This window comes from Podarcis vaucheri (assembly GCF_965113315.1).
Source record: "Podarcis vaucheri genome assembly, chromosome: 6".
NCBI classification, from domain to species: domain Eukaryota; kingdom Metazoa; phylum Chordata; class Lepidosauria; order Squamata; family Lacertidae; genus Podarcis; species Podarcis vaucheri.
In genome coordinates this window covers 36702791-36845193 of record NC_138764.1, presented here as the reverse complement: position 1 = coordinate 36845193, position 142403 = coordinate 36702791, and the positions used below count along the sequence as shown (strand labels likewise).

At 43.3% G+C, this 142403-nt stretch overlaps 6 protein-coding genes across 14 annotated transcripts; 2 read left to right on the top strand and 4 right to left on the bottom strand.

The window, feature by feature from the left end:
- The first annotated feature begins 29055 nt into the window (after positions 1-29055).
- On the top strand, positions 29056-36507 carry RPF1 (ribosome production factor 1 homolog). Its single transcript, XM_082228562.1, has 9 exons — positions 29056-29331; positions 29938-29994; positions 31945-32025; positions 32744-32839; positions 33503-33656; positions 34007-34089; positions 34165-34346; positions 34428-34554; positions 35723-36507. Exons 1-9 carry the CDS (start codon positions 29122-29124, stop codon positions 35762-35764), a joined length of 1032 nt encoding a protein of 343 aa, XP_082084688.1. The 5' UTR covers positions 29056-29121; the 3' UTR covers positions 35765-36507.
- Positions 36508-37060: 553 nt separating this feature from the next.
- Positions 37061-40848, bottom strand: GNG5 (G protein subunit gamma 5). Its single transcript, XM_082228567.1, has 3 exons — positions 40654-40848; positions 38251-38406; positions 37061-37283 (listed from the first exon to the last, which is right to left on the bottom strand). Exons 1-2 carry the CDS (start codon positions 40732-40734, stop codon positions 38281-38283), a joined length of 207 nt encoding a protein of 68 aa, XP_082084693.1. The 5' UTR covers positions 40735-40848; the 3' UTR covers positions 37061-37283; positions 38251-38280.
- A 4114-nt stretch (positions 40849-44962) lies between these two features.
- Positions 44963-68477, top strand: SPATA1 (spermatogenesis associated 1). Of its 4 annotated transcripts, none has more exons than XM_082228560.1 (14): positions 44963-45080; positions 46827-47052; positions 49748-49854; positions 50941-51058; positions 55377-55430; positions 55526-55868; positions 56820-57095; positions 58441-58585; positions 59017-59077; positions 60151-60274; positions 62734-62859; positions 63929-64107; positions 66530-66628; positions 68178-68477. In XM_082228560.1, the coding sequence occupies exons 2-14, from the start codon at positions 47017-47019 to the stop codon at positions 68280-68282; spliced, it is 1773 nt and encodes a 590-aa protein (XP_082084686.1). In that variant the 5' UTR covers positions 44963-45080; positions 46827-47016; the 3' UTR covers positions 68283-68477. The 4 variants fall into 4 exon arrangements, with proteins under 4 accessions (XP_082084686.1, XP_082084685.1, XP_082084687.1 ...); XM_082228559.1 differs by lacking the exon at positions 44963-45080 and adding an exon at positions 45105-45628; XM_082228561.1 differs by lacking the exon at positions 44963-45080 and having other exon boundaries at positions 45658-47052; positions 56880-57095.
- A 4171-nt stretch (positions 68478-72648) lies between these two features.
- On the bottom strand, positions 72649-81478 carry LOC309535478 (di-N-acetylchitobiase-like). 4 transcript variants are annotated; one of them, XM_082228566.1, is made up of 7 exons: positions 81255-81463; positions 79634-79772; positions 77814-78022; positions 75747-75918; positions 75151-75248; positions 74640-74804; positions 72649-73128 (listed from the first exon to the last, which is right to left on the bottom strand). In XM_082228566.1, the coding sequence occupies exons 1-7, from the start codon at positions 81426-81428 to the stop codon at positions 72940-72942; spliced, it is 1146 nt and encodes a 381-aa protein (XP_082084692.1). In that variant the 5' UTR covers positions 81429-81463; the 3' UTR covers positions 72649-72939. The 4 variants fall into 4 exon arrangements, with proteins under 4 accessions (XP_082084692.1, XP_082084689.1, XP_082084690.1 ...); XM_082228563.1 differs by lacking the exon at positions 74640-74804 and having other exon boundaries at positions 81255-81465; XM_082228564.1 differs by lacking the exon at positions 72649-73128 and having other exon boundaries at positions 74593-74804; positions 81279-81478.
- Positions 81479-86287: 4809 nt separating this feature from the next.
- LOC309535474 (di-N-acetylchitobiase-like) lies at positions 86288-95005 on the bottom strand. 3 transcript variants are annotated; one of them, XM_082228554.1, is made up of 7 exons: positions 94785-95005; positions 92110-92248; positions 90067-90275; positions 88933-89104; positions 88620-88717; positions 87984-88145; positions 86288-86670 (listed from the first exon to the last, which is right to left on the bottom strand). In XM_082228554.1, the coding sequence occupies exons 1-7, from the start codon at positions 94932-94934 to the stop codon at positions 86482-86484; spliced, it is 1119 nt and encodes a 372-aa protein (XP_082084680.1). In that variant the 5' UTR covers positions 94935-95005; the 3' UTR covers positions 86288-86481. The 3 variants fall into 3 exon arrangements, with proteins under 3 accessions (XP_082084680.1, XP_082084682.1, XP_082084681.1); XM_082228556.1 differs by lacking the exon at positions 94785-95005 and adding an exon at positions 94673-94755; XM_082228555.1 differs by lacking the exon at positions 94785-95005 and adding an exon at positions 93778-93800.
- A 1340-nt stretch (positions 95006-96345) lies between these two features.
- Positions 96346-124744, bottom strand: LOC309534718 (vitellogenin-2-like; the record flags this gene model as incomplete). Its single annotated transcript, XM_082227025.1, has 30 exons — positions 96346-96688; positions 98169-98328; positions 98423-98517; positions 99079-99176; positions 99742-99928; positions 100198-100333; positions 102194-102332; positions 102603-102745; positions 103517-103729; positions 104341-104549; positions 105396-105624; positions 106020-106152; positions 106742-106927; positions 107548-107641; positions 108238-108409; positions 108502-108621; positions 110260-110361; positions 111573-111694; positions 112950-113047; positions 115054-115271; positions 116113-116331; positions 116687-116812; positions 118104-118269; positions 118621-118778; positions 118884-119034; positions 120223-120371; positions 120491-120652; positions 122330-122581; positions 124182-124333; positions 124651-124744. Coding segments are annotated over 30 exons (4524 nt in total), but the record flags the coding sequence as incomplete, so codon positions are not given.
- Between the last annotated feature and the right edge of the window lie 17659 nt (positions 124745-142403).

Sequence of the window (142403 nt, the reverse complement as noted above, 5' to 3'; positions counted from 1 at the left end):
GTACCTTTACCTTTACCTTTAGACCTTGGGCCAGCTGAGCCCCACCTTCAGGATGTTCCATTTCGGGGTTTTCCACCAAGCTGTGCTGGCAGGGAAACTGCCAGCGAGTCTTTCAGCTGCCCACAGACTCATTCTGTCAGCAGCAATTTGCAGGAAGCTGGCTGAGCCAGCAGAAGTAAGCAGAGAGACACTTCAGCTCTATCTGACACTCCCCTCTCTACAGCCCCACATAAGGGGGTTTGGGCAGCAGCCGTAATCTGAAAATAAGTTATCTAATATGAATGTTGTTTATTTCCAAATGAATGTGCTTAGGAAGGGAGCCTTAAAGCCCCTGTCCTCTTTATTGTTATGAGATTGTGGGTGACAGACACCCATTATCCCTGGATTTAGTAAGTGTTAGAATTCAATCCATGCTTGGAGAGTTAAACTGGAAGCCAGACTCTTAATAGCGGGACTCGGCTGAGTGCCTGAGAGATAGGCCATTAACAATGACTTCAGTAGTGCTGGACCATAAAGAAGGCTGATCGCCGAAGAATTGATGCTTTTGAATTATGGTGCTGGAGGAGACTTTTGAGAATCCCATGGACTGCAAGAAGATCAAACCTATCCATTCTTAAGGGAATCAGCCCTGAGTGCTCACTGGAAGGACAAATCCTGAAGCTGAGGCTCCAATACTTTGGCCACCTCATGAGAAGAGAAGACTCACTGGAAAAGACCCTGATGTTGGGAAAGATGGAGAGCACAAGGAGAAGGGGACGACAGAGGATGAGATGGCTGGACAGTGTTCTTGAAGCTACCAGCATGAATTTGACCAAACTGCGGGAGGCAGTGGAAGACAGGAGTGCCTGGCATGCTCTGGTCCATTGGGTCACGAAGAGTTGGACACGACTAAACGACTAAACAACAACAACAAAGAATTTAACCCATGCTTGGAGAGTTAAACTGGAAGCCAGACTCTTATTAGCGGGACTCGGCTTCTAGGGTTCAGGAGATTGCCTGAGAGATGGGCCATTAACAAGGGCTTCAGTGGCTGAATCTAATTTATTGTACCACTTCTGTTCTAGAGCCTTATGCAAACATAGGAGAATGAAAGGCAATCGGGGGGGACACCAGGACAGGTGAACTCCACCCAGATGAAATAATCACAGAGTAGCAGCAGCTATGATAGGAATGTTAGTGTCATATTCAGAACGTCAGTTATTTGAATACTGCAAATTCTTCATTTTAAGGTGTACTGAAATCTTCCTAGGCTTAATTCCTTCACAGCAAAATGTTTGTCATGAGCATGGGTAGTGTTTATACATCTGCCCATTAATCCTTTATTCACCCCACACTTTTCAATGTGTTCCCCTGCCACTTTCCAAACTGCAAAATGTCCATTTTTAAAAATAAAAGAGTGGATTTGTTGTGCTATGGCGGCAAGAGAAATTCAATACAGGCTGGTGAATCGGAGAATGAGAGAGGGGGTTTGCACAGGCCTGGTCTGGTGGAGTCATGGGAGAGAAAGCTTGAAGTCATTTCTGCACCAGGTAAAGTAATTTTTAGCCCACCCTCCCCCCAATTCCCCTCCGACCTGTCCTGTATTCTCCCTGACCTGTCTTTTATTTTGCCCAACCAAAGGCGTCAACCCTAGAGTTGACCTATGTTTCCTCAGAGACAATAAAATTTGCAAAGAGCAAGTAGAACTCTGAGTTGAGACATTCTCTTTGAGATGTTGTAGTTTGTGGGCTTGGGTGTCAACACTTACAAAATCCGTGAGGATCTGCTGTTAATCCGCACCCTCTCTCTTTGTTCAAGAAACAAGTGAAGCCATTCTGAAATAGGGTAATTGTGGATGTTCTTTCATGTCAAAAGTAATCCTGGCTCTTGAGCATAATCTGATAACACATGAAGAAAAGGCTCTTCATAATGGTAGAAGACACAGATAAACTAGGCCTGAGTACAGAACAGTAATCCCGGTTGGGTAACCTATTTAATAGGGAATTAAATGAAATTAGATTTAAATGAAAGCTGCATAAAGGACTGGTAATAATCCTACAGAGGAGTGCTCAATCTTTGAAGTCGGGGATCAGAGTGGAAAATTTGAACAAAAAACCCAGCACTATAGTCAAACTTTAAGATTGTTCTTGGCTTCAGCTGCACATTTACATGAACATTTAGTTTGGCTCAAAATCCAAACCTTTCCAGGTATTAGGAATGGGGAAGGAATTTCATTCAGCAAGGGCAAATATTTGCACTTTCTGAAACAATACATGAACTGAAACATAGCCCTGCATTATATTGGGGAGCAATGCTTTGCAAGGATGTGCATGTTAGGCGAAATTGCATCTGTATACGTAACAGAAAGTTGCATTGAAATACTGATGAATTTTAAAAATAAGATAAAATAAAACTGCATGCTGATGTGGAAGTGTGGAGAACTTGAATTTAAGAGTGGAAAAACAAAAAGCAACGAAACCCAAACTGACAAATTCACTCATGCCTACTAGGTGTAAGAAGGAAATGTTCTCGGTCATCAGGAGCCCAGAAAACACTGATAACCCTTGAATAACCACTGATAACCTGGTTTCCTTTACATGACATCTAAGTACAGTGGTACCTCGGGTTACATACGCTTCAGGTTATATATGGTTCAGGTTGCAGACTCCGCTAACCCAGAAATAGTGCTTCAGGTTAAGAACTTTGCTTCAGGATGAGAACAGAAATCGTGCTCCGGCAGCGCGGTGGCAGTGGGAGGCCCCATTAGCTAAAGTGGTGCTTCAGGTTAAGAACAGTTTCAGGTTAAGAACGGACCTCCGGAACGAATTAAGTACTTAACCCGAGGTACCACTGTAATGTCAACCATATACTAAATAGAACACAACAGAAATGTTAGTCTTTATGGTGCCATATTGTTTTTGCAATCATATAGAAAGCCGGTTCTTCATTTTGTCTGTCCCTAATCTTGTTCTATACACATGTCAGCAAAAAGATTATGGAGTCCATTGACTGTTTGGGTTCCTGACATAAATTCCAGTATTAATGTTTATCTTGCACCATTTATCCTGGTTCCCAGTTAGGAGGTCTAGGGACTTATCTTGTTAATTGCACAGTGAAAGCCACAATGATGATCCACTGATCACCCAGCCTCTGTTTGCTGGCAGGAGAAAACTTGTAAAACGGTTGCTGGATGGCAAGTGAGTTGGAATTGGGGGAAAAAAACCTCTGACACAGTTCCTTGGGACTCTTGCGATTGGAGGAGGCAGAGAGAGAGAGTGCAAACAGCTTGCTCCACAAGATGGGTTCACATGCTTATCGTTTAAAAAATGTAAGAGATCCCTTACTCTTGCTCTCTACTTTTTAACTGAAAAGAACTTCTAATTACTTTCAAGGGCTATCAAGTTGAGATGACTCCTGCACTGCTTGTAGGCAGCGGCGTAGCGTGAGTTGTCAGCACCCGGGGCAACGCAAGTAATTTGCGCCCCCTAACCCGGGGCAAGGCAAGTAATTTGCGCCCCCCCTAACCTCTAACCTGCGAGTTGCCGCTGGCGCTGCCGCCCAAACGACGCTGCTTGCCCGGAGGAGGAGGGGGGCAGAGAGGCGAGGAAAATGCAACGGCCCAGCAGCTGCAGCAGCAGCGGCGGAGGCGGGGCTGTGAGGAGGGGCTGCCTGGCGCGTCCTCCGTGGCGAGCGCTGAGAGCCGCTGCCTGCCGGGCGCCTTCAGCCCGGACGCGCGCACAGCTCGTCGGTTCCGCAAGACATGCGGCTCCGCTACAGCCTGCGCCCGAGGCTCTTCGGCGACTCCGGAGGCAGCGAGCGCGCCCCCCCCGATGTTGCGCCCGGTGCGGCCGGCACCCCTGGCACCCCCCACGCTACGCCACTGCTTGTAGGTAGGGTTTTCAGTGAATCTTGCCTTATGAGGTTGGTACTCATGTCTCATCTTGGAAGTCCAACAGGGGAAATAGCTAAGCAAATTGCCACTATGGTTAACACCACTCACCCTCTAATGATTTAGTTTAGTGCTAGGGCTGGACGATACTTCGTTTTTTAACATCACAATGTATCAGCAGCTAAATACTGATACAGTGGTACCTTGGGTTAAGTACTTAATTCGTTCCGGAGGTCTGTTCTTAACCTGAAACTGTTCTTAACCTGAAGCACCACTTTAGTTAATGGGGCCTCCCGCTGCTGCTGCACCGCTGGAGCACGATTTCTCTTCTCATCCTGAAGCAAAGTTCTTAACCTGAGGTACTATTTCTGGGTTAGTGGAGTCTGTAACCTGAAGCGTATGTAACCTGAAGTGTATGTAACCCGAGGTACCACTGTATATCACGATGACTGGAATTTATCTTGGTTGCTTCGGAGACAGCCCCAATGCGTCTCCAGCTTACATGCAAACAGGAGAAGCACCAGGACTCCCTGTGGCTGAGGTGGGAGGATTTTAAAGGAGCCCCCATCCCACAAGCCAGCAGCAGACTGGGGGCTCTGTTAACTGCTCAACGGAGGGGAGCAGCAACTGCTCACCCCTCAAGCGGAGCAGTTTCATGGAGCCCCCATCCCACTGCTCGCTCGTGCAAGCCATTGGCAGGGCAGGGACTCCATAAAACTGGTTGACTTAAACTGGTTGACATAAAACTGAGGCAACGGCAACCGTGTGCTCCTCAGCTGAAAAGTTTAAAGAAGCAGGTAAAGGTAAAGGGACCCCTGACCATTAGGTTCAGTCATGACTGACTCTGGGGTTGCGGCGCTCATCTCGCTTTATTGGCCGAGGGAGCTGGCGTACAGCTTCCGGGTCATGTGGCCAGCATGACTAAGCTGCTTCTGGTAAACCAGAGCAGTGCACGAAAATGCCGTTTACCTTCCCGCCGGAGCGGTACCTATTTATCTACTCGCACTTTGGCATGCTTTCGAACTGCTAGGTTGGCAGGAGCTGGGACCAAGCAACGGGAGCTCACTCCGTCGCGGGGATTCAAACTGCTGACCTTCTGATCGTCAAGCCCTAGGCTCTGTGGTTTAACCCACAGGAGCAAATTGTATTAGCACCTTGCCAATGCAGCTTGTTTCTCCCCCTGTGCTGGTAATGAGGGCAGAACAGACTGCTGCTCCTGAGTCCCTCTGTTACCAGCGCCAGCTGGAGAGAGTCAAGTGCAGCAGCTGTTTAACTCGCAATATACTGCCCAGTGAAGCAGCCATCGCACTCTGCCCCTCATTCCAGTCCAGTCTTCATTCCCAGGCAGAGGCAAAGCAACCTGCTCCTGCTATGTATTGAAGTTCTCACCCTGGCCGCCCGGGGTATTGTGTATATAGTTTTCACTCAGGTCCACGTCAGTTAATTTAGGCGGGAAACCCTGGGTTGTTGTTGTTACAATGTTGACAGCCGGCTGCCTATAAAAGCAGGCTGGCTGAGCTGTTTGCTGTTCAGTTCAGTTCCAGCTTACTTATAAAGAACTACTTGGAGAAATCTCTGTGTCATCTGCTATGTCCACCCACTATTTAATAGCTCCGGTATCCGGAGTGGTGCTCGTCCCAGGGGGGCATGGTGCGCTGCCCTCAGGGATGAGCGCTGCTCTGGGCACCGGAGCAGGTTGCTTTGCCTCTGGCATCCCGGGGGGTGCCGCTGATCGGAGGTCAGCATTTTGTCACACCCCCCCCCCTTTGGAATGGCACCTGGGGCAGACAACCCCCCCACCCCCACCTCAGAACGCCCCTGTGCCCAGGCCTATGTAGTGCAAAAGGCAGACTGTGTGGTTTTGCTTCTCTCCCTCCTGTGCATGAAAAAAGCATAACCAACCCGGAGTTAAGCGCACTTGCTCAGAGTATTTTCCTTTTGCTTATCAAGGTTGGCAAAATAATAATAATGATAATTGCAGTTTGCTGAGAGTTGTGAAACCGCATACACTCAGGGGGTTGTGTGTGTGTGTTTGGTATTCCATCAATGTTTATGCCCTTATAAATGTGTTTAAAAGAAGATGAAGAGGACCCCAGCGCCATTAAGATAGGGCCATCCCAGCTGTGAGATGCCGCAATGACCTGGTGAGCTGTGCTAAACTCATCTTTATCTGTCCTTGACAGTGTGTGCACTGTTCCATACGAGTGACTGCTTCAAGGTGAGGAGAACGGGCAGAGATATCAACAGTACTGGGGAGTTTTGAGGTATTAAAGCAGCCTTTCCACCCAGCATAGCAAGCTGGAGAGGCTGTTCCTGAAAGCGTGAGAGAAAGCGGCAGAGCCTGCCCAAGACATTTTGCTGCCTGAGGTGGAACAGCAAAATAGTGACTCTCTGAAGTCAAGATACCAATGCCACCTAGGTTGTGTTTTTTCCTGCATGTACCTCACCTGCTCCCATGCCAACAGCAGAAACACAGCGGTAAGAAAATTAAAGAACTAACCATTTGCAGCCTGAGCCTCCCTCTCTGCCTAATAGTAAGCCAGCTCTGCGGGGGGGGGGGGGGCATATATTCTTCACAGAATGGAAATGTCAGCCATCACTTCCAAATTACTTGTTTATTAAACATCCATCTCTATTTGTTTGTGGAGTGGTTACATGATGTTGTGCAAATAATAATAATAATAATAATAATAATAATAATAATAATAATCACTTTCCTTACCACAAAAAGACTGATTTTGAGGGGAAGCAGGTTTGGTTCCCTAGAGCGGCAAAGGCTTTTAATTGCCCAACCTAAATTTTCCAGTACTCAACTGAATCCCACCTCACAGTCTAGATGTACCCAATGTATTTTATTCTGTTTTTGTTTTTTAAAATAGGATGATCTTCCACAGGATTATCAGGAGAGCTTGAAAGGGAGCAAACACAAATGGACTCACAGTTACCTTTGTTTGCCTTGGAACCTAGAAAGGATCATAGGCTCTTTTAAAAAAGGTTATCAGTCCTATCAGCATAATCAGGAATCTGTTCTGTATTTCTTGGTACATGCAGAAGAAAAGGATATCATTAGCATTTGCAGTTTTGTAATAAGCAATTTTTGTACAGGCTCCAGGGCGCTTTAGGAAAACCTTCAACCTCTTCCTCATCCCTTTGCCACCCTGCTTCTCTCTATGACCTGAGATCAATAATGTAATTTCTGCAAGTTGTGTAATCTAATAATGACATATTCCGGAGGCTATTAGGTGGAGGTGGTTGGTGGATTGTATAGGTATGTGTGTCAATCCTACCACCTACACACGGGTGAAAGAAAATGTAATTAGGTTTCTGTGGTGGTACAAACTGTCAATGCAACAAGACGATTTTGTTTTAAGCAATCTTAGTTAGCAACACAGCCCCTTATTTAAACAGAGTCAGCTGCTGAAGGAGGACTGTCTCTGCTTGTTGATTGCAGGTTAAGGATGAACTCTTCGAAGATCGTCATTCAGTTTCGAAAAAGTTTCTATACCAGACAACAATTCAGCACAGCAACAATTCAGCACAGAGTTTAAATATGTTTAAGCTCCTTGAAAGCACGAGGCTTAAGTGCAATTAACATTCTTAAATCCACCAGCCTAACACCTTTTAGCGTTATTCACTGAATACAGAAAGCGGAAACGATCCATTCGAAAATCAGTTGCATATTCTAATCTATGCCTTTGTAAAATGTATAATTACTGTATAGGAAATTGCAAGGTGTGTTTCTAGGGTTCCTTATAAAACCACACTCTTCCTCAAGGAACATTTCCTCTTCCCAACCAGGAAAAACTAAACACAGTTTATTGGTAATGAGTTGTTTTGGTGCGGCCAGCTAAATGCAATTTTCTAAAGGACAATTCATACTTTATGCTGCTGCAGGTACATTTGCATGTACGCAGGCCTCTATCATTGCAAGCAGGACTGAACTGGGATATTTTTTTGCATGAGGTTAAGGAGAAGATGGCACCCCTCCCCCCACCCCCATACATTTAAAGCACAAGGCTTTCTCCAAAGGAATCCTGGGGAACTGTTATTATTATGGGTGCTGGGAACTGTAGTTCGGTGAGGAGTAAATTACAGCTCCCAATATTCTTTGAGGGAAAATCATGTGCTTTAAATGTGCTTTGAATGTATGGTGACGATAATCAGATGAGACTTGTGGTCAAATCTTATTTCAGCACAGGTAAAGGGACAATAGGGATGCAGGTGGCGCTGTGGGTTAAACCACAGAGCCTAGGACTTGTCGATCAGAAGGTTGGCGGTTCGAATCCCCACGACGGAGTGAGCTCCCGTTGCTCGGTCCCTGCTCCTGCCAACCTAGCAGTTTGAAAGCACGTCAAAGTGCAAGTAGATAAATAGGTACCACTCCGGCGGGAAAGTAAACGCCGTTGCCGTGTGCTGCTCTGGTTCACCAGAACTGGCTTAGTCATGCTGGCCGGAAGCTGTATGCCGGCTCCCTCGGCCAATAAAGCGAGATGAGCGCCGCAACCCCAGAGTCGGTCATGACTGGACCTAATGGTCAGGGGTCCCTTTACCTTTACTAAAGGGACAATATTTTCTGTTGTGGCTGTGGGGAACAGGATAGTTTAGGAGGAGCAGAGCAGATGAGCTTGTGGGACTCTAAGTGGAGACTTCTTGTTTCCTGACATCTGCCACCCAAGGTAGCTGCCTCACTCGGCCTAACATTAGGGCCAGTCCTAATAGTGGACACCATAAATTACAAAGGGGGCGTGCAGCTATAAGTTTGCAATTGACAGTTACATGCCAATGAGGTAGTTATGATCTTAGTAATGTCTTTTGAGAACAACAGGCTACATACAGGCGATGTTAATTTTCTTTTTTCACAGAAGACCTGCTTGGGAAAATGAGGCTCGGTCAAATTATACCATATTCTGGCATTAATCATATGTAGGGGCAACAAAAGGAATGTGGGGCCTCTAAATAGGTGGCATTATGTAGGGCATTATGTAGGTTAGAGGCTTGAGAGCAGTGCCTTTACTGGAAGGATGCAGAACGAGCTGTAAATTACATACTTAAATGGTTTGCTTTAGAAGATCAAATGCTTCAGAGAAAGTGTCTCTCTGAACAGACGGGACAACCTGCCCTCAAGACTCCTGGTTTACAGTAAAGAATAGCTTCCTGGAATAGTTCAGCCTGTCTACATGGTGCTGGTCATGTTGTTTAGTGTGGCATAGGTAATTTTAAAAAGAGCTAAATAGCTGGTGTGGGATTGGTGCTGTTGCACGGGGCAGAAAGGAAGAGGACTTTAAGTTTGCCCGTGCCATCAGAATTGGGCTCCCCACATACTGCAGACTCTCCAAGCGCCCCCATGTTCCAGGGACAGTCCCGGATTTACAGAAGCCATCCCAGCTTCTGACTGGATCCCGGAATGTCCTGCTTTTCCATTGGATGACCCTATTTTTCTTATTTATTTATTTTTAAGAATTTTTTTATTTTCAATGCAGAATCATAACAAAAATTACAAACATTGAATCCAAAATAATACTATACAAACAAAAATCCCCGGAACATATAGGAAAAAAAACAGAAAAGGAAAAGGGGAAAAAAAAAGGAAACAAAACAAAACTAAACAAAAACAAAAAAGCACACATCTACAGAAAAAAACCATATCGTTACGTACATAAACACAAATTGACTTCCTTCCTTTGTTCTAAGACCTCAAAAAATTTACTCTTACTGTATTGTTGTGTCTAATTAGATTACTTCCACCTTGGTGCTTTTTATTTTTATTTTTACACCATTTTTCTTTTTCTTTAACCCTGTAAAGGATGACCCTATTTTTTCATTGGATAAATGTTGAGTGGGGGTATGGAGTTATGCGACTCCCAAGACAAGGAGATAAGTGACTATAACAACCTTTAGAAGACATCTGAAGGCAGTCCTGTATGGGGAAGTTTTAAAAAAAATGTTTAATGTTTTATTGTGTGTGTGTGTGTGTGTGTGTATGCTGGAAAGTGCTCAGAGTAGCTGCAGCAAGCCAGTCAGATGGGTGGGGTGTGAATAATAAAATTATCATTATTAATAATATTATGGAATGTTGTTGTTTAGTCGTTTAGTCGTGTCCAACTCTTTGTGACCCCATGGACCAGAGCACGCCAGGCACTCCTGTCTTCCACTGCCTCCCGCAGTTTGGTCAAACTCATGCTGGTAGCTTTGAGAACACAGTCCGACCATCTCGTCCTCTGTCGTCCCCTTCTCCTTGTGCCCTCCATCTTTCCCAACATCAGGGTCTTTTCCAGGGAGTCTTCTCTTCTCATGAGGTGGCCAAAGTATTGGAGCCTCAGCTTCACGATCTGTCCTTCCAGTGAGCACTCAGGGCTGCTTTCCTTAAGAATGGAGAGGTTTGATCTTCTTGCAGTCCATGGGACTCTCAAGAGTCTCCTCCAGCACCATAACCATTATTATGGAATAGGACATGCTTATTTTCATCGGAGAAATGTTGGAGGGTATGATACTGTGGCTGCCATGGGCGTAGCCAAGGGGGGACAGGGAGGGGCAGCTGCCTACCCTAAATCAATAAAAATAAATAAAAATACATAGCACACCGAGGTTCTGCCCCCCTCCCAAACAAAAATCTGTCCCCTCCCCTTCTAACCCCCTCCCCTTCTAACAAAAATCCTGGCTACGCCCATGGACTGGCTGCTATTCACAATGAGAGGAAAGCAGTGGGGAGAGGAATTTTGAGCAGAGAAATGGTCTAAAGGAGAGAGTGAAGCCTTCTTTCCCCACTGCTGCTGGAATACCATTGACCGCGGTTCCAGTGCACCACCACCCCACTGGACTTCAAAACCAACTACACATGTAAAGGTAAAGGGACCCCTGACCATTAGGTCCAGACGTGACCGACTCTGGGGTTGTGGCGCTCATCTCGCTTTATTGGCTGAGGGAGCTGGCGTACAGCTTCCTGGTCATGTGGCCAGCATGACTAAGCCGCTTCTGGCGAACCAGAGCAGCGCACAGAAACGCCGTTTACCTTCCCGCCGGAGCGGTACCTATTTATCTACTTGCTTTCGAACTGCTAGGTTGGCAGGAGCAGAAACTGAGCAACGGGAGCTCACCCCGCTGCAGGGATTCGAACCGGCGACCTTCTGATCGGCAAGTCCTTGGCTCTGCAGTTTAACCCACAGCGCCACCCCCGTAGTTGGCCATAATCCATAGACTTCTTGAGAAATACCCCTTTTTGATGGGTTTTCTCTCAAATCAGCTTCCATCCCATTTGAAAACAGAAGACCACAGTTAAACTGAGGTGTGAACAGTTCAGGCGGCCAATGTGCATGCACAAATGGTGGGCACACATTGGAGTTTGGGGCTGGAGATTCAAATCCAGGGAAACAAATAGATACGGCTTAAACATCATTAATAAAATATACATTCGTGCACGGAAGAAAATTGCTTATCAGGTGCTGGCAGTACTGCAAATAGCAAGCTTTATTTTTTACAGGGAACAGATTAGGTTCACTTTTGTCCTTTGCAATCTGTGCTTCTCCCAGCCTGTCTACTTTTGCTAATGCTGTTACTCACATATGTTGAGTAACAGTGGCTGGATTCCAACAAGCTGCTCAGAGAAGATCCCCATGGAGCCTTTTTCTTCTTTTTTTTTTTTTGCGGGGAGGGGAATCTGGGACACTTTGGCATGCTGTGAGATTTTACTTTAGGAGTGGAGCCTTATCAAAGTCTCTCACTCCCCCCCCCAATTGAAATTCTTCAGATATATCCTGCAAATGTCACTTTTGCTTAATTGCAGAGGGACAACCTAGGCACCTCCAGATCCTCGCTGTTCAAGCACATATCAAATTTTAGTGACTTGCCCACATTAATCTGCAGTTTTGTGATTTGGCTTAAACCAGAAGAGTCCACACCCGCACATAATTGAATTTGTATGTGAGGAGCATCTTTGGTCTTTCTCATTCATACCAGTGGACTTTACTTTTGGTGTTATTCCCTTCCTTCTAATTTTCTAATTTTATTATGTCTATCTAGTACTGACAGGGCATAGCTGTGCACATACCTTTAAAATAAAAAATCCCCACACAGGAAGCTGGCAAAAATACACAGTCAGGCAATACTAATTACAGTGGTACCTTGGTTTATGAACTTAATCCGTTCCGGAAGTCCGTTCTTAAACCAAAGTGTTCTCAAACCAAGGCGTGCTTTCCCATAGCAGTGGGGGAAACTCAATTTACAAAAGGAACACACACAACAGGAAGTGGAACATGTTCTGCTTCCAAGGCAAAATTCACAAGCCAAAACACCTACTTCCAGGTTTGCAGCGTTCTTAATCCAAGTTGTTCATAAACTGAGCTATTCTGAAACCAAGGTACCACTGTACTCAGCACAGGATTTTTTTAATGTGGTTTGCTTGTGCAGTTTTCAGATTTTGTGCAAATCTGAAGGATCAGAAGAAACATACAGTGGCACCTCAGTTTTTGAACATAATCCATTCTGGAAGACCGTTTGAGTTCTGAAACATTTGAAAACTGAGACGCAAAAGGCGGTCTGCAAATTTAATAGAGAAAATTGAGAAAAATGCAGTGGTACCTCAGTGGAAGCCATTTGACTTCCGAGGTGCATTAAAAAATGGAAGCATTTACTTCTGGGTTTACGGCGTTCGAGTTCTGAAATGTTTGTCAACAGAGACGTTCGAAAACTGAGGTATCACTGTATATGGAAATGGATTCTAGATTTCCATTTCTCAGTCTCGGATATGCTTCCAGAAGTGTACAGATGGTAGAATGCTCTGATGAAGAGCTGCCACATAAAAATCATGCCCCGCAATCCCAGATGGGAGGCTAGTTCTCAAGCAATGAGTGTCTGAATTTGGGCCTCTGCATTTCTACACTTCTAATTGCTATTGGGATTATGTCAATGTAAATTTCATGGCACTTACTCGAAAGAATCCTGGAAACTGTAGTTTAGTAAGAATGCTGGCAATTCTCTGTTAGAAATCCTCGTCCTTCCCCTCAATACCTACAGGAAAATACTATTTTTTAATAATAATTTTTATTATTTTCAATTTTCAATTACAGTCCAATAATAGCCTCATTATAACAATACCGATTTATAATACAATTATTAATACCAATCGTTCAAATACCGAATTACATAATTTAGATAAAGTGCCCCCCCGCATGCTAGATTTGGTGATTTGATTATTTTCTTTATTTCTGCGTTCCAAAATCTTATTAATTTCCATTACATTCAGATCATAAAAATAATCCCTTATACAACAATTGCAATATGAATAACTTATATTCATGTTGACACATTAAATGATTTATAAAACTACAAGTGAGCAACTCAAACTATATCCTTGTTCTTCCTGTGTGTGGCAATTATTCTGTCCATGGTGGAAATTACTATTAAACCAGTGTCAGTTTTTGGTCCTCTGTCAACCAATTCGGAGTAAGTTTTATTGAACTTAATGGGAAATATTTCTGAGCAGACATGTTAGGGCTGTACTATAATTGCTTGGAAGATTTTTTTTTTTTTAAGTCAAGTTATCTCTCTATCTATACCATGAAATAAATAAATCTGTTGCACAGATAAATTGTAGAGTACCCTTCCAAACTTACGTTTACTGTCTGAACACATCCTGAACCATCAAAAGGCTTGAATACATATGGAACACTGCTTTGAGATCCCTGAGAAACAGCACATTTTTGAAGGTTGTTTGGAAACCCAGCAACTTAGATGCTCAGAATTTGGTTGTAGTTTCTAAATGCAAGTGTGGGAAGGACACTCTACATCTCTCTTGGAGTGTTCTCTGCTTTATTACTACTGATGTTTCTGGTCTGATAAAGACTCTCCTCCCTGCAAGAGAGGGGAGTGGTTGTGGGCGGGAGCCCGGACTCCGCCCTGGCAGGGGCCGTAGCCCCTGCCCCTCCTTACCTGGCCGGCCGGCGCCCACGCCCACCGGGGGCAGCCAACCAGGTGCCTCCGAAGGGCGTGTTCAGCAGCTTAATGCTGCGGCGCCGGCTTCTCCTCCCCCTCAGTCCTCGTCGACCCGCAGCGAGTCACCCACCCTCCACTCCCATTTAGCTCAGGGTCTAGGTTTTTGGCCTTGCTATGGACCTTAGGTTGGTCGCCCTGGTTGGCTGGGGGGCCTGGTAGGAATTTTTCCATTTGGCATTAGGCCTTGTGGTTTTTTCGCCTACCTCGTAGCAATCGTCACAACTTTTGTGGTATTGGTGGGTAGGTTAGGCATTGGATCCATGTGTTGTGCTGTGTCAAGGGCTAGGTGTGGCCATCGCCTATGCTATCTACCGTGGGTTATTCCGTTAAAGGAATCCGGCGGTCGTGTATTCCGTCCGATGCCTGCTTGGCGGGAGGCCATGGCACGACCCTCGGTGACATCAGGGGGTGAGCCTATAGTTGGATGAGCATCAACAGGCTCCACCTACTGTTGAATAAACCCACCACCTATAGTCATCCAATGCCTAAGCCAATACCTTTTCACTGCTGTAATCAATAAAGTTGTGGCCTTTTCTTGCCCATTAACCTTATATCACGTGTCCTTGTGTATTCATTTCACATAGCGGGGTCGGGCCCTCGATCCACAACTTGCATTAAGGTTGACAGCCCTTGTTCAGATTGAGACCTAGCTGTCTGCTTCAGAAGTTCTCCACTTTCCGTTATTGGATAAATAACCAACAGACGGCTAGCTAGAAGTCCCTTTTTATCTACAGGTATTTCCTTCTTTTCTATCTCTCCTTCTTTTGGTAGTCTATTATTATTACTTTTATCATTCTTTCTTATTGTATTTGGGTAAGAACTGCATGCAGGTGAAGGTGAATGATACTTTGAAGGGCCCTTTGTGAGAGGAGGGGAAGAGGGGATGTCACAGGCTATGAGAAGAGAGGGATACTTACAGGTGAGAGCCAGCAAGGCTCACCTTTTTCTGTATGGGATAAACGTTAAGCTATAGCAGGGAGAGAGGATTTTGTAGTTTTCTATTTCTTTTCATCACTTCTAGTTTCTCTCTTGTTAGTATTCTCTGTAGATTAGCTCTTTCTTGTTGTATCATTAAAAAATTCAACAAAACATTTCAAGGGGAAAGAAGTTCTCCATCTTGCAAAGCAATGTACAATTAACAGCATGATATTGTCGCCCGTGTATTGCCTCAAATCTGACAAGGTCATCTTTTTCTCCCAGGAGATGTGAGAGCCTGCTTGTCTCACATGCCAATCTGTGCAGACAATCAGCTGTCTGATAGGATGCCAGGATTGAATTGATTGCTGGGATAACGTAGGAAAACGCTGATTCCGGCAGACGAGGAACAAGAAGATCCTTATTTGTGGTAGCCTTTCCCCATAGTTTGACTACGGCAATTAAATTAAAACATTTTACTGCTCTCAAACCAGCCTCCTGTCTGGGGCAGTTGGTTTTGATGTGGGTATGGTTTTTCACAAGGTAGCACATTCCAGCTAGCGCCTCCCTAGCTGCAGAGTGAAGTTCTACAGTCCCCTGAGAGGACTCTACCACCTAAAACAGTGGCCAGCTCCCAACAGCTCGTAATCAGGGAATTATGCCCTCTGTACACTTGTGAAAAGTGCATTATTTTTCTCGATTTGCAAGCCACCCTCAGAGCTTTTGCAGCTGATTAGCAGAGTATAAACACTTTGAACAAATGACTGTTCACGCTGCTGAAGGTTCAGTATAACCTTAGCATTATGCCAGCTCCTTGAGATTCACAGTGCTTCTTTTGCAAAGTCGGATATATAACAACCAGGAACCAGGTGCAAAGTAAGACTGAAGATGACAGTATCTCTGTGTCTGTTAAGAGTGCTCTTCTCTCACCACAGGCCCACACATTTGGGTTTAAAGCGAAGGGCTTTCAGGACTCATAATTTGTCAAAGTAATCTCAGGAACAAAGTTCTGAATCCATGTTTAAAATAACTACCTAGACTTATGCATGGGGGAATGCGCTGATCCAGTGGAATCTTCATGGGGGGGGGATGTGGAAAATGGCACGATCAAGTTTTTCAGAAGATAAGAGCCAAAGCGGTCAAAAAACTTAAGATTTAGAAGCAAAGGGCTTGCTCCTGAATGGTGGGAGTTTGTGGGGACTTTCTGCATTGGTGCAATAAGAGTGTATTAGTGGTGCATTTACACAGGACTGCCCACACAAGAATCCACTTCATTAGTTGTCCTGCAGTGCCTCCCCTGTTGCACTATTTCCACTTAGGGAAGTTTTTAATGTTTGATGTTTTATCGTGTTTTTAATATTCTATTGGGAGCCACCCAGAGTGGCTGGGGAAACCCAGCCAGATGGGCGGGGTATGTATAAATAAATAAATTATTTTTATTATTAGAAAGGGTCTTTTGCACTACAGTGTAACAAAAAGTAGGCAAAAAACCAAACTGGAGCATTTGTGGTATCAAAAAGAATAGGATTTGAGCAAGAAATTATGGGCAAAGTCTTCTCCGCCGAAATAAGAGAGGCCCCATCAGTGTTGGCATTCCGCCTGCTCCTAAAGACACGCCTGTTTCTCTGACCAGTTTCTCAGCTCTTTTTAAACTGATTCAATAGTCGTGCTTTTTAAATTGCTCATTAAATTGTATTTTTTAATTAAGGATGTTTTGACGTCACAATGGAACGGTATTGTGTATTTTATTTACATTAGGCATTGACTGTAAACTGCTTCAAAGCAATTTTGGCATTAAAAAGCGGTATATAAGCAAATAAATAAACTATTCTCTCCAGGCTCCCAGGGAGACGCCTTTTCCCATAATCTGTTACCTGGTCCTTTCAGTGGGAGATTCCAGGAACTGAACTTGGGACGTTTCGTGTGTGAAACACATTTTCTGCCATTTAGCTGTGGTCTCTCCCCAAATTTATCTACTTTGGTGGCACAATGCATTTCTGAAATGGTGAACAATAAGATCTAGGCAATGAGCTAATTTAATACAGTAATCTCAGTTTCCTGGAAAACAGGATGCGTAGGAGGTAAACACCAATGATTTTATTTTGCTAGTTGGAATTACGCTATTGAAACCTACCGATCTTTTTTGAACAATGGAAAGAGCCTGTCTAACACAGAGAACATTATTGTTTCTTTCGCGTTCATAAGTAGAGGTACCACTGTACACAGAATGCATTGCTTTCTATCTTTCTATTTATGCTGCACTCCCATCATGCATGTAGAGCTAATGACTCCCCCTTCCTCCCCCCCCCCCAATCCTGGGAACTGTAGTTTGTTAAGGGGGCTTGGAATTGTACCTCTGTGTAGGGCATGGGTAGGCAAACTAAGGCCCGGGAGCCGGAGCCGGCCCAATTGCCTACTAAATCCGGCTCGCGGACGGTCCGGGAATCAGCGTGTTTTTACATGAGTAGAATGTGTCCTTTTATTTAAAATGCATCTCTGGGTTATTTGTGGGGCATAGGAATTTGTTCATCCCCCCCCCCAAAAAAAAATATATATAGTCCGGCCCCCCACAAGTTCTGAGGGACAGTGGACTGGCCCCTTGCTGAAAACGTTTGCTGACCCCTGGTGTAGGGCTTCTCTGCCTTTGCTGCATGCCAAACAGAAACTGAAAGTTACAGGTAGGTAGCCGTGTTGGTCTGCCGTAGTCGAAACGAAATGAAAAAATCTCTTCCAGTATGTTATGTACTGAGTTGAGCTAAGTTTGTTATTGGTATGAGCTCTCGTGTGCATGCACACTTCTTCAGATTGAAGGGTTATGTGGTGGTGGAAGCTGGGCCCGAGGATGAGTTGCTGTGTGAGGCAGCTGTTAAAGGCACAGGAACTTTCCAGAATAAAGGAGGCACCCACACACTTTGTTGAATGTGTACTAGGGCAAATGTGCTCACGCAAAATAGGCACCTATAGTCCACTGAGATCTTAGCCAACATTGCAAGAAATGGTTGGGTCTCTTTTGAGGAAGCCAACATTTTCTCTCACTTCCTCTAAGCATGGAAACACCCATGCCCATGTTACGTGAGGACAAATAAAAAGCTGGCGGTGATACACTTTGCATATTAAAAGACATTATGGAACTGGTTATTGCTATTTAACATCCATATTGTGCCAACTGTGGGTACAGGCACAGGGAAGTGAGGAAGTCCTTGCTCAATGGGTTGTAACCTACATTAGTGCCAAGAGGCAGATTCCTCAATGATTGCCCAAGGTTATTCACCAGAAGCAGTCAAAGAAGAAGAAGAAGAGTTTGAATTTGATATCCCGCTGTATCACTACCCTGAGGAGTCTCAAAGCGGCTAACAATCTCCTTTTCCCTTCCGCCCCCACAACACTCTGTGAGGTGAGTGGGGCTGAGAGACTTCAAAAAAGCGTGACTAGCCCAAGGTCACCCAGCAGTTGCATGTGGAGGAGCGGAGACGCGAACCCGGTTCACCAGATTGCAAGTCCACCGCTCTTAACCACTGCACCACGCTGTCTACCTTTTACTGAGTCAGATAATGGGATGCATCCAGCTCAGTATTCCATACTCTGATGGGCAGTGACTCTCAAGGATCTCAGACAGGACTTTCTCCCAGGCCTACCAAGTGACACGAGGGATTGGACCTGGGACTTTCTGCATGAAAAGGATGCAGTCAACAACAGAGATGAGGTGTATCCTAAAGACTGCTTGTGGATTCTGTGCTGAAATTTTAAGGACTTCCTGAGGGCTTTAAGGACTTCCTGAGGGTGCCAGGAAGTGGTTCCTCAACTGGCCTCTGAATAAGAGCCAGTTCACACTGGTTCACACTGGAACAATTCTGAACTGAGGGACATTAATTACATATCAGTACACTAAGATAAGGGACGTGGGTGGCACTGTGGTCTAAACCACAGAGCCTAGGGCTTGCTGATCAGAAGGTTGGCAGTTCGAATCCCCGCGACGGGGTGAGCTCCTGTTGCTCTGTCCCTGCTCCTGCCAACCTAGCAGTTTGAAAGCAAGTCAAAGTGCAAGTAGATAAATAAGTACCACTGCAACGGGAAGGTAAACGGTGTTTCCGTGTGCTGTTCTGGTTCGCGAGAAGCGGCTTAGTCATGCTGGCCACATGACCTGGAAGGTGTACGCCAGCTCCCTCGGCCAATAAAGTGAGATGAGCGCCGCAACCCCAGAGTCGTTCGCGACTGGACCTAATGGTCAAGGGTGCCTTTACCTTTACACTAAGGTGAGGTAAAGGGTAAAGGACCCCTGGATGGTTAAGTCCAGTCAAAGGCAACTATGGGGTTGTGGCACTCATCTCGCTTTCAGGCTGAGGGAGCCGGCGCTTGTCCACAGACAGCTTTCTGGGTCATGCGGCCAGCATGACTAAACCACTTCTGGGGCAACAGAATACCATGATGGAATCCAGAGTGCAAGGAATTGCTGTTTACCTTCCGCCTGCAGCAGTACCTATTTCTCTACTTGCACTGGCATGCTTTCGAACTGCTACGTTGGCAGGAGCTGGGACAGAGCAATGGGAGCTCACCCTATTGTGGGGATACGAACCGTCTACTTTCTGATTGGCAAGCCCAAGAGGCTCAGTGACTTAGATCACAGTGCCACCCGCATTCCTATATCAGTACACTAGCCACATTTGGATAGTTGTTCTGCCTAATAACCATCAGTAGATCTTTCTGTCCAGTTAATGCTGGGAATTTGTTCTTGGAATGCTTCTTCATTCTCTGTAGGAAACCACCTCTGCAGTGTTCCTTCTTTAAATATCTGCGCATTCTCAGTCTGAGAGATTCCTCATTGCTTGATTTGGAGATCAGAAATACTCAAAAACTCTCAGCAATAAGAGTTATCCAATGTTCCTTGTGTACTGCATATACCTTGGGTAGTCTGTGACCTTAGTTTACTTATAAGGGATGTCCCTTAGTTTAGACACCACACTTGCCATGACTTTTGATGCCAACGCCTTCCTGTTGAAACAACTCCCCTTGGTTAATTCGCCTACAAACCACAATGCCATAGGTTTTGTCGCTTCCCAGTTGATGGGAAGTTACCACACAGGGAAAAATGAGGCTTACGCGTAGGGCTACCACCCAGCCTTAATTTTACCAGCCTGTGCAGAATTGGATCATCTTGGCTAGGTGCCCAAATTGGAAGATGCAATGCAAGCCGGGGGGGGGGGGGAATATCAGCTGAATTATTTTTGCAATTTCCCCCCAGGAAAACCAGCTCTTTGCCACTGAATCGGAGCAAACATCAATCAGGTTTTCAGCAGATGTTGGCTCTGATTCAGCGCTAGCAAGTAGGTTTGCTAGGGGACAGAAAACCACTCAGACGTCTGCCTAAAATGCACAGGACAAGTGGAAATCTGCTCGGATCTGTGCTTTCAAGGCTTGGGGCAAGCGGAAGTGTTAATGCCCATAGTCTAACCACCCTGTAAGATTTGTGCAAGCAAATCAGGATGAGGGCCAAAGAAACAAGTCTTCTGGAGGAGCCCGGAAACTGGAAGCAAAGAAGCCCAGGACTAGAGGAGGAGCTCCGATGGGATGGATCTTTCTGAGTTTAGGAGAACTCTAAAGCAAAACCAAATGCAAGAATCATGCAAGTTTCTTCCAATAACACTTGCAAATGCTGAACCTATTGCAGGGGGTTCCAGTCATGGCCGCTCATCGATAACCTATAGAAAGGCGAGGAAGTATTACCATCGCAAAGAAAAGTCATTTTATGTATTTTTGCTTAGGATTAAAAAAAAAAGCAATAAGTGGCTTAAACATCAAATGCGGTTGTCACCTAACTCTTCAACATTTTCATTGAAAGTAACTCCCGTTCATTTTGTGGCGGGGAGGATAATGTGCTTAGGATTGGTTTGTAAGTCAGTGGTTCCACTAAAAATATCCATTAGGGGACATGTGACTTAACTCTGAACTTCCCTTTGATTTGATTATTGTCCCCCAGCAGTACCCATAGACGTTGTTTCCAACACCCATTACTGTTTATCTGCAAAGCACTTTCCAGGCACAGTGCTCTGTTTGCAAATTACCGAGTTAGTCTAGATGTCATCTGAGGAGGTCTCTTACAGCACTGCGATTCTTAGTTGCAAGACAGAGATTTGGAGAAGGTTAAATGGAACCAACGACTGCCTTGGTTTTCTTAAGGCATGTCATTTGATTGATGGACTGTATGGGAAGTAGAGAGCCATTTGGGAATCAGGGTCTGATTCCCACCCTCCCCTGGGTGGAGATGACATCACAGGCTACGTACAGACTCTGAACTTCCCTTTGATTTGATTATTGTCCCCCAGCAGTACCCACCCTCCCCTGGGTGGAGATGACATCACAGGCTACGTACAGACTATCCCAGACCTTCCAAGTGTGCCAGTTTTGCAGGGACAGTCCTGGATTTACAAAAGCCATCCTGGTTTCTGATTTGATCCCACAATGTCCCACTTTTCCTTAGGACATCCCTATTTTCATCGGGAATCTGCTGAAGGCTATGGTTTCCCTTTAAAGCACACCCTTCCCCCAAGAATCCTAGGAACTGCAGATTGTTAAGTGCTGAGAATTATTGCTTGTGAGTTGTAAACTACAGTTCCCAGGAATCTTTGGGAGTTTTTTTGGAGGGGGGGTGTTTTAAATGTATCATTTGTACACAGACATGTCTCTGTGTGAAGCCGATCACATATCCACGTCATACATTTAAAGGGCATTTAACACACTTAAATCCTGGGAACTATACTCTGTTAAGGATGCTGAGAATTGTATCTCTGTGAGGGGTCAACTACAGCTCCCAGCATCCTTTGGGGGAAGTCTTGTGCTTTAAATGTATGGTGTAGATGCTCTTTCTGAAAGAGACCCAGAAGCCTGACTTGCTCTCTGTTAAGAAAGCTCCCCTAGAAATGTGACATGGAGCAATATCTGCTGGAGTTGATTCTGAGAACCCCCATCTTACGTTCAGCTGGTATATATGCATAAATAAAACTACATCACACAAATGCCGCAAGTCTCAAGTGACCCTATTCAAAACAAACCAAGCCTGGGATACGTGCAGGAACCCCTGCATGTTCTCTTACAGATTTGGGTGTGTGTAACATTATTATGCTAAATTATAATTGAATGTGCTCTTTGGAGATCAAAATGTGTGTGTGTTTTCATCCAATGGGCGTTTAGCTTTATATTAACAGCAACAATCACCTTAGCCAGCACATTTAGCCTGGCATAAACAATCTGCCATTAAAAAATTGTTTCAAGTACAATACTCCAAGACACTTTGTTGTTTTTGCTGCAACATGGCTCTTTCTCAGGGAATTTTTTTGTATTGGCAGACTCGCTGGTTTTGGCAGCACTGATTCCCACAGCTTCATAGAGGGGAACCCCGGTCACCACCACGGAGCTCTCCCAAGTCTGTACAGTATAGGACAAGCCTCGTGCCTAAGACCTGCTTCTCGGTATCCTGTAATAGACAAACAATGAGTTTCATTATTATGAAAACAAGTGTTGTCTAATAGGGGTAATTAGAGACTTCAAGCCAGGACTCCAAAAGCTGCTAGTTCTCTGTGTGGCCATAGGCAATGCGCTTACGTCCCAGTGCCTCAGTAGGCTCACCTGTAAAATGGGGATATTAACACCGTGCACCTTGTAAATAACATGAGATCATCACGATCAAAGGCTTTTAACGAGCGCAAAGTATCGTTATTAATACTGAAGCTGCCCTGCCTACTTGGACTCACAGACATGCTCTGCATATTAATTTACCTTTACAATATTTAGAGTGTGCTGCCTGAAAGAGTCCACAGGACCTATTCAAATGCCGCTTAGATTAGAAGGAAGTTCTTTGAATATGCAAAGCGGCCACTCCAGAAACATTCCCCAGTACGTGCTCAACATTTTTAATTTTTTTTATTGTTAGCTTCTTACAAAGCATCTTGCCCTGCCTGCAGGTTTTTAAAGAGATTTGTTTTAATGCATCAGAGTCATATAACCTCTCCTGCGTGATTGAAATAATTTACATCTTGTCTCGCAAGGCTTCTTCCTCCATGAATAAACATATGAGAAATTTACAATTTTTTAAAAAAAAGTTCATATTTATATTGTAACTTTGGTTGCTTCTGGAAGGGTAGAGTGCCTGGCTCTATCCAGTTACAGATAGGTAGCCGTGTTGGTCTGCCATAGTCAAAATAAAAAAAATTCCTTCCAGTAGCACCTTAAAGACCAACTAAGTTAGTTCTTGGTATGAGCTTTCGTGTGCATGCACACTTCTTCAGATACACATGTGATATCTGCTGTGATATCTGCCTTCTTCACGCCTTTGCTTGTGACCAGATTTGTATGTATAACTGAAGTGTTATGTATGATGGAAGACAGAACATGGAAGATGGAGCAAACTTGTTTTCTCTTGCTCTGGAAGGTAGGACTCAAACCAATGGCTTCAAGTTACAATAAAGGACATTCCGATTGAACATCAGGAAGAAATTTCTGTTAGTAGGAGCTGTTTGACAGCGGAATGGACTCCCTCTGGAGGTTGTGGACTCTTCTTCCTTGGAGGTTTTTAAGCAGAGCTTGGATGGCCATCTGCCAGGGGTGCTTTAGCCGAGATTCCTGCATTGCAGGGGGCTGGACTAGATTACTCTTGAGGTCCCTTCCAACTCTACAACTCGATGATTCTATATCAGGTTTGGGACAGGTGGGCATGGTTTGAGGGAAATGGCTTCATGGGGTGAAATGAAATCCATTTGGCCTGAGGACCAAATGCGTAGCTCCGCGCCCCCCCCCCCCCCGATATAGAAGAACACATCTTTTGCATAGAAGAGCTTCTTCAACCATAGTTGTACTTGGCCAGAAGTGGCTAAAAACATTTTGGCACCTGATGGAGAAAATTTCAGACTCTGGCAAGAGAAAAGACCACCTGGCCTTTCAGAACAGTAGTAATGCCTACAAATCCATGTTTCATAACCCAATATTCATATATCACACACACAATATTATTTATCACACGATCAACCCATTCCTTTTTTCCAAGACAGGCATCTGTAAGGACATTGACACCTGTCAGGTTTCTCACTCCTAACTCTGCATAGAATAGGGCTGGTACATTTTTAAAAAAGAAAAAGAAAACCTTCATAAATTAATAAAAAATAATTTGCTTCCCCAAATCTACCTTCAGGGAAGTGCTCACATAATAGGGCCAGCCCTGCACGTAGCATTTTTATTTGCAAAGCATGTCAGCACTAATTGTTTTAAATTTTCTCTAGTAGTGGGTGGGTGTGATCCAAATGTAACAAGCAGATCCTGGGAAGATTAAGAACCAGGCCCAGGGGAGGAAATCCAGCCCAAATCCACCCATCTTTTCTGGCATGAAGTTCATGCACATAGGAAAGGCACAAAACATTCAGCTCAAAGAAGCAGACAATGAACAGTGAGATCGTCACCTTAGGAACCATCGCCATAAGGATCTGAGAGAGATGATTTAGTGTTGTAGTTGCAAATGACAACATCCTTATATAAAGAGGTGGTATGAAATCACTGAATCTTGCATATTTAAGTAATTTTTCTTTTCTTTTGCAAAGGCCATAAAAGGGAACCCTCAACACTAGCTGAGAAAGGGTTCTGCACAGAATAACCCTTTGTGTATTTTCAGTTATTTGCACTTGCCCTAAATGACTAGAAACTTTAAATTATCTCAGCTAATTTGCCTGCATAAACTGGACCAGTTAGAAATCATATCTGAGCTCCAGATGCTGCAACCATTCCTCACAGGGTGCTGCCCCATCCCCTTGATCATTTGTGTTGCCTTTTTCTGAACCTTTTCCAACTCTATACTATCCTTTTTGAGGTAAGGCTGCCAGAACCCGCCAACATTTATCCGATGAAAAGTGGGACATCCCGGAATCAAATCAGAAGCTTCTGTAAATCTCGGACTGTCCCTGGAACACGGATGCTCGGAGGGTCTGCATTTTCAGTCCCTCTCCTGATGATTCCTTCCATAGAATTCACCTTTTTCACAGCTGTCACAAATGAGGTGGACATCTTCATTTACCCATCCACTATGACCCCAAAGTCTCATTTCTGGCCAGTCACCAGGGACACTTGGTGTGTATGTGCAAGAATGCTATTTTTGTGAGTATAGCAGACTTTAAAAAATTTTTCCCATTGTATTATTTTCTCTTCAAAAATGTGCTTGTGCTCTAAAATCACTTCTAAATGTGCTAGAAGCTTCATGCTGCCAGACCCTTTCTGCATTTACTCAGGAATCCCACTGAAATCTCCGTCAAATAGGATCGCAGTCAAAATCTACGCACGGCACTTTTTGAATGTAACTTTTGCTTAGTAAACAACCAGATGCAGATTTGGGGCACTGCATCTGTAAAGCTGTAAAGCTTTTTAGTATAAGTAGCTATTTGCATGCTTGGTGCATATATATATATATATATATATATATATATATATATATAGGGACGCGGGTGGCGCTGTGGGCTAAAGCCTCAACGCCTAGGGCTTGCCGATCGAAAGGTCGGCGGTTCGAATCCCCGCGGCGGGGTGCGCTCCCGCTGCTCGGTCCCAGCGCCTGCCAACCTAGCAGTTCGAAAGTACCCCCGGGGGCAAGTAGATAAATAGGTACCGCTTACCAGCGGGAAGGTAAACGGCGTTCCGTGTGCGGCTCTGGCTCGCCAGAGCAGCGATGTCACGCTGGCCACGTGACCCGGAAGTGTCTTCGGACAGCGCTGGCCCCCGGCCAATAGATGTGAGATGGGCGCACAAACCCCACAGTCTGTCAAGACTGGCCCGTTCGGGCAGGGGTACCTTTACCTTTACCTTTATATATATATATATGCAGGTTTTGGTATCTTCGGGTGTCTTCCCGTGTAAGAGTAGGGGTGTCTGGGCGACGTTTCGACGAGGTCTCACTCGTCATCTTCAGGCTGGTGCTTTCGGCTTCTTGTTACTGGAACAGAGCAGAATCTGGTGTTTGAGTTCCTATAAATACTGTTGAGGGGTGTGGTGTATAGCCTCCAACGTTCTGGGCAGAGAATATATATATATATTCAGTACAACATCCTGAAGGAGACATCCTGTCTCTATTAAGAAATACTCTATGCTTCCCACAGTTTGAGTTATGATTTAATTCAGTAGTTATGCTTTTTTATTAAAGTGTTATTTAAATCACAACTTCATTCATGATTGTATCACATTCTTTTCAGGTCAATGAGTCTAATTTTCCTGTGTTTACAATGCATTTCATTTGTCACTCCTTGGCTCCAGGAAGTTTTGTGTGTGTGTGTGTGTGTGTGCGTGTGTGTGTATACGTGTGTTTGTATTCCCTAGATTTTCTTGGAAATAAGCCTAGGGAAAACAGTAGCAGTTCACCTGGGGGATAAAGACAATCAATCTGTCATAGTGGCAGTGTGAATTTCAACAGTATAAGTATTATAAGCCAATATTTCAGGTAATGCAGGTTCAAAGAATAGGAACAAGGAGAACAATGATGTGATTACATGTGTGTGAATGTGATGTAGCAAGAGCAGACCCTCCAAGTGCCCCTATTTTCCAGGGACAGTCCTGGATTTACAGAAGCCGTCCTAGTTTCCGATTCGATATCAGAATGTCCTGCTTTTCCTTAGGACGCCCCTATTTTCACCGGAGAAATGTTGGAGGATGTGCAAGTGATCCCTCACTGCTAGCTCCAGATTTGAGCAAGCCTTGGGCAAAATGACCAGTGCTGCCACAGGAGGATAAGGGGCAGGCAAGACGTATGCTGCTGGACTGGTGCAAATTTAGTCAGAGGATTTTGCTGTTGTTTAGTCATCGGGGCCACGTTCTCCTGCCTGCAGCAAAAAAATAATGTGCCGCTTCTCCTCATTCCATGTAGTACGGATTGGTGATGGGCTGTTTTGCTACACATGATGTAGCAAGCCAGGTTGTGAGGCCCAGGAAAGGCTGTGTGCCCATTACAAAAGGGTGTGTGTGTGTGTTGAGGAGCTCAGGAAGGAAAGGTACCTCCTGTGGTAGTTAATTCATTCTTTAGCATTTGTTTTTATTTATTCAGACAACTTATGTATATACCACTTACATTTTTATCAATTTTGAATTTTGCAATCTGGAATTTTGAATTTTGAAATCTGTTGCTTTAAATCACGCACGTTTTATGTGTAATTCTTATAAATATTAGTATGTGTGAGAAAGCTGCTTTACATACACAGAAGGAAATGTAGACACCTCAAGGAATTGACCATTTAATATTTTTAATTAAATACGTAGCACGAATTTAGAGCCTATCATGTCTGGGGGATGATAAGCTTCATAAACTACATAATACGTAGACACCTGCCCTGGTGCTAAGTAGCACCAGTAGCACTTTTAAGATTCAGGCAGTGTGACGGTGCTGTATGGCAAATAAAAAACAGGTCTTGCGCTCCTACTTGCCCGAATCTATGCTCAGGTTTTTCAAGTTCATCAACTTTTGTAATCCACCAAAATGCAAAACTACTGTGAGGAAAGAACTTTACAACTACATAAGTATAAAAGGAAAATAGCTGAAAATGAAAATATTATACATTTCCTCTTTTATGAAGATACTTCCAGTAAAACAAGCAGTAAATTCAACTGCAGCAGCAGATTACAGGAAAGGACACTGATCATTTGTTGCCTGAAATTACTGACTCTTCTGTCTATTCTCTGTAAGTACACTTTTCCAGACAGCCCAGTAACTTTTAATTAAAGGTAAGGTAACTCAAGTGTCCTTGTAGTCTGCTGGGACCCTAGACAGACCAATTGTTCCCCTGCTTTTATAGATTTGGGTGGGGGGATGTGTCTCCATGCTTTGCGTATCCACTGAACTAAACATGTCTATAATTACTGGTAAATGCAGGCTGAGTTCTGGCAGTGTAGATTTAGCTCTAAACACTCCTTTACTTCCAGTCTCAAGAGGCAATGCAAAAGTGTAGTAAGGAACACTTTTAGTCCTACAGTCCAGTGTTCTGTCTAAACACTGCCAAAAAAGAGGAAATGCTTCCCCCCCCCAAAAAAGGACACGTTAGCATGTGCTAATTTATATGTGTAGAGGCAAATTCAGAACAGAAACACAACACAGCTCACTTCATTGGGGAAGTATGTGACCACATAACTGGCTCAATCCGCTATTCTGGTTCTGTTTATGGAAAACATCAAGCCCCCTGCTCTTCTTTCACCCTTTAACAACATATTTTAAATGTTGTGAGGGGTTTTTTTTTGGAGGGGGGATAGGTTGTTTGCCTGAGTCCCTTCTAACTCCCAAATCCAGCAAGGATTTCAATTATTGAAGGCTTCCTCAACTTCGGCCCTCCATATGTTTAGAGACTACCATTCCCATCATCCCTGACTACTGGTCCTGCTAGCTACGGATCATGGTAGTTGTAGGCCAAAAACATCTGGAGGGCCAAGGTTGTGGAAGCCTGAATTATTGGAATAACCAGGCCAGCTTCTTGGTAACAGCATAAGCTTGGGTCCTTAAGGGAACAAAAGGTAGTGGCTCCGTGCCAAAGGGCTCCCTCAACTGGCTGGTAGCTAGAAGGACAAAAATCAGAGTGAGTTGTGTATGTGAGCAGAGGGCTGACGCCTCTGATGGACACAGAATCATAGAATTGTTGAGTTGGAAGGGACACCAAGGGTCATCTAGTCGAACGCAGAATGCAGAAATTTCAACTTAAAACATCCACGATTTCTGCTGGAATCTAAGGCTGTGCCTATGAAAGAAGCAAGACCTTCTTGGGGTGTTCATGGTGTGAGGCCCTCCCATTGTAAGCTCAGGTTGCATAAATGTGAAAATAAACCATACATCCTCAAGATACGTTCTGCATCTTTTCTATCTCTAAGGATTCCCCTCGGCGTCATTTCGCGCATGCGCAAAGTGTCTTCCATGCCTAACTCGTCGGCTGACGGGCGAGGCTTGACGGCTCTGAGCATGCGCTTAGTGACCTCGACCCTCCTCTGACTTCCCCACAGCCCTGAAAGCTTTAAATGTAACGATTTCGGAACGTTGAGGTAAAGCACACACAGTCCTCCTGATAATCTCCCATTTTAGTCACGCTCCCTCACGAAAAAAACTTTGCCTCAGCCTTCGCGTAATGCGCAGGCGCAGAATTCGCCCCCGCCTCACCCTCCTGTTATTGCAGAGATGAGGGCGTCCCGAGGGGGCGGGAGTCGCGCGCATAGAACGCCGTGCCTCAGGTACATTAAAAATTCGAAAATAGATGCGGCGGTTGCCCGCTCGCGCACGCGCACTCACGCGAGCCTGTCGCGGGGTGAGCCCGGAAGAGGAAGTGGAAGAGCGGGGTGAAAGGTCAGTAGCTGCGGGAGGCAGCATGGCCGGCATCCCGGGGAAAGGGAAGAAGCGGCAGAAGGAGCAGCAAGATGCTGAGAGAACGAGCGAAGGGCTTGGCCCCGAGGGGGGACAAGGCAGCGCCCCCGAGCAGGGCCAGGTCCTGTTCCCGCCGTCTTTCAGCGTCTCGGAAATCAAGAACAAGCAGCGGCGCCATTTCATGTTTCTGCGCTGGAAGCAGCAGCAAAGGAAGGTGCGAGTTGTGAGAGGGAGGGAGGGAGGTTGGGAAGAGTGGCCGCTGGCAGATGATACGTCGCAGCTGTCCGGAACTTGGGGAGCCTGAAATGAGGAGGAAGAGGGATGGTTGGAAGCTGTTGGGGCGTTTATAGGCGCACACTTGGGGGGGGGCGGTGAAGTATTAACAAAATACGGAGACTGGGGCAGGGATATGCTTCGTCGTGAGAGAGATCGGGAAATATTGTACGTTTTTTCGTTTGATTTCGGCTGGTCTGACCCGATTTTAAGTGCCCACTCAGAGGCAAAAACTCAAATCGATGGGCTGGGCAAGTCAGTTCTCTCAGATTGAGCCACAAGGTGACTGGGGGGAAGAAAATGGGATAACACTACTGTGCACATCTTGGAAGAGAGGTAGGGAAGAAATGTGGCAAGTTCTGCCTTTAAAACTTATTGTTGAGAGCAGTGTATTGAGTTTTTATCTCATCTATGTGATCAGTACCTGAATTTCTGTATATACTAGCTTTGCTATCGTTCGTGAGAAGGATGTGCCTGTTCGTTCATTCTTAGTGGCCAAGTTTATCAAAACGTTTTGTTTTCTTTCTTTCCACCCTGTATGGTCCAGGAGAAATTAGCCATTAAGAAAAAGAGAAAAAAGGAGCGAGAAGCACTTGGAGACAAGGTAAAGGGGAAGAAGTAGGGATTTAATGTGTCTTAATATGTAAAGGGCCATTCGCGGATGACTCTGGGGTTGCGGCGCTCATCTCACTTTATTGGCCGAGGGAGCCGGCGTACAGCTTCCGGGTCATGTGGCCAGCATGACTAAGCCGCTTCTGGCGAACCAGAGCAGAGCACAGAAACACCGTTTACCTTCCCGCCAGAACGGGAAGGTATTCCCGTTTTTATCTACTTGCACTTTTGGCGTGCTTTCAAACTGCTAAGTGGGCAGGAGCTGGGACCGAGCAATGGGAGCTCACCCCGTCACGGGGATTCGAACCGCTGACCTTCTGATCTGCAAGCCCTAGGCTCTGTGGTTTAGACCACAGCACCACCTACGTCCTGTCTTAATATGTACTTTTTATTAATAAAAGTAAATGTTCATTGACTTGAAACTGACTTTGTAGAGTTTATTTTCTCTTGTACAGTGAATTCCTGATATGTGTACATTTGTTGTAGCAAGTGGTCTTAGAAAACATTCTCGCCATTGGGTGCAATACCATTGGATAGATAGGTTATGTGACTGTGGGGACTCAATAAAATACTAGACCTGGAGGGGCCTTCATAGCCTATTTAGTCCAACCTCCTACTCAGTGCAGGAAATTAGAACTAGAGCATCCCCAACAGATGGCTGCCCAGTCTCAGCTTAAAAGTGGAGAGCCCAGTACTGCCCTAGATAACTGATTTCAGCATCAAACTGCCCTCTACTCTGTTAACCAAACTTTACGCACCGTAACAAACACAATGTTTTCACATGGAATCACACCATCCGTAACAGAGAGGTGATAATACTATTCTGCCTTACATGGATATTATTGCAAATAAGAACATCTTCCAGGCTTGAGGGAACCTCCAATGAAGAGTTGCTAATTGGGAGCTCCTTGGTATGTTTATGAATGGTGAAGGGTAGCAGCCGTTCCATTATTTGCAATATGTGACTGTAAGCACCCACAATTTGACCACAAAGCCCTGGCATAGTGTTGCTCCTGGGTGTTGTGGGGAATTGAAAATGGTTGACAACAGTTGTCTCCTGCTAGATAAAAACTGAATGGGAAAATGTGGGTGTGGGTCGAAGACCCAAAGCATGAGAGCCTTCAACCCTGGTAGACCCTTGGCAACTGAAAGTGAAAGGCACTGACTGGGTCTGAATACTGATCTGCAACTTCAGGACTTTGAAAAGATGCAATGTGATAACCAAATACTAAGGTGGTGTTGCCATTTTGGTAGCCTTTTCATGTATTACAGAAGTATTAGTGAATTTTATTCTGTTGTAAGAAAAACAGTTTTGGAGTACAACCGCTGCTTGCTTGCATGCAAATGTAACACGTTTTAGTAACTGCAGAATTTTGATAATTTTTATAGTTATAATTCTGTTTCGAACCTTTAAAGATTCAGAAATTATTAAAATTGATTACACTTGATGTGAGTACATTGTTTTGAGTAGCTAATAGAAACTTAGCTACTTTGCGGTACAGTTTTAGAAGACAGTTACTTTTTGGTGTAAGTACATTTTGGCTAGAGGCGGTCCTAGTAACTTTCTTTCTACCACCAGACTTAATCAACACACTTAAAACAGTCTGTGGAATGCTATTCCCATGGAGCTTCATTATACACCTTTAGGCGCCACGCAGGAAGTTCCTTTTTAACCAGGCCTTTGGTTGATTTGATTGACATCCTATGTCCTTTTAAAATTTGGGGGTTGGGGGAGTTATTGGGTTGTTTTTATTTTGATTATGTATTTTTTGGTATTATATTTTGATTTTGTTCTGTGAACTGCCCTGAGACCTCCAGGTATAGGGCAGTATATAAATTCAATAAATAATAATATTTTTATTTTTAAAAACTACCAGAGCAGTTGTTGGAAAAAGAGATGACATGAATATTTATTATTTTATATTATTTTTATTTCTTACAGGCACCACCAAAGCCGGTACCAAAGACAATTGAAAACCAGCGTGTATATGATGAAACCACAGTTGATCCAAACGATGAAGAGGTAGCACTATTTGAGAAAACTATAGTTTCCCTTAAAATGTTCCAGTGTCAAATAACATTTCCCTTTTGTATATTCTGAATAGTTTTTGCATGATTACATTTAATAAATAACCAAAGTAGACTGATGTGGATAAAAGTATTTAATTCCTTTTTTCTGTTTTGTAATAGGTCATTAATAGCCTTAGGTTACTGATCAAATGTTAAATTTTCAAGCTGGTGGAGCCTATTTCTCAATAAAATATTAAACACTGGGTTTTTATTTTGCAAAATAAAGCAAGTTTCCCTAAGATTTTCTCAGAAGGTCCCAGGTTCAATCCCTGAAATCTAAAGTGATCAGATAGCAGAAGGTGTGAAAGATTGGAGAGCTGCTGCAAGTTAGATAATACTGATTTAGATGGGCACACATAGTCTGACCTGGCTTAAGGCAGCCTTTTATGGTCCTGTCTTGAAAAATATACCTGAAGTATCTGCCTGATGGTAGATAAAAAGAAGTGCCTCTGATCCTTATGTTACAGTCTTATTTTAAAGGGCCTCATATGTGTTGCTTAATATTTAAAGATTGTTATCCAAACGTCTACAAGTATATGTATGGTTCTGGTATGAAGTGATTACTGGCTGTTAACTCTCCCAAATTGAAGGTTTTGATTTTTAGCATCATCATCAACAACAAAAATACTCTTGTGTGATTTCATGCAATATTTATCATTTTATATTTCCAGGTTACTTTGGATGAAGCTACAGATGAATTTGCACCCTATTTCAACAGGCAGACGGTTCCAAAGATTCTTATCACGACATCTGACAGGCCCCGTGGGGTAAAAAGAAAATACTTTTAAATAAAAATTTTAAAAAGATGGTAAAAGCTTGTTACACCTAGCTTATACGTAAGGTCAGGAGGCATAATATTGCGGGATTGTTTATTTGCTCTAGATTTCTTATCCATTTATAAATTATAATGTGTATGATCAACTGCCAGTTTCTTCTTTTTTAAAAAGAATGACACACAATACTCTACAGCATCCGATCACCATTTTCTTGAATTTATTCACTCTAGCCACATTCAGTTCAAATTTTTGGTCAGACACGCACAGAAAATAGAGTGGCATTCTTCTGGCACATCAGAATTCCCCAGTTGTCTCCAGGAGCCTTCCTTCATATTTTGTAGAGAGTGCATGCTGGAACTTAATGTGGTTACAGTGCATAAATTTAAGAACTGATTCAGGACAAGCATGATTTTTAATGGTTATACAAATTTTTATATAACCTTAAAAATTGAAGTGCAATGACCCATTCACAAAAATCACGTTTGAAGAAAAACAATCTTAAAATATTTGGTGGCTATAATGGAAGAATAACTTGATACATATATATTTTTTAGCCAAGATATCAGAATTAATTGGTTATCTGCTATATTATCCCCAGAATTATCTCACCTAACCAAGTCTTTTGTATATTTTTTGTTATTATTTTTTTTGCAGAGAACTGTGAGATTCTGTGAACAGTTATCAACTTGTATTCCGAATTCACATGTTTACTATCGAAGAGGACTGGCTCTAAAAAGAATTATTCCACAGTGTATCTCGAGGGACTTCACAGATCTGATTGTTATTAATGAAGATCGTAAAGTACCAAGTATCCTTCACATATGAGACTGTCTTTTATACAGTAGTTATTAAAGTTACTGTTGATAATTGCTGTCCTTGGCTCTTGGGGGGGAGGGCAAGATAGACAATTAATAAATATTGATAGCACAATTAGATTATAAGCAAAAACAGCATTTTAGTGGTACTGTTTTAGTGTATGATATGTAATGTGTATGATACTGCAGTTTTGCATAAAGTATAGAACGGTAAGTGCAATAATTATTACTCTTGCGCTGGATAGTCTGTCGCTATTTAAAGTTTCTACAGAAGCTGCCTTTGCACCGAGTGCTTTTGTGTGAAAATTGTTTAATTGTGTTTGTCTTAACTCTGTTGGAATAGATGGGCTTGTGTTAAGTCACTTGCCTGAAGGTCCAACTGCTCATTTTAGGATGAGTAGTGTTCGTCTGCGTAAAGAAATAAAGGTGAGTTTATTTTCACAAGCAGAGTCTTCCAACTTGTGTGACTGTGTGCTCAGTGTAATACTCTATTTGTTCTAGCGAAAAGGAAAAGCTCCCTCAGAACATCAGCCTGAAATAATCCTGAACAACTTTACAACACGATTGGGCCATTCCATTGGGCGGATGTTTGCTTCTTTATTCCCTCACAATCCCCAGTTCGTTGGTAGACAAGTAGCTACATTTCACAATCAGCGTGACTATATATTTTTCAGATTCCATAGGTGAGTGGAAACTTCTGTTGCAAGGTATGAGAACTCGCTGCGCTTGACATTTTTGCTAATGTTTCCTATTATCTTTTAAAGGTACATCTTCAAAAATGAGAAAAGGGTGGCAATTCAAGAACTGGGCCCACGTTTTACCCTGAAATTAAGATCTCTTCAAAAGGGAACGTTTGATTCTAAATTTGGCGAATATGAATGGATTCACAAGGTATTATATTTCAACAATCTCTTAGCAACGAAGGATTCTGTTTATGTAAGAAATGTCAAGAGGCTAGACAACATTTACAGGGTGCAAAGAGCAGTGCACTTAATTGGGTATGCAACATCTTTCTTCTACAAAATATTTAAAAATACTTGAAATTGCCATTGCCATATTGGTTTTCCTGAATATGGAGTGACAGAGTTTTATATATTTAGCTTGGACAGCAGCCAGAATGCAAAGAGCCAAACGTTTAGTTCATGTGTACTCTTTGTTCCATGGCAAAACCATATTTTTGGGTAGTTTCAAGGTGGTTGTTTTTTTAAGGCATTTGATCAGCTGTTGAGAGAATTCCATCTTCCTTTGTGCAGTTCCTAAAGTCAAGCATCTACAGACTTGGGCTGGCTTTCATAACCAAGCCAGAAGTTTGCTTGTGAGGGCCTTATCCCTATCATTCACTGTACCTGCCAGCACCTTGTCCATTTGAGGCAATCCTATTTTCAATTATGCTTGTTCCTAGGTACATCTATTTTAATGTAGTAATGGGCTTGCCTATAGCAAAGCAACCAGGGCAATTTGCCAAGCAAAAACAATTTACCTGGGAGTAAGGTCCATTGAACACGGCAAGCATGCACAGGTTCAGGCTCTTGGTCCCTAGTCCTGTGCCTTTTCTGTTACTGTGGTTGGGGACAACCCCAGCTTTCTTTCTGCAGTTCCATGTTTAGAGCTGAAGGGGCAAGCAGGCAGTTCCTGCAGTTGCACTTCCTATTAGGTGGTCACAGAAGCCCAGTACAATTGTAGGGATTGTCCCTGCCACTTTCCAGCGCCAAACCGGGAGCAGGGACTCATTTGGGCATGTGCCAAAACAAGTCCTTTTTTTGCCTACCAGTGTCAAAGTAAGATTTAGCTGCCAGCCCAAGTGGCATCATCTTGCCATCTGCCTCAGGCAGTGAAAGTCTTGAGCTAGCCCAGACAGGAAGCACAAGCCAAATTATTTGATGACCTAAAGTGAGGCTGGCTTAACCTTTGAAGTGCTTATGTGGCTACCTAATCCCCTACCTAAACCCCTTGTGAAACTTTGCCTGGTATTCAGCATTCCTAACATACAAAAAAACCCTATTAAATTTGTTTAATATTTAATAATCTGTCTCTTACTCATGCCTGCTTTATCTTTTAGCGCCGTGAAATGGACACAAGTCGAAGAAAATTCCACCTATAACAGACTGAAAATGCAAAACTGCTGTTTCATTTTCTGCTGAGTTTTCAGGAACACAGGGGTTGCTAAGGAGTTGCCTCAAGTCTATTCTTGGTCTACACGGAAAACCCCCCAAATGACTATTTTCACCAGACTTTACGAACTACCCATCTTCTTCAGTGCCTTGAGTACATTCCCTCACATCACTGCTACTTTGAAGTGGAAGATTTCATGTTACAATAGCAAGAAAATGAATAATCTGCCGTTCCCTTGTATTTAAGAGATGAACTCTTAATCCTGTTCTTTGCAGAGGGCGTTTTGTTTCTAAAGTAGGCTCTGTTTTAGGAGTAGAATCCTGATACTCTGAGAACAGCACACATGCTCATTCAGTTGTTTATCAAGATCAGCTGTCAAAAGTAAAGATTGTCAAATACCCTTTTTAATAATTTGCAAGGGTTGTCTTTTATCTTAACTTGTATGGTCACATATTCAGTGCCGATTAAGGTATGGAAATACAAGTCAAGTATTGCATAAATCTGTAAGACTTAAAGGGGGGGAATCCATGTCTTTATTTAACTCTGAAAATACGACAGTGACTAGCACTGCATTCTGGCTTCATGGAAGGCAGTGTACCCCAAATTTCTCCCTCCTTCACACAGAAAAACTTCAGTAAGGGTTAAAGGCATATAAAACAGGTTTCATTAAAAACCACTCTTCATATATTGATTTAAATAAAAATACAATAAAAAAACCTTGCTAATGTTAAATCTGAGCATTACCATGCAATTATTATTGTTTATACTCAAAACAGCTCATTTAAGTCCTGGTTTAATGGTTGTTAAATGTATGGCCTACCACCTATGCATAGCCACAAGGGGAGAGGAATTTGTTTTCAACTAGCTGTGGCTTGTTATGTCTTAACTGCCAGAAACTGGGGAGTTTAAACTGTTTGGTCAACATAAACTTTAAAACGGAGGTAATAACCCTAAGCAGCTTCCATCTTAGAATAATGCCAAACTGGTAGCTGCCCTTAGTTGTAGAATCCTTTAACCCCAAGGTACTCGATGCAGTCCCCTCTAAATATTGAGTACAACTCACATTAACCTGACAAATTAACTGTACCAGCAGGGGCTGTGATGGGAAGTTGGGAGCCCAACATCTGCGGGGCAACAGGTTGACTACCCCTGCTCTAGCCATTATAATAAGAAGAAGTGGCAGGCTGCTGTTGCAAGCAGTGATGGTGTCTTGCTTGTGCCATTTTAGAAAGCTATGTTTTGACAGTGCCCTGCGTTTTATGTGTAAAGCATTATACCAGCAAAGTTATTAAATCAACTCTTTATTGCTTGAATATAAAATTGATTCCATCATGATAACAGAAGTTATTGCAACTAGCATACAAGTTTAGAGAGGTAGATTGTGAGAAGTTTGACAACAGTAGCAGTATTACTAGTTCTAAGTTGGCACATTTAACATGAAGTTTCTGTACAGGTTCCAGGTCACTCTCTTTCACTTCCATATTCACCAGACCCACAACAGATTAGTTCTGAAAAACACAGAAGAAAAACTCATTGCAGGAAAACTATTTGCTGATATGTGTGAATTCTGAAAACTACTAACTCCTTCAACTGAGCTCTTCTGTCTGCAATTCCAAATACATAGAGCCAAACAAAATTGCTAAGATGCAAAACAAACAAACAAAAAAAGCAGCTTTCCTCCCATATGGCCACTAAATGTTTTTTAAGTTACAAAGGAAGTTTGCTAGTCAGGCTTATTTTACTTAGGAGTTGCAAGGAGATGGGTGCTCTAGGAAGGCTGAAGGCTAGCTAGCCCTCATCTGTGTATCTGTGGCCGAGAGAACATACAGCAGGTTTTCCCCCAAAGATCATATGGCACATTGGATTATCTGATCATTCATATATCCTACATAGATCAGCTTCACCAACCTGGTGCCTTTCAGCTGTTTTGGCCTACATTTCCCATCACGTTGGCTGAGGTCAATAGGCGCTGGACTGCAGCAGAAGGTTAGGAAAGGATGACTGCCCCAGCCCACAGGCAGCCAAGAGATTTAACATTAGTTCTATCAAAAGTCAGTAAGAAGTTTTTAATGTGAAACGGTAAACAGAGCCCTGTATCTCCACAAAATTTAATTATTTTAAAATTACAGTATGTTAGTAGATGTGCACAATCAGTTCTCATTTATGATTCACAACAAGTTCTTAGCTTAGAAGCTGATGAAACTTAAGCTGCACTACTATACACTTGCCTAGGAGAAAGACCTATAGAACACAGTGGGACTTACTTTCTAGAAAGCATATCTAGCATTCAACTCAAGTGGTAAGTGTTAGCTTAACTCTATGTAGCGTAAGGAATGGAACTTCCAGCATCCCTTACCCTTGGGACATGCTAGCTGGAGATGATGGGAGCTGAAGTCCAACAGCATCTAGAGGGCTACAGACTCCCCATCCCTTTTATAAAGACACCAAAGCCATATAATTCACTTAAAAACTTACCACTAAAAGAGTCCACGTAGGTCACACAAGTTAGAGAAATGAACACACTTTCTGCGGCCTAAATGGATTTGTACTTGAAGAAACTCCTGTTAGTAGGGGGTCATGGTGTGCATTCTGCAGGCAAAACTGCTTCAAGTCAGCTGCAGCTTGTGAAACCTAGAACAAATCCACACGATTCAGTAACATACTTAATAGAATGTTAATATGCTAATCAGAAATCAAAATGGATTCCACACACACACACACCCCGGGTACCAGATGGACTGGTGCTCTATCTGGACCAAGCCTAATTGTTTTCCTTCACTGGCAGATCTCCCAAGAAGCTGCACAGCTTCGCAATTTTTGATCCTAGACCTCGTGGACTAACGTTCTGACAGCTGCGTGTATTATTTGAGTCATCAAGTACAGTATTTCTTCACCCACTCTACATGCTTTAGAGCAAAAGCTAACAAAAAACATCAAATCAGAGCCCCCATCATGCAATCTTGGGAGTAAGCATAATTTGGTATACAAATACTGTACATTTAGGGACGCGGGTGGCACTATGGGTTAAACCACACTGCCTAGGTCTTGCCGATCAGAAGGTTGGCGGTTCAAATCCCCACGGCGGGGTGAGCTCCCATTGCTCGGTCCCTGTTCCTGCCAACCTAGCAGTTCAAAAGCACATCAAAATGCAAATAGATAAATAGGTACCGCTCAGGCGGGAAGGTAAACAGTGTTTCCATGCGCTGCTCTGGCTCACCAGAAGCGGCTTAGTCATGCTGGCCACATGACCTGGAAGCTGTACGCCGGCTCCCTCGGCCAGTAAAGCGAGATAAGCGTCGCAACTCAAGTTGGTCACGACTGGACCTAATGGTCAGGGGTCCCTTTACCTTACTGTACATTTGATAAAGCAAAATTAATAAAGTGTGTACACACTCAGTTGACTATACTACTTTTTAAAACCAGGAAGCATGCAGTGATCTGCATCCGCCCCCCATGAGGCCACACATCAGTCCTACTTAGCACCACTGCCTTTAAGACCAGCCATCTGAACTCTTATTAATGGGAGATGTTACAGAATGAATCTGGCACATCTGGCACTAAACCTCTAACTTGGGGGGGGGGGAGAGATCTGTGGCTCCCCACATGCTGCCCTCCACCTCTCATCAGTCCCAGCCAGTACAACCAATTGGCAACCGTGGTGGGAGCTGAAAGTCCAACAAGATCTGGAAGGCCACAGGTTGCCTCTGCTCTACTGCAGAACTGTAAGGTATTCTCACAAGAAGAAGTCAACTAGAAGCTGTCTAGATATGGATATCCTGGGGGCTGAGCCTCTTGCTCTGAAAGAGCCACGTTTCCCTAAGGAGACATGGTGGCACCAGAGGAGTAATATTTGTGAGTTCCTTGCTTGCACTACAAATTGCCCTTGCTGGAACTGAAGGCGAAAACGCAACAAGTGTATTAACAGTTAACTTATCAGTCAGCGAACGAAGCGACGCTGAACATAAAGTTTCCAGGTCCTCACTTCAAGAAGCAAGCACTCGCCAAAGTTCTTACTCGTGGGTTCTGTATGCAATGTTAACTCCGCTTCCCGACGCGAAGTGCTTTGAGCGCTTGAGGGGGGAAAGCGACCAAACGTCGCCATTCTGAAGTCGGCCAGGATTGCTCGGAACGCCCGAGGCCAAAGGCTCAAAAGTGCTTGTTTTTAAAGCCGGGGATTCCCCCGCCCCGCCGCGATCTTTCTTCCTCCGCCTGCCCGGGGCCTCGCACACTTCCCCATTTTGCGGCTTGGGCGGACTCCGGCTCAGCTCGCCAGATAGCTGGTTGCGCCTCCCCTTCCTTCCTTCCTTCCTTCCCTCCCTCCGAGGAACAAAAAGGCTTCCAAGGGAGAGAAAGCCGGGATGACAAAGCACCCGCTTCATGATTTCAGAAGCGCTCCCAAGTCAACCCCTCCTCCTCCTCCAACTTTCTAAGAGAAAGACAACAGATCCCAGGGAAAAAAGGGGGAATAACGAGATCCAAGTATGGGTGGGGACTGGGCGGCGGAGACCAGCCGCTTTTCCGGGAGCAAGCGCCTAACGGGCCAAGCTAGAGAGCAATCAAGCCAGTTTTAACCTGGGAAGGTCGGCTTGGGGTGGTGTCTCCTGCGCCCCGCTTTTGGTGAGCCCGCTGGATTTTACGCACAGGGTTTTTACGCGCGCTCTGCCATTGCTAAGGCGCTGCGCACCAACCTTTCCTATGCCTAGCGAAGGGAAGTGAAAACGAAATACATGAAGCAGTTGTGTGAGCGGGAGTAATAGCTCCCGGGGCTCGGATTAACGCCCTGGGGAGCAGCCATGAGTAGGCGCTCCCCCGAGGCGCAATAATGGCGGCAGTGGTAATGGCACCCTCTCCACCCGCGGCTTCCCCCCCGGCTCTCACCTTCACGCGGCTCACGCTGGCCTCGAGGCGCAGCTGCTGCACGACCTTCTTCATGGCCGCCACGTTGGAGGAGCCGGACATGGTCCCCTCGCTCGAGGATCCCGCTCGTTTTATGGGGCGAGCCGAGCCGAAGAGGCGCCTTCGCAACTTTCCCAACTAAGTTTCCGGCGCTCGGCAAACTCTCCCGCCCGCAGACTCGCGCGCAGCGCTCGCTGCCGGGCTCCTTTTGGGAAGAATAAAAAAGACTGCCTCCCGGATCTCACCCCACCCCACCGCCCCAAGGGGCGGAAGAGGGAGCTGCCCAGAGGGAAATGAAGGGAAGGGTTTTAAAAGGGAAGAAACGAGATTTTAAGGTTCTTCCCAACCTCGTGTGGTGGCGGGGCGAGGTTTAGAAACACTTAAGAAGCGCGGTGCATTGCATTGCAAGGGGTTTTGGCTACACGACCCTTAGGAATCCCTTCCAACTCTACTGTTCTACGTAGGTGACATCCACACTTTGCATAGTAAACGTTAGGAAGACTCTGACAGTAAGACCTGTTCCACTCCCATGAGAGAGTCCTTCCTTGGAGTGTTTTAAGCAAAGATTGGATGGCCGTTTGTCACTCTTACCTGGGAATAGTTCTGAGTACAGGTGGGATAGCCGTGTCGCAGTTTTAGCCGTGGAAGGTTCGTAATCAGCCTCCTCCCATCACCCACTTGCAATATGTAGTGGGAATAAATAAGGATGGGTATGTTATCTACATCTGCAGGGTAATTTTTTAAGGATTAGGGGTAATGCTTGGATTTGCTTCTGGGCACTTGATTACAGTTACATGCAGTTCCTATTATTATTATTATTATTATTATTATTATTATTATTATTCTCACCCATGTATTAATACCCTGCCAGGGACTCAAGGCGGCTTACAGATAATAACAAAGCTGGGTGGGGAGGCAATAATTTAACAAACACATTTAAACATTAGCACCATTAAAAATGTATAAACTTCTACAATATGTTATGTTATCGTGGAATTGTTGAGTTGGAAGGGACAGCAAGGGTCATCGAGCCCAACCTGGAATGAAGGAATCTTTTGCCCAATGTGGGGCTCAAACCCATGATTCGCCCTGGAGGGGGAGGGGCAGTCCAGAAAAAGCCTTAGCCACCACCAAAAGGGAGAATGGCCATTGGGCAGAACTCCAACCCTGACAAGCCCATGGCGATTGTGGATGCCACCCTGACCAACTCCATTGATGGGAAGAAAATGCCTCACCCTTTGCTGTGTCAGCAGACACACTTGCTTCCTGTGAGACTTCCACAGCTAGTGGAGCAGAACTGACACCTGCCCCCCCCCCCCAAAGCATCCAAACGTGCTAAAGTTAAATCAACAGCACCCTGGTTAGGCTTTTTCTTTTTGTTGCTGCTGCCAGCTGCCAGGCACTTCCCACTGCAGTTGCTGAATTGGAAGCCGCAGCTGAGGCAGGGGCTGATTTCTGCCCCTCCAAGGCCTCAAGGCGTGTCAATATAGCCCCCACCCCCCAAAAAAACTGGCTTTTCCACCTCCTCAGGTGAGAGGGTGGCTGCTCACGCTTCCTCTGGGGTGCAGGTGGTGCCGTTCCTTTACCCTTAGGGCCTCCCCTTGCCTTCCCGTGGAGCCATGCTAAGAAAATGCAGGTTCGGAAAGAATGTGCAACTATAACAAAATTCTCCCTTGTCCCAGCCCATAGGAAAGAGAAGCACAGTTGCAAAACGCAACCCTTGGGAGCCAACCGCTAAATGAGACTCGGCATGAGATTGCAGTTGAAGGGGGATTTTTAAACCTGATCTCTCTCAGCTCCTTGGGCTTAGTGCGCTAACCACCATACCGTACTACCTACCGAGAAAATAACAAGACTACAGCAAATGAGTACCAAGATCCAGAAGAAACTCCCTTCACCCTTCCCTATACGACTGCTCAAGCCCAGGCCCCACAACAGCAAGGGCAATATTCTAACCCCAGCCGCTGCTAACTGCCTAAATCCCCCTGGGGGGATTTTCCCACAAAGGAGACTCCCCCCCCAAAAAAAAAGGGCTGGCTGTAATGCTATCTCCCTGTTCTCACCCCCCAGGTTTATTTATTATTATTTTTCAAAAAAAAATGATTGGTTTTCCAAATTTACAACAAACAAATAAAACAAGAACATCAAAAACAAACAAAAACATTTATCTTAACTATAAGAATTCCACTTTTGTTAACATTGTTAAGTGACTTCCTCAAATCCCCCTGGCTGAGTTTCCATATAAATCATTGTAGCAGTTTTCCAAAACTAATTTCACATAAAATTTAAATAGTCCTATTAACATCTTTCTTTCTTTTCATATTGACTTTTATCCATGATGTTCAACAACATCACATATTTGGATCCTAGGCCTATATGGTACTCGCAAATAATTCTATTTAAGTTAGCATATTTAACTAAATATTCTTTAAATTTCACCCATTCTTCTTGGTACTCCTCCACCTTCTGGTCGCGGACTCTTCCGGTCAGGTCGGCTAGCTCACCCCCCCAGGTTTAGTAGGTCTCCCAAGGCCTCGGAGGGCCCTCCTGCAACCAGTACAGCAGTCTGTGTTATGTCAGTCGGCAAGGCCTTCAGCAACTGCCAAGTCCTCTGCAGCCAGCAGGCTCCAGCCTATAGGTTGCTCAGGATCCTCCTGCAGAAGCCACTGGGTCCTGCTTCGCCAACTGGCCTTCCTGTGAGTAAGGGAGCGGGCAAGGAGAACCAACTCTCCTCTCTAGGCTCACGCCTACCCTTCCCCGCTCCACTGTGTTCAGGCCGAGCTGCCGGCCTGGGCCCAGATTGAAGTCTTCGCCTGGCGCTGCTGCTGCAAACGGAGAGGCTGGAAGGGAATTCAGCTTGTTTCCCTTAAATTGGCATCAAGCCCTGCACCACCCTCTCCTAGGATTTCCTCCACTCTGCCTCTCTTTGCCAATGCGCCCAGCCATCTAGGCCAGGGGTCAGCAAACCTTTTCAGCAGGGGGCCAGTCCACTGTTCCTCAGACCTTGTGGGGGGCCGGACTATTTCTTTTCTGGGGGGGGGGGACGATGACGACATGAACGAATTCCTATGCCCCACAAATACAGTGGTGCCTCGCAAGACGAATGCCTCGCAAGACGAAAAACCCGCTAGACGAAAGGGTTTTCCGTTTTTCAATGCGCTTCACAAGACGAATTTCCCTACGGGCTTGCTTCGCAAGACGAAAACGTCTTGCGAGTCTTGCGATTTTTTTCGCTCCCCACCCTTTTGCTAAGCCGCTAATAGCCTTTTAGCCGCTAATCCGCTAAGCCTTTAATAGCTGCTAAACCGCTAATAGCTCTAATCCGCTAAGCCGCTAATAGGGTTGCTTCGCAAGACGAAAAAACCGCTAGACGAAGAGAATCGCGGAACGGATTATTTTCGTCTTGCGAGGCACCACTGCAACCCAGAATGCATTTTAAATAAAAGCACACATTCTACTCATGTAAAAACACCAGGCAGGTCCCACAAATAACCCAGAGATGCATTTTAAAGAAAAAGCACACATTCTACTCATGTCAAAACACTCTGATTCCCAGACCGTCCACGGGCCGGATTTAGAAGGCAATTGGGCTGGATCCGGCCTTAGTTTGCCTACCCATGGTCTAGGCCTTTTGGCTGGACGTTCTCTGTTTCGCCCTGGGGGAACCGAGGGAGCGGGACCGCTTCGAAACACTCCCGCCCAGCCCCATATATAAGTTTGGGGGCAGAGTTTAGTCCCTACAGAGAAGGCTGATGCCATGCGCAGGCCTCTCTCCTCTGTAGCCCTTCATGCTTAGCTGCCCTTTCTCCCCTCTGCCGCCAGTAAGGGGGCGATGGGGACACAGCAGAAATGAGAATTTTGCCCTATTTGTGCACCGACCAACCAGAGGAGGTTGGTCCATTAGAGCAAACAGGACTCTGCCCTAGCAAGTGAAACGACCTGCAATTTTATTTATATTTATATATATATATGAAGTAAAACACACCCAACCACCCTTTTCTAGCCTAGTGAGCTCTCTCCTTTGTTTTTGTTATTCTTCAAGGGTTTAACTTCTGAACTCATTTTATGGCTACACCAGGAGAAAAGTAACAAATGCATGTGAGATGATTGCCCGGGCAGGCTTTTTTTAAAAAAACAAATAATCACAGTTAATTTCGTTTTGGTTTTGTTTGTTTATCTCTGCGTGCTTGTTTGGAAGTAAATTCCACTTATTTCAGTGGGGTTTGTTCTCCAGCTCAGTGTGCATTCTTCATCTTGCATTTTCCTTACATACAGGGTTTCTGTCTTGTAGGTTTGCCCTCCGCCCTTAAAACAAAAACAAAAAGCAACAACAGGCTTAATCCAGACTGAATCATTGATTCCTGAATCAACACAGGGATCAAGCAATCCCAATCATTTACCCCTGCCAGGTAAAACTATAGTCTTCTATATTTTCAAGTGAGAAGGCTGTTAAAACGCACAGGAGCATGTCCAGGAAAACACAACTGATGGCAAATGGCCCACATCTGTAAAGTATTGGCATGATTTTTCTCAACAGAACTTCATGTCATTAGATAATACCCTTTGATGTAGTATGCTGAGTAAATGTGTAGAGAGGGAGGGACGGGTGCGGCAGGATGATAAAAATGCCTGGTTCAGAAATTAGTGAGTGTTGCTAGGTGTACAATTGCAACAGTGGAAATTCCCCAATTTGTTTACTTGTTTGTCTTTTGAGGGAAGATGCCCACAAGGGCAGCAGGGCAGCAACCAGGAGGAAGACATCATAAAATATCTGTTTTATGACCTAACCACAACTCGCACGTTTTGTGATCTAACTGAGGTAGCAAAGGTGACAGGAAGATTTGTATATCTTTAATGAAATACAGACTCACTCTCACAAGATAGGATCGGGAAACCAAACTTAATAAAGACAACTCAGAAACTTCAACTGGTCCAAAAAGCAGCTGCCAGATGACAGGTTGTGGTTCCTTTTAGAGCTCATGTAACCCCTGTTTTTGGTTTGTTTCCAGGCCTGATTCAAAGGCGCTCGCACTAGTGTTTAAAGCCCTAGACAACTTAATTGCCAAGTATTCCCTACAAATTTTCTACTTCCCTACTCTTGGGTGTAAAGATTGACCAGAGTAGTAGTTGGTAGTTCCATCACCCTCAGAGGTTCTGGAGATGGTAGCCTGGGCAATGATATTCTCTGACAGAGTTGCATCGGACACCTTCATTACATAGTTTCTGGTGTATGCTGAAGACTCACATCTTTACCCTAACCTTTACCCTAACACAAATGTTTTCAGAACCCATCCTATTCCCATGACGCTCATTTGCTTTAATTGTTTTTAATATGGAATTTTAAATTGTTATAAGATGTTCATGGACTTGCTGGTGAAGGGCGGGTAATAAATTGAATAATAATATAATAATTAATATATAGGGGTTGACCCTTGCGAGGCTGGCTTTTATCAACTGGACTGCCTGCAGGACATGCACTGAGCACCACGACAATGTGTTTCATATGAACCTCATGCTCTGTTTGACATGCATAATCCTTCAACTCCCAAAAGGGGTCTGAATATCACAGATCAACCGGCTTCAAGTGCTCGTCATTTGTATGCTCGTCATTTGTATGATCCTCAGGCTCAGCCCTAGTTCCCCAAAGATCATAAAACTACACATCTTGACAATATGATCTACAAAACACCTAAGCCAATATCAGTGGTGCATACTGTGTTTCCCAAGCTCTGTGTATGTGTGAGTGTTGTTCATTCCTTCTAGTTATGCATGTTTCTAAACCTAAGTTCCATTTTGGTTACTGCCAAGTATAGGATAATTGTGTTGTTGTTATGAGTGAGGAAAAGAGCAAGCAGATTCAGGTACTAATTCTTCATATTTCTGAGTGTAGAGTTACAGTTAGGATTATCTGGCCAGCATAAACTGCATTGTCCAACCGATGGCATTCATGTTATTGTTTTTATTCTACATGGCAATTATTGCCATGTAAGCAATGTGCGTACAGCAGACCTTTGATTACTGAAATAAATCTCAGTTACATGGCCCTGGTTGAGCAATTCACTGGGTTACTAAGGTGATATTTACTTGTATAGAAGGAGTGTTCACATCAAAGCGTGATGTTAGCCAACGTTTGAATCCTTTCATTTTGTTTTCAGATTAGCTAGAAACAAAGTCTTCTGTCCTCCTAAGTAGTCTCATTTTTAAACAATGTTTTTGACATGGAAATACATATGAAATGAGTGGAATGTTAACTCCGAGAGACCAATATCCTCTGTTAAATTATGTTTGTGCAATTTTTTTAAAAAATGATCCGGAATTCGCTGTGAACGAGGCTAAACAGGAACTATGCCATCCAGCCATATCAGACCTGCCACATCAGAGGTGAGAAATAATGGATCTTAGAAAGCATGTCTATTATCCGATCTTAAATGTACATAATCTTGCAACACTTTCTGCTGTAGATTGATGAAGTAACAGCAACGTATATAAATTGCTTTTTCCTATAAACAAAGCCCTTTATTATCTTCATTTTTTGTGCAATCAAATCTCACCGCCTGTGAAAGGTGTTTACAAGTAGGCTGGTTTTAAACATTACCCAAATAATGTTTTAAATTTGCTTTATGGGGATTAAATACATATAGGCATTGGGTGTGATTTAGTAAAGATTTTCCTTTGTTGCCAGTGGGAGTTCATCTCCATCAGGAACAACGCCGGTGGTAATTGAAGTCTCCTCAGCATTCTCTCTTGTCTGTTACACTTTTTATCTTTAAGCTCAGGGTCATATTACCCTACGTGGTGCTTCAGTTTAGAAGGTTGCGACAGCTGCTAGTTACGCACATGAGTGCTCAGTGTTCATGTTCTGTGACTAATAGACCTGAAATGCTATTAGCAACAGTTGATCCTTTTTTTAAATAAGAAGTTCAAAGCAAAGGAGTGTTAGGCTACCTTAATACAGCGAAGGGAGCACCTCCTTGCTATCATGTCGCTAATAGCTTAACTGTACAGATCTAATGGAGGGAGGAGCAGGGGTAACAAAGCCCTGTTTCGCTAATTACGCTGCTTTCCTAATTTCTAATTAAAACCAGCCTCCCCGCAAATCCACCTAGTTGTGAAAATAAAATCTAGACTGACCAGATCGAAAGCCGGTTCTGGCCTAATCAGTTTAACCTAGAAAAGAAATGACACATTTTGAAAGGATCGCATGAATGGAGATGTAGGGTTTTCGTCAACACCCCCCCCCTCCCCCGCCATGTCATCTTTTGAGCATCTGCAAAATCTTTTAATTTATTGCCTTTTAATATTGTCTCTGCGCCATCCTTATTCCTTTAATTTCTTGATTGCATCTTTTTATTTGCACCAAAACTTCTAAAACTGTTATAAACAATAAATGTGACAGTGGGCAGCCTTGTCTGGTTCCTTTAGTTATTTTACAATTCTCAGTCAGTATTTTCTTGATTGTTCAATATATATTGCCTTAACTCCTTTTATAAAAATGTCTCCACAACCCATATACTCCAGAATGCTCAAACAGTATTTTAAACTGGTAATGTAATTATCCCATGGCACTTTTAGATTATATCAGGCGCAGCTCTCCATTCAGCTTCCATAAATTTAAATGGCTGTGCTGCCATTTTTACCCAATGATCTGCCACAGTTTTTTTATGTTCCGAGCAGTGTTAGAAACTGAGATATGAAAGCTGGGAGCTAAAGAGCACCTTAAACCTAGGTTATGGGTGCAACAACTGAATGTCTCTAGGCACACTTTTTTATAACAAGAATACAAAGCTGAAAATAAATGAACTGTGGCTAAATATTATGTTCATTTTTCACATGGTCTAGTCCTTCCCCTGCTCACCCCCCCCCTTAATATTCTTAAGAGGATCTCTTCTCCAGTCTTTGAAGAGTAGCTTGAAGTGGGGAGGCAGAAAACGGTCTTCCTTCCACTCCACAGTTTTAATCTGAAATGTTAGGCTGCGCCCAGAGCTCAGAAACTGCTCACTCTAATGAAATTCCCTGTCGCAAAATGTGCCTAGAACAATGAGAGTTTCCAACACTGGTTCTGAGGTGACATTACTTTTCCTTTTTGAGTGCTGTTATTTATCAGTCAAGGGATGCAAGTGGCACTGTGGTCCTCTAAACCACAGAGCCTAGGGCTTGCCGATCAGAAGGTTGGCGGTTCGAATCCCCACGATGGGGTGAGCTCCCGTTGCTTGGTCCCTGCTCCTGCCAACCTAGCAGTTCGAAAGCACAAAGTGCAAGTAGATAAATAGGTACCGCTCCAGCAGGAAGGTAAACGGCGTTTCTATGTGCTGCTCTGGTTCGCCAGAAACAGCTTAGTCATGCTGGCCACATGACCCGGAAGCTGTACGCCAGCTCCCTCAGCCAATAAAGCGAGATGAGCGCCGCAACCCCAGAGGCGTCCGCGACTGGACCTAATGGTCAGGGGTCCCTTTACCTTTACCTTTACTTAGTAGTCAGTCAAACATGGATAACAGTGCTAGATATTGGGGAAGGGGAAGCTCTTGTTTAAGTTCAAGAGCAAAACTAGGACAGCTTCATCCTACCTGAAGCCACTTTTGATCACCACAATATGTTAAGCTTGCCCCAATTCCCTGAGCAGTGTGGAAGCGTACAGCATACATGTGGAAGCATGTAGTTTAAACATTCCAACAGCGCATTCCACTGCCCCAACAACCTTAGATTAGCATTAAGTGCCAAGCAGGCCAGTTGCAGAAATCTGATAGTCAAACCTTTAACAGTAGTTGTTCAGTTTCATTGTGTCTTGTTACCATGTCAGATTTTCTGTCATCCCGGTAGACATAGTGTTTGACTAAACAAACAAACAAACAAACAAACAAACAAACAAACAAACACCATTAATAGTTCCCTCCTGTTACAGGACTTGTGTGTATAAGAAATCAAAGATATCTCACGTCATTCCAAACCTCCACCCCATCTAAAGCCCCTCCAGAGTGGTGGATTGGGGGTTTCGGTTGTCCCTTTGCATATTTAGTTTGTCCATACTAATTGCTTATAAGATTTTTTAAAAATGAAACATTTATTTTAATGCATTTAGCTTTTGGAGCTTCACGTTTTTTACGTTCCGGAAGACGTGTGGAATTTCAAGTTGAATACAGTTCCTGTAGATGTTGCCAGCAAATTTTTTTCGGCGGGATTTATAAGGTGAGTTGGAATAGTAAATGTCGGGTCTGCCTTTGAGCGTAGCAGTTCTAGTAGCAATTTATCCATTATATAAGCGGAATTTACATGCAGTTTATACACATTTTTGCAAGTACTTCCCCAAATATAATGCATTTCTGAATGCTATTTTCACTAATTACATTTTTATGCACACTTTCCGCATATATATACATCTTTGTAAACACTGATTGAAGAACTGGATGGCAATATTCAGATAAGTATGAATTTTGAAGGACAGTTGTGTTTTGGTTTGCGTTGTTTCAGAAAGAGCCAATTTGATAGATGTGGCTTTAAATGAGTACCGAGTCAAATTTCTCTTCCATCGCTGACTACAATTCCTAGATTTTACTGGAAATAAGTAATGGTTGTTCAGGTCTATTGTGCAGAAGTGTTTAGTGTTCTTCTGTGTAAAGTGCACTCCTTCAATACCAGACATATTGGTGGGAAAGGATGTTGGCAATCACTGTAGAAAATGTCGACAACTTTAAATTAGGCAAGAGTCTTATTATCTTCAGGTTAATCGCCTTACTAAGTTCAGAAACTTGTACCCACCTAGTTACATTTCCAAGATCATAGGGAATTTTAATAGTTACTTATCTATAGATCACAGAAACTATTAATGTCCTATTAGTGTTATTCATTCCTAGCATTATGAATTATAATACAATGCTATCTTATAATGAAGAAAATTCCTGCCTTAATTATTTGAGAAACTGCTTAGAACATCGGCCTTGCTAACTAAGATCTTACGCATGAAATTAGAAGTTTCGGCTGCAATGTTAACAGAGCCTGACATGGATGAATCATGTGAATAAAGAGATTTCTGGCACCTTGAAGATTTTATTTGTTATCACAAAATAAATGTTTCATTGTTTGTGCACAAGAAAACCCACCTTGGCACCAGAGGGCTCTAAAAGTTAATGTTCAAGGATTAAGTCATCAGTGTGAGCTTTCGGAGGTAAAATTAGATCTTTGTGGCATGTAATTAATGTACATTTCCTTTATACACCCACTTCCAAAACAAATATATCAATCATGTCTCTGCAGTAATGTAATCTGGTATTCTAGGGTGCCACCTTATATGACATTGAGAACATTAAGAGAGCAGCTTGGAGACTACCTGGGTGAAGATGCAGTTGTGGATAAGTATATCTTCCTAAAATGTATAGGGAAGAAACTTGCAGTGGTAAGTTTCTTCTGTGTTTCTGGGTTATCGAGAAGAGCTGTATGCTTATTTTCAAATGTTCCCAATTAACATTTCAAGTTCATGTAGTGGCAGTCAGGGAAAAAATGTGATTCTTTTTCTCCCTGGCAGCTACCGTTTCAAAATAAAGAGTTATAAAACCAAGCAGGTGGAGATTTTTTTTTTTAAATTAGGCATTTTTTGGTCACAGTCCAGTAGGCTCCTTTGCTCATGGGCTGTAGATGCCAAAAAGAGTTTTGGCTTTATCTTCCTGCATGGTTGCCCTTACACTATACACCACAAGTTTAATTTGAAGTCATGAGGAGGTGAATATTTGGGGAAGTCCACAATATTTGGGGAAGTCTCTCCTGTCACGTGCAATTTTGATCATGGCTTGCATTTCTAAAATTCTGTAACTGCCATAACTGCCACTCACAAGCAGGGAGCTTGTAAGAATATGAACCATAGAGTTGGATGGGACCACGAGGAACATCTAGTCCAGGGGTTGGCCACCTAAGGCCCATGGGCCGGTAGCAGCCCACGAGGCTTGTCTAACCGGCCCATGGTGATCCCTGTCGCCCCCCTCCCCCCGCTGCCCACTCTTACTGGTGCGGAGACCAACCTCCAGGTTGATGGAACCTGTGCACATGCGCACGGGCGCCCCTCTGACCCGGATGTGCACCGGAAATAAATAGCATGTGTGCATCCGTGTGGGATGGGGAAGCGCCCATGCACATGCACACGCACTATTTCTGGCACACTTCCGGGTTGAAGGAGCGCCAGAAATAGCGTGTGTGCATGTGCACAGGCGCTCCTCCAACGGACAGAGTGTCGACCGGCCCATCCTTGGATAAGGTTGCCTACCTCTGATTCTAGTCTAAACAATGCAGAAATCTTTTCCCAAACATGGGGCTTGAACCCACAACCTTAAATATAACAATAGTGGGGTGGTTGTTGTTGTTGTTTAGTCATTTAGTCGTGTCTGGCTCTTCGTGACCCCATGGACCAGAGCACTCCAGGCACTCCTGTCTTCCACTGCCTCCCGCAGTTTGGTCAGACTCATGTTAGTAGCTTCGAGAACACTGTCCAACCATCTTGTCTCTGTCGTCCCCTTCTCATTGTGCCCTCCATCTTTCCCAACATCAGGGTCTTTTCCAGAAAGTCTTCTCTTCTCATGAGGTGGCCAAAGTACTGGAGCCTCAGCTTCAGGATCTGTCCTTCCAGTGAGCACTCAGGGCTGATTTCCTTCAGAATGGATAGGTTTGATCTAGTGGGGTACGAGAGCTTAAAAAAAATAAAATCTGGCTACCAATGCGCCCCTTTGGTTTCAGATAATACATGGGTAGATGAATCCAAAAAGCCTGGGACACAAATTTTCACGGCCTTCTAGCAGCAATGGTGGCTCATTTACCAGAAGTAATGTATTTAGCGTTAACCCTGACAGTGAGTACTTGATTCTGACCAAACTAAGCCCCCTAGACATCAGGTTATGCAGTTAGAGCCAATCTGGAGCTCTTGCAAAGCAAACCTGCTTTCCCAAAACATTGTTTCTTTTTGTGATAAGGAAATAATAGGAAAATGCACTGGAAAGTGTGAGATAATGCTTGGTTGATGCAACGCCTGCGTAATCTCCCCAAGAGCAAATCAGGGCGAACACTCATAAAGTAGCTGGCGACATCTGCAATCAAATCCAAATGAATGCTTATTAAATAGGTTATATTGCGGCACCCTGAGTGTAACTTAGTTGAGTGGAACCTTACGGGTGTTAGGTTCTTTAAGAGAGTCCTGCTGTTAACTGGCCTGCAAAGCAAACTTTGAACCTACGTTGTCCACCATCTTTGTTCTCTGCAAAAATGCCTCTCGCTTTCACTTTCATTTCACCTTTAACAGTGTAAATTCCCACGAATGCAATGAGATAGACCTCCCATGTAAAAACGCTCGGCAATTTTAAAAGCACTCTTAATGTTTTGATCTTAATAGCTGACATAGCGGAGAGTAGGAAAATTAATGGTCTAATTGCAAGTTTTAATCATTTATTTCCCTTTGAGCTGCTGGAAGCCTTTCTGACAAAGAGGTTTGGAATTCGTTTTGCTTTCCCTTTTTTTTTTTACTGCCCCAATTCTTTTCCGTGCCAAGACTAATAAAAGACGCAACCATGAAGAAAATGAGATGGTTCTTTCAAGTGCACGATCTGCCTGTGTGCAGAGTGCGTAGCTTGGAAAGCGTACTCTAGATGGTTGTCACAGAGTCCCTGGGAAGAGCTGACAAGCTCTTCTCTTGTCCAAACATATTTCTCTCTACTGCAAATCTCTCAGTTGTATTTACAGAATCAAATCAAGTTTTAACTGCTCTGCTAAGGACAAAGAAAAGCTTAGTGTCATAATATTTAAATAACTACAAAAGTTACCCCCACAGTCATTGGTATTCCCAACAAACGTGATGAAGGCACTGGGTTTTATCAAGAGAAAGCGATTCATACGTTGTCCAAGTGAAATAGCTGGAATATAAGCTAGTCATGACCTACTTGTCCCATTGATTTCTGTTAGAAATGTGACCCATTTTCTTTGGATATGAGTCACTGTGTTTCTGGAAACTATGGTTTGCTGACTGGGAGCGAGCCTCAGGGACATGTACTTCATTCCCTTCCTCCTGACTCCTTCAGTGCAAGCCCTCCTTCACTTGCCAGCTGTCTTTTCATATTGTAGTGTTACATCTGCTGTGATGTTAACCAAGGCTAACACTAATCCGGTTCCATCTTAACCAAGATTTCCAAAGCTGCTTCAACCCTTGGTTTCAAATCCAGATCAATATCGGAATTAGTTAGTTTCATTGCAGGCATTATAATCAAACCATGATTAAGACCAACAAGAAGATGCAGCGGGGGATTCTAGGAAGGTGTGGGGAGGAATAAGGGAGCAGGGAGTGCATATTCTCAAGCCCTGTTCCCAATTTACAAACTATAGTTTGTAAGGAGCCCATGCTATATCTTTAGGAAATCACTATGTATATTGTTTTGGTCTTTCCCCACTTTTTTGTACGTTTCAAAAAGCCCTTGTACAAATGGTATAAAACACCCTTTTGATTTACTTGATAGGAAAGGTTGACGTTGTTTTATAATATTTGAGCGGTCAGAGCAATTATATGTAATTATACGCATGTGAACAAACATTTGCTGAATTTCCCAGTTCTACCGTTGCCCAACAGCGCCTTAATCTCTTCCCAGAGATACTTCTTTCTAATAAGAGAAGAGATACTTGAACTCTGTAAAGACATGTTGCTTTTATTTTAGGGGAATCAGCAGCCTTATTTTTTGTAGCCATTAAAGTTAAGTGACATTCAAATTAAGCAACATGCTTTTCCTTTAATGAACCGCAACCCTTCACGGTAAAAATCTGGTGTGGTTTTAAACAAGCATCTTTTTATATTGTTATGTACTTCCAACTCCCCTGTGAGAAGTCCAGAGGTAGCACAAGAATGAGAGATTTTATAACAGTTGATTATTTATAAGGAGAAAGTAATAAAGACAGACTTCTAAAGCAAAACCACCAATTCTCTATTAGCTCTCAAAAGAAAAATTGCACCCCAAACATACTTCTGTTTTAGTCAGCTTATCTATAAACTCCAAGTGCTCTTGGCGCTCTTTCCCTTTTTCTATCCAGATTCAAAACTGCGAAAACTTGCTTCTAAAACTCTTTTTGTGCCTCCCCATTAACACTGGTGAGTGTGACTTTCTGAAGGCTGGAATCATTATGGACCATTTAGTACTTTTGATAAACCTCTGATCATATAAATTCAGAATAATAATAAGGGCAGCCAAATTTATAGCAGCATTTTCTATGTTACTTCTAAGGCGTTCACACAACTGAAGGAACCTTAGGTGATTAATGAGATTTAATTAATTGATTTATCGGTTGATTAATGGAGCAATCCTAAGGGAGCAGAGATCTAAGATGGTTCAGACACTTTTGCTAAATCGCATTCCCTGCCAGAAATGGAACGACCCATTTGCAGAAGGGCATCTCTGAGCCTAACACTTATAAAAAAAATTATTAGAAATTAGCTAAAAACAGACAGATGCAATAAAACAATAAAAATGAAACTGCCAAAGTGAAAAAGAATTTATAAGCCTTTGTAAATAAAAAATGGCATAACTATCTAGCAGAATTCCCAAGATAGATATTCTGTGTTTTCCAAAAGTTTTGAGTATAGCATTTTTTTAAAATGTTATATTCTGGCTTTCAGGAATGTAAGATGCTATACAGATTGAATGGTATGGCAATATCCTGTTTTGATAACGTTGTTTCTGTTGTTAACTTCCAAGGTGAAAGCAAAGCAAGAAACAGAACTGAAGCTGAAATCGTTTGCTCCTCCCTATGTACGTATATTGTTACATCAATTTTCGTGTAAAAGCAAAGCTATGTTATTTAAAAATATATTATTTATTTCAGATTAACTTGCTGTACATTTCAGGCATTTCATCCAGAACTTTATTTGTTGCCTGGAGTAGAAAGTATTTATTCATCTTCATCGTCAACTCCAGAAAGACATCACAGTAATGCAGACTATATACGTGCATATACATCATATCATAGACCACCTGACGTATCAGCTCCAGATTGTGAAGCTGGCCAGAACCCCAATGTTTTGGAGGGTTCCTTGAAACATCATCTCAGCCCAACTCAGGATAAAAATAATTTAATAGGATGGGACGAAACTGAAAAAGGAAGGGCTCAAGATCTCCCTTCAACACAGATCTCTAAGCAAGAACAGAACGAAAGGATTAAAGAGAAATATAATTCACAAAGAAGGGAAGGTGAGATATATCAAGGCTGCTTAATTGCTATAACAACCAAGTTCAGGTCAAATTGCAAGGACAGCACAAATATTTCTTTTCCTCTGATTTTTTTTAAAAAAAATAGTTTTCAATTATTTCTCCTCCAGCAAGAGCTGCACTTCATATTAAGATCAGACAAGTTATACCTTGTTTGAAACCATGAGGAGTTTTCAACATGAGGAGGAAAGCATAGTTTTAATTTCTTTCTCCACAATCGAGGCTTGGAGCCTGTTGTGTCAGGAGAGGGCAAATGATCTCTCCCCCTGCCCCACCATACCTTATTTGAGAGGGAGATTAAGCATCTTTAACCTGGCCATTATTTCATTGTCTGTATTGATGATGCTAGCAGTAGGATTCCCATCTACTAACCTGGTTTTGTGCTTTTTTGGTGTTAACAATTTTGCTAGAGTTTGGGTTCCATCAGGTTTTTCTTCCCTGAAACTTCATTTGCCACAACTGCCATTCCCTTGTTCAGTTAATCATATGTCTGGACTGGTTTCGTTCAAAATTAAGGTTTCGGGGCGGGGGGGGGGGGAGGAAATCAAATCAGAACGACTTGTTTGCAATATGAGTTCCTGATATTTATTTGTATTTTGGTCCTACCTAGACTGTGGCATATGTAACATTTGCTTTTTTAATTTAACAAAGGTTCCAACAATATCACTTGTTACCAAAAAAAACCCTTAATTTTTATTTAATGGGTATATATTTCTTTTAAAATTTATACCCAGCTTTCTTAGAAATAAAATAAACTTAAAGTGGCTTACAAAAAAAAAGTTCAAAATGTGCATAAAGCAGTTCACGTTACTTACGTTAACATGACTATTATAGTTAAATATGATTATTTATAATAATATGTGATAAATCTACAACTTAACACAACTCTCATAAGTATATATAGCCTAATATATAATTATGTACCGCCTCCAGGAGAAATTAGTTGCAACAGAGAGCTAAAGGAATCCATTAAATCTCCCTATACATTCCAAGATAAAATTTCTGAGAGACAAAACTCCATAAGAAAATCCACATCGGTGAAAATTCCTCAGCGAAAGTCTTTCAGCCAAGCTCGAGAACGGCAGCAAAATACTCCTAGAAAGGTCAAGAAATACAAAGATTCTGTTGCACCCTTGCGTATGAATCAGAACCGAGGGCAAGAGGGAAGCAACCAGATTCAAGTCAATCACATCACACAGAAGAAAAAAGGTATACATTGCTCCACTAAGCACTCCATTTAAAGTTTATTTGTATTTTGCATTAGCATTTTTATTAAAAAAAAAATCTATCTGAAAAAGCTGCTCTGGAGATTCGGGCAGCCACCTGGAACAGCATGAGAGGCACCATGCAGGATTCCAGGGGGCAGAGGAATAAGCAAAGATTGCCTCCCACCTTCCTCTACTTGAGGAACTTCCACGGGATCTGAGAGCTTTCCATCAACAGAAGGAGGCCTTCCATTTACGGAATAGCCAATCTGAATCCCAACCCTTTGGTTTGCATGAAAGCATTTAATAAATAATGCACTTAACCGTATTTTTCCGTGTATAAAACAAGGTTTTTTAATTAGAAAATAATGTTAAACATTTGAGGTCATCTTATACATGGATAGTGCAGAGGGGGGACAGGCAATTGGTAGCAGCTGCGAGCAGGAGATTGTCAGCGGTGATTGGGCATGTGATTGGTGGCTGCTGGCGGCGAGCAGGCAGACGATTGGTGGCTCTGGCGACGCGTGGGATTGGCAGTGGCAATGAGGCAGCTGAGCAATATTTGGCACCTCCCCCCCACAAAGAAAACCTTAATAACTCTTGACAATCTCCCCCCCATTTGGAGTGCTAAAAACAGGGGCGTCTTATACACGGGGGGTGTCTTATACACAGAAAACTACAGTAATTTGCATTAAACTATTTAATAAAGCTCAGCGATCTGCGGAACTGGTCCAGAAGCCACACGAGGACAGCTTTTCGGCAGTAAACATTGGTGGTTCTTTAGGTGATAAGATCCGCTTGCTTGCATCAGGCCTAATTAGAAGCCAGGAGTGACACCAATCCTAACCTAGATGAAAAAATGGAAACTTGAAATGGTTGGACATTGCAAACTACAGCAGTTTATGAAAGGGGAAATACATTGTGCCCGTCGGCTGATACGCACTTTTGTCCAGATTGCCTCCCATTTTCTACATTTTACAATCTCCTGTGTGATAGGGCTGGACACGTTTTTATTAAAACACACTGGCAGTTGCCCTTAGATTTTTCTTTCATCTCAGGGTCTTCCTTCTGTATCCTGCCTGTGAGCCAACTGGCATTTTTGACTTTGAGTTGATAATTTCCATTTTTGCTTCAGGCGGATATGCCCAGAATCTGTACACACTCATTTTTTTCGCCAAGCCATTGCTTCTGGCGGTGGATGGCAGAAATAAAAACATGTATATAGAAACAGAAATATTATTGAATATTAGGTATTATTTATTACCCGCCCTACGTCCCAGGGCAGGTTACAACATTAAAACACACCATTAAAAACAGCTAAACATTTTTTTTTCTGACCTCTGATGTAGAAGAACCTCCTATTGCGCTGGATGCAAATACAGAAAACGAAGGTAACCTGACAGGAATTGGAATGGGAAGACACACCACAGGGGATTCTGGAATCCCAGAATCATTGGAGGAGAGAGACATGGACTATTCACACAGAATGAGGAGGTAACGAAACAGATAAATTTCTTTATATATCTTTGTGATAAAGGCTAAAAACACTTGAAATAAACAAGCTGTCATGCTGACAGTATTAGCTGCCCTTCATTAAAGTTGCATTAAGGGCTCCCAACATGTTGGATAATGGAGAAAAAAGCAAACACTTTAATTAGTTTTCAGACAAATATAATTAAACCTGTGAACCTGTTCTCTTCAACTCATTTCCTGTGTGTGAGGTTAGCGCTTCCATGGAATGTTTGCTACCGGTCCAGTTGGCTACCAGCAAGCTGCCGCGCCCTAATTTCAGCACCCCGTTTTCAGATTGGTAATCTGCCACCCCAGCACTCTATATTTGCTAGATCCCACCAGCCTTTTAAACAAATTTAATTAAGGTGGTTTGTTTCTAATGTAATTGCACTGTGCTTTAATTTCATCTTTAGCCAACAGCATCCTGGAATTGCCAAGTCTATTGCTGACACCGGTAGCGTGCAAGATAGCCAGGTATGTTGCCAAACGCCTAGCAAAATAAATAAATAAGGTAGTTGAAATTGGTTGAAATCGTTTCAGTAACTTGAGCTCGTTTTTCTTTTCTTTTGGATTGTTGATTGCAATAAGATTTCGTTGTTGAAGCAGAATAACTTTTGCCCACTCTTGACAAATGCTCATGAAACAAGCACTTTTGCCATACATCTGAAGTAGCACATATGCTACAAGCAATTGGAGATGCATGTGGGTTTATAATGTTTGCGTATGTATGTATATGTACACATACACAGAGATATATTCAGTACCAAAGTACCAAGGAGTAGACAAAGTCTATACATATTTAGTTGGAAATAAGAACGGAGGGCTATGTAAATTTTGGTTCTCTCAGTTTTTCATTTTTATAAAATATTAAATTCAGTTTTCCACGTTTCTGCAGCAATTCACATTTTTTGAGACATAAATCCTCATGAAAATCCTTAAACATTTGAGGGTGAAATATCCTGTTTTGGCTAATGTACATATTTTGCAAATAATCTACCCCAATATAGTGCATTTTTGGGTTGTATTTTAAAAAATAATCCTAGGAGGTTTAGTTTGGTTAGTATACACTTCCAGGTAAAGGTAACACTAAATACATTACTCCTGGTAACCGAGCCACAATAGCTGCTAGAGGGCCATGAAACTTTGTGGCCCTGGCTTTTAGACTTGTGTACTCATGTGCTATCTGAAACCAAAGCAGCTCATGGATTGGCAGGTGTGAAATATATTGGCATTATTTTCAGCTCTCCTACCCCACTATCTGGGGCAATGCTGAAGTTCAGCTTGTTTGTCCATCAGAACACATGGGCCAGATGCATGCCATGAAATATGCCCTCGATACTCTGCAATGTTCAGAGATCAGTGGCAGAGGCATATGGATTCCTAGACAGACAGGTTGCGGACAGGGTTCCCTGAAGGTAACTATTGTTTTCCACTAAAAGGTCACTTGAGTTCGCCTTCCTTTTAAGACTGATATAAATAGACTCTCCAATTTCATGTACTGTAGGGAAAGCAGCAAAAGCTGACATGCCTTTTCCTTTGGTCCCTAGACTGATGAAAATAACCTAAATGACTTTGCCCATCTGAGCCAGTATATTTCCCCTCCAACTCCACCTCTTCTGGCTCTGTCTGTAAACAGAGCTGAAGTTCCCAGCGGAATCTTTCCAACAGAGGGTGAGCAAATCGTTCTAAGAGATCTTATGGGGTTAAAGTCTTCCCCCGTAACCTAGCGAGATCATGCCTGACTGCAAAAGGGAACAAAGATTGACAGCAAGAGACCCACACATCCACACCATACATTGAAAGCACACCTTCCTGGGCACCATAGTTAATGGTAGGGATGTCACAGAATTCTGCTGGAAATGGAAACAACAGCAGAAGTCACTCCTAATTCACAGGTTCATCTGAGATCAGGCACGGAAATCTCAAAAGCGAATGCGAGCAGTTTTCGCTGCTGCTTTTCAGTCCATGAACGTCACATAAATAATTGCACTGTTTTCTGTATTGTTTTTGCTGTCTCTCTTGCACTGAAATGTACTGGAATTAATTATGTAATTAGTTTCAGTCATAGTGGATAGTAAGATTAACAAATGTTGGTTTTAGCAGAAGCCAAACTGCAGCAGAATGGAAACGGATTGTGAAAAAGCTAGGTCAGGTCTGAGATCACTGTCTTACATTCATAGTTTAGAGTGCTGGGAACTGAAGCTCTGTGAGGGGTAAACTATGTTTCCCAGCATTCTCTGGGGGGAAGCCATGTTCTTTAAACGTATGGTGTGAATATGACTTGACAGAAATCAAAGCCTCTGGAAACCTAATGGGAAAAGCAGGAAAAGCCTTGAATCTCACGCTCTGCTTATACATGTGTGTAGATAAACCTTATAACACACACACAAAAACGACAATTCTCTAGGGACCTTCATTCCAAGGAAACCAAGTACAAAGTATGCGCTAGGACCCCTCTCAGCACTCTCATTTTTGAGGGTGTGCAACAACTCGGTAGTTAAAAATGGCATTAGTTAACAGCAGCAGGCTTTTCCTGGCTCTCTTATGAAGTAGGAGGCAGAGTATGCTTAAACGTAAGTGACCCCAGTGCATGCATTGTCTAAGCAAACACCGTTGTCGGTGAGCCTCTAAGGAGTCACTTGTCATTGCCAGCATGTTCCAAAGACACTAATCCCAACCTCAGTGCTTGCCTTTCCCTTGACCGAGTGCCCCTGAGGGAGGATAATTTGGCTTAATTCAGTTTTTACATCATTAAAATTAATCCAGCCGTCTGTGTCACATCACAGACGAAGTGTTTTGTTATACAATTAGCACAATCCCCATAGAACTTATATTTGTTATTTCACATACAGTCTATATACCGTAGGAGGAGGAGGAGGAGTTTGGATTTGATATCCCACCTTTCACTCCCTTTAAGGAGTCTCCAAGCGGCTAACATTCTCCTTTCCCTTCCTCCCCCACAACCAACACTCTGTGAGGTGAGTGGGGCTGAGAGACTTCAAAGAAGTGTGACTGGCCCAAGGTCACCCAGCAGCTGCACGTGGAGGAGCGGGGAAGCGAACCCGGTTCCCCAGATTACAAGACTACCGCTCTTAACCACTACACCATACTTTTCCATGTATAAGACTAGGGTTTTTTATTTAAAAATTATGTTCAGAATTGTGGGTCGTCTTATACACAGATACAATCTCCACCCCCACCCCCATTTTCTCAAGTTGGAGTCCCCAAAAACAGGGGATGTCTTGTACATGGGAGCGTGCTATACACGGAAAAATATGGTATATAGAGCACTATTTTTTCAAGGAACTCAACCATGTCAATACATGGTTCTCCCCTTCCTCATTTCAATCTCACAACAATCCTCTGAGGTAGGAAGGTTACCCTGAGAGAGCATGATTGGCCTAAGGCCGCCCAGTAAAATTTGTGGCTGAGAGGTGATTTGAACCCAGGTCTCCCTGGTCCTAGTCCAACTAGCCACAACACCTCTCTGGAGTAGTGCAGACTTTTTGTAATTGCTCATATGTTGCACGGTTTCTACTTTTGACAGGAGCTATGCAGTGGCAGGTTCCCAGTAGACATGCCTGGTCTCATTAATCTCTAGGCGTTTAGGCATCGTTTTGTTTATTTAAAAGCATTTCTAAAATGCTGAATATTCAAAATCTCTATGCAAAAATACAAGCATTAAAACATTACCGTCCTGGCGGAAATGTATTCATCGGGGAAAGCCTGGGCAACACAATATGTGTTTGCAAGTTTTAAAATTCCCTTCCCACTCCTCAAGAGGAATTGCTGCAGTGACACCTTCAGATGGTATGTCTGAGGTACGTGAAGGGGAAAGTCACAGAGAAAGATTTGTTTCATACGGTGTGGAGTTTTGTGAACTAGCATCTCGTACAGGACAGAAACGGGCAGAATGTTAGTGTGGGCTGTGTGCCTGGATCTTGGGAGGCAGGCAGGGATCTGATGCTCCAAATTGCAACACCAAAGACCCCTAAAATACTGCAGATCTTTCTGTAGACCCGGGCTTCTGTTCTTCTCGGAGGTGCTCCTGTGTCAGATTTATTTATCCTGGGCTTTCCGCATTTTTTAACCAGCACAAGTATGCTAATCTTGAGGTTTCTTTTCCTCAGGTAGTGAGTTGATCAGACAGCTGCAACACATCAAGGCAGAACGAAAGCACCTGGAGAGGGCTAGAGAAGAGTTGGTTAAAAAAGTGAGGAGCTTACTGGAACAGAACAAACTCAGGAGATACCAGGGTATGTGTTATTAGGCTGAGATATCTGGTGAGGTTGTTATCGACACACCCACACCCACCTCCTTACTTTTTGTTTTGTTTTAGGCCAGTAGCCAGAAAAAGAACGAACAGCGAAATCTCCCCCCTCCACCCCACCTTCTGCTTTTTAAAAGTTGTACTTAGGTAAACAGGCAGCTTTTGCGTTGGCCTCCATTGTCTCGGGAGTCACCAAAGCAGTATCTTGGAAAAAGGGGAGCCCAAGAGATACACTGACAAAGCGTAGCTGCTTTATGTATATAAAAACCCAGGTAGCTTTTGGCTGGTCGTGGGTGTGGTTTAGTGGGTTTTGACAGGTCAAGGTTACAGAGCCCAGGGAATAAAGAAGGTGAAGGAAGAATAACTTTGTTTCTGCTTGAGTGGAGGTGGTGGAGGACTGAGGAGCTAGAAAAGATAGAAGATAGCATCATTCAGTGGCGTAGCGTGGGTTGTCAGCACCCGGGGCAAGGCAAGTAATTTGCGCCCCCTAACCCGTGGATTTTAGTAGGGGCAGAGAGCTGCGAGTGCCAGCGCCCCCCCCCCAGATGTTGTGCCCGGTGCGGCCGGCCCCCCTGCACCCCCCACGCTACGCCACTGGCATCATTGTTGGGGGTGGGTTTGCTTTTGCTTCCCCCTCCATGGCAGTGTGCCATCTAGCAGCCTGGTTTCCATCAGAATTGGACCATTTCTTAGATGTCTCTCAGTTTATACCCCTTCTTTACCTTTGTTAAAGTGAAGCCCCATACCTTCCTGCAAACCACACATTCGAGAGTTTGGGTTTCCACAAGCTAGAGTCCAGCTATTCTCTTTTAAGTACTGTATGAAAGCCGTGGCACTTGACCTAGCATGTTAAAATTTATACAATGTTTTCAACTCTTAATATTTTTGGTTTATGCTCGAACAGAGCAATATTGCTTACTATTCTGATTCTTAAGTTACAATCCTGTATTTTCCTAGGACTAAGCCTCACTGAACTGAACAGGGTCTGAAAACCTGAATAGACTTGCGCCATTGAGAATATCATTTTGATCTGTGCTCTGGTTTCCCCCGTACAGCTCGTGATTCCTGGAAAAAGAAATATTTTGAAGCTAAAAAAGTCACAGCTTCCTTGGAGGAAGTTTCAAATAAACTGCGGGAAGATTTAGAACTTCACTACCAGAAATTGTTGATGCAGCTAGAAGCTAGGGATATAAGGAAAAAACGAAATAATTTAACACAGGTTGCTAATTCAAAGGTAAATGCTGTTTGTTCGGTCTTTACTGCCCTTTCCATAAAATCAAAGCTCCTTCATGCCATTTAGACAGATAAGTATTCTTCAGATTTTATAATAACCCTAGAAGAGAGTTTAATAATTTCCTTCACTAATCTGACATAATCCCTGCCTGTATAATTTAAATTGAGCTACTTTTTGTATCTCAAAGGCTCAATTCCGTAACGGAACACGCTCATCAGGAATATTTGTATCAGACTGTTTTTCTTTTGCACAGGAAAATGATATCCATGCAGATTAACTTTCAAGCCATGATCCTAAACATACACTTACCTGGGTAGTCAGTTCCTTTGCTACAAGGATGGGCAAGCTGTGGATTTTCAGATGTTGTTGTACTACAGCTCTCTGCCTTCATCCTTGACCTTTGACCATGCCAGCTGGGGTTGATGGAAGTCCAACAACTTCAGAAGGACCACAGGTTGCCCATGCAAGCTTTTCTGTACCAAGGCATTGTGTTTAGAATGTGAAAATAATGGAAATTGATAGTGACCTGCACTAGAAGACAAATACTATAATGGCAGTAGAGAGAGACAGAGAGAAGTCCCCCAAACTAGATGAAATGTAAATTAATACATAGCATTGTAACAACGTGGCCTTGCCAAAAATCATAGCTTTACAAACAGGAAAGATGGAAATTTCTCTGCAGGCTCTTTCCCCCTCAATTTGAATTGGCATAACACACTGCTTGCCTGATTCAACTCCGATATGTAATTAAATTGTTTTGTGTGTGTAAAATAGCTTTCTCGCTGGCTCGACAATGAAACTCGTGAGAATACAGTTTTAAGTTAATTAAATCCTTCCCATATGAATCATGCCCTTGAGATATCAAGACAGTTCTGCTAATTACTCTGAGAACCAAAGGATTTGCTTGTGTCTCAGCCTTTTCTCATGTAGCAAACTTCCTCCTGTTTACATCTTTCAAGTTATCTTCCTGTTAAACCAAGATTTATCCCAGTTATATATCCTGGTTATAAGGCATGAATGATCCCCCCCCCCCTTGAGATTACCTTGTGTTTACAGCAGTGACAGGGTGCCTTTGGTTTGCCAGATGCTGTTGGACTCCTACCAGCCTCGGCCATCATTGCCAGTGGTCAGGGATGATGGGAGCCGGAATACAACATCTGGAATGCCACAGGTTCTCCATTCCTGGTTTTGATCATGCGCTAAGACAACATCTTTGTCAGCTCTGTTCATTCTCATTACTGAGTTCTGCATTTGCACGGAGGAACTCTGGAACTTTCTAGAATGTTCTTTCTTGGAGGAGCTGGTGTTCTTTCTTGCTCATTCTGGTAGAGAAAGATGTGATTATCTGAGCACACTCTGAGTGGGTAAAGGAAACACATTCTTGACCATTTTCGCCACTACACAGACGGTAGCACCAGGGACTTCGTGATTTAGTTTCTCACAGCTTTCTATCTTCATTTTCAACCATTTCAGCTACCACTTGTTGTGTTAGTTTTCCTTTATGGTAATGGTGCTGCCATTTTCCTTTACAAAGCGCAGTAGCTGTGATGCCAGGTGACATCTATGACTACTGTCTCTTCTGTTTCGGTGAAGGAAAGCCACTAGATAGATAGATAGATAGATAGATAGATAGATGGATAGATGCAATCATTGCCTTAAATAATAGCTGTAAGGAGAAATTAATACTCAATTTTATTACGTATATAGTCACAGATTCAAACTCAAAACTGTGTGATATCAAAAGGGGAGATGGGAGAGTCTAAAACTGGCAGTACAATCAAAATACAAAACACAAGATTCCTTGCCCATTTCCCTTCATTTGCCGGAGAAATATTAGACAAAACTGGATCCCTTGATTCCAGAAAATAGCCTCTTGTCTACCCCAATCCCCAAAATGGAGTCCAGCACACGCCCTCTCACAACAAAGAGGTGTGGAGAGACAGGAAGATAACTCACGTTGGAAGCACCCATATCTGCACATGAGCTCTCTCTCTCTCTCTCTCTCTCTCTGAAATTCACTTGTGCCTTTTAATAGATAGAAATCTCATGGGGAGAAGGGAAGGACAAGTTTATTCTGGGCTTGGGTCAGTCTAGGGCAGCTATAGCAAGGTCTGCCAGGTGTGTACCAACTAAGCATGGAAGTAAATTCACATGCAGAATTGCATTATTTTATGTTAATACAGTGAGGCCATGGCCTCACCTGCCATGTGACCAATCAGTCCACCATTTGAGTAATTGTATGAGACATAGCCCTGAAGTTCTGCGCTATGTATGTTTCTGGGAGGAAGGTGATACAACAGGAGCTGAGGGACTAAATCATATAATTTTAAGGAGAGATGCAGATTTGGACCATTTGCACAGACGGTGATATTAATAAGTGCAGGATGTATGTTAACTCTGATCTATACGATGTTTCTTCTAGAATAATACAATAATCCAGATCACCACTCTGCAGCATGAAATTGAACAACTAAGGAGAAAGGTTGATAATGCAAAAATGAAGCTTGTCATAGAAATTAAGGTATTACACACTAACTTGCCTAGTTTGTTTTATATCCAAGTGAAGAATGTAAACATTATATTTAGATTTTTATCTCAAGCATACCTTTTAGTGTTTTTCTTTTTTTAAAAAACAACAACATTTAAGTCACACTTTTGCTTCCAGGAGTTTAAATTGGCATACATCCCAATCCCCCATTTTATCCTCAGAATAACTCTTATAAAGCTTAGGCTGAGAAAAAGTAACTATGGGAGAGCTTCATAGCTTCTTGAGAGCTTCATAGCTAAGTGAGGCATCAAAGCTGGACCTCCCCAGTCATAGTCAAACACATCACCCACTACACCGCACTTGGCTCTTCAGTAGCTTAAGACTGGAGAGCTGGAGGTCAAGGGAAAGAACTTATCTTGCTTTTCAATTGCTTTTGTCCTGTAGGCATATTCTGAGTTCATTGCACTATGGAGCTGAGGACTAAAGGGTGTTCACCCTGGAGTTAAGCACATGGTCATATTTGAGATCTGGTTCACCAAAACATTGAACTTTAACTTTGCTTCCATAGCAGCGGTGTTTCTGTAAGCAGCCACTACTCCACTAAGGAGGAAGGAGAGGCTATTTTCCAAAAAGCAAATACGCAACCCTTGTTCTTTGAATAGGAACCTGAAAGTTTGTGATGCTGTACCAGGGAATGTCCTACACCACATAGAAAAGCAATATAGCTTTTTACTTGTTCGTCCCATGTCTGGAACCAGCAAATACAACTGGGGTCCACTGTGGTGGTTGCTGTTTTCAGTTGGCAAAGGGCACGTAACTGATTAGCAAACCACTCATCTTGCCTTTCATTTGCACTGAAATGATGGGTGGAGTAGCATATGGGCAGCGTAATTGCATAGGATACACAAATAATTTTGCCACAGCGGACATCAAGACGAATAGCGTAGATTTCAGCAGAAGATGAATTGCAGTGGAACAGAAAACAGTGCTGCATGCAGCTGACACAGGGTGGGAGAGAACATGATGTTTTCTCACATCCGCTGTCCCTGTACCACTTTTTCAAAATTCAAAATGTGCCTGGGATCCAAACATGTTTAGTATCTCTGCTTTAAACATTGTACCTGCCAACATGGAGTACCAAGATGGTGTGTGCTTTTCAGTAGTCTAAATGTAGCTCAGGGACCTCTTTTGCTTATACTACCCTCTAAAATGTGTTGTACATTTATGGTATTGTACTAATAATACTACAACAACAATTGGCAATTTGTGGTCAGAAAAATCACAGGAACAGAAACATACCACTTTGAGATCTGCAGTACAATCTGTGGTATTTCGTCACCTCATTTCCCACTCTCATTAATGGGAATATGATGTAATTTGTACACTAGGGTTTGCCATTACTAGTGACCTTAATATGCCAGAAACAAACCAAAATGGTTCATCTTTTAACTCATTGGGCTTGAAAGATGAAAGAACAAGGAAATGGTTATTAATCCACATAAAGGTTGAACTGTATCTATAAAATAATGCGAAGGTTCTAATTTCATTCTTCCTTTTGCAATCTTGGAATCTTTTTTTCTAGATGAGGAAGCAGGCAGCTTCTGATTTGCGAGCACTGAAGGCAGAACTGGCGCACAAGAAAGTTCAGTCTTCTTTAAGACTCCACCCTGAAGGACAAGTCTATTAGCTGGCTCCCGTTCGTGAGATTCTTATTTGCATATTTGTATAGCTACTCCCAGAACCTATTTCTTCCAGCTTTAAATTTGTTCAGCTATAGGAGAGATGTTGTATGTGTTGAAAATGAATGTTGAACAACAGTAATTCATCACGACACCGATATGTAATAATTCTACTGCTGGCGTTAAATGGCATTATCACCTCATTCCAGTAATGGATATCCATGTGCAGGGGGAAAATGTCAGTGGGAAGGGGGAACATAGAAAGAGCCTGCTAGACCAGGGCTATGACCCATCTCACATCCTGTCTTCACAGCAGAAAGACCACACACCTGTTTTCCAGGTGGTGGTAGCAATAGCAGCCTGGTCGCTAGATAGCTGGGGTAGGTGGGTGAGGTGGACCTGCCCTCACAACCAGCTGATGCCACAGCCAGCCTCAGCGAGCCGCAGGAGCTAGTGAGATTGCCTGCTGGAAATGGAAATTTAAAACAGGTCAGTCATGGCTCTAGTTGGCCAGCGGTTGCTTCAGCGACGGACCTGACAGAGCCAGCGTTCAGTCGGGTCCACCACCAGAGCATAAAAGCTGGCTGCATTGCAAGCAGGAAGTTCAGTCAGGAATTGGCCCATAGCCGTCATGGCTAGTAGCTGTTGATTTGTTGAACCATGAATTTATCTCGTCCTCTTTTAAAGCCATCTGAGAGCAAACTCCATAGTTCAAACATGCAGTTGCTTGAAGAAGTACCTCCATATCACCTCAATCTTCCCACATCCAGCTTCATTGAGGTCCATGAATTCTTGTGTTATGAGAAAGTGGGGGGGGGGGAGCTTTCCTCTATCCATTTTCTCCATTCCACACATAATTTTATAAACGTCTGTCATTTCACCTCTTACTTGCTTTTACTCTAAACTGAAAAGTCCCCAATGCTGGAACCTTTCCTCATAGGGGGAGGTGGAAAATCCTTCTGGTGTGTATTGCAATGGCACCCTTCAGAGATAGAGGAAGCCTGACTCCAAAACCATTGCAGCTCCGGTAGTTGCCTTCTTCTTAATGGCGAAGAGCCACCTGGGTTGACTCCCGAGTTCTTCCCACCATCCTCTGGTGATTAGGATGCTGTCTGAAGCTTCGCCCGGACGCTGCACATTGCCTGTTAAGCAGGGCTGGTTCTGCATGTGCCACAGTGTGTGTGGACAGTTATCTGCTACAGATTGAGGGAAACCAACATTTATAAGAAATCTAAATACAAAAGACAAAAAAAAAACCCCTTATGAGTAAGCTTCTCCACTTTTTGTATTTATTTCAGATCTAAGTGTTTTGAAAATCAAAAACTGGTTATAAACTTAAACACAACCTTAAACACACTTGTAAGTTGCATCTAAATAGGGCTGTAGACGCGCTACACTTTAAGCCATCCTTTTTTTCAAAGAATTCTGAGTACTGTAGTTTGTTAATGGATTTTTTTTTGGGGGGGTGGGCGGGTTGAAACTGTGAAGGGTAAAACTACAGTGTCCAGAATTCTTTGAAGGAAGGAACGGGCTTCAAATATATAGCAATTACACAGCCCTAGTCTTGTTTCCATGTAGAGTGAGATAGGAGGAAGTAACCAGCATCTAGTATTATTACTATATTCATTCTCATTTATGGAAACCACATTTGACTCCTTTTTCCTCTTCTGCAGTTGCAATTCTGGTGTAAAAGAAAGGCATCTGCTTCTGAGTAAGCTGCTACGTTCCTTCTTGCTTTCCACTCTCAAGCCCCAAGGTTTTAATTGTTAGCAAGATCGACAATGTAGTAGAGGAAGACTGCTATTGGGTTTACCTTTGCTTGTGGCTAGCTGAAGTCCCTTGGCGGCTTAGTGGGGAGCTGAGATGGGTGAACGATGCAAAAAGCAGATAATGGAGATCTATCTAAACCTTACTCCTTAGGCCCCACATTGGTGTTGGTTCATCTTGTAAACAAGCTTCCGTTCTTTCTGTAGAAGTTGAGAAACAATTTGCCCTTCACAAGATCACAATGTATCTAAAGAATGACAGCTGATGGATTTACTTTTAACAAAAATTGATTTGGTTAAAAAAGGTAAACGCATCGAAGTAAATCCATCAGCCACCATATTCCGATCAGATCTTAGACCTGTTATCATCCTCAGAGAATGAGTTTCTGGAACGTAAATGCCTCATCTGTGGTAAATTTCGGCAAGCCCTGCCCGTGAGCTCTTCCTGCCTGAAAACCATGTCATACGTCTAGTCAAGGAGCCAAATAGGAGGCATTAACATGGTAACAGCTGGAAAGCTGACAAGGAAGTGCTAATTACTATGAGTAATAGACGATATGAAATATGAAAGAGGATATTAAAATCCTGCAATGCTTTTGGGAAGAGGAACTCTGCATACATTGAGCAATCCCTAGCGCTAGTATTATTCAAAAAAACCTTTATCGGGTTTGCAAAGAGGGCCAGATTTGATGAAGTGAACATGTGTGAGTACCAACCAAAATTGCAAAATTGTTGAGCTTTTTTTTAGGATTTAACCCCAAAATAGTTGAGCTTTTTTGGGGATTGAAGTTGCTGAGCTTTTCTGGACCTTTTACCCAAGGACATGAAACGGACTTTAGACATGCCTGCTTTAAATCCTTTTTAGGATGGATAGGGACTCACTCTATTTCGCTTCGTGTTTAATTTTATATGTTTGCTTTTAATTAAGAAAACAGAAGTTGCCAATTCATTAAGTCATTGTGAAAGACTTAAAATTAAGGGCTGGTTCAAATCAGTGCTATTTTTCTAGAAAAAAGGTGCCGGAACTCACCACGAACCTCTCCCTTGTTCTCTTAGAATGGCAGAGGCGCCCACCTGAGAGGTGCCACAACAGAGTTCCAGTGAGTTCTGGCGGAAAAAAAGCCCTGGTTCAAATGTGTTTTGAAGCCTTGGGGATATCAGCTTTATTTACAAGGAGGGAGCAATATTCCTGCAGGAGGCAAAGGTTCATGTTTTTTGCCTCTCTGCTTAAACAGGGGAGATCTGTTGTCCGTCACTGGGCAGAAAAAATGCACCGTTTTCAAATCTTTTAGCAAAGCGGGGGGGGGGGGGATCCACAAAAGATTTTTAAAAAACCAAGTGATGCAGAACAATGCAAAATAAAGCTGCTAAACGTCAAAAATGGCACAGAGGTCTTACTAGCCATCAGAGATGTACCTAAGAAACCAGAGTTATTGGAGTGAGATCACGGCGCCCAAAATGGCTGCCATGCTCTCACACGATGAATGGGATGAAGAGGTATGCCATTGCTTGTTAGCAATGTACATATCTGTTCCGGGGTTGGGTCTGTTTGACAAAGTTTGGAGGATTTTCAATTATTTTAACTATTTCTTTATTGAGTTAATATTCCTTGTAAACCACTTACAAATTTTATTACAATCTCTCTCTCTCTCTCTCTCTCTCTCTCTCTCTGTGTGTGTGTGTGTGTGTTTGTGTGTGTGTGTACTATGCAAGTTAAACATCTGTGTATGTTGTGATCTGTGCACAAATATTCTAAATAAATGGGTGGCATCGTCACTTTTGACAGCTAGTCAACTTCGAAGGGACGGCAAAGAATAAAAGTCTCAGTGCAGACCATCTGACTTTCTCACTTCCTTGACCAGGTGTTTGATTAAAGTAGATTAGTGCCAGGACTGAGCAAGCTATTTAGGCTCGCGCAAGAGGCTTGCGCTAGCCCAATGGAAAAATTTGCTTCCCATTTCACCAACCCAGGGCACTTCTGAACAGACTCCCAAATGCCACTTTGGCTACAGTCCTGGACTATAGATGGCATCTTTCACTGCAGATAATAGCAAAGTGTGTGTGTGTGTGTGTGTGTGTGTGTGTGTGTGTGTGTGTGTGTGACATATATTTAGGGATCAACAGGCTTCCTCTTTCAATATTAAAATGTTGCATGACTAAAATTGTGTTATGTCATATGAATGGTTTTAAAGATAATTTGAAATGAATATATGAAATTATTCTTTGGAAAGAAGTTTAGAACTTTTTTTTTAAGTAACTCTTCAACTGATCTGATAAAAACAAGCCTAAATGTAATACAACTATTAACAATGTTTTGTTATATAGTTTTTTAAAGTGAAGGCCTGAAGATACAACCAAGCAGTCCTACTGAATTACTCATCTTGAACTAGGCTATGGAAACCACAAATAATTCAGCAGTGTGATATTTCTTTCTTCCTACCCAAATGATGGACTTTTCATTTTCCAGTTTGTGTATGAGAAATTGTGCATGGCTTTCATTTGCGCAGTGTGATGCTTGTTTTAATTGCAGCAGCATATCCCCAAATACTGCCTAACGTTCATAGCATGCATGTTTTAAGTCAAGTAATGAGATCCAACGGCAGCTATAGAAGGTTTTCGATTGGTGACTCATTTATTACATTTTTATGTTGCCTTTCTTCCAGGGAACTCAAGGTAACATACTCAGTGTCATTGCTGTAACACCCCCCCCCCTTCTTATACAGAAATAAATAAATGACAGTAAGAATCCATTGGAGCAATAGTACACAGTATGCCTTTTTACTGTAGTGAGGGAAAGGTGAGGTACATTTCAAAGGATTCTCCCCTCTTTGCATTCTATGCCCGTGAAGGAAAATAGCCATTCACAGCTGTCCAAATTTTAACCCACATTTTCATAAAGTCACTTTGGTTTCAAGGCCTCCCACATTGCTGCTGTCTGCCCTTGTGCTGCCGAGTCTCCGGAGTAGCTGAGACAATCCGCATGCCACATGCCAATGCCTCGTAAGCCGCGTTTTTTCACGTAGGCTGCCTTCAGAGAAATGCTCCTGGGATCGTCAAACCACACTTGGTGGAAAGCTCCCTGTGGGTCCTGCAAAAGTCAAACGGAGAAAAGATGTTAGCATGCTTTCCCTGTGTTCTTTCCAAACCCAGCCTTGCAGCTTTAGGTGTTCATGAGCATAAGAGAAATCCAAGGAACTAGGGCAGGCTTCCTCAGCCTTTGGCCTACAGTGCCCATGATCCCTAGCTAGCAGGACCAGTGGTCAGGGATGCTGGGAATTGTAGTCTCAAAAACATCTGGAGGGCCAAGGTCGAGGAAGCCTGAACTAGGACTATACACACACTGGCCAGTTAAATAGATCTGGTATCTTCTGCAAATTATTCTGCAGAAAGCTGATGGGAAAGAGTAGGCAAGTTTTCTTCTGTCGTTACAATTTTCGGCTCCTTGCCAGATGTATGGGGCTCTGAAAGCCTCCTCTGAGGGCCTTCTGGCGGTTCCCTCACTGTGAGAAGTGATGTTACAGGGAACCAGGCAGAAGGTCTTCTCAGCAGTGGCGCCCGCCCTGTGGAACGCCCTTCTTTCAGATGTCAAGGAGATAAAGTATCACACAACTTTTAGAAGAGATCTGAAGGCAGCCCTGTATTGGGAGGTTTCAAATGCTTGATATGTGTTCTTTATTATGTTTTTTAGATATGCTGCACTCCGCCTGGGGAAACCCAGCCAGACGGGCGGGGTATAAATAATAACATTATTATAATTAAACTTGCTTGATAGTAAAAGTAAAATCAATATGGTGCTACTGGGAAGCTAATCCCCTTCAATACAGACTGATGCAAGTAGCTAAAAGAGAAATTTTTAAGAAATAATTGCTGAAAACTGGAAAAAAGAAACTGCCAACAAAAAAGAAATGGCAAGATAAACCATTAGAGTATATTGAACTGGCTAGATTAGCAGAGGCAATTAGAGATCACACTAGACCAGAGTTTCAAAAAGCATGGGGTAAATGCAGAGAATACTTCACAAAACAGTGCCCTAAAATACATATCTGGATTTGTTTCTATTGATGTCTTCAGGAGACTTTGTGGATATTTATATAATTAGGAAAATCTTAATAATTATTCATGAAGGAAACAGTTTATAAGAAGTAAATAAAGAGGCCAGATACAGGATAAAGGAAGTTTTTATTTGGTTGTTTGTATTGTTGAATGTTATGTTCACTGTATGTTAAGTTCATGTTTAATGAGGGTGGATTTGTGTATTGGGGGTTTGTGTTATGTTGTAAAAAAAATTCCAATAAAAATTAAATAAAAAAATAAACAGATTACTTTCCATCCACCTTTCCTCCTCCTTTGGTTAAATTATTGTTGTTGTGCATTTATCATTTTCTCTCTTCTCCAATTATTACAGAAAGCTGATAGACCACCATGAGATTACCGGAATTTTGTGTACTGGAACTAGGAATGTACGAGGTGGTTTCTTGCCAGGAGGGATTAAATCCTGAATGAACAGATGCACTGCTGTAACTTTCTTTTTAATATATAGAATAATAAATAAATGGTTTAAAAAAACAACAACATATAAAGGAATTTTATACAACTTGCCTCGTATTCCACATATGGAGCTTTCTGTTCCTTATCCCACAGGATCCCAGACAGTGATCTGGGAACTATCTGCTTCATTATTGCTTTGTAGGGCACTTGGTGTCCCACAGGATCACTGCATGGAGCCCCTCGGAAGGGGATTTTTGCAACGGAACAAACATGGTCCTGGAGAAACACAACTTGTGTCATGCAAATGTACTAAAGCACAAGAAGCGCTATGTAGACCATGTGCATATATTTTAATTCCTCGTCCACACAAAAGTCTACTACCCCATTAAAATCTCTCAGAAATAAGATATTTCCTGTTTAACAAGCTCTCCATTTTCTTAACAAAATTCTGCTTAAGTACACCACACACCAACCACGGTGTGCAAATTTATAGAATTGGGCGGAGGTAAAATGCAGGCTGTTACAACAGTTTTGACTCAGTGTAGAATCTGTGCCCACAAAAACAAACTTTATAAACCACAGTGAGCAAAACATAGTTAGAAATTAGCAGTCTTTCTCTTACCTTAGATAAACCTCGGCAGGTATAATCATAGCCATACCATGGAACACCCATCACAAGCTTTTTGGGATTAATGCCGATGCGAATATAATTGTCATAGCCTAATTTAATATAAAATTTAACATTTACCTGCCTGCTTTTTTATTCTTACTTCCACGCCTGCAGCTACGTTTGTAGCATTAACAAATCAAAAGCTGTTGAGAAACATTCAAGATACGACTAGCCCTCCAAGTCTTTTTCACATGCAGCTAGCTACCTTTGAAGAGTGCTGTGTGATTTCATTTTCCATGTGATTTATGTCTTAACTCTTATCAAGAAGGCACCTTAATATGAGAACAGATGTTGACAGATTTTAAGGTGGCTACATTTCCTTTAGAACCAAGATCCACAACTGGGATTTCTACGACTCTAGCTGCTTAAAGATGTGCATTGCAACTCTCTCAAACATGGTTTTAATGTATCGCTTCCAAGCAATACACAGATTTATTCGAAGTTCCACAATTTACATAATTTATTCTAATTAAGGTTCATAGGGTTGCTAAGCCTACTGCCAATGTCCAGTAGATTTTCATAGCCCGTAAACTGAGGCTAACTCTTACCAGCTAAGGTTTGATTGTATGGAGCATTAGCTCCTAGTATGCAGTGTGACCACATCTGACTCTGTTCATCATAAGACATCACAAACACGAAATCACAGGAACTGGCTATCCCAGTATAGTTGTATACTCTTTTGTATATGCATTCTGGACACCAGGGTACATCAAAAGTTACCTGCGGAGGAAAGAGAACTGCACATTTGTCACTAAACAGGCATTATTTGTAGAAACAATTGTCAATGTTATTGCAGTAACAACACACACACACAAGCACACCCTGTAACATGAGTAGGCAAACTAAGGCCCGGGGGCCAGATCTGGCCCAATCGCCTTCTAAATCCAGCCTGCAGACAGTCCGGGAATCAGTGTGTTTTTACATGAGTAGAATGTGTCCTTTTATTTAAAATGCACCTCTGGGTTATTTGTGGGGCCTGCCTGGTGTTTTTACATGAGTAGAATGTGTTCTTTTATTTAAAATGCATCTCTGGGTTAGTTGTGGGGCATAGGAATCCGTTCATCCCTCCGCCAAATATAGTCTGGCCCCCCACAAGGTCTGAGGGACAGTGGACCGGCCCCCTGCTCAAAAAGTTTGCTGACCCCTGCCCAATAACATTGCATAAAAAATTACAATCGAAAAAATGTTTCCACCTCAACTGCAGCATTATCAGAACCATATATATATATATATATATATATATATATATATATATATATATGCCCATTATTTTTTTCCAAATTATAACAAGGGAGTGTCATTAGAGCTGAATTCTATGCATGTTTCCTCAGGTGTATGTCCTACTGTATTCAGTGGGGCACACACCCAGATAAGTGTGGGATTCCAGCCTAAATTTCAAGACTAGCTCGCCAATTTTCTCCATTAGTGCAGCCACCCACAATTTGAGCAGCCAGCTCTTCACACTTTGCATATATTTGGGTTTTCCCACAGCCTAGCTGAACACATATATGTTGTGAATTCAGTGCTTTTTTTCTGAGGGGTACGCATACCCCTAAACATTTTGTGAATCTAAGTTTGGCCTCACTGAGGGGCAGTATTTCAATATGAGCAGGAAAATGAGAGTACCCCTAAACATTTTTTTAAAGGAAAAAAAGCACTGGCTATCTGTTACAGAATAGGTGTTCACAGAAGGCCAGAAAGCTGGCACAGATACTCTCAAAGGACGCAACAGTGCTCTCAGATGGGATTGTGGCTTAAGTGGATAAAGGGTTGGTTAGTTGGCTTTAGGTTACAGTGGTACCTCGGGTTAAGAACTTAATTCATTCTGGAGGTCCATTCTTAACCTGAAACTGTTCTTAACCTGAGGTACCACTTTAGCTATTGGGGCCTCCCGCTGCCGCTGTGCGATTTCTGTTCTCATCCTGAAGCAAAGTTCTCAACCCGAGGTACTATTTCTGGGTTAGCGGAGTCTGTAACCTGAAGCGTCTGTAACCTGAAGCATCTGTAACCTGAGGTACCACTGTATTTGTTTTCGACAAACAGTGAACCTGTGGGGGGAAATGTATTTTTAGGACCCAGACTATTCTTGGGACTGTAATTAGTTTTAAATTGTTTTTACTATTATTAAGATCCCAGGATGGGTTACAACAATTTAAAATACCTTATAGTGAAGAAGTGTGAGTAATAAATAGAAATGCCAACCATCATAATCATCTGCTACTATAGGAACATAGAAGAGACTATGAAGGACTTGCTCACAAATTTATTGGTAGCTGCACAAACTATAGCTAGGAAGTGGAAGGGGCAAGCAGAATATAAAATGGAAGAATGGTATAAAGAGGTGTGGGATATAGCTGTTAATGATAAATTAACATGTAAGATGGGGAATATGCAGGAGAAATGACTTTGAGGAGATATGGAAGGTGTTTGTAGAATTTGTACTGTAGAATTTTGCAGTTCTTCATAGTTTCAGAGTTCTACACCTATATTCAGGACCAAAATTTGTGCTCACAATGGGAAATGCCAGCAGGAGCCTTGAATCCCACCCACTGGAGTGACACACTTCATCATGTGATATGTAAACAACGTGTAAGAGGAATCTGCTTTATTTTTACCTGTGATCCTGGAATTTCTTTGTGAAATGCTTCTGTCATTTCTTCAACCAAAGCTGTCAGTGCATAATATTTGGCTGAATACTTTTTAACCTGTTGCTCAATGTCTATATTGATTCCATCCATGTATTGCCTTTTGGCCAGGGCCACCTGATGGTTTATCCAGGCTGTCCTGGCACCAGGGTTAACAATTTTCTTCAGAGGTATGTCTCCTAAAGAACAAATGGCAATTAGTTGTCAAAGTTTTGAATCACTAGATGATATATATATATATATTTGGCCTATTGTTTTTATTGATTTTTCAATTTTTTTAAAAAACAAATTTTCACCAAATTAATACAAATGTAAATACAAATTTCACTAGATGAGATGTTTATATAAACAGTTGCATTCTGGGTCATTGCACACATCAGCGGGACACGAACTCCCGTTACGCCATCTTCCAGGTCTAAAAATGGCGCATGGTTGCGTGTGCTTTGAACACATGCAAAATGGTTGTTCCCTGTATATAAAAATACCACCGGCATCTTAAATATGTTTACTCAGAAGTCTACCACATGACTTTAGGATTAGAGTTTGAACCACTTATTTCATTACCGTCTATACCTATAGACTTTGAATCTCCTTTTGGGGGCGGGGAGATAAGATTTTAAAAATGGTTGGAAATAAAGTAAACACATTGGTCTTGTTATAGCTCTAATGAAGGGCAGTTAGTCAGTTGTAATAATTAGTGGCCCCAAATGGGGATGCAGAGGCCACAGCTGCATACAGCCAACTCAATAAAGTCAATTTGTGATACAGATGCAGATGGATTGCCAGGTGTGTATTATTATTATTTTACAATAATTTTTATTAGTTTTCAATTACAGCTATGCAATGATAGTCTCATTATAACAATGCCAAATTATAATACAATTACTAATCCCAATCATTATATAATTTAGGTGGCCTCCTGCATGCTAGAATTGATGGTTTGATGACTTACTTTGTTTCTGTGTTCCAAAATCTTATTCATCTCAATTACCTTTCAGTCAAAAAAAATCCCTTATACAACAACGGCAATATTAATGATATCCATTCGTCTTCACACATTTAAAGGGTTTATAAAACTATAGGTGAAGCATTCAAACTACATCCTTATTCCTCCTGTGTATGACAATTATTCTGTCCGTGGTGTCCTTCCTGTCCTTGTAAAATGTTATGTCTATCTTTTTCCAGCCACTGCTGCTCTCCATCATGCCTTGGGCGAAGCTAATGCCAGATGTGTATCTGCTGCTACAGTGGCTGAATACACAAGCTGATTTTGTTGAATCAGGGAGAGGATGTTTTGCCATATGCCTTTGGGGATTTCCACACCAAGATGGGTGGCGGCAGTTGAACAGCATTCCTGGGAAAGGCTACCTGAAGAACGTCTATGAAATCAGTGGAACTTGTTTAGGTGGGTGAGCAAAGAACGCAGCAGATTCTACATGCATCTAAAGCTGTGAACCTTCAAAAGAGAGATTCCCCAAAAGCAATGCAATGCAGACTATTTTCTTTCTTTTATAGCAGATGCATCTTAATGTAAACTGGAGATTATTAGCCGGTTCTAGGCCTCTCAGATAGTACCAGCTGGTGGAACAACTTACTTTCACACACTACCGAGAAACTGTGATGAGAATCACAGTTGTTATGTGAGTCTCATATAGGGTCATATTAAGGTTTGCCGTCTTACGTGCACTTAATGGAAGTAAACGTCATTGACCTCTGAGGGACATATACTTCAGAAAGCATCCATTCCGAGTTTGCGCAAAAATGTTCTTATTACCCTGCTCAGAAGATACCTTTTAAAACTATCCTGGATCCTTTCGAATGAGCGTAGCACATGAGCTCAGGGTCATATTTTCCAAAAGCCGCCACTGTCGTAATTTGCGACCAGTCATAGAACTTCCAAGTCTTCCCGCCGACGTCAAATACAAAGACCTGCAGAGGCACAGCAAAGTAGATAGCTCATTCTCTCTCCCTCAGCAGCTGGAGATGTTAACTCTCTTCACCAGCTCTATTATTTGTTTAATGTCTCAAATGCCAAGCACACTCTCGCAGTTGACCAATGAAGTGTTGCGTTGCGAATTCATAAAAAGTAGGGTGCCCAACAGATCGTGGATCCAGCATACACTGCTGCCCAAAAATATATGTTCAATTTGTCTCCTTTGGTCGCTACATGCCTCCTACTACAAGGCAACTCTTTTTCTACTGTTTTGATACACAATGCACTGTCACTCAGTTTTGTACAAGGGGAAACCCCAACTTACACATAAGCCCTCCTGAGTCCTAGAAGCATCCTCACCCAATATCCCAGGACAGGATTTCTATGTTTGTGCTTCTGTGCCTTTGTTACATGTCGGGGGTGGCGGCGGGAATAACAGAGGAAGATTCTTCTGATATGGAGGTGCGAAAGTTGGTATTTACCACGATAAGTTCCTTCTCTGTAGGGAGGAAGGGGAGTCTGTGTGGGATGTTACCCCCCCCCCATATTGGCAGGGAATGAAAAATTTTAGAGGGTACATCTGGTGGACAGGGCACACCCCTCACCAGTTCAATTCGTGCTTAAGCAAGTAAGCCAAAAAATAAACAACAGAACAGGAAGGGGAAAACATAACTTGTTATGGGAAAGTAACTCAAGAGATCCCACGGTGTCTCCCTTCTCCTCTTCCCCTTCCACCTCATCTGAGGAAAGCTTGCCTTCTTTCCTTTCTGAACAGATGGAGGTATTGGTGTGGTATGGGAGTTGCCCCGGGCGCAAAATTGTTAGGGGGCGCAAAATTTCAACACCCGGTGCTGCCTCAATACAGCTGCATGCTTTCGTCGCTGGGCTTTGTTGAAAATGGCTTCTCCATGCGAATCAAGGAGTGACCTCTCCAGACAACAGAACGACTCCTCTTTCTCTGCGGCTGCAATCTCATGGATGACGTGGACACCGTGAGGCCATTGAATGTGTGCATGCGTACTCCAACCGTTTCCCTCCCTCCCATGCGGGCCCCATGCGCTGGCAACCCACGATACACCACTGGATGGAGGGAGTGGGTGCAGGCCTGGAAATCGAGAATGGAGTGGTGGTGACTGCTTAAGGCACTCTCTGAGTTGGCTGCCTTCAGAGGGGAGAGTGTCCTATATTCCCTGGAAGCCCCTCTGCCAGAGCTCCTTCCTCTCCTGCTCAGTAAAATCGGAGCTACCCTTTGAGGAAGAAAACACAGCAGGCCGAATAGCCTTAAAACAGGTGGGCAGCGCAGGAGGTGACTTTGCAACCAGCCATTTTGTTGTTAGGGATTGGCTGGTCCACATATGATATGATAATCTTTATTGTCATTGTCCCATACAAAGCAACGAAACTGAAAAAATCTACATCAGACATGATGTGCCCTTTAATCCTATTCATTGCAAAATAACAACAATAATAAATTTTACCCCCACATGTTTCCCATAAGGGACCTTGTTCCTGCGCACCTCGAACTCCCTGCTTTCAGAGATGGGGTTGCAGAGCATGGGGTTGTCACAGGGGCACGTGCCTGAGCCCAGCCACAGGCGGAGGAGAAGGGCGGCCAGCAGGTGTGTCTCTCTACCGCCTAGCAACCTCCCCATGCCACAATCTCACTTCCACAACCCCTCCCCCCACCGGAATCAAGATTCTTTGTTGGTGTGTACAGAACTCCCCACCCCCGTCCTCATTTTCATCCTACGGGAAGTGGGACAAGTCAAACCATTCTGTCTCAGGTGCCAGAAAGTCACCGTAGACTTCCAAAGGATGAGAGTGATAATTCCATAGTCCTCTAGACAATATTTTCCATCATATTTATTTAAATAACTTAAAAACAACCACCATTTTAAGTCTCCGATCCTCTGCATACTATATTCAGCTCAACTAATCGGGACTTATTTCTATTTTCAAAGGATCAGGCTGAAAGAGAATTTGGGGCTGTTAACCGTTTCTTGCAAGGGAGTTTGAGTTTTCCTCTGCAGCACACATTTAAAACACTTAAATAGTCATGAGGTGGTTTTGGGGTGGAGGGGAGGGGGTTTCATTGGTACCTATAGACTATGCCTGCAATATCCACCCAGCCCCTCTATAAAGGAACAGGGTCAAAGAAGCACGTAAAACCAACAAGGACCCACACGGCCACCTAGTACCCACCGCTTCCCTGGTCAGCAGGTCCCTTTATTATAAGGGAAAGGTGGCAACCCTAGACTAGCCATCCTTGTGATCTGGAAAACGCTGCTTGAAAATGCAGCAGTTGAAATGCACCAACTGGTCACTTTCAGTCTGCAGCTGGTTTGAATGGGATTTCAGCCAAAGAAGCACCCCACAGGAAACACGCTGTGCGGCTCAGTCCTAGAAAACAGCACTTATGTTCCGTGAGTTGAGCCGGCCCAGGGCTGCAGCCTAAATTTTCAGCAACAGTAAATTTAGTAACATTGCTCCGCTGGTTCCTTTTCTAACCCAAAGCCCAGCCCTATCGAATCAAGACACTACATGCTGTTGCCCTTGACCCTCAGAGGAAAATTCCTGGTCCAACTGGGGACTAGGCCTTGCACATGGCTATCGGATCGGTCACTGTGGGAACACTTCCTCGGCTGATTCTTAACAAGGAAGGAAGTTCTAGGCCAAGGGGTGTCCAGAAAAAGGGGGGGTGAATGCTGGGGTTACTCAGTGGTGGCCACCTTAAGTCTGTGGGCTGCCCCTAGTGCCAGTCAGCGCCTCAGACCGGGTTTGTAGATGGAGGTGGTCACCATTTCCCTCAGTCAGCTGCCCCTGCCAGTGTTTGCAGCAGACTGAGGGGGATTTTGGCAGAAGGAGGAAGGCAGCATTTTACAGTATTAGTGAAGGGGGGACTATTTCAACAAAGAGGAAGCAGCCTAATTTTGCAAGCTTTGAGAGAGCTGCACCTCCTAGCCCTCTGTATTTGGTATCCCTAAATATATCAACCAACGTTAAGGAAGCGTTTCCGTGTGCTGCGCTGGTGCCGGCTCGCCGGAGCAGCTTCGTCACGCTGGCCACGTGACCCGGAAGTGTCTCCGGACAGCGCTGGCTCCCGGCCTCTTAAGTGAGATGAGCACACAACCCTAGAGTCGGACACGACTGGCCCGTACGGGCAGGGATACCTTTACCTTTACCTTTAAGGAAGCATTTGACATCTAAGATTGAAAGTGAGACTCAAGTCCTTAATTTTGCAGCCGCAAAACATCAATTCTGCCTGCTCCTTGGCGTGCAAGTTTGAAGAGCCAGCTCTATCCCAAAAAAATTATTTTTAAAAACAGATCTGCCTCCACTGTGGAAATGTAATATACTATTTCATAAAACAAAATACAAAATAAGGTGTGGCTATGCTGCAGTCAATCTGTTCTTGAAATATAGTGTTTTATTAAATGTCTCAATGGGTAGAAAATTATTGTTATTAAGGAGAACTGTGTGGCAAAGACCCCTTGGGCTCATGTAACTTGTTTCATGGTTCTTAAGACCCTTGGCCCATATTTTGTTCCGTTCAGTAGAGTATCTTACTCTCAAACATTTTTTTCCTCTGGACAGATGGCCTTTTCCACTGTTGATGATAGCAAAGCTGAGATATATATCTACCTTATCAGCAGGTTATAAAGTTACATGTAGCTGGGACTGACATCCCGTCTGTCCATATTATGAAGTCCCAAGGGGAGCTAGATAAGCCTGGAGGGCTGTATTTTGACCCTAGGCCAGAGGTCCCCTCACCACTGCTTTAAGGTATCATAAGACTTTTCACTGTTTTTGCTACAGTAGGCTAATAGGCTACCCCTCTGGCAAGATGTAAATATCCCTAGGGAAGGGCTGTTCATTCTGTAGTACACTGGCCTTGCATCAAAGGGCCCCAGGTCCGATCCTATCTCCAGGATTGGGAAATGCTTCTTTCTAAAAATCTGGAGGGCTATTGCTAGATGGAGCAATGGTCTGAGTGACTCGGTGTAATACACCCAGTGCCGGATTTTTGTATAAGCTAAACAAGCTAGAGCTTAGGGCCCCACTCTCTTGGGGGCCGCAAAAAAAATTAAGGGGGAAAAAAAACACCTGGATGTGCATTTCCAAAATATAAGATAAAAAAATAAAAATAAAACCAACATACAGCAACAGTGTTTTGTGTTGTGTAGGCTCCTATGATGTAAGTAATGCTAGCCTGCTCCCTAAAATATCACTGGTTTTCTCATTTCTATATCAATTACTTTGATAAAATACATATTTTGTTATGTGCAAATGGCTTTTGATACCTCTTAGGTCCATAAATTACAATACTGTATAGCATATATTCAACACAAAAAACAGCGACAATTTGTTGTTGACAAAGGACAGCTGGACATATAAAGGGCCCCATTACCTTCAGAAGCTTAGGGCCTTCTCAAACCTAAATCTGGCCCTGAACACACCACCTTATCTTCCTAAGCAATTCCTTGATTTGTTCTTCAGCTTAGCTGATAAAAAGAAACTGAAATGTTACACAAAAGGTAAAATAAAACTTGGCTGATTTTCCAGAGTTAATATGATTTGTATAGGTAAAGGCCTTACATATATAAGGCCAGTCCCTGTGTGATGAAAAAAGCTAAGCGTTATCAACTATGCACTTTGACCTAAGCTGTGAACATGAGTAGTCAATTATTAACCAGAACAGTCTCTTGCCCCTCTCCCATGTCAAATCATTGATCTAACAGCTCTCTCGATGTTGGCAGCTCAGGATATGGCTCATGGTTTTATGTGCATCTTCCCCTTGCATTTTATTTACACTGACCAACAGTTTTCTGTTCTTTGCTTTCTTAGGGTACGTATTTTCAAAAGAGAGAAGTTTTTCCTGCAGCTATGAAAAGGAACAGCAGTCAGAATACTTTAGTCAGAGTTGATTGTGCACAGTATATTCTCGAGTAAAAATGGTACATTGAGAGAAAGGCACAGTGTACTTTGCTACGTCCCAATATGTTTGTACGTTCAGATAGTTCTGCGTATGCCTATAAAGAAAACGGGTAACTTAACCCCATCCATAGGAGTCGTGTTTCCAACTGTCCCCCACTTGTCCTTAGAAGCCCTGCAGGACTATGAGCAACTTCATGTAAAGGGTGTTTCTAGGACCAATGTGAAATTATAAAGCGCTTTTATTTTTGTTATTGGATGCTGGAATATTGTTTATGTAATCTTGTTATATTTAGAGTTCTGGAATGCTGTTTTTTTTGTTTATTATATTTGCTATTGTGTTGCTTTGCTGCGTTACTAGGAAATGCTTTTTGTATTGTTTGGTGTTGAAACGTATTGTTTCTCTTTGCCCTTAGCCACTTTGAGCAGGCTTATTTTTATGGGAAAGCGGCATACACATAGAATGAATGCACGAGCTGCCGAATGATCGCCAGGATTATAGGAGTCTTTGGACTTCCATCTTTGCTTGGGGGAGCGAAGTTTTCGAGATCTAACTGAAAAAGAAAGTAGAGCAGCAACAGCACATCTCCTTGAAGAGCGACTTTAATGTCATGCTATCCTACTTCTTGAGACGGCTGTTGGAAGGAGCAGCTGGTGGTGGCATGTTGAGCCCATGTAGAAACTGTACCCCCAGGGTGCTTTCTGAAGTGGCTGGTCAGGAAGAGGTTGTCCTGAGGCCAGCTTGTGTATAGTGTCACAAGAGTGAGGGTACTCTGCCTTTTGACCTTGTCTAGGTCATCTCTAGGGACATGGGTGACGACGCTGTGGGTTAAACCACAGAGCCTAGGACTTGCCAATCAGAAGGTCGGCGGTTCGAATCCCTGCAACGGGGTGAGCTCCCGTTGCTCGGTCCCTGCTCCTGCCAACCTAGCAGTTCGAAAGCACGTCAAAGTGCAAGTAGATAAATAGTTACCGCTCCGGCGGGAAGGTAAACGGCGTTTCTGTGCACTGCTCTGGTTCGCCAGAAGCGGCTTAGTCATGCTGGCCACATGACCCGGAAGTTGTACGCCGGCTCCCTCGGCCAATAAAGCGAGATGAGCGCCGTAACCCCAGAGTCGGTCACGACTGGGCCAAATGGTCAGGGGTCCCTTTACCTTTACCTAGGTTATCTCTTAGTGGTGAAATCAGGCCAGGCGGTTGGTGAGCAGAGGAAATGTGTGTTTTTTTTTTTTTTCTTGTATTGATTTTTTTTTCCTGCCATGGGCTCAGGTTGGCTCTTGTTATAGGGCACTGCTGGCCCCCTGTTGTAGTCAGAAAGGGATGGGTACATTGGAATTAGATTATGTGTTTGCATAGGCCAGAGGTGTCATGAGAATTAGAAATGCTATCGTGGAGGAACACATGATGGGTTGAAAAGCATGTGCCTTTACAGGGGAAGGGAGGTTAGAAATGTTAGGGATATTCCCCTCACTTTCTGCTTCCTCCCCCATTCTATGGGCTCTTCCTAGCGCCCATGGTACTATTGAAAGGTTTTGCTAAATAATCAATCAGTTACAGGATAAAAGAAACACAGGTGATATAAGGTACTTAAAACATTATTTATTAATGCTGAACAAAATATAAAGCAGGTATTTAATTTTATTTGTTGATAAAGATGTATTAGAATTGAAAAAATAAAAACCAGATAATTAAAACTAATTATATCTGTATGTAAAAATGCATTAAAATTGAAAATAATGACCGCTAACAGGCAAACTAAACACTCTACTTTAGTCACTTTGGTATCAAGGCTGCCCACATTGCTGCTGTTTGCTCTTGTGCTAAGGAGCCCCCGGAGTAGTTAAGGCAATCTGCGTTCCACATGCCAATACCCCTTAAGCCAAGTTTTTTCACATAGGCTGCCTTCAGAGAAATGCTCCTGGGATTGTCAAACCACACTTGATGAAAAACGCCATGTTCGTCCTACAAAACAGTGAAACAAAGAGAATGTGTTAATATGCCTCCTGCAAAGTAAGCTTGATGATGAGAGGTTTTTGCACTTGGATCCAAGAGAGCCGAACTCAAGTCTCTGCCAAATGCTCCTTTGCATATACTCAGACAAAACAACTTCTCTCGGCCTTTGAGAAATGGAGCTAATGGGCACATGCCTCAAAGTGTTACCATGAGGCAAAGCAAGAGGAAGCCCGTTGCAAATTTTAAACGCTATATAAAATGATTGGTTATTGACAACATGTTACGCAGAGCACTGGTTAATAATATGCCTGCTTACTGTTTATGTTTCCAATAATTATTTGCAAATTCTTCAAGTCTACTTTTCCCATTTATGAAGCCTTCAGTCAAGACATGGCAGGTACCCATTTCATCAGGAATATCCATGCTTGATTAATGCAACATGTTATAGCTTCTGCTTTTAGAAAAAAATCAGAAACCAGATGGTGCAGAATACAGCAACTAGGTTGTTGAGAGATGCTAGTTGGTATTAGCATTTTCACCCCTATACTTAAAGAGATTCACTAGATCCAAGTTTGCTTCTGGGCACAATTGTAAAAAGTCATAAATGGTCTGGGATCAGGGTCCCTGAAATATTGCATCGTTCCAACAGTGTTTGCCCAGCAGCTGAAATTATCATTAGAGGCAACTGATTTCACTTGCAAAATTTAGATGGGTGGTGACCAATTAGAGGAACATTTCTCTAGTTATGCCTCAATTATAAAATTCCCTCCAACAGAGATCCGCTTGGTGCCTCCCCTGTTATCTTTCGTTTTCTAGGCAACATATGTCCTGTTGTTGGTTTTTTTTACTATATGGGGTCCGCCCCTATCTTTAGAAGATGAAAACCATGATAGGTTTGCCCAAGTTTCGTTTTGTATATCCATGCACATCCAAGTGGAGAGTTTGTGGGGTGAAGTGGCCTGGGAGAGGAATTTTTAAAAATGCATCTTGTAATCTGTCTTGCATTCAGATGTGGCTATTCCGGCTATGTCTGCATGATGCCTCCTACTCTCTCCATCTTAATCATAAATATGAGGGACAAAACAACCATCACCTACTTTTTCTCTTTCTCCAACTCACTCCCACCCCAGCTTTTAATTTGTTCAGCACGTTGCTCCCTGAAGAGTTCTGGCAAACTCAAAAGCATGTTCATCACTTTGTGACACTGGGGTTTTTTTTCCTTAATGGATCAACATGGCTACTATCTGATTCTGGTGTACTTGTACAATTTATATTCTTATAAAAGAAATACATTTCAGAAAGCAAGTCTTTTAACAACTCACCTTGTATTCTAAGTATGGGGCTTCCTGTTCCTCATCCCACAGGATCCCGGAAATAGAAATGTTTACCAGATCCATGATTACTTTATACGGGCGCTGACGTCCTGCCGCGTCACTGCATGGAGCCCCTCGGAAAGGAACTTTTGCGATTGAACAAACATGGGCCTGAAGAAAGCAACTTCTGTTACACAGATGTGTTAAATCTCAAAAAAAGGGAACAGTCTATAATCCATGTCCCTGAATTAAACTTCAGATACAACAGCGAACAAAACATAGTTAGATGTTAGCTACTACCTTATTGTCTACTGTAAAAAATAAGTATTGCAAAAGCTTAGACAAAGAGCACTGCATCTCCAGTCTCAAAATGGGTTGAAAATATTTGGGACATTGTAACATTATCAGAACTTGTATTAGAAGAGAAAATAACATGCAAATAAGCAGGTTTTTATAAAGAACATTTGGCATTGCTATTGTTTTGAATAATGATTCTAAGGAAAACATATATCCGTATAATTTATTTATGTTATTGTAATATGAAAGTTATAATGTTATATATTATGTATCTCTGTAAGCATTTTAAATAATAAATAGAAGTTGTTTTAAATAATAAATATAATAAAGCAGCTATCTTTCTCTTACCTTAATTAAGCCTAGACAGGTATAATCATAGCCATACCATGGAACACCCATCACAATCTTCTTTGGATTAATTCCCATGTGAATGTATTTTTCATATTCTAATTAAATAACAAAAAAAAAAATATTATATCCAACCATCTGAAATTCAACTGGAACAATCATATATCAAATTTTCGCCTACCTCAGATCTCCATTTTTCAACCCCCTCTCCCCCAATTTTTTTATTACTTGTTTTCTTCCTTGGGGGGAAGAAAGTGGGAACAAATTTCCATGGCTTCAACGTTTTTGGAAATATTATATATTTGGTTCTTACCCATTATGGTGTGGTTATATGGAGCATTGGCTCTAGCTATGCATTCTGACCACACCTGACTCTGTTCATCGTAAGACATAACAAATACGAAATCACAAGACTCTGCTATCCCGGTGTAGTTGTAACATCGTTTGTCTATGCAATCTGGAGACCAGGCTACGTCAAAAGTCACCTGTGGGGGAAAATAAAAACACACATCTATCTCTAAATGGATATTCTTAGTACATTATACACAATTTGCAATTCATTTCAACATTGCATATAGTGTGTTCTTCAACTTCGCTTTACTCAGGGTGAACCTATTAAAATTAAGGCCCTAACTCATGTTTATTAATTTCATGGGGTCTGGTCTACTCTAAGTAAAACTCAGCTGAATACCATCCATTCCTGTTAATTGCTTGAAATGTTTGGGGACACAACCAGTGTGGTGTAGTGGTTAAGAGCGGTAGTCTCGTTATCTGGTGAACCAGGTTTGTGTCTCCGCTCCTCCACATGCAGCTGCTGGGTGACCTTGGGCCAGTCACACTTCTGTGAAGTCTCTCAGCCCCACTCACCTCACAGAGTGTTTGTTGTGGGGGAGGAAGGGAAAGGAGAATGTTAGCCGCTTTGAGACTCCTGAATGGGAGTGAAAGGCAGGATATCAAATCCAAACTCTTCTTCTTCTTCTTCATCTGTGTAAACTTGGCAACAAGGTATAAGATTCTAAAATTGTTTATTTTAAAGTTATGTGACGTTTTATATTGGATCAGATTATCATTAATGTTTGATGTTTTCATATGTGTTGGAAGCCGTCCAGAGTGGCTGGGGCAACCCAGCCAGATGGGCAGGGTATAAATAAATAAATAAATAATTTATTTATTTATTTATTTATTTATTTATTTATTATTATTATTATTATTATTATTATTATTATTATTCCTGGCCTATTACTATTTTTTTGTTGCTGGGCTGATACTTAATGGAATAGCTGTGCCTGCTATCAATATCCAATACCAAAATTTGTGCTCACAACAGTAAATGGTGTCAAAAAAAAGAGTGTTTAATGTCATGCACTGAGATGAATCAATGGAATTTTGCTGATGCGGAATTGAATTCATATTTGTGTAAGAGTAATCTCTGCTTTATTTTTTTTACCTGTGATCCTGGAATTTCTCTGTGAAAAGCTTCTGTTGTTTCTTTAACCAAATCTGTTAACGCATAGTATTCAGGTGAAGACTTTGCAACCTCCTGTTCAATGTCTATATTGATTCCATCCAGATGCTGTCTTTTGGCCAGATCCACTTTTGCTTTTATCCAGGCTGCTCTGACAGCAGGGTCAACAATTGACTTCACAGATATGTCTCCTAAATAAGAAAGTGTGATTAAGTGCCAGGCTTGAATTGCTAGAAGGGACAAGAAACATTTTAGACTACTGTGATATTAAATCTCACATAATATATAGCAGTATATTCCACTTAACTCAAGGGGGCTTACTTTGTGATAGGCTATGCTTTGGATTGGAGCCCTAATGCCTTACTTCATAACTATCCCAATCTATCCACCCAGAGCTCTTTGTACACATCCTGGGGCAAAAAGCCTTCATCAGCAGATCAGGGTTTGTATGAACACCTGCTGAAGTGGATTATGTGATAAGCAGTGGGCTATGGATATTAGCAAGAAGAGAGGGCCTGAACACCAATGTTCATAAAGGAAAGGAGAAAGCGAAACAAGAAATGAAAAAAGCATTTAGAAACTGCTTCAGAAGTTGCTTAAGAACTAAATCTAGTCACAAGATATATTGCTGAACTTTTGTGAACGCACGTATATTGTTGTGCTAAACTTATTACAGTGGTACCTTGGGTTACACACGCTTCAGGTTACATACGCTTCAGGTTACAGACTCCGTTAACCCAGAAATATTACCTCGGGTTTAGAACTTTGCTTCAGGATGAGAACAGAAATCGGGCAGCGGTGGCGCAGCGACAGCAGGAGGCCCCATTAACTAAGGTGGTGCTTCAGGTTAATAACAGTTTCAGGTTAAGAACGGACCTCCAGAACGAATTAAGTTCTTAACCCGAGGTACCACTGTATACTGTTGCTGACACCACTGGATTGGCTTGTTGATTTACTGCTGAATAAAACTGAGTTTTATCCTCCATCTTTTGTGAACCAGATTCTTGTTCCCAATTACTTGATCTAGTTAACCCCAATGTGTGCCAGAGCTTACACTAACAATTTACACTATGTAGTGGGGCCCAAGGAGTAAGGTACATGTTACATAAACTACATGTTACATCCAGCACACTTTTTTTAAAAAGTGTGCTTAATGCTACCACTTTTATTTTGAAGGAAAAGCAGTTGTATGCGCCCCTAGTCTCCTGGCTGGCATGTGCCTCCGCAGATGCTATTTGCAGTAAACAGCACCTCTGGTGCTGGCGACAAATAGCAGCCACAGGAGATTTCGTGGCAGGAGATCTGTATGGGACCCTGATCTAGATTGGGAGTATGCTACCAGTTTGAAGATATGCAAGGGCGCTTCTTTCTCAAAATAAATGCAACACTGTTCTTTGGTGTGTGTTTAAAAAAAGCACGTTAAATGTAAATAGAAACACCATAGCTTCCAGACTTTACATCCAGACCATGGTTTTCTGGAGCGACACATTTGTGTTCTGGCCTGGCAGCATGTGCTCAAGCAGTTATATCCCCTTTTATCCTTGGCTGTCCACAGTATGGCAACAGTACAGGATATTACATGAAGTCTCATGATCAATTACACAACCATTTAACAGAGCTTACATAGAAGTTCTCCTGAAACAATTGGAACTTTATCTTCTGGAGTAAATGACTCTAGAACTGGGGATGATGGGAGGAGAATCATGCATGCTTTTACACTTCTTAGTATGCATGAATCTAAAGCCAGCAAATTTCAAAAGAGAGCCCCCCCAAAGACAAACTGATCGGTCCACCATCCCTTTGTGCTTGAAGCAGCTTAACATAATGGAGATTGCTAGTATGTCCTGAGACTGGTGGTGCAAGTTGACAGTGCAAGCTTACTTTCACACAATCACAATATTCTCATATAATTATTAAGGTTGCACTCCTGTGCACACTTAACAGGGGTAACTCAGTGGAGATTACGTATGACAAAACGCATACAAGATGCTGACGATACACCAGAATGTTCTCTGCAGAACGTACCTTTTAAAACAACTCTGGCTCCTCTTGAATGGGCGTAACACATAAGCTCAGGGTCGTATTTTCCGAAAATCGCCACTGTAGTAATATGTGACCAGTCATAAAATTTCCAGGCCTGCCCACCAATGTCAAATATAAAGACCTGCAGAGGCATAGCAAAAATTAAAAGAAAAAATAGTAAAAGTCTCTCTCCCCCCCTACAACAGCCAGATGTGCTAACTCTTGTTATTGGTGCCATTTAAATAGTTTATTTCTTCATTTGGTTATTACTTATTCAATATAGTTCTATCAATTGTTCAACAGAAATCCTCAAGGTGGCTTACAAAACTATAAGCACAAAAATATCTGTATTTAAGCCCACCAACTCTTAAGTTACATGATAATCAAAAATTAAAAGCCAGTGGCAACAGCAGCGACACAACTCAGCTAAACCTACTGAACACCATTAAATGTACAAGTAAATAAAATAGTTTGCACCCAGTGCCTGAAAACTCTAAAGGCAGGTGCAACACAAAGAGATAAGGACCAGAAAAAAACACGAAAGCCCTCATAGGTCATCAGTGTAGCTCCCACAATAGGCTCTCATAGTCAAATGCTAGTAGTGTTCCTAATTCATGAAGTAGATTGTCAAAAAATGATGGCTCTAAAGAGACTTAATCTTTGTATGGATCAAATAAGATAGTTCGCTAAATTATGGGATCTCATGATAAACTTTTATCCTTTCAAATAAGTATTATCTTTAAAGAGATTAGCTAAAATTCAAGGTTTACTGACTAATGTGAAGCACAAAGATGGGTATCGTTAATTAAACCACTTCTAGGCAGCAACCCACAGAATGCCTTGTAATATAAGTTGGTGAGGATTTTCCAGGGCTCAACCAATTATCCCTGGGAAGCAGGAGACAATACATTTGGGAGTTAACTTTCAGATAAGTAGGTGAGATGCACTTCCCATCTAATTTGAGCATTTTAACAATTAGAAGCATGCCTGAAGGGGCAGCGCACATTGGTTTCATTTCCTCAGATACATATCTGCCTCAGACAAATTTTCTCAGTAAAAGGGACTATTACGGTTCAGCAGTGTTGTGGTAAAAACAGAGGATGTTCAAATGAAAAATAAATAAAACAGTCCTGTATACATTTCAACGGAGCACAAGATACACCCAAGCCCCTTGAAATCTATGCATCCAAACATGTTAAATTATGCAAAGGATTGCAACTTGGGACTCAGCTTATACAGCTGAAAATAAAATGTTTTAAATGTGTTGTAAAGTGCAATATATAAATGTGACACTAGGTGGTGACAGTGAGCTATGCCAAATTCAATGTATTTTTCAAAACGTTTTTTAAAAAAGCATTTTCAGAGCATTTTTTTAAATATGTGTGTAGATTCCACCTTGGACACCTTAAAATAGGAGATGAGACAAATTCACGAAGGATAAGACTATCCATTGCCACTAGCCATGATGGCTATATATTATGCACAGCAGAGATAAGGAACCTTAGGCCCAGGAGCTAAATGTGACCCTCAATATCTTTCTATCTGGCCCTCAGTCCTCTGCCCAGGCCAGGCATATTTATTCTTTCGTCGCTAGACCTACTTCATGCCTTCCACTGCTGCTTTAGCATAGGTGGAATGTTTCATTGAGCTCTGATAATGCCTCCTGCTTACCTGCATAAAGAAATTGTGTGTAGGAAACTCTTGACTTTCACATGGCCAGAACCACAACAGAAAACTGTTGTTCCCTTCGCTTCTCTTTTCCCACTGCATAGCCTCAGTTTTAAGTTACAGATAGGTAGCCGTGTTGGTCTGCCATAGTCAAAATTAAAAAATTCCTTCCAGTAGCACCTTAAAGACCAACTAAGTTAGTTCTTGGTATGAGCTTTCGTGTGCATGCACACTTCTTCAGATACATGTGTATCTGAAGAAGTGTACATGCACACGAAAGCTCATACCAAGAACTACCTCAGTTTTAACTAATTCTCCTAGTGTTTTGGCCACAGAGGGCAGTGCCAATCAGTTTTCAACAAGGGGAAGCCCAGAATTACACATAAGCCCCCAAAGAATATTCAGGTTTTGTGCCTTCCTTGAGAGGACACCAGTGCCTTTAGCAACTGCACGAAAAGCAGAAATCCAACAGGTGAAGCTTTCCCTGTGGTGCAGAAAACTTGCAGTTGCTGAATCTCTGCCTATGGAGAGAGCATGGCGGACTTAGCAAGCACTGCAGGATATGTATGGAAGCTTCAGCCTTCCAGATCAGTGTTTCTTGAAGTTGCGTCTCCAGCTGTTTTTGGACTACAACTCCCATCAACCCTGGCTAGCAGGACCATTGGTCAGGGATGATGGGAAGTGTAGTCCAAAAACAGCTGGGGACCCAAGTTCGGGAAACCCTGGCCCAGGTGTTGCTGAACAACCACCTCCCGTCGTCCCTAGCCATTGGCTATTCTTGCTGCGGATGGGATAGGAGTTTGTAGTTCAGCAACAACTGGACAGCCTTCCTCGCCACCCCCGGCAGGAACAACCTTCCAAGTGACCACCACCTCCCGACCTCTCTCCCCACCCTCACCAACACCGTCGGGGATTGGCTGAGAGGAGCGTCACGTGCTCTCACCAGGCAACCGCGCCCTCCTCTCCTCTCCCCCTCCCGACGCCTAAGAGGCTGTTTGGCGCCTGCGCACCTCGAAGTCCCTGGCTCCAGAGATGGGGTTGCAGAGCGCGGGGTCCTCGCACGGGCACGCGCCGGAGCTCGGACGCAGGTGGGAGATGAGGAGGAGGAGGAGGAGCGCGACCGGGAGGCGCGCGCCGGCGCCGCTTAGCAACCCCTCCATGTCTTCGTATCAGGTGCTTAAGCGGGGCGTGCTGCGTGCGTGAGTGCGTGCGCGCCGCGGCTGCTGCTCCTTTTTTTGCCTCTATATAATGCCTGGCTGAGGGCTGGCTCCGCCCAGAAATGGAGGGGGAGACGTTGAGGGAACCGTCTCTTGGCGGTTCTATGAGCGCCCCTTAGCGTCACCCGCCATGTTTCACCCTCAGGGATTGGCTGTGCCAGTTGCCTTAACAGTTCAGAGACAAAACTCAAGTGGAATAATAATACAAATAATAAAATAATAAATCCCTCAGGAGCTGCCTAATTTGGACACTTTAAAGACAGGAGTACCTGATCCTCTGCGCTCTGTATTCACTGTGTAAGCTTTCCCAAACTTTGAGGGGCGTGGTCGCACCACAACTCCTTGGCTCCATAAAAATAATTATTATTTATTGCATTTATATACCGACCTATACCAAGAGGTTTCAGGGCGGTTCACAGAACAAAAAAATAAAGCCACAATCTATTGATGGATTGAATTCATATACCGCCCTATCCCCTGGGGTCTCAGGGCGGTTCACAGAATAAAATCAAGATGTAAAGCCACAAAGATAACTAATAAAAATAAAAACAACAACTCAATAGCACATCCTCCTTCAGAGAAAAAACAAATTTTAAAAGGCCATAGGATGTAAATCGGATCAACCAGTGGCCTGGTTAAAAAGGAATGTTTTTGCCTGGCACCCAAAGGTGCACAATGAAGGTGCCAGGGGAACTTTCCTGGGGAAAGCATTCCACAGATGGGGAGCCACTGCAGAGGAGGTCCGTTCTTGTGTTGCCACCCTCTGGGTTTCCCCAGCCAGTGGGGGTGGCTTCCAACCCATATAAAAACATAATAAAACGTCAAACATAGACTCATCCCTGGTACCCACCAACCCTATAAAAACTGTTATTCGGAACGCAGGTTGCACAACCTGCTAAGGAAGATAGCAGCACTATAAAATTTGAGGCAGTAACAATTGCTTACGTTTATTGAGAATTTGATTTAAACTGTTCAGTTTGGATAATTGAAATTGCTGAGCATGATCCAGTGATAGCAGCTTTTCAAAGTTTGGTCACCATTTACACCTCCAGCAGCCGCCTAGGTAATACCACCGGCCCCCAGGGGGTGGTACCACCCACTTGGGAACCACTGTCATAGAGATCCCAGGGCTTTGTTTTGTTTTGTGTTTTGTTTTTTTTAAGCATCATTTGTAAGGCTAAAAGCCAAGTCACCTTGCTCCCAATTCTGAAATTGCTCTGCAGTAACGCCTGGCTGCTTATTTCTGGTATCGGTTGCAAGAGCCAATACTGAGGGTGTGTTTTGTGAATGTGTGTCATGGAATCTGGACTCGATGCAGCATGGTATTTCAAAAGACACAGAACAAATGCAGCTGTGCTCTTTGAATCATGATGTTTTATTAAATGATTTAACACAAATAGATTTTTTAAAAATTATTATTGAAAATTACTGATAGTATTATGGTAGAAATGCATTGTTCTTCAGAGGAGAAAGTGATGCTACTTTTCCTGTTTGAAATAATTCCATTGCTCTGTCCATTAAATATATTGGCCTTGGAATAGAAACCATTTGAAGCTCTAATCTTCTGCCAAATAACACCAAGCTGTGCGTTGCAGGTATTCACAGGAACATGCTGTCTGAATCTCAGTTACAATTTTGATATCCTTGAGCTTCTGGTCAATGCCTATTTGCTCTTCCCCGTGGAATGGTAGCAGATTCTGGAACAAAAATGGGATGTGATACAGTTTTGCTATTTCAATTTCAATTTCACCATGTGACTGTTTAAAAAGACTATGCATTTAGAATTCTACTTATTGAGCAGAACACTGATAAAGATTTCTCTCAAAGATTTATCACTGGATCGACAACAAACTGGAGTACAATGGACATAGCTTGCAGCCAAAGTAATGAACGATAAATTTCTGGGCATCATTTCAAGAGCAAAGTAACTTCAGTGAGACTTCACTTGATCAACCCCAGTGGACTGCATTCTGTACTGTAATACATAGCTCTCTGTTTTAATATGCTTTAGTGTGAGAGGGTGGTTTTTATTTACTTATTTATTTATTCATTTAACTGGGAAGAAAAAAAATGGTTCTTGAAGAAATCTATCCTCTCATCCTTAGTCCTGACCCAGGTGCCTCTTCCTATTTCCTTAGTCCTCTGATGTAAGGGGAATGAGGACTAATCATTCCCAGGACTAATCAACAGTAGCTACAGACTTTTACCTATCCCCTCCAAACATCTGGAACAGGAAAGGGTGCAACCTGCTACAAGTATATTTCTGAGACTCCCAGGAATAGAATCATGTCAGTCCTCACAGGCTCATGAAATAAGGTAGTCAAACTAAAGCCCAAGCAAACTGTATCTTAAAGGCGACATATTCTGGACAATATTGATGGATACTATTTCTCCCTCCGCATGGAATAAGGATTAAAATACTGCTTCACATACTTATGCTATGTCAAGATGTCATGTTCAGCTGCAAGTTGCTTTCTCATATCTTGAAACATTTGTATGTGAACATTTAGGCAAGCCACACTGAGAAAATACATGGAGTTTAAACTATATCTAAATTATAGCCTGGACTGTTTTCAGAAACCTGATTTTTGCTAAAGCTTCCAAACTGCAGCTGGAAATCTCGCATTACAAAATAAATTATGAAAACATGGGAAATTGATAACTTGCCTGTGTGGGTGGGTTATTCTGTTTTGTTTGTGCAAAATGTGTTGCAGCCTGACATGAAGACAGAATGGGGAAAGGTGTCTGCTTACATTGAGCAGGGATTATGAGTTATACTAAAGAGTGGGACTCAACCAGTGTTCTGCAATGGGAAGCCCAACTACCTGACTACATCAATGCAATGCATGAGAGAAAGCCATAATGTGTGAAGTATGCAATTGTGTTTTAGAAGACACATACTTCCCAGAGTTGAAGGTTGTTCATATTTTTCTGCTGCTGCTATATATCTTTAAAAGCACATGTTGGCTTTGGTGATTAGTAAAGTGGTCATCCTGAGTTCCTAAACATTTTGTGAAGGGGTGGATGGAACCATGATTTGGAAATTAGTCACAGTCATGGAAATTTCTGGTTCCCTTTTTGGTGCCCCCCCCAACTGTATTCTGTTAAAAGGTTGTGAAGAAGAAAATATGTGCATCAGTGCCCAGATATTCACATATTAATAGATAATTGCCTAACCTTTGGTACAGGATTCTGATGGAAGAATCCAAGACTGAGCAAAGCTCACAGCATTTTTGGCTTCATATCCACTGGGCATCTTATATTCCTGTTCATATTCAGCATCGTATCTTCCACACATTCCACAGGTTTTCCCAATCATTGATAAAGGTACTTGAATCTGCATAGGAACATGGTAAAAGTCAATGCACTTCTGGCTGCATATGTGTTCGTAAAAATCCAAGACATTGGTAGGATAGCAAATAAAAGTATACCATAAGCGTGCGTCCATCATAGAAGAGATTTTCAATGCCAACTTCTGGAGCTTTTAGTGATAAGCCATTCTTCTCACGAGTGATAAGGATATCACCTGTAACCAGAAAACAGAATTACTTCCCCCTAAAAACTCTGGTGTAACATCTCAGTACAAATTGTCACCATTACTGATTTCTCTCTGTTTCAATTAAAGCATCAGATATGTGGAGCTAAAATCTTGCTTCTGCTTATGTGAAAGCTACCCAGCAAGTAAGAATTACTCTATACTGTGTTTGCAATATAAAAGGTTACCGGAATAAATAAAATAATGTTTAGGCCTAATTCCACGATCAACTGGTCCCAAAGGAAAAACCAGATATATACCAGACCATAGATATTGGAGATCAACACCTGCCAAAGTAGGGGCCCTGTCTGGCTCCTTGAGAGAAACCATCTGCTCTCCTCCAAGTTGCCAATGGGAGGGACAGATGAAAAATTTGTGCCGGATTGTGTGGGCATGTGACAGTTTAGCTGTGGTAGTGGTAAGCCCTAGTACATGACTCTAAGGTCATCCTTTCAGTTGCTAACCACTGGGATACATAAGCCCCTTTACAATTTGCTATAGATAGTTCAAGTGAGTCAGGCAATTCAGGAGAAGTCAGAAAAGGTATGCTACCTTTGGAATTGGAAGTGAATGGGAGATTCTCTGGTGGAAATTCAGTACCGTTAATCCTCAGCTTTGTAAGTCCATTTGAAGAATACATGTCAACCTCCCTTCAAACAGAAAAAATCTGGTTTAATTAAGGCAATGATACATTTATGTCATACATACCAAGTGCATACCTTTTTTGACAACTTGTTCACATTGGACCAATGAACATTCTACATTGCTATCAATCACTGGTGGTTAAGAATATTTTGTATGACAAATTCAAATATTTGTTGGGGAAAGTGTATCAATCTAGTGTGATTACCAGTATAATTAGTCTTTCTACTTGTCATATTACCAGTATTCATTAACTATTTGGCTTCTCATAGTTTGATCAGGTTGACTTTTGTAGGGCAGCCATACGTCTGGAAAATCCTGGACATTGCCAGGATTTTGATCCCTAAATTGGTGTCCGGGCGGAATTTGTTATGTCCATTCTAAATGTCCAGGGGGTCGTAAGTGGGTCTTCTTGCCTATTTTCTTATAAGTAGACGGGGAAAAAATTTCTGGTGGTTTTGCAAAAAAGCTAAACAACCTTTCCCCCTAAAATAAATAAATAGGTCAACAATTTTTTGTCCAGATTTTCACTTTCTGAAATATGGCAACCCTAACTTATAATGCTTTACTTACAGATTGACAAAGTCGATACGGGCCATTATCAGATCAGTTGACTGTTCTGCTTTCATTGCCCTCACCAGGAATTTCAGTTCCAGGCTACAGTCATGGACGAAGACATGGTAGCAGTTTGCAGGCATTATATAGCGAAAGCTAACATTGTTGAAAGTTGTGATAGTATCTTGTGATACTGAACAACGACCTAAAAAGCAAACGCTATCAGTAAGCATCTTCAAATGGTTAGAAATAATATTCTGATAAGAGATATTCTTCTGGCATATTTTATTACTGAGTTTTCAACCCAGAAAGTGATTCAGTAACTGGCATGGAGTTTGGAAGGTGTGCTGAGGACCAAATGAGATCTCTCAACCACCTGATAAGATGCTTCCAGGATTTGTGGTTTGTAGCCCTGGTGTAAACCAACTTTTGCTGGAACCAGGAGAGCAAAACAACGCTGGCTAACCCACTAACCTTTCAGATTTTCCACAAATGAGGATAGCAGATTAGAGATGAAACTCCCGGCGTGGGACTGCTTTGCTAAATCTTCTGCATGTTGGGCTACAGGGAGTGGAAGTGGTAGCCAGATGTTTGTGTCATAAAGTGTGACCTAAAAAAAAGGTAAGATGTATACATAATATCAGTGCTATTTTTCGAGAAAAGGATGTGCCGGAACTCACCACCAACACCTCTCTTGTTGTCTTTTAATGGCAATGGCGCCCACCTGAGAGGTGCCGCAACAGAGTTCCAGTGAGTTCTGGCTGAAAGAAAGGCCCTGCATAATATTTCTATTGCAAGGGGAAGCAACACAGGTGGTAGAAATGGTTAGAAAGTCATACTGGAAATATGTTAAGTAAAACAATTGCACTCAGTTAATGGGCAGTGTCTGTTCCAGGTTTGAGAGACCTCTGGGCTAACTGCTCTCTGAAAGGTCCTCTCCTCTGCTGGTGCTTCATGGTGGCTCTGTCTGGTGACAGGGGTCGGCAGCAGCACTCTGAGCAGTTGGATCTAGCCACCATTTAAATTTCCCAGAATGCCACAACACTCCAGGGCATGGTAAGAAATTTAAATAGCAGCTAGACCCAGCTGCCTGGTGGTGGCTAAAGTGCCCATCTGGAAATGGGTTTTGTTTCTTAAGGGCTCCAAGGCAGATGTCCATGGTGAGTTGTGTCAGTGTGTTGGGTCCTCAGCAGCTGCCCAACAACACCAGACACTAAGACCAGGTGCAGCAATGGCGAATGTTTCACCTGCTAAATTCCCACATTCTATATATATATTGGGACACAGGTGGCACTGTGGGTTAAACCACAGAGCCTAGGACTTGCCGATCAGAAGGTCGGCAGTTTGAATCCCCGTGACGGGGTGAGCTCCCATTGCTTGGTCCCTGCTCCTGCCAACCTAGCAGTTCAAAAGCATGTCATGTGCAAGTAGATAAATAGGTATCACTCCGGCGGGAAGGTAAACGGCGTTTCTGTGCGCTGCTCTGGTTCGCCAGAAGTGGCTTAGTCATGCTGGCCACATGACCCAGAAGCTGTCTGCGGACAAACGCTGGCTCCGTTGGCCTACAGAGCGAGATGAGCGTGCAACCCCAGAGTCGGTCACGACTGGACCTAATGGTCAGGGTCCCCTTTACCTTTATATATATATATATCTGTTAGAGAACTAGGGCTGAACAAAAATGACATTTGGGTGGTGAAAGATGATACTTTTCATCCTGCCTGGAGGTGTCAGAGATTGAAATTGGGGCCTTCTGAATGCAAAGCAGATGCTCTACCATTGAGACACTGGCTAATGAAAGTCACCTCCTGCTTGGTTTTGGCTCAGCCCTAGTGCCAAGCATATAGCCCAATCCTAGGCATGCTGACTCAGAAGTATGTCTTATTCGGTTCAAGGGGACTTTCTCCCAAGTAAGCGAGTATAGGATTTTAGCCTTCATCTGTATTTGCTTTCCTCTTTTCATTTGCTTAGTTCTTGACAAAGCCTTACACGCTCTTTGGAAAATGGAACAGATTAACGGAAAATAAACACATTTGCTTCATTTGCACAGTCTTATCGCATTAGTTCCTTCTTTCCTATGGTACAATATGAGCGGTTGGCACATGCAGCCTTCTTTCCATCTGCAGATTTGTGGAGGAATTTATCTTGAGAGCAGCATGATTCCATGACTCCCTCTGTGGGAAGCTTGGTTTTATTTGCTGATCTGTCATTTATTAATTGGAGCAATATAAATGACTATTTAAACAATTGTTTTAGGGTGGTAGGATTCAGAACGGCAAAGATTTGCCAGGAACAACCATACAAAAGCCACCCCTCACCTCCTGCCCTAGCCATTGTGAGCTCACAGGGTTCCGGATGGCATGGCAGTTCCACGACAGATCTTCACTCCCCGCCCCCCATCCCCACACATACACTTTGGATTGCTGCGTTAAGATTATTAAGGAATGTGAAAACCCCAAAGCAAATAATTTACATTATGTAGCTTCAGAACAAGAGCACAGCTTCTCGGAGATGTGAGAGCCACGACTACAGAAGTCTGCTGTGAAGGATTCTTCTGTTCTCTTTGGGACAATCCAAGCCTACAGGCCATATCAGGAACAAATGTGGATAGCCTAAAGGGAAAAGGAGTGAAAGGATTAAATCCACATTTGGTGGAATGCCTTAAAATTCTGTCCGTTTCAGACTAGAAACAACCTTGTGCATCTTCACTGGAAGGAGAAGAGGAAGAGTACTAATGTTTTTAATCTAACTCATTTTTTTGGGGCAAGAAACACTCACATAATGGCATTCCTTGCTGGTAGTTTTCTGCAGATATAGCTCAGCTCGATTTCCACATATAGATTTAAACATATATTTGAAGTTCTGAATTACTTAATTCTCACCCACTTGCAGCAGCTTCTAGTCTTGGAGGAACTCTGAGCCAGTCCACCTTGATTTGCATAGCTGGATAACCAGCAAACCATCCATATTCAACCTTCGTTGCAATATTGTAGTCTCGACAATCCCAGCCCCATTTTAGATAACCCTGAGAAGAAATAGGTAGTGGATTTTATGCCTCTGATATAAAAATTAAAGTAGCTACATTGCTGCAGTTACTACACTGATTTTTCATACCACTGCACTCTTCTGTTTCCTTAACCATTACTGGGAAATACAGTTCTAGGTTACAGTCTTTAAAAAAAAAAAGCATGTTAACCAAATACCATAGTGGCCTCTGAAAGTCAAGTAGCACTTTCCATCCATTGCAGCCCAAGGTCACAACTGGGATGGCATTTCTGCCACCATTTGCAATGAATCCTTTCAGGCAGAACTTCCAAACATCTGCCTGAAATAAAAGCGACCAGCAAAATGGAAACCCAAGAAAAAGTGTTAAGAAGCAGGCCACAACTGAAATAAACTTCTTTCTTGCTTTGACTCCTTTATACTTGTGGCAGCCCTGTTTAGGGAACTTTTTAATGTTTGATCTTTTATTGATTTATTATTATTATTATTATTATTATTATTATTATTATTATGCTGCTGGGAGCCGCCCAGAGTGGCTGGGAAAACCCAGCCAGATGGGTGGGGTATAAATGATAAATTATTATTATTACTACTACTACTACTACTATACCCCGTGGCCCTGACTTTGCCACCACCTCTCCCCAGCCCTGTCCACATAAGCAGCAGATACACTGGTGCCAGGAGTAAGGTGGTTCTGCAGCTCTGCCCCACTACTACTGATAAATATTGTAATTGTTGCTGAATGACTTGGTTGGGGAAATACAGTATTTTTGGTCATATGGTTGTTTCTTACCTCAGCCTTCTGAGGATCAAGAATGGAAATACCAGCACAGAGCTTGGGTCTTTTGGATTCTTTTAAGTCTGACACAAAGACTTGTACTGTAGGCCTAGAAGTGTGTAACTCATTGTGGAGCTCAAGGTGAAATATGGTGACCTTCTTCTCATTCTGGATAGCACGGAGATCAGCAACCAGCACCGATGATTTATTGTGTCTCAAGAATTTGGGCTAAAGTAAGAAGTAAATGGGGGGGGGGGGCTTACTTCAGAAACATTACCACAAACATTATTTCACAGTTCAAGCAAAACTGAACAACACACTGGAATTTAAATACATCTTCCTGGTATAATATGCTGTTTTACAAAACATTTCCAGTGAAATTCTATTGTGTGAGATCAGATATTTAATGAGGTTATATCATTTAAAAGGTCCTAATTTTATGTGCACAAGGGCTGAAAAAAACAAAGCAGTATTAAATAGTAGGCTGGATGTTAGTTAATAAGCCAAAAACATTTCGAAATAGGTTCATAATCTATGAAAGCTTTAGTACACTAACTAGTAAGTGTATTTGATAATGCAGCGATTTTAACTTCCACATATATGAACTATATAGCCTAACTACATCTGAGCAGACTACAGAGTAGGTGCTGAAAAAGTTTCCCCATTCATTGTGATAGCCCATTTTCACATGCAAATTATGAATATGGATGAGTGGCCCAGCACTTAGTTATAAGACTGGGGGCTTTCCCTCTGAGAGTCTCACCCACCCACCTCTTTTCCATTCATTCCCTCTCTCCTCCACACGCCTTGGTTTCATTTTCATTTCAAGCCATACAAACCAGTTCGGTTCCTTTGCTCTTCTTGGTTTTAGCGTCGTCTTTCTTCCCTTTAGTCTTCCACTTCTTTCTCTTAGCCTTTTGGTCTTCATAAGAAGAGGATTCATTATCTACATTGTCTTCATCTTCATCGGTGTGCCTCAGGTGGATTGTGTTTGAATGCGATTTAGAGTCTGCTTGAACCTCCAGCTGTATTTTGGTTCTAGCCGCTTCTGTCGAAAAAACCCGTGCATGAGTTAGAACAATAACTACTGAAAGGTAGACAACCATCAGTTGTGGGGAGCATCAGGGAGGGTGTCAAGCATTGACATTACTGGCCCACAACTGTGCAGGCTGCTGGGGGGTGGGGACGACTGCTGCCCTCCAGAGCTTCCAGGCCTCACTTCTCCTCATAACATGCAGCTGCTGCTTGTTCCTCCCTCCAGACATGCAAAGAATGACCAGAGTCAAGAGATTCTCCCCTTCTTCTGAATAACTGCACTGGGCCCAGAGAAGGAGGGCAAGCAAATGGATAGCAGTGATGGAGATGGGTCCATTCGTGGAGGGAAGGACCAATGGAGAGCATCTTGCCCAAGGGCTCTTCAAAGTTGACACTAGTGAGCATTGTGGGTGTAGATTACTGTTAATGAACCCATTGACCTAACGCATGGAAACTGCAATGAAACCTTTCTCCAGACCTAAACACATTTGCCTGGAAATATTTCCCATTGATTCATAGGGTGCACACTGCCCAAACAGATCAAAGCTGGTGGGGCTTCTTGTTCACTTTTAAGATGACAGATAATTCCTCAGCACTTTATTCTTCAATGATAAGGAGAAACTGCATTTATGAAAGTAGTTTTCTGATCAAATGTTTGATGCTCTCCTTTTTGCAAAGAATTGACTGCCATGGGGTGATGAGATGGGGCTTATGCAGAGTATGGAGGGAGACCCCCAAGAAAGGCAAAGTATTATTGTATAGGAATTGTTTACAATTCAGTATAAGGGTTGAGAACCACAAAATTAGTGTGCGTATTCAAGTTTGATTAGTAATGATAAATTTCTAATAGAAACTGTACCTGGTTTCACAGCTAGTCTGACTTCGCATTGCCCAAAATACTTGTGTAGGTATGCATCTTTGAAGAACGCAGTGCTGCACTCTTTCATGGTAAGACATGTTTGATATCCTAAGCTAGATAGTTTGATATATGAGCTGGGTGAACACATTGCGTTTCTTTGACTGTGGTGAAACTCTTCTTTCAAGCCATAAATGAATGCCCGTGATGCAATATCAAAGACACTTCTTTGCTGCATTAAAAAGAGCAACAACCGATAAAATATTGGACAGGGGGAAAAGTAGTAAATAAATTCTGAGGCAATTCCCCCCCTCCCTTATATGAAACTGTATTTACTTCACCAGATTAGTTAAAGCTTAATGCCTGGATATGCATAGATAGGTAAACTGGGTGCCCCAACGCATTTCCACAAAGTAGATTCATTGAAGTTTTATTATATAGATAGGCTACAATTGTGAATTACTGAAACGGTATATATTTACTTCACAATATTTCAGTGGATAAACAAATATTTTTATTCTTTCATTGAGCATATTGGATAAGTATGGAAATTTATAAATAAACTGGAATCAGCAGCAGGACCTGGATCAACTGCTGTGTGTATATTTACAATGTACTGTCCATTACCCCTTTGGTCCTAACTTTTGATGATTCAAAGCATTGTTCTAGAACATCAAATCCAATCAGGTCTGGCGGAACCGGGGTCATCAAAGATGAATTTGGTTCATCCGCATTCCTTGACACAGCATAAAATTTAGTCCTGAAAGCACAGGTGTAAAACACTCAATATGTAAGTGGAATAAACCAAATATACATAATATAAGGTCGCTGTAATTTTCAGTCCAGTCATTCTCATGTTTGTCATGACTTGAATGAATGACAGAGGTGATACTGAGAACAACTGAGACACAAATGAGGCGTGTGATTCAGGAATCTGCGGGTGGAGAGAGTTGGCCAACCTTTCCAAAGCACACTCCAGACATCGCTGTGTCGCACATCCTTTGTTGCTCTTGGAATTCCACTGTAGTGAGAATTGCATTTTGATCTGTAGTAGCCACTTTAGTGTCTATTGAGGCTGACCCTGAAGTCCTTACTTAGGCAAAATTCTCATCTACTTTATTGCCTTGGTAAGGACTGCAAGATCAGGGCCACCAAATACCGGTAATAGAAATTGCCTGTAAAGGTAAATAGATGTTTAGAAAACACCAAGAACATGACAAATTAAAAAGAAAAAGCAACCCTGTATACTTCCAGAAGTATTACTGCATTAAGAAGCCAACATATATTTATAATTTTTGCAACAGCACAATTCACTGCTATTTGCCACAATTAAGTTATAGCTACTATACCTCACAGCCAATAATTCTGTCTGCGTCTGGACTGGGGTCATTTCAAACTTAAATATTTCCTCTTTCATGTCTATCTTGGCATCAAATTTAACCGGCATGTTTGCATGGAATTTAGCGTGGAATTCAAGACCAGATTGGAAATGTGGTGTGTTGATTGCCATCACTCCTACCAGATGCGTTGATACGCTGAAAAAAGATGGAAATACCAACTTAGATAATAATGTAAACTATTCCCTCACACTCACTGTACACACATTTAGAATCTCATTTAATATGCAACATACAGAATGAGAATCTGTCAGTAAATATAACCACAAGGGACTATTAGTGATTCAAACATAGGAGCCGTGTCAATATTTTTGTTAGATCATGCAGATTTTGAATTTTAGTGGTAGGGGACTTTCTTTCTTGGTGGAGTGGACTTGTATAGTTACAAATAAACTCAGATATTAAATAATTTTTAAAAAGTCTTTTGTCACCTTTCCTTTGAATGGAAGCCAAACCTGGTTAAGCACTGCCTCTGTAATTTGTCACAGACTGAGGTAATGGAAGCACAAAGCAATATTCTTCTTTGATAAAGGTATAGTGCTGTCCGCTACACCTGCAATCTGACATTCCCAGGTGCCAGGTGGCCCCACTTGAAAAACTTGCAATAGTGTGACTCATATCTCCCATCTTTGGAACAGAAGACAAAAGGCCAAGGCACTACCAAACCCCTGTTTGGACTATGTAAACAATTCCTTCCTAATTTCACCATTCATCAGAAAATTAAGCAATCCGAATTTCATATCAGCAATCATGCCTACCTTGAGTTAACGTCAGCACTAAGAAGCAGGCTGGCTTTAAGCAACTGTTCTGCTCCAGAGTCATTAGTCAATGAAGGAAATATCTTCCCATCGACTGCAGGAAGTAAAAAAAGAGCGATTAAATGTCAAAAGCATGAAGTGAAAAAGGAACTTAATACATGGATTTACTGTTATCAGCTAGCATATTTTCATTTTCACAAATGTATAAGCAATTCACTAAGTTCTAGGGATGGGTGAATCTGTCAATATTGGTTTCTCTGACGTTTCTAATTTTCCAGCAGCTCACTATGTTTCTGCATCAGTTTGCATGAGTGTGTGTGTGTGTGTGATCACAAAATGTTGTTGGCATTTTAATGCATATTTTCCCAGGAACTGCATTTCTGCAAGCAATTTCCCATATACATACAGTATTTTGCTAACATAAGATTTTGCATGTTATTTTCATGAATATGTTCATTTTTAGGCACACTTTCCTCTAATATGCACATCTGTGTACACATTTTCTGGATGGGGAACTACACTGCAAAATCAGGAAAAGTGCGATATTTTGAAGGATAGCTGTTTTCCCCTTCACATACTGTTTCTGAGAGTGAAAATTAGATAGGTTTGTGCAAGCTGAACTGAATCTCTCCACCATCCCCAGTGATCACTAACAAAGCTAAGGTGGTATGGGGCTGTGCCAGTGCTCACCTTTTGCTGAAACATCTGCCACGCTGGCACTATATAAGCCAAGTTCCAGTGGGAGGCCTACACAGGTAGGTACAATGTGTCGAAGTTCTCCTGCCAGTATGGGCTGGGTCCATCTGCCTGTTATGCCATTTTGGAACAGGGGGGTCAGCATCTCTGCTGGTTGGGTCACAAGCTAAGCAAAATTAAAGATGCAAGTGTGTTCAATCAGCAATTGGAGATAGAGAGTATTTCCACACCCTTCCAGACTGACAAAAGTTGACGTACCTTCACAGCCTTTTCAATGAGCTCTTTGTCAACCAGAACAAAGGCAATATCATGACTAAATAATTTCAGAGAGCTGAACAACTGAGGCTTTTCTGAAGAGAGTTCCTTCCATCCCTTTAGCTGGCAAGAGAGAAATGATTGGGGTTTTTTTGAGGTTGCTTATAGTCATGTCGCGTTTCACATAGTGTCAGTTTCCCTTTAATTATTGCAGAAATTATATAGTTGCTAATTGAAACATATCCATTTGGTTTTCTTTGGACAAGGGGTGGACAACTCAAGCCTAGGGGCCTCTGGACATCTCTATATCTGGTCTCTGGGACTCTCTCCAGGCCATTACCCTTCTTTGAGCCATACCCCTCACTGCCCCTTCTCCACACCCTCCATTATTTATTTTGCCTGGCAGGAATTTATCATTGACCTATAATACCTTTTGCGTGCCTAGATGCAACAATGTATTTATAGACACCTCCAACTTTGGGGTGACTGAACCAAACCACTCTGTGAAGCACCTGTCCCCCTCCATTAAACAGCTTGCCTAGCCACCTGCCACCCATGCTGCTCGCACATCTCCATGTCTGCTATCACACCAAAGTTGGTATAGTCTCTAATAGATGGTCGCAGGAATCGCAGCGTGACGACACCCTTGCATTTTATTTATATAGGAGATCTACAGATTGCATGTGCATGCACATGATTGTCATTGATTGATTGACAATCAAACAATTGATTGATTGTTAAGGCGTACTGTCAACCCACCATGGGAAAGTCTGAAAATGTGTTGTTTGCAACTCCTATAAAATGGGAGACTTGAATTGTACTCTTCACAGGGGGTATCGTTAAATAATGGTGGGATTCACTCCCAGAAGCGGCTTTACAAGAGGATTAGACGAATCACAGAGAGAAAAGTTATCCACAGCTACTAGTCATGATGACTATGTTCTGTTTTCACTGGCTGAGGCAGTATGCCTCTATATATACCATTTGCTGGGGAGAATGCTGTGAGGAGCATGCTTTTGTACTCAGGTCCTGCTCACAAGTTTGCCATAGGCATTTGGTTGGCCACTGTGATAACAGAATGCAGGACTTGGTGGAACTTTGGGCTGACCCAGCAGTGCTCTTTTTGTGTTCCTATGCTAGCTAGACACCTATTATTTGCTACAAATGTTCTCTGAAACTTCTTGAAACAAACAACTGAAAAGGATGATAAATGCGACATTTCGGCAACAAATGGTGAGAACCCGGGATAGCGGAGATCAAGCCAAGATACACATGGTATGCAGTGTTTGGCTCTGGGAATAAGCTTTGGACTTCTCTTAGGAGGGTTCAGGCTAGATGGGGGATTGTTGTCCTTTCAGCTACTTATCAGGTTTGGTCGGAGGAAGAGTGGTTTGCGGCAACATCCAGAAACATATATATTCATGCATGCAAAATGCAGCGGCTACTAGCCTCAATGGCTATGTTCTATGGCCACTGCCAAAGGCAGTATGGTTCTGACTATCAGTTGCTTGGGAATTGCAAGTGGACAGGATGTTGTTGTGCTCAGGTCCAGTTTACAGGTTCCCCACTGGCATCTGGATGACAAGTGTGACAACAGGATGCTGGAATGGACGGACCAGTGGCTAGATCCATCAGGGCAGTAGTAACCCCCTTCAGTGGGGATGAAGTTAGGCTAAAAAAGCAAATGAAGTGGCAGGCCACACTTCCAATTAAAAATGTACTGCGATTCAAAGTAACAACAACAAAAAGGCACACACATACCAGTTTCCCAAGCGCCCTAATTTTTTTGTACGTTGAAGACTCAGAAAATGGAATATCTTGTGTTTTGAAGATATCGGCGAGGCCTTCCAGGTCGAAACGAACCTATGTAAAACAAATAAGCTTTATATGCGCAAAAATATGAAGTGCAGATTCTCTGAAGAAAAGAAAATGAGGAAAGGTTGTTTAGTTAATCTTTGTAAAGAAAAGGCCCGGAGGAAACTAAACAGAACAGAGAAGATATTTGAGGAATTCCATTGACAGTACGATTTCATCTCAGGTAACTTCTTTTCAATACCTTCTCTACACTGAAGCATTGAAACACAAACTGAAATGACTATTTGGAATAAGAGGAAGTCCAGATAGGAAGAAACCAGTGGTGTTGGAACCTTCAAACAAGGGGTGGAGGAAAAATTCAATCCAGTTCATATTTAAAGCTGAATCTATCAAATTTGCACTTTTCAAAACAAATGAGAACTGAAACATAGCTATCTTTGGAAATTCATTCAGATCTGAATTTTGCAGTGCAGTTTTCCAACCTAACAATGCTTACAGAAATGCACGTTAGCGGAAAGTATGAATAAAAATTGAGATATCAGTGAACATAATACAAAAATGCATTGTATTAGGGGAAATTGTTCCAAAAATGTGTACACTGCATACAAAAAGCTGTTTGTTAGGAGAAATTCACACTAAAATGCTGGTGAATTTCCATGAGGTTTTTTTTTTCCAAAAAAACAACAACAATAATCTGCAAATTGCTGCTAAATGTGGAAAACTGAATATAAGATTTTTAAAAATCAGATACTGAGAGAACTGGAATCGATAAATCCTTCCCTCCCTACTTCACACACAGTATTTTTCTTGGCAGTGTTCCTTTGTTTATGATAAACTACCATTCTTGCCCCTGGCAAGCAACATGGCAGGTTGCTAGGGACAGGAGGAATATTAGCATGCAATGGAAACAAAGCATATTTGGCCCTCAGCATTATAGCTTAGATCGCTCCTGATGTAGCTGGACTACCATCACATCTGTACCATACATTTAAAGTACTCTTACAGCACTTCGGCAGTCATGGCTCCCCTCCCCCTATCCCGGGAACTGTAGTTTGTTAAGGGTGCTGAGTGCGGATGGAAAATCCCTTGGAGAGCTCCAATTCCCAGCACCATTGATAAAACCGAGGCCTTAATTTTAAGCTTCATGCCATCAAATAGTAATAATAATGTTGGATCTAATGAAAAAGCTAACATTTTCCTCTAAAACCGTAGCTTTAGAAGAAGGAATTACATATCATTTTCCATTGATATGTACTTACCTCTGCAATATCCATTGCTGAAGTGGCGTAGTAGCCTCTCATCTTTGCAAGGACTGATGGAAACAGTGTCTTCGGACTATTCATTAGGTAGACTCTTCCAATTGCACCAGCTCTGTAATTTCCTATGATAGGAATTTAAAAAATAAATAAAAACTGTTTGCTGCTCGTTGTAGGATTTGTTCCACACAGACAATTAGATGTGATTCGATATACAGTGGTACCTCGGGTTAAGTACTTAATTTGTTCCGGAGGTCCGTTCTTAACCTGAAACTGTTCTTAACCTGAAGCATCACTTTAGCTAATGGTCAAAATAAAAAAATTCCTTCCTGTAGCACCTTAAAGACCAACTAAGTTAGTTCTTGGTATAAGCTTTCGTGTGCATGCACACTTCTTCAGGTATCTGAAGAAGTGTGCATGCATACGAAAGCTTATACCAAGAACTAACTTAGTTGGTCTTTAAGGTGCTACAGGAAGGAATTTTTTTATTTTGACTATGGCAGACCAACACGGCTACCCATCTGTAACTTTAGCTAATGGGTTGACCAGATAGGTTGGCCAGGGACCGTGACGCAGCCGTGTCCCTCAGTGATGCGGGAGGCTAGGCCACCACCACCCCCGCTGACATGGCCTGCCTGCATCCCCCCTCCCCCAGAATGGGGAGCGGCTTTATGGAAGGGTTTTATAGGTAAAGATAAGGAGTTTGTGCTGGATTTGACAATGGGAAGGAAACCTGTTTGAGGAACGTGGTGTGAAGTCAAAAGATCCCTCACCACTTCAACATCTAAAGTCCGTGACATTGACATGGGAACTTGGTACATGAGTCTCCCTTCATCATAAGTTCCTTGTTTAATATATTACCAAAGCACAGCATGGGATGATGCAGCCATAATCTTTTGAAATATAAAGATGGAGCTTCGTACAGCAGCAACATCTTGCAGGACAAGTAAGGTAAAGGTAAAGGTACCCCTGCCCGAACGGGCCAGTCTTGACAGACTGTGGGGTTTGTGCGCCCATCTCACATCTATTGGCCGGGGGCCAGCGCTGTCCGGGGACACTTCCGGGTCACGTGGCCAGCGTGACATCGCTGCTCTGGCGAGCCAGAGCCGCACACGGAACGCCGTTTACCTTCCCGCTGGTAAGCGGTACCTATTTATCTACTTGCCCCCGGGGGTGCTTTCGAACTGCTAGGTGGGCAGGCGCTGGGACCGAGCAGCGGGAGCGCACCCCGCCGCGGGGATTCGAACCGCCGACCTTTCGATCGGCAAGCCCTAGGCGTTGAGGCTTTAGCCCACAGCGCCACCCGCGTCCCTCACTGCAGGACAAGTAATCCAGCTTAAAAAGAAAAAAGGAAATCAAGCAGCCGAACCAGTTACTTACGGTAGAAGCCATCGATGTGGATGACGCTGCTGTAGCGAATGCTCAGCTTCTCTAGTCTGGGAGAGAGCAGCACAATGGCAACTCTGCAAGCTGCAGACCTAAGGGACAGCAGTGGAACAATATCATAATCCTATTTAAGCAGTGCTTTTTTTCTTAAAAAATGTTTAGGGGTACTCTCATTTTCCTACTCATATTGAAATACTGCCCTTCAATGAGGCCAAACTTAGATTCACGAAATGTTTAGGGGTATGCGTACCCCTGCGCGCCCCCCCCCCGAAAAAAGCACTCTATTTAAGGCACTGCAATAGACTTAGCAACTTTCGGGAAGATGTTTACTTATAATGAAGAGGAGAATCAAAACCTTCCATGTTACTGTTTTTTGGTTGTTTTTAAAGACCCTAGTGGAGTTTAAAGGTTCTCCCAGTCACATGGGGCCTGCTCAGGGGCGGAGCTTGGTCACATGCTGGCTTGTGCAAGGCCACATGACGCCCTCCCCCCCAGACCTTGTGGCGCTGGCCTAAGCCAGGCTTTGGGAAGAACGTGTGAGGTTCTGGCAGGGTCCTAGAGCACTCTCACTTCTTTCCCAAAGCCCAGTAAGTGCTTGCCCATCTTTGGGAAGGAGGAAGGAGGGCTCTAGGGCCCTGTCTGAGCCCTCATGCCTCCTTCCCAAAGCTGGGCAAGTGCTCACCAGACTTTGAGAAAGACTCTCCTCCCTGAAAGAGAGGGGAGTGGTTGTGGTCGGGAGCCCGAACACCGCCCAGCAGGGGGCATGGCCCCCTGCCTCCAGCTCACCTGGCTGGCGCTCATGCCCCCCCCGGTGGCCACCCAACCAGGTGCCGCAGAGGGGGCGTGTTCAGCAGCCTTTTGCTGCAGTGCCAGCCTCTCCCTGGCCTCATTCCTCGTCGTCGCCCCGTCGTGAGTCATCTCGTCCGTCTGCCCAGCAGTGACGACCACGTGGGTCTAACTTTGTATAGGACCTTTAGCAGAGAAGTTTTGCCTTACCTTTTCTATTTTCTGCTGCTTTTCCCTTTACGATCGTTTTATTTGTGAGGGATAGGGGCTGACAAGAAGGCTTAGGCGTCCTAAGCACCCTGTTGTTCTTTAACTTATTTCAACACAGAGCACAACTCAAGCCAACATGCAAATGACCAGCCTATCCTCACATTACCCCCCATCTCTGCCTTAGATTTTCGAAACTTTCCCGTAGCTTCCCGCTCCCGGCTGCACCGCTGCTACACCCTGCGTTTTGAAGCAGCCCGACATTTTGAGTGCCACTGTGTGGGCGGGCGGAGTGTGTGTGTTAATTTACCCACTCTGTGTGTCCCCTTACACATCCTACTTTCCTTATACTTAATTTGAACCTAAATTTTAGATTGGGTGTTTCTCCCTGCCTCCCCATCCGGCGTCTGTTCTAACTATTTTGGATTCCTTAACGCTCCTCCGACAAAAAATCGGACACTCTGCGTGTGTGTCTATTCAGCATCGCTGTGCTGCTTGGGGGAGGAATCTGGGAACTTCCTGTGTGTCTGCGGGTGTTCTCGTCATAGCTGCGCTGTTGAGGGAGAATTTGGGTGCAAATTTTTTATTTTATTTATTGTTTAGCGGGTTGCCTTTACTTAATTGGGGTGTCTGAGCGATTGCAGAAGCCTCTCTTAAAAGCTGCTTCCCCCAACACTCAAATGGGAATTTGAGAAGGTGCCTTTCTTGGCTCTGCGTCCGGTGCAACCCTCTGGCCTGCTTTTTGGTGAGTGGATGCTGTGCAGGTGGGAAATCAATTCAGGATCCAACCTCATAGGTTGGGTTGACTGTGTCGGTTAAGGATGTAGAACCTTATTTCTGTTGAAGGCCTCTTTCCCTTAGGGTGTAACATTTGGGGGGCTGCATGCTGGTGGTGGGACCAGAGTAAAAAAAAGGGAATGACCACCAATCGTCTCTCTCCTACCCTATTTCTCTCTCTCTTTCTGAAAGACCCTTCCCTTCCAAACAGCCACAGGTGAGAACCAATTGCTTGCACAGGACTTTTGTAACCAGGCCAAAGGAGCTCCAGTAACTCTTGATGCTGTCCTGGTTTACTAGGCTCCCTTGTAGTTCTCCATCTACTTACAGGTCGTAGAGCTGTGGAATCCTGCCCGTGGCCAAGACCTTCATGTGCGAATAGGCAAAGCTGGCAACCTGCAGATTTCTCTCCCTTTGCACGACATTGGCCAAAGCTGTCACTAGAGGGACAGCCGGTTTGGTTTCAAAGAAAACAACACAGGCCACCATCCGGACTTTAGAAGGAAGAGAGTTGTTTGCAAAGATCTGAAAGAGAATTTCCCGCACCTGGAGAGAAAAAGGACAATGCCACAAGTTAAACGATAATTTATGTACTGGTAAAGGAAGCTGCCTTATGACTAGAAATGGGCAAATTTGTCAATTTCACGTTTTTCCAATCTCCACAATTTCCACATCATGTTGTGAAAATCCACCAGCATTTTAGTGCAAATTTCTCTTAATATGCATGTTTGCCTAATATACAAGTTTTGCAGAGCAATTTTCCCTAAAAGAATGCATTTTTGCATGTGATTTTCATGAATTTATGCATTTCTATGCACACTTTATCCCCAGAATAATCATTTTTGAACACATGACTTGGCTAGAGAACTGCTTTGCAAATGTTGGAGAATATCCACACATATATACAGTGGTGTTTTTTCCTGGGGGGACGCAGGGGGACGCATACCCCTAAACATTTTGTGAATCTTTGTACTTTTGTCCATTTATTGTATTTATTTTTCCTGATTTGAACTATAAAATAGTGTTTTTCTTGAGTCAAAATGAGAGTACCCCTAAACATTTAACTGCACAAGCAGTTAAATGCCTTTTTGCAAGGCACTGCGCTTCCTGCTTGCCGCCATGTTACCTTTCTGTGAGAGGGGGTAGGCAAGGGTCTCTCAGAAGGCCACGTAACCATCCCAGTGAACGCCTCTCATGTGCCCTTGGGAGGATCCTTTGCTAAGCAAATACACTTTTAGCAAAATAATTTGCACTGCACGGCATCCATTTGCTGATAACCCAGGTTCAGTGCCCTACATTAATGTGCATGCTTCCTGGCCCCTATCTTAGATTACACCTGACATTTGCTCAGGGTCCCATTTATTTGGTTAAGAATGACTTTGCTTACTTCTGGGGCTTGCTTCCTTGCTATTTTCCTCAAGGCTAGTACTGCCTCGGTCTGGACATTCTCTGGCAAAGCATGAGCCGTAGATGAAAACCCTGGCAAGAACTTCTTGATGTAATTAATGCTGGCTGGTTCTCCTGCGTTGCCCATGGCCTTCAAGGCCAGCACCATGTCTTCCTCGTGTCCTTCGCTGACTGCACCAGCTGCAAGATCATGGAGAGGCTGGAAACAGAACAAGGGTCTCGTGTTATTTGTTCAGTTGCTGATCTTTCCTAGGAAGCTCAGGGGTGATGTTTGCCTGTGTGGAATGCACAGGAACTTTAGAACAGCAAAACAACTAGCAGTTCATCCACACAAAACTCACAACTTGAATCCCTTTTAGAAAAAAAAAATATTTTTAAACACATTTTCTCTCAGAATGCACATGTGCATTTGTAGATGAGAGCTGCTTTGGGACATTTAGGATGTGCGAAAGTCAGGGAATAACTGAGTCCCAATCAAATTCCCACAACCCAAGGCGCCAATCTGCAGGCAGGTTTTTGCACACTTTTAAGAAATGTGAACACTGCTTTGTTACCTGAAGAATTTCAGCAGGACAGGGGCGGAGGTCAGTGCAGTGCCTGTTTACCATGGCGCCATATCCTAAGTCAACGACGATGCGAAGCGCTGAGGATTTCTGAACTCCAGGCGAGGTAATCAGATCCTGCAGAAGCCAAAACAAAGTCAATGTAATGTGGATATTTGCTAGAACCATTGGTTTGTTTGAAATATATCTGACCCACTTTTCCCAGAGCTCAAGGAGGGTTACAAAAATTATTACATTAATAATTCCGGTACAGAGAACTACAGCTTGAAACCAAAAATAATGACCCACTATAAAGATTTTTCAGCCCTTCCTACAATTTTCTCAGACCCCCAAATCACCTGAAGCACCACCTCCTTCCCTACAGATGCCCTGCTCTAAGTAGTTCTACAGCCCTCAGTAGCTTAGATAGTGGTGACCTGGGAGAGGACATTTTCTGTGGCAGCTCCTAAGTTTTGAAATTCTCTCTCCATAGAGGTGCAACCAGCAAATGTTTTTGGCAAATGCTGAAGACACACCTCCTTTACCCTGGCCATTGACACCTGAGATGTGTGTTTTCAGAACCACCTTATTTCTTCTGATTGCTTTTTTTGTAATTGTAAGCTTTTAAAATAATTTTTAATTTAGTTTTTTTAATTGTTGTAACTTTGACTGAAGGATGAAGGACAGGTAATGATGATGATAAAACCAATCATCTTGCTATCTATAAGCCTTACTACACAGACGGGCCTTGTGCAATAGTTTAAATCTCAACTTCTGGTCCCATTACATATTTATACCTGAGAATGTCAAAAGCACACCCTATTCTGACACGCAACGAAAACATATATTGCTTTGACGCTGTCCGTTTCAGCACCATATTACTTCTTCTACTTGCCCTCACTGATTTGCTCTTGTTTCCCTATGCAACCTGAAGCAAGATCACATGGGGTGTAATAACCAATGACATCACACTGCTATGATGGACCCCATAAACAAAATCATCTGGGTCATTGCCACTACCAATTGTATCAAATGGTAGTGTCAGCAGATAAGGACAGCAAGTGCAAAAAACAAGCTAGAAAATGATACTGTGAAGAAACACTAGTCATATGGGAACAAAAGGATTACACACAGCATTGAAACAATGTCATTATTTTCGGTAATTTGTATAGGGCTGCTGATCATATTAATTCTGAGGTAAATCTCATTATCTGAGGCTCAAGATTATTCAAACGCTTTAACCACCTCGAAAAAGTGGAGAGATAACAAACTGATTAAAACTGATTGCATATCATTTATTCAAAAGAAAAAGAAGCTTTGTACTCTTGTGATCTTTTTCACTGAAGGCAGAAATAAAACTAAGACTAAAATGCTGCTCTGAAGCTTCCTACTGCTTAGGGAAGTAGGTAAAATTAAACAGTATACTTACTGCTGCTGCTTTTAAGGTAAGGCTACTGGTTTTTGTTAAATGGAAGGCCAAAGTAAGAGTGAGAGCAGATTCCAAGGAATTCAGAGACTCTTCTTGAATTCTTTGCTTCAGGAACGTAAACGTATTGGTGGTTCCTGCTACAGCAACTGCACTCAAGAGCCAGCGCCTGTAAAGCAAGGTGAGAGATCATCATCTTCTGTTTCCCCTGACTGGTAGGACCAGCATAATTACCTGGCATCCTTGGACAACTTCCAGTGCCCCAGCGGAGCCCACCTTTGATGTCTGTCTTGGTCCCCTCTTTTTTCAGCACCCTGCTGACTAGTAAGCCACCATTTCAGTTGCTTAAAATTGCAGAGAGCACCCATGATGACCTCCAACCACCCATTCGAGTCAAGTAAGAATTGCCAGTGCACAGAGGAAGGGGCCCACTAGAGGGCACTACATTGAGGCCCCACTCACACCTACAGCTGGCCATGCCAACTAAAAACATGGGTTGCACATTAACAGCATCAAATACCTGTATAGCTGTCTATCTGCAAATTGTTTCCAGAGAGATTCAAGATCTTCAGAGGTGGCTGCTCGGGAAAGTTCAATAAGTTCTAAGAACTTGGCTGGCATTTCTGGATGGAGTTGTAGCTGGCTCTCCTGAATTAGCCACTCCAGCATTTTCACCATCTATAAGGTAAACAGAGGGCGAAAGGAACTGGTTATATTCCCTTCTTGACTATTTAGAATCATTTTCTAGGCCTTCCGTTCATTTTCTGTTGCGAAACGTCTCACCCGTGGCTCAGGGTTATCGGTCTTTATTAGGTGCAGAGCCATCTGGGGAAGGTCTTCTGGAAACTGATAATGAATATTTCCGTAGTTTTGCAGCAAGTTCCCTGGCATTTTGTCTTGGTTGGTTGTCGTTTCGATCAAAGTCAAGTTTTGTCTGGATGGGGTAAGAAATAAATTCATGTATTAACGCTGAGAAGAAGGATTAAGGTTGAAGTCTATAGATTCTGACAGAAAGGAAATGCATTTGCTTTGACTGAGAGAAGCCCATGTTCAGCATCACCATGGTGCCCAGTCTGAGGGCTCAAAGCATTGGTCAGTTTAGGATTCTACAACCTGTACATGCAGCTCAATGGTAGATCTCATGCTTCACATGAAGAAAGTCCTGGGTTCAGACTCTTGTTTCAAACCCTATAAGAGCTGCTTCAAGGCAGCATTCTTCATCCAGCATTGCATCAAACACTGATTATATATATTACTGCCCTTCATCAAAAGATCTCAGGACAGTTCACAGACTAAAATACAAGGTAAAACACAAGTAAATAATTTAACCAAAACAGCAAAACAATAGCAGATAGGTAGCCGTGTTGGTCTGCCATAGTCAAAATAAAAAAATTCCTTCTAGTAGCACCTTAAAGACCAACTAAGTTAAGGTATCTGAAGAAGTGTGCATGCACACGAAAGCTCATACCAAGAACTAACTTAGTTGGTCTTTAAGGTGCTACTAGAAGGAATTTTTTTATTTTGAGCAAAACAATAGCCCCTCTTTTCCACAAACACAATTAAAAGGATATAAATATTACTCAGCCCAAGACCTGGTTGAAGAGGAATGTTTTTGCCTGGCACCTAAAAATATATAATGATGGTGAGCAGGCCACAAATGGGGAGCCACTGCAGAAAAGGCCCATTCTCATGCTATCACCCTCCAGACCTCACATGGAGGAGCCACACACAGAAAGGAATGATAAACTCAGAGTCTGGGACAGTTTATACGGAGATAGGCTGTCCTTGACCTTGAGAGTTCTCTCACTTCAAGAGAAAATCAGCTAACCACTTGGAGAGCTGCCATATCTTTAATGTTGTCGTCACTTGTTGACCACAGAATGAAGTGATATTTTCATGTGATGCTGCAGCCATCACAGATCAAACACTCCAAACACTTGCATCTCCCCTGACATCACCTTAGACACAACGCTTTTGAAGGGTTTCCCATTCTCAGCTACCAGTCAGCAAGCACAGCCTAATCATGTGCCAATAGAGTGGTGTGCATGCATGTGCAAACCAATCCACAATTCTGGTGACATGCTTGTCCCTTGCTCTGATTATACCACCGTGTCAGACATACCTTGCGTCCATAACAGCAGTACTACCAACTTCATTGAATGGGGAGATAGTATACACCTGCCGGGAGTCAACGTGTGTGATCAGGGCTCCGGTATCCATGTATTTTAGTCGGTAGTTGAAGGCCACAGCCCCTCTTGTGTTTGTGATGTTCTAAGAAGGACAAATAAACTGCTTATATCAAATTCTTTTAAAATTAATTTGGTTTATACTATTTGAAGCAACCTTCGTTGTGAATATTTACATCAATGGCTGCTGTTAAGGCTCCTTACCAAAGGACATGTAGGACAAGGCCGGACATAGGCCATTCCAATGTTCTTCACAACTTTGTTTGTGCAGTTGCTGAGGTCTTTGGTTCGGGAAATGGTGCTTACATTATTGGCCTTGTCCTCCTGGACAATGTACTTGGTGAGGCAAGTTCCTCCAACTCCATCCTGCAAAGAGTAATGGACAACAATGAAATCACAAAATCTTAGGTCCTAGGAACATCAGAAAGTCTCGTGCACCATAGCAATGCAGTGCCCTACATAACTGTCTCCCTCACTTCCTATTAACCCACATAATTCAGGTTACAGTTTGTTAAAAGGAGAAAACAGGAATGAACAAGGCACACTAAGCTCATCAGAGTGAAGTGAGTGAAGTCATATGTTTTCAGGATGGGAATAGGTAAGCATGGGCAATGCAGGGCAATAGATATTTAGATAGGCTGAGTGGGAAGGAATTTATTTCATTTTTGATGTTCTTCTTCAACCATGGTTCTCTTGAGGTACCAGAGATGGGTGCAACTTGGGGAAAGTGATATTGTTCCCAATCTGGAGAAAGTTATCATTTGAAATCAATTTATCTTCAATGAGATCATTGTGGACAAAGCGTAATTCAAGTGAGAAACCTATGTTGAATTCTCCCCCATCCCCATATGTAGCTCACTAGGAAGGTTTTGTTTTCATCTTCAAGGTCTGAAAGTTCATCGGTCAATGTGAAAGCCACTCATCATATGTGATCACTACATATATGTTTATCTCACTGCTTCTATATAGCTGGAAACCTGAGGTGTATTGTGGCTTCTTGATCAATATTTGCATGTGATGCAATAATCTCACATCACAAGCTACACAGATGTTTTGCACTACTCAGACAATGAAGTTCTTTAATTTAGAAAACGTTTGGAGTAGCACATTACTTTTGGCACTCTCTGATTTAGTTGGCATGACAGATTGTAATAGGGATGGTTAAGGACATTTTGGACTACAACTCCCATCATCCCTGATCACTGGCCATGCTGGTTGCAGCTAACGGCAGTTCTCCAAAACATCTGAATTATACCAGATAAAGGAAGGCTGGCCTAGGAAGTTTGGCAGGATGTCCTTTACATCTCTTCCAACCCTATAGTTCTGCATGCTGATTCATATTCATCACTAGATCATTACAGTATCACATTTAATGTATGAATAAAGGTAAAGGTAAAGGTACCCCTGCCCGTTCGGGCCAATCTTGCCAGACTCTAGGGTTGTGCGCTCATCTCACTCTAAAGGCCGGGAGCCAGCGCTGTCCGCAGACACTTCCGGGTCACGTGGCCAGCGTGACAAGCTGCATCTGGTGAGCCAGCGCAGCACACGGAACGCCGTTTACCTTCCCACTGGTAAGCGATCCCTATTTATCTACTTGCACCCGGAGGTGCTTTCAAACTGCTAGGTTGGCCGGCGCTGGGACCGAACGACAGGAGCGCACCCCGCCGCGGGGATTCGAACCACCGACCATGCGATCGGCAAGTCCTAGGCGCTGAGGTTTTACCCACAGCGCCACCCGCGTCCCATTAATGTATGAATAAGCCACGATAAATCAAACACGACAGAAAGAGCTTTTGCAGCACCACTCATAATTTCGGACACAATGCTCATAATGGAGTTAGCTCACTTCTGTTCAGATGCAAGTCATTAATTGCTAAGTAATCAAGTGATTAGAAAGCAATTAAGTGGTTCACAGGAACAAGCCCTGGGGGACACTTTCAGAAAGTTCCCATGTAAAAACAACAACACATGATTCTAATACTCTAATGTTTGTTCTTAAAACGAGTCATTTTAGAATCTGAAAAGACCAAGAAAATGCCATACCTCCTGTAGCTCGTACACACTCTCCATCTCATTTACAGATATCTGCAGCAAGTTCAGGATGCCCCTTATTATATTTATGCACTCGATTGAGACATTTTTAAGGGCATAAATATTTCCAATGCAACCTCTTCTATATTCAAACTTAAATGGTTCAGGAAAACATAGATCCAGCTTCTGAGTGAGAGTGGGTGTTTTGAAGGTTGGATCTCTGGGCCATCTTCCATTGTATTCTTCCACTTGTGGAGAAAGGACCTAAGAGCAAAAGCACCAGAGGAGTGAAGATTTGAACCAAATTAAAATATTTACATGCAAGCAACAGAAGAGTCATATAAGGAGGAGAGAAAGATTTACCTAAATTTGAATGTGGCACCAAAACTGAGAACATGTATCTCCCTAGTGGGCCCTTACTCCCAAGTAACTATGGAAAACATGCCTGAGTAACCTTATTTCTTCCTTCTAGCTGGGACCAGAATAGTATGCTGAGTAGGGTTCATCATGACCTCAGCGCTGTTCCTTGTGTTATGACACAATGCTGGAAATTGTATGCTGGCAAACACTTCATTGTGCTCTGGTACAAGAGTCCTCCATTTTGGTTAACCTTGCAACTTATTCTCTTCTGCTGCCTTTCATACACCCTCCCCCTTATCTGTTTCTGGTTGCTCATTCCACCCCCTCTCTTAATGGAGGCTTACCCTCACAAGCTCTGTTCAATTTTACAAGGCCTATCAGAATGACAAACAGCTCCTACATTTCTAAAGCATTTGATGAGGTTACTGTCATGTCCACTCCCCCCCCCCTTTATCAGTTACCCAGACGTACAACTCACCTGTCCACCCCAGTATAAAAAATTGTGTTAAGCTACCAAACTTCTGTATTTGTGTTCAAGTTTGCCCATCTAATTCTTTAGGAGTTGCAGGCATTGGTAGGCTGGTCCACATCTTCTTCACTAGCTTAGTAGAAATCTCCTAGAAGATCCCACGTAGCTACACTGATGCTTATGTCTTTCTGAGCTATTCTGAATAAACGGACCTCACTAGTCTAGCCATGTTTTGTTTCTGTGCGAGTCGTAATAAGCCATTCTCCTTCAGTTCCTTCACGGATGAAAATGTATTGATAACATCTGTATATTTTGGCTGAAAGAGTTAACCCAAAAGTATTGGGTGATATCTAATGTTAGCCATCTTCAGAGTGGAACCACTGAAATCAATAGCCTTAAGTGTTGATATCACCTTACATACCAAAACGCATAACAAAAGCATCAATGGCATTTTTGTTCTAAAGAAAAGAGCTTTGGGTGGGGATCCTTCAACCTATTTCCGCCTGCCTCTCATGAGATTCTAGACACTTGCTTCCATGCTTAAGCTGCCCACCCCTTCTCCACTTAAAATGGTCCCCTATAAAACCAATACTTTGGTCACCTCATAAGAAGAGAAGACTCCCTGGAAAAGACCCTGATGTTGGAAAAGATTGAGGGCACAAGGAGAAAGGGACGACAGAGGACAAGATGGTTGGACAGTGTTGTTGAAGCTACCAGCATGAGTTTGACCAAACTGCAGGAGGCAGTGGAAGACAGGAGTGCCTGGCGTGCTCTGGTCCATGGGGTCACGAAGAGTTGGACACGACTAAACTACAACATCAAACCAGCTATCTAAAAAACCAGTCTCTCCTGTATTGGTTTCTACAGCCACAGCAGGCTCTGTAACTCTACGATGGTTTTACTTCACCCCTGAAAGCACACTCCCTGAGACAGATGGATGCCAGCCAACCAAAGCCACACGATTCCAGGTGAAGAAAGAAAGAGCTTGGCAGGTATGTTTAGTCACTAAAATTAAAAATTGTTATCATAATCTACCTTAAGAATGTGGTCTTCCTGGGACACTCTGCTGATCTTTACTTGGCAAGACAGTTTTAAGACAGATTTTTCTAAATCCCCATCTTCCAATCCAATCTGAATGAGTCCGGTATAGTTGTAAAGGTAGGATTTGAGATTGCTAAAACCAGGTTCTGTTAAAAAGGAGGGGGGAGATAATTCTGAGTACCTATAGCACCCTACACAAATAAGAACACAACAGTAACATTAATATCTGTGGTGCTTGGGAATTGAGCACATTCCCAAGGTACTATAAATTATACAAAATAAACTATGCAAAATATGTGAATGAATTATAATATTTCTAGTATATGTCAGGATGCTGAATTCAGCTTGAAACCAACAGGTTGTCTCTCAAAAGCACTGTTACACAAATCCACAGGGAACCTCTCTACGCTTTAGCCAATAACTACCAAAAAGATAGCATGTTAACAATGAGAGCTTGACTTACCGATATCATTTTTCTGGCTCCCTGTGTGGGGAAGAAATACATTTGTAAGTGGAAAGAATTGTAATTTAATATGATAGATAGATAATCTATGATAGATAGATGATAGAAAGAGATTTCACTTGGGATAGGGTGAGGTGCGACTTCCAATTCCACCTTGCCCCCCCCCCAGAGATCCCCATCCCTACCTAGTGGCAGAGGGAGTAGGGAGCTTACCCACAAGAGTGATGAGCAGCACAAAAACGACCCCCCTCATGTTCAAGGCGAATGAAAATGTCAGGGAACAACACCAGCTTTTATACACAAAGAATGATTAACAGGCATCTGGGGCTGGGGGAGGAGTTATTGAGTTATCAACTTGGTTACTCAAGTTGCTCAAACATTCTGTTGGCAACCATATTGGCTTTTTTTGCTTTATAAAGAGAACGAAAAATATTGATGCGCCCCCTCAAACTATTCACTGCTGCGATGCAAGCGCAGGGTGGAGGAGGGCAGGAAACAGTGGCAACTCCAACAAAATTGTGAAGTGCTGCTGCTCGTGATCTGAGCCAGCCGGCAAGCTATGGTTACTTTGGGCATACTAAAGGTTGTTCTCCCATTCATTCCACCAGTAAGGCAGGGCAGATCTTTCAATTTTGCTGCTGTCGGTTTCTCGTTTTTCCAAACTTAAATTCAGTCCTCCATATTTCTGCAACATTTTCTATCTTCATGAAAAATCAGCATTTTTGTGCAAATTTCTCATAGTAAACATTTTTGTACCCATTTATTGCAAGCAGATCCCCTTCATGGTGTGTGTGTGTGTGTGTGTGTGTGTGTGTGTGTGTAAAATCTCACTAATATATAGATTTTTATGCTCACATTCCCCCGGTATATGAATTTTTGTACTCATTACTGGGTTGGTGAAGTGCAGTGCAGAATTTGGAGAATTCTTACTGGGCTATTTTGGGATGTTTCCTCCTCCTTTCCCCTTAGGCCTTTTCTGTCTTTCCTAAATATGTTTTTATCTGTACTTCTGCAAACTTTGGGACCAACCCTTCCTCCCACACGTTGATACCTTCTCTTATTTCTCAATTTTAGCTACATCGCAGTCATGGCTCAGCTTCCTGAATTTGCTAAGATTATATATGATGGAGATTTAATTTCTTTTTTTAAAAAATGGCAAACTTAGGATACATGATTATTTAAGAATATATATATAGAAATGTTTACTCCAGAAGGAGAATCGTGATGAGCTGGAAGGTTTTGAAACATTTGTATTTAGACATAAGGTTGGCAAGGTCATTTTGACCTGACACACATGGCCCAAGCTCTTATCTGTGTTCTTTCAACTGCAGGACAGAGACATCAGCAATCATATAAAACTATCTGAAAGACAGCCCGGCTTACGTGCATGGCTTCATTGGTATATGTAAACTGCCTCATAAAATTGAAGAGTTGGAAGGGACCCTGAGTGTCATCTTTTCCAGTGCCTTGCAATGTCGGAATCTCAACTACAGCCATCCAAGCTCTGCTTAAAAACCTCTAATGAAGGAGAATCTACAGCCTCTACTGTGGAACTGCTCTTACCGTCAGAAAGTTATTTCTGATGTTTAGTTGGAATCAACATTCTTGTAACTTGAATCCATTGGTTTGGGTCCTAGCCTCCAGAGCAGGAGTAAACAAACTTGCTCCATCCTCCACGTGACAGCCTTTTAGATATTTGAAGATGGCTGTCATATCTCCTCTCAGTCTCCTCTTCTCCAGGCTAAAAATACCTAACTCCCTCAACTGTTCCTCATAGGTCGTGGTTTCCAGACCCTTGATAATCTTGGTCACCCTCCTCTGCACATGTTCCAGCTTGTCAAGATCTTTCACATCCTGCTACGTTGCAGCAGCAACATCAGCAACAGCTAAGCTTGGAGGGTCTTCTTTCCCATCCATTCCTGTAGCTTCCTTGGAAGTAGGTGACCTTTTTTTGCCTGAAGGCCACATTCCCTCAGGGGCATCCTTCCAGGGGCCACTGCTGCCCATGATAGGCATGGCCAGGGGCAAAAGTAGGCAGAGTAGCTGATATGCCCCTTATCTACATTCCAGCCATGCAAAAGTTCAAAGTTTCGCACACCACACACCCTTCTCTTCCTCTCTCTTGTTAGGCATGCAAGAGGACTTATTATACTTCATGAACACATTCCAGCCAAGTAAAAGAACTCAAGGTAGGCACAGAGCAGGAACCATGAATGTGTGGTCTGGGGAAATGAGGGTGGCTTGAGGGGAATCCCATGGGTTGGGCTGAGAGGCCAAGAGGACTACTGTTGGCCACCAGACCTGAGGTCCCCTAGCCCTGGTACAAGCTGTTGGAGCCTTGTTGAAAAGTCCCCCAAGATTCTGTTGCGTTGCCACTGCAGGTGTGGTTGTCTCTTTCTGTCTTATGAACCCCTCACCCTGTCTCCTTTTTTTATATAAGATATAGCAGCCACCTGGGTGAGAGAGGCATCCAAATCAGGGCCACAGTTCTGAAAGAGGCCTGATGTTCACAACATACCCCTCAACATGCCTCAGAGGAAAGTTGGGGTGCATGGTTTGTGGGCCTCACTCTTGAGCAAGCCAGGTGACTTGTGAGAGAGTGTGCCCCCCAAAAGGGGCATCTTTTGGGGCCATACTCTTGCGGGAGCCAAAATGAGCCAACATCCCAGGAGCCAATCAGAAGCTGGGATAGCTTCTGTAATTCCAGCTCAAATCAGGACGGTTGAGGGGTATGTCATAACCTATCATATAGCCATGCCTTCCGATAGTTCTAAATAAAATACTGTTTTTTAAAGGCCTGTTTGTGAACATACTCAAGCAGGGGTTGTGCATCTATGGCTCAACCAATGTAATTGAACTTTAGTTCCTACCAGCCACAGCCATCACAGCCACAGGTAAGGAATGAGTGTCCAAGACCACCTGGAGGTTTGCAGGTTTCCCACCCAGGATGTACACAACACACATTGCCCTTTCTCGAGACAGAGCAACGGAGTGAACAGTAGGGGTGGGAAAGCTGCATATTGAGACGCGGCTGTCCTGGGACAATTTGGTCTCACAGCCGAAGTGCGCTCTTTTTTAGTTTAACTTGTCGTACTGTCGTTGGGTGCCTGATCTGGCCCAGCAGTGTTCTTACAAACTCCCCTTCTGTCCTAGCAGGACTGCAGATAATGTAGTGCTCTGTAAAGTCCCTTCACTCATGGGGAATGTGTGGACTGCAGCCTAAAACATATGTGAAGATCACTTGTGGAGCCCACACCTGCAATTCAGCTAGGGATGAGGGAGATTTATTTATTTATTTATTTATACATACATACATACATACATACATACATACATACCCTGCCCATCTGGCTGGGTTTCCCCAGCCACTCTGGACAGCTTCCAACAAAAGATTAAGAGTACATTAAAACATCAGTCATTAAAAACTTCCCTAAACAGGGCTGCTTTCAGATGTCTTCTAAATGTCAGATAGCCAATTCCATCCCCACGGAAAGGTGGATTACCTAGTTCACACTCTGCAAAACAATATGCAAACTAAAACACAACTATCCTTTGAAATTCCACATTCCCCTGTCAGTTTCAGTTTTCCTCGATTTCTCATTTTCCCAATCTTAAATTCAGTTCTCCACATTTCCACACCAGTTGGTGATTTTGTAAAAGCATCATCAAAGTTCACCAGCATTTTAGTGTCCATTTCTACACATGTTTTTATGAGATTTTGCCTTAAATGCTTCTCCCTTTTTTTGCAGAGCAGTTTCCCCTTATATAATGCAAATTTGTATGCAATTTTTCATTACATATGCATTTTTATGCACACACTACCCTAATATATGTGTTTTTGTTAACATGACTTGGCTGAAAAAGCAGCAATGCAAAATTCAGAGAATTGCAGACATCAAAGGGTGGGTGTGCTCATTGGGGATCTGAGGTGAGATACCCACACAGTGGAATTGTCTCTAGTTCCAGTCACCACACAGAGGCAGCTTAAGATCCAAAATAGTTTACTGCTGTAGAATATTAGGCTTCAGTAATACAGTTCCGGATGCTGATATATACATACAGCTGGTAGACTTTGCAGATATAGATACAGATATATACAAACAAAAAGTATCTTTGTTGTTCCAGCAATTCTAGATGTTACACAGACTCCGACTCACTTCTCAAGACTGACCCTGGCACACAGACAGACTCACTGACTGACTAATGAGCTGGTCTCTCTCAGTCACTTAGATAGATGGCACTGGGCCATTGCCATAGCAGCTGTCTTGGCTGACCTTTGGCCTGTTGACTTATCTCATACATGGGATGATTTACACTCATGAAGGAAATTAACCACTTCCTTCTTGTCCATTTCATCCAACAGTGTTTCGGTCCTTGTTTTGTTATGGAAAGTGCAAATTAGGCAGGTTCGCCTTTCATTGTGAACTAGATTGAATATTCTGATACGTCAACGATGTATCTGTACGCATCCTTGTCTGCACACATCCTTATTTGGTGTGTTGATTTTATACCCCCATTCTGACATTTCACAGACGTATTGGTAGCTTTAGGTAAAGGTAAAGGGACCCCTGACCATTAGGTCCAGTTGTGGCCAACTGGGGTTGCGGCGCTCATCTCGCTTTACTGGCCGAGGGAGCCGGCGTACAGTTTCTGGGTCATGTGGCCAGCATGACTAAGCTGCTTCTGGCAAACCAGAGTAGCACACGGAAACGCCGTTTTCCTTCCCGCTGGAGCGGTACCTATTTATCTACTTACACTTTGACGTGTTTTCGAACTGCTAGGTTGGCAAGAGCAGGGACTGAGCAACGGGAGCTCACCCTGTTGCAGGGATTCGAACCGCCAACCTTCTGATTGGCAGGTCCTAGGCTCTGTGGTTTAACCCACAGCGCCACCCGCGTCCCTTTTGGTAGCTTTATGACCTCCCAAAATAATACAACATTAGAAACCAGTGTAGACAATAGTAAGCTACAGTAGATGGACCCATGGTCTGACTTGGTACACAGCAGCTTTCCATGCGAAACACAAACTGTGTCTGTCATCCACCAGGGGGAGCACCACTGGTGGCAGAAGAATGCTTCCTAATGTAGCTTCCTAAAGCAGCAGCTGGGATGGAGGTGCACTGAGGCAACAACTTTGGTGTGTGTTTTTTTGACACACACATACACACAATTTGGACCCAAAGTTCTCCACAAAGAACTTTCAGTTTAGCCTTCAATATGTTTACTTTGGCCACTTCCCAGGATTCTGTCATGTACTGGGGCTGCCTTGCTTATTCCTTCATGCTGGCAGTTTTATGTGGTGTCTTGCTGCTTTGAATGACCACCACAGATCAACAGAAATAATAGAACTGTAGAGCTGGAAGGGACCACGAGCGTCATCTAGTCCAACTCCCTGCGATGCAGGAATCCTTTGCCCAACATGGGACTTGAACTCATAACCCTGAGATTAAAAGTCTCATGCTCTACTGATTGAGCTATCCCAGCTGTATGTTCATGTCACATCAAACACACTGCTGTTCCAGCAGTCGGTTCACATGTTCAGGGGCCGGTCATTTAATTTGTATCCTGCTTTTCCACCCAAAAAGAAAATGTGCTCAAAGCACCTCATAATACTTTTTTTAAAAGTTACCAAGGCATATGTATTTTAATGAGGGGGGGAGAGATGTTTTACTGGACTGCTGCTATCAAGATGCTACTTGTGTTGCTGAGGAAACCCAACACCCTGCCGTATCATTGGCTCATCCATGACAGCAGGACCTTTATTACTTAACCGTCATGGTCTGGCAGAGTAGGGTTGGGAGGTACCAGCTGGGGAACCCCCAAGTGAAGAAGACTCAGAGCCAGTGGTGTCACAACAGGGGGTGTGGGGAGCTGTATGCCCCGGGTTCCATGTCTGCGGGGGTGACAAGAAGTCATCCCACAGGGGCTCGCAGGGGCACGAGCAGCCATTGCGCCACCGCAGCCGCCTTTGGAGGACCCTCCGTTTGCTGCTGAAGCAGCTCTGGGGGGATCCCAGGATCGTCTGTATGGTGATGGAGTGGCGCCTGCAGCAAACCACTATACAGCGCATGTGCAGCATCACTACGTATGGCGCATGCGTCGTATGTAGCAACGCCACACACGCACCCTATGTAGTGACTGTTGGAGTCGGAACTTAACAGGTTAAGTTTGTCCCATGATGCCTCAACATTCTGACGTCAGCTTTCGAAGCTGGGAGGAGTTTTCTGTCTCTGTTCCTCTCGGTCGTTGAGAGAGAAAGAAGCAGTTTGCCATGGCTGCTAGGAGTCCTGGAGGTTTCCGAGAAATGTCGCAATAAAGAGCTGTAAATAGACAATCTATTGCTCTGTGTGTCTGTATGAGGCGACGTGACAGCTTTGACCGCTGTGTTTCACTCTGCCAGCCATGACCAGAGGAAGCAAGAACGCGCAGCTGATGGGAAGCGTGCCGGAACGCTGTTAACTGCTAAGTGGGGTCGTAAATCACTTAGCAGGTCACGGCTGATAAAATCGTCATAGGTTATGGACCCGTAAATTACCGCTTGTAAAGCTGTCGCTGGGGGCTGCCGGAATGCTTTGAAGTTCTGCGTTCGGAAGCAGTGTCGCTGACGGAAGCGGGGCCTGTGTCTGAGGCAAGCAAGCAAGCTGGGTGAGAGACGCTGTGCTGAATGCTGCAGAAAGCTGAGAGCTGTGCCAGCATTTGAGGCAAGCTGACGGTCACGCTGAAGCCAGCTTGGAGTCCTGCCTGAAGTTGTGAGAGGCTGGAGAGGCAAGTTCTGCTAGACCGGGAGCTGGAGAGCGGCTGTTTGTTTACGTGAGTACGCTGGGCCCCGGGGGAAGATGGCAGAAGACCAAGAGGTGCTTGAAGCTCCGTTTGAAAGGCTTGAAGAGCTCACCACCCAGTCGTGGGAAATCTGGGTCAGAAGGGTGAGGGCCTGGTTTTGGGCAACTGGCCTGTGGGAGGTGTCGAAGAAAGAACCATCCTCAGGCAGACCGGCTGCTGCTGAAAGTGTGGGGCTGGTGGACAGAGATGCAGGAAAGCTGCAGTCTGCTTCTCTGGAGGAGAAAATGCAGAGAGAAAAAGCTGAAAGAGCTGAGATCTGCATGTTAAGAGCAAGCGTACACGCTAAGCTGTTGCCATGTTTGGAAGGCATTGAGTCGACCTGTGAAGCCTGGAAGGTGCTGAGGAGTTTGTGTCAAAGCTCAGCAGGAGGCCAGGAGCAGGAGGATGCCGAGGGCTCAGCCAGAAGCCCTGAATCTACAGCCTCACGGAGTGCTGTTGGAAGTGTTGGGGGGGGGCAGAGAAGCCCAAAAGCCAGTTTGGAAAAGTTTCCACTGCGTATGCCAAGGGGAAGTGCTGGTTCAGAGGGGGCGGAGCTGATGTCCCGGAAGCTGTGCTAGCTGAGAGCTCGCCCCAGTACTTTTCCACTCGGCGGTGCTACGTGTGCAATTCTACTGAACATCTGCGACGCAATTGCCCCCACCGGAGCAAGGAGGCAAGGCAGGATGTTGTCAAGGTCAACTCACATGGGAACCAGTCGGGTTTCCATGGGAACCAGCCTGGGAAAGGGGCCAGGCGTGGGACTGAGTCTGGTGGACGTGATGAACACCAGAGGAAGATTTATCAAATAACTGCGAGTATGGCATTGTTGGAGAACAGCTGTGAGAAAGACTCTGAGTTTTGCTTTGTGATAGACTCTGCAGCTAATTGCAATTTGATTCCAGAGACCCCTGCTGTCGAGATGTGGAATTGCAGAGCAGTTCCGGTCGGAAAATCTGTACTGTTCGCAAATGGACAGAAGCAAACTGTAACTAACTTGGCAACTGTTTTTATGTCTGTTTTGCAGGAGCAGTTGGAGTGCTGTACCGTCCCAGGGATACACCACTGTCTTTTGTCTGTGCCTTATTTGTTAAAGAAGGGGTTTAAGGTTTGCTTCGAGGATAATACCTGCACAATCTCCAAAGGAGGGAGGATACTTGCCAAGGTTAAAAAGGGGCAGAATGATCTCTTCATTCTTAAAACGCCTCTGGAGGGTGAGGGGAAAGTTGAAAAAGCACAAGCCTTGCGTGCTACAGTTCCCACTCATGTGTCATGTGCTCATGTTTGGCATGCAAGAACAGCTCATGGTTCTTTAGAAGAACTACAGACGCTGCCTGAGGTCGCCAAAGGTTGTCACATTGTCGAATGTGGATGTGTTATAGATTGTGAAGCATGCAGACAGGCAAAGGTGAAAGGGTGCAGTTACCCAAAGGTGGAGAGGGTACACACCAAACCCTTTGAAATGGTTCACATAGATCTGTTGGGTCCCGTAAAGGAACCAAGTCTGGGAGGGTCCAGGTTTCTGCTGACGATGCAGGATAGCTTTACGCAGAATACCTGGACTCACGGCCTCAAATCCAAGGAAGAGGCAGCACAACTGATCAAAAGTTGGGTAGAGGAGGTGGAACTAAGGTTCTCCACCAAAGTGCGAGCAGTCACAAGTGACAGAGGTGCTCAGTTTACAGGATCTGCTTTGCAGAGGTTCTTTCGCAAGAAAGGGATACGTCACACAGTGACTTCGCCCAATCAGAGGGGGGCATCAGAGCTGAGATGCGATGCTCAGGTCAGGGCTGCAAAGGTGTTGCTGACAGATTCTGGGTTGCCACCGAGGTTTTGGCTGGAGGCAATCAGGTATGTGAGCTTCACCTGGAATCGTACCTACAATTCAATGGTAGGTGACACACCATTTGGTTTGTTGCATGGCAGGAAACCCCAGATTCATTTTTTGCGCAAGTTTGGATCGCACGCATCTGTGCCAGTGCCTGAGGCTTTGCAAGGGCCAGATGGATCCAAGTTCCGGAAAATGATCTTCTGTGGGTATGAGCCAGCAGCGCGTGCATGGAGGTTTGCGTTCCCTTCAGGTGATCAGAGTAAGTTGCTGATCAGCAAACACGCTGAGTTCTACGAACAGGATGTAAGGTCAAAGACTCCTGTCAGGCGTGATGTTCTCTCAGAATGTCTTTCTGATTCAGAGCAGGAAGATTCTGAGGAGGAAGAAGAGGCTGAGTCTGCTGATGACGACCAGGTCTCAGACCAAGATCTGGAGCAGGGTGGGGCATCTCCACAAGTTGTTAAAAGGGAGGCCAAGAGTGAGCCTAGTTCTCCGGTGAGTGTGCGGGAGAGGATTCGAAGTCGTTATAAGTCAGAGGGGGAATCCCGGGATGCTGAGGACACACCTGCTGGTGATGGTGGGTCAGAGGAAGCACCCCAGGTTGTGCCCAGGCGTTCATCTCGGGCCACAAAGGGGGTTCCACCTGAAAGATATCAGGCCACTGGTGCGTGGGTAAGTTTCGCACAGTGTGAACCTGAGAGTTATGTGGTAAGTCCACAGGTTTTGTCAGAATGTGACGCAAGAGGGGGTGTTGGAGTCGGAACTTAACAGGTTAAGTTTGTCCCATGATGCCTCAACATTCTGACGTCAGCTTTCGAAGCTGGGAGGAGTTTTCTGTCTCTGTTCCTCTCGGTCGTTGAGAGAGAAAGAAGCAGTTTGCCATGGCTGCTAGGAGTCCTGGAGGTTTCCGAGAAATGTCGCAATAAAGAGCTGTAAATAGACAATCTATTGCTCTGTGTGTCTGTATGAGGCGACGTGACAGCTTTGACCGCTGTGTTTCACTCTGCCAGCCGTGACCAGAGGAAGCAAGAACGCGCAGCTGATGGGAAGCGTGCCGGAATGCTGTTAACTGCTAAGTGGGGTCGTAAATCACTTAGCAGGTCACGGCTGATAAAATCGTCATAGTGACGCCTGCCCCAGGAATGACAGCGCCTTCCTTCGCCCCTGTTCAGAGCCAGGGTGGGATGACAATGAGTGGTCAGAGGGAGAAGAGGGAGCAGACTGGGAGGAGGAGGTGTTGGAAGCTGAAGTGGTAATAGGACTTCAATGAGCAGGAAGAGGCAGAAGTAGAGGCTGGAGAGGAGCTAAGAGGCAGAGATTAGGCAGGCTGCAGAGGTAGCCAAGGGGTTCCTCCTCCTGCTGTGAGCAGCTCCACTCTTCTCCGGTCTCCCAGAACCAGAAGAGGTATGAAAAGGGCAGAGCAAAGACAAGCAAAATGATGGCGCTTCAGATTGCTTGGGAAGGAACCGGAGGAGGAGACTTAGGGAGCTGTGGGAAAGTAGCAATCCTCAGTCTCCACAACTTCCTCAAGAGTTAACTATATTCTCTAGCCTTTATGCTGGAGAGGATGTAAGCTTAAAGGCACAGTCCTCCATGTGTGGTGTATTGATTGCTTACTGTATTTTTCTGCTCCATAGACACACCTGGCCATAAGATGCACCTAGTTTTTAGAGGGGGGATGCAAGAGAGAGAAAATTCTTTAAAGGAGGTGCTGAGCAGAGCCTGTCTGCATCCCAGGCTCTGCTCAGCGCTCCCTGTCACGTGGAGCATGTGTGTGGCACTTGCAGGCTTTTCCCTGAGGAGGGAAAAGGGCAGCCCACGGCTGGCTACCCTTCTCCCTCCTTGGGGAAAAGCCCCTAAGAGCTGCAAACACGCTCCATGTGGCTCTTTAAAGGGAGCGCAGCTCTTGGGGGCTTTTCCCCAAGGAGGGAGAAGGGACTGACGGGCTGCCCTTCTCCCTCCTTGGGTGAAAGCCCCCAAGAGCCGCACACACGCTCCACGCAGCTCTTTGAAGGCAGCACTGAGCAGAGCCTCCCGCCTGCATTTGCTACATAAAACACACCTTACTTTTTAGGAGGGGAAAAAGTGCATCTTATGGAGCGAAAAATACGGTAAATATATCTGGACCTGGTGTTTTTTTTTTTACTGACTGTCGTCTGCCATAATGGGACAATGTCTTGTACCTGATTCCATGTAAGTCCTATTGTCCTACTGTCAATGGAAAACGATATCAATCCAAATGTCAAGCATAAAAAAATGGTCTTCTTTCTTATCACAGTAGTGAGACAAATAGTTGCTTCCAATTGGGGGGAAAGCCTCCCCACCACAGAAACATAGGTCCAATATGTATGGACTTTAAATATATAATGATTATAATAAATTTATTATTTGAAAGGACTTCCGGGTTAGCGCCATCGGCAATGGCGGAGTTCCTCTGACCGAGAGGAACCCGCTCCATGAAAATCGGGTCTTGCCGCTGTGGCGAAGGCAGAGACCCCTCAAAAATCCCAGGCGGAGGAAGCCTGGGAACGTGGGATTCGGCTGACACCAAGAGCGCCTCCCCTACTCGCAGGGAAACCCTTTTTCGGGGATCCGAACCGAAGTGGGGTGAGTGGCGCGGTGTTTTGAATCAACCGCTACTTTTACGGAGTGAAGCCGCACAGCCGTTGCCGGAGAGTGCTGACTTTTTCCTGTGGACAATTGGACTCTAAACAAGTACCCGTGAGTAGAATGGAAAATTGGACTACGAAACATTTTAATTTGGCACCGAAGTGGGAAGGTTCTAAACAGGAAGTACGCCTTCCGCTTTTGTAAGTAGATTGAAGCAAAAATTTTGCAAGCTAAAGTCTGGAAAGTCGTATATATAGGACTAAATTTCCTTCAGTTAAAACCACCAAAACCCCTCTTGGAAGCAGGAGAAGAGGGGGGGAATCTTAGATTGTTTAAGCCTGCAGGAGAGGGAGTAAAGAAAGATAAATTTCCACGGTCTCAAACCTGGGAATGGAGTGTCAGAGACAGAAATTTTTGGGGAAGTTCATTGACTGTGAATGGAACGTCTTTTGACAGATAGTTAAAAAAGAGAAACATATTGATCCCAGTGTTGCCTTTTGTATCCAAAAGAAACAAAATATTTGAAAAATGAAAGTAATTTTCTTTTGTTGGACCTGCTTTCAAAAGATGGATACAAATTGAAATTGTCTCCTCTAGAGGGAGCTTGTTAAACTGTTGCTGGAGTCGATCTGGGGAATTTCACAGCTGTGGAGATTAAGGATAGTGAGACCAGACATTTGACCTTGGATAAGAATGTGTTTAGAAGACGTTTTGGTGCTTGCTTTTTGCAAGACAAGCGCTTTGTTGGAGCAGCTGCATGAGAAGATGGATTTGATGACTGTTGCAGTCAATAATTTTGGACAAACAGTGAATACTCACATAGAAACCATTCAGGAACCAACCCAGGAATCTGTTTTGACAGGGCAAGGGCAAGTGCAGAAGATAATGGAGGAGGTTGTTGTTGAACCTCAAGTAACACAAATGGAGAGACCCGAGGCCCTGCAGGAGCATAAGCTGCTGTTTTTGAAGACTGAACCTGAGAAAGTCAGATTTGGAGAGAGGGAGCATTGTTTGGCTTGGAGATGGGAAGTTGGTTGGATCCCCCTAGGCAGGGACGTTTTGGTTTTTGGGATTTGGTTTTGGGCCGGGGGGGGGGTCTGGAGTTGCGGAGGCTCTTAACTTTGGAGGGACTTTGGAACATGCTTTTAAATACTTTCTGGATTACAGTGCTGACTGTGGAGAATGGACTGACCTGTTGAGGGGGGATGGAGATATTGTTGGGTTGGAGTCTCCTCGAGACCTACTCCTCAATGAGAAAGGAAAGAAATTAAGAAAAAGATCAACAAAAGACAAAGTAAAGTGCAGGTATAAACAAGAAGAAGATCTGCAGAAGGGACATGGAAAAGACTTAAGAGCCTCGGACACAAGATCACCAGGTTGATGGACTAGATGGAATGGATAGAAAGGACTGACATAACCCGAGACCAGGAAGAAGAGACGTTGGATGACGATTGGAAGAAAGTTTTTAAAAATTTATTTTGAGAATTAGTGTAAAATTAATGAGTGTTAGGAAAAATGTTGGAATGAAACTATTTGGCTTTAGTAGAAATGATATAAGGAGTTATGTACAAATAAGTATTAAGTTTAAAGTTTTAAGGATTTTTATGGTAAGGTTAAAATAAATTAAGGTAAATTTAATGACAGAATATAGTGAAAGATGGAAAGGATTTGCTGAGTTAATTAATAGGGTAGACTGTTACACAACAAAAATTGAGAAAGATGGAAAGAATTTGCTGAAACAATTAATTAAACTAGAATACAAAAAGGAAGGTGTGAGGAGGTCAATGAAACAAGTACAGTGGTACCCCGCAAGACGAACGCCTCGCGAGACGAAAAACTCACAAAACGAAAGGTTTTTTCATTTTCGAGTTGCCTCGCAAGACAAATTTCCCTATGGGCTTGCTTCGCAAAACGAAGCTTGCCCCGGGGACAGCGGGTCTTCTCTTTTGAAGCAAGGGGCGGCAGGGAGATCGCTTCTCCCCACCGCCCCTTGCTTCAAAAGAGGTCCGGGGGCAGCGGGAAGCGCTTCCCGCTGCCCCCGGACCTCTTTTGAAGCAAGCGGCTGCGCTTCTCTCCGCAGCCGCTTGCTTCAAAAGAGATCCCGGACCTCTTTTGAAGCAAGCGGCTGCGGGGAGATCGCTTCTCCGGACCTCTTTTGAAGCAAGGAGCGGTGGGGAGAAGCGATCTCCCGGTGCTCCGAAGCGGGGTGGGGGCGGGAACACCTTCCCCCACCGCCCCGCTTCAGAACGGTGCTCCAAAGCCGGGCGGGGGGGGCGGGAACACCTGCCCCAGCCACCCCGCTTTGGAACGCTGCTCCGAAGTGGGGTGGGGGGCGGGAACACCTGCCCCACCGCCGGGCTTCATAGCGCTGCTGCGAAGCCGGGCGGGGGGCGGGAACACCTGCCCCAGCCACCCCGCTTCGGAACGCTGCTCCGAAGCAGGGTGGGAGGGGTGGGAACACCTGCCCCACCGCCGGGCTTCGTAGCGCTGCTGCGAAGCCGGGCGGGGGGGTGGGAACACCTGCCCCAGCCACCCCGCTTCGGAACGCTGCTCCGAAGCGGGGTGGGGGGGCGGGAACACCTGCCCCACCGTGGGCTTCGTAGCGCTGCTGTGAAGCCGGGCGGGGGGGCGGGAACACCTGCCCCAGCCACCCCGCTTCGCAACGCTGCTCCGAAGCGGGGGGCGGGAACACATGCCCCACCGCCGGGCTTCGTAGCGCTGCTGCGAAGCCGGGCGGGGGGGCGAGAACACCTGCCCCAGCCACCCCGCTTCGGAACGCTGCTCCGAAGCAGGGTGGGGGGGCGGGAACACCTGCCCCACCGCCGGGCTTCGTAGAGCTGCTGCGAAGCCGGGCGGGGGGGGCGGGAACACCTTCTGAAGGTGGGCGGGGGGCAAAAGTCTTTGTCCCCCCTGCCTGCCTTCCCAGGGGCTTTTAAATCGCCCCGGACAGCGGAGAAGTCCTCCGCTGTCCCAGGGCGATTTTAAAATGCCGCCCGCCAGCATTTTAAGATCGCCCGGACAGCGGAGAAGTCCTCCGCTGTCCCGGGGTTTTTTAAAATGCTGGGGGTGGGAAGAAAAGCCCTCTCCCCCCAGCCTTCAGAAGAGGTCCGGGGACAGACTGTCCCCGGACCTGGTCTGAAGGCGGTTTCCCTAGGAACGCATTAATTGATTTTCAATGCATTCCTATGGGAAACCGTGCATCGCAAGACGAAAAAACCGCAAGACGAAGAGACTTGCGGAATGAATTAATTTCGTCTTGCGAGGCACCACTGTAAATGAAAGATAATGATATGGAATATCGGATGTGTGTTTAATGTTATTGTTCTTTTTTGCTATATTGTTGTATTGTTTTTTATGTTTTTTTCTTTTTATATATTGTAATGTATGTCCTGTTAAATTTTTTGTTGTTTTTTTCTTCTTTTTTCTGTAATTTTTAAACTTCTAATAAATATCATTTTTAAAAAATAAAATAAAAATAAAATTATTATTTGTACCCCACTCATCTGACTGGGTTGCCCTAGCCACTTTGGGCAGCTTCCAAAAACATAAAAGCAGAATAAAAACATAAACATTAAAAACTTCCCTATACAGGGCTGCCTTCAAGTGTCTTTTAAAGTTCTATAGTTATTTGTCTCCTTGACATCTGCTAGGAGGGCGTTCTGCAGGGAGAGCACCACTACCAAGAAGGCCCTCTGCCTGGTTCCCTGGAACATCACTTTTCACAGTGACGGAACTGCCAGAAAGGCCTTGGAGCTGGATGTCCATGCGGTCCATGCTGAATGATGGGGGCAGAAATGCTCTTTCAGGTATAGCACATATGGAGAGCTTATCTCAACATCAGAGGCTGATAAGAGGAATAACAAAGAAAGGTGGTTTTGACTCAGTACGGTCTTTATTTACATTGTTTATTAACAATAAGCTTGTATTTCCATCTTTTACACACGATGAATAGGTTTGGCCTAGTGGGACTATCCAGTGATGCAGCAATGGAGACCTGTGGCCATCCAGATGTTGCTGATTTGCAACTGCCATCATCTCACATCGTTGACCGTTCTGGATGGGGCTGCTGGGAGCTGGAGACCAGCAAAACATGGAGGGCAACAGGTCCCCCATTGCTACTTTAATGGCTAAAATGGAAATCTGTTAAAATTGAACTCTCCTCCCTCAATCATGCACAGAGAGACACCAGCGTAGATGCTCTCACCAGCCTTTGAGAATAGTAGTGATGATCAGCAGTGTTACCCTTCCACCTACAGCAACAGCCCAGTGATTTATAAAAACATTTCAGTATAGTTTTCTCATTCATGTGTGTATCAGTAGATGAGATAGAGATATTTTTTTGCTCTATAAGACGCACTTTTCCCCTCCTAAAAAATAAGGGGAAATGTGTGTGCGTTCTTATGGGGCGAATGGAGTCTGCGCAGCTATCCCAGAAGCCAGAACAGCAAGAGGTATTGCTGCGCAGAGATCCGTCTTGCTGTTCTGGGATTCAGAAATTTCTTCTTCTTCTTGTTTTCTTCCTCTAAAAACTAGGTGCGTCTTATGGTCTTATAGAGCGAAAAATACGGTAGATAGATATATAGATAGATAGATAGATAGATAGATAGATAGATAGAAGATAGATAGATAGATAGATAGATAGATAGATAGATAGATGATAGATAGACAAATGCTAGATAGAGATAGATGATAGATAGATGCTAGATAGATAGATGATAGATAGATATAGATATTGATAGATGATAGATGTAAAAAATTAGGATGCATATGCATCTATTCTCCCATCAAACAAAGAGCAATAAGCATAAGTACAGCTTGCTCACCTCATTGGAAGGCCACCTCACTTCCACTTTCATGATATAGGGACTAGATATTGTGCTATTAAAGATCATTTTGAACTTAGGGAACTATTCCTACACTTATGAGTTTCCCATAGGCATCAGTTTGTCCACCATCAGAACAAGATGCTGGGTTGGACAGGCCTCTGGTCTGATCCAGCAGGTTTCTTCTGAAGTTCTTATTCATGTTTTCACTGAGCATCTGTACAAACCACCACTGATTAGTTCTACCCCTGCTGCAGTAGTATTTCTTAGCTGATTACTTGTAGTCCTCCCCCTTTCCTCTCTTTGGAGTCAAGTCCTCTTCTCCTTATCCATCCTCTAATCAAGTCTAAGGAAATAATGATCTTCAATGTAGAACATGTCAGTCAAATCCCACCCACCCCCTAAGCCTGGAAATCTGGGGCAACAGATTCGGGCACCACTATGCCTGAGTAAATGTGTTCCACAATTATGCTGCTATCTGAAGGAGCGTCTCCACCCCCATCGTTCAGCCCGGACACTGAGATCCAGCACCGAGGGCCTTCTGGTGGTTCCTTCATTGCGAGAAGTGAGGCTACAGGGAACCAGACAGAGGGCCTTCTCGGTAGTGACATCCGCCCTGTGGAATGCCCTCCCATCAGATGTCAAAGAGTGTTATGTACTGAGTTGAATAGGATCCAAACTGCAGCAGTCTGATTAGTCCTAGAACAATAGGATCCAAATTGCAGCAGTCTGATTGGTCCTAGAACAATAGGATTCAGAATGCAGCAGTCTGATTGGTCCAAGAACAATGCAGCAGTATGATTGGTTGGCAGGAACCACCCAATCATGCTCCAGATATAAGTGAATCCATAACCTGATTGGCTTACAGCAGAATTAACCAATCATGTGCAGCCCATTGTGTAAATAATGTATATAAAGCAGATACTTTGAGGGGACTTTCATTCATTCCTCCTCACCACTATGAGCTGAATAAAGAGCATGAAATCACTTTGCGACTCTGAGTATATTTCAAAGAGATAAACAATTACCTGACATTCAGAAGACATCTGAAGGCAGCTCTGTTCAGGGAAGTTTTTAATATGTAACGCTGTACTGTTTTTAACACTTGATTGAGAGCCGCTCAGAGTGGCTGGGGAAACTTAGCCAGATGGGCGGGGTATAAATAATAAATTATTATTATTATTATTATTATTATTATTATTATTATTATCTGTACAAGTCTTTGGATTGTGGAGACTGACTATGGGTAGGGGTTAGCTTGCATGGCAAAGAAGAAGAAAAATACAACTCTGCTCCCTCTTCCAGACCACAGACTGGAGAATAGTATTCTGGGGCAGCTGAGTATCTCTGAATTAAATATGTGATCTTGGTGGGATCCAGAGTAACCTGTTAAAAATCTAGAATGCAGACCTCACTGTGGTTTTCTGCACTGACTTCAATCAAGCTAACAACTTGTTGACTCGGTTTCTAAACCATCTAATGAGTGTCATGCAGCAGAGTTCTTATAGATGTGTGTGTAAATCTCACTGAGGTCAATGGAACATATTCCATTCATGGAATCATAGAATTGTAGAGTTGGAAGGGAGTCCAAACCATGTCAGGATAGGATTGCAGCATTCAGCATCTAGAGATACTTTGAAGCTTACACCTGTGCTTTGTAAATGTGGTGCCAAG

What these genes read in the sequence shown, in the direction of transcription:
- RPF1 (XM_082228562.1), top strand. Translation starts at nt 29,122, where the DNA reads ATGGCCGGCATCCCGGGGAAAGGGAAGAAGCGGCAGAAGGAGCAGCAA. An exon ending in CATCTGACAGGCCCCGTGGG is followed by an intron (nt 32,840 to 33,502) that starts GTAAAAAGAAAA and finishes TTTTTTTTGCAG; the next exon opens with AGAACTGTGAGATTCTGTGA. An exon ending in AATATGAATGGATTCACAAG is followed by an intron (nt 34,555 to 35,722) that starts GTATTATATTTC and finishes TTTATCTTTTAG; the next exon opens with CGCCGTGAAATGGACACAAG.
- GNG5 (XM_082228567.1), bottom strand. Translation starts at nt 40,734, where the DNA reads ATGTCCGGCTCCTCCAACGTGGCGGCCATGAAGAAGGTCGTGCAGCAG. An exon ending in CCAGCGTGAGCCGCGTGAAG is followed by an intron (nt 38,407 to 40,653) that starts GTGAGAGCCGGG and finishes GATTTGTTCTAG; the next exon opens with GTTTCACAAGCTGCAGCTGA.
- SPATA1 (XM_082228560.1), top strand. Translation starts at nt 47,017, where the DNA reads ATGCCATCCAGCCATATCAGACCTGCCACATCAGAG. An exon ending in TCAGACCTGCCACATCAGAG is followed by an intron (nt 47,053 to 49,747) that starts GTGAGAAATAAT and finishes TAATGCATTTAG; the next exon opens with CTTTTGGAGCTTCACGTTTT. An exon ending in CAAACTCAGGAGATACCAGG is followed by an intron (nt 62,860 to 63,928) that starts GTATGTGTTATT and finishes TCCCCCGTACAG; the next exon opens with CTCGTGATTCCTGGAAAAAG.
- LOC309535478 (XM_082228566.1), bottom strand. Translation starts at nt 81,428, where the DNA reads ATGGGGAGGTTGCTAGGCGGTAGAGAGACACACCTGCTGGCCGCCCTT. An exon ending in CTTATGGGAAACATGTGGGG is followed by an intron (nt 79,773 to 81,254) that starts GTAAAATTTATT and finishes GTGCCTCTGCAG; the next exon opens with GTCTTTGTATTTGACGTCGG. An exon ending in ATACAATCAAACCTTAGCTG is followed by an intron (nt 75,249 to 75,746) that starts GTAAGAGTTAGC and finishes ATATTAAATTAG; the next exon opens with GCTATGACAATTATATTCGC.
- LOC309535474 (XM_082228554.1), bottom strand. Translation starts at nt 94,934, where the DNA reads ATGGAGGGGTTGCTAAGCGGCGCCGGCGCGCGCCTCCCGGTCGCGCTC. An exon ending in CTGGAGCCAGGGACTTCGAG is followed by an intron (nt 92,249 to 94,784) that starts GTGCGCAGGCGC and finishes ATGCCTCTGCAG; the next exon opens with GTCTTTATATTTGACATTGG. An exon ending in ATATAACCACACCATAATGG is followed by an intron (nt 88,718 to 88,932) that starts GTAAGAACCAAA and finishes TTATTTAATTAG; the next exon opens with AATATGAAAAATACATTCAC.